Source organism: Saimiri boliviensis, chromosome 3 (genome assembly GCF_048565385.1).
Source record: "Saimiri boliviensis isolate mSaiBol1 chromosome 3, mSaiBol1.pri, whole genome shotgun sequence".
Taxonomy (NCBI): domain Eukaryota; kingdom Metazoa; phylum Chordata; class Mammalia; order Primates; family Cebidae; genus Saimiri; species Saimiri boliviensis.
The window spans coordinates 70,511,914-70,654,995 of NC_133451.1; the positions used below are offsets into that span (position 1 = coordinate 70,511,914).

The 143,082-nt window shown below is 46.5% G+C and overlaps 2 protein-coding genes, 3 non-coding genes and 3 pseudogenes across 5 annotated transcripts; 3 read left to right on the forward strand and 5 right to left on the reverse strand.

Moving 5' to 3' along the window:
* Window positions 1–28,957: 28,957 nt before the first annotated feature.
* Window positions 28,958–29,760, reverse strand: LOC101053172 (large ribosomal subunit protein eL8 pseudogene; annotated as a pseudogene).
* A 1,188-nt stretch (window positions 29,761–30,948) lies between these two features.
* On the forward strand, window positions 30,949–39,311 carry LOC101033447 (surfeit locus protein 1). The gene is given in 10 exon segments (XM_039468029.2): window positions 30,949–30,991; window positions 31,396–31,605; window positions 35,162–35,384; window positions 35,466–35,555; window positions 36,885–36,920; window positions 36,922–37,074; window positions 38,300–38,382; window positions 38,462–38,621; window positions 38,899–38,985; window positions 39,045–39,311. Coding segments are annotated over 10 exon segments (1,155 nt in total). The 3' UTR covers window positions 39,115–39,311.
* Window positions 39,312–39,629: 318 nt separating this feature from the next.
* Window positions 39,630–42,615, reverse strand: LOC101052852 (large ribosomal subunit protein eL8). Its single transcript, XM_074395665.1, has 8 exons — window positions 42,360–42,615; window positions 42,019–42,204; window positions 41,360–41,509; window positions 40,939–41,079; window positions 40,711–40,790; window positions 40,302–40,432; window positions 39,968–40,037; window positions 39,630–39,778 (listed from the first exon to the last, which is right to left on the reverse strand). Exons 1-8 carry the CDS (start codon window positions 42,613–42,615, stop codon window positions 39,674–39,676), a joined length of 1,119 nt encoding a protein of 372 aa, XP_074251766.1. The 3' UTR covers window positions 39,630–39,673.
* On the reverse strand, window positions 40,503–40,575 carry LOC120363786 (small nucleolar RNA SNORD36). Its single transcript, XR_005579225.1, has one exon. It is a non-coding gene; the product is annotated as a small nucleolar RNA SNORD36 (small nucleolar RNA).
* Window positions 40,825–40,896, reverse strand: LOC120363787 (small nucleolar RNA SNORD36). The gene has a single exon (XR_005579226.1). It is a non-coding gene; the product is annotated as a small nucleolar RNA SNORD36 (small nucleolar RNA).
* On the reverse strand, window positions 41,590–41,664 carry LOC120363799 (small nucleolar RNA SNORD24). The gene has a single exon (XR_005579237.1). It is a non-coding gene; the product is annotated as a small nucleolar RNA SNORD24 (small nucleolar RNA).
* A 299-nt stretch (window positions 42,616–42,914) lies between the features above and the next one.
* Window positions 42,915–60,134, forward strand: LOC101047576 (surfeit locus protein 4-like; annotated as a pseudogene).
* A 20,003-nt stretch (window positions 60,135–80,137) lies between these two features.
* Window positions 80,138–113,149, forward strand: LOC101034073 (large ribosomal subunit protein eL8-like; annotated as a pseudogene).
* The last annotated feature ends 29,933 nt before the right edge of the window (window positions 113,150–143,082 follow it).

Here is a 143,082-nt window from a genome sequence, read left to right on the forward strand (position 1 = left end):
GGTTGCGGTGAGCCGAGATCGCGCCATTGCACTCCAGCCTGGGTAACAAGAGCGAAACTCCATCTCAAAAAAAAAAAAAAAAAAAGAACTTGCTTTGTATATCTGGGTGCCCCTGTATTGGGTGTGTATATATTTAGGATCATTAGCTCTTGTTGCATTGATCCTTTTACCATTATGTAATGTCCTCCTTTGTCTCTTTTGATCTTTGTTTAAAGTCTATTTTATGAGAGATGAGAATTGCAACTCCTGCTTTCTTTTGCTCTCCATTTGCTTGGTAAATTGTCCTCCGTCCCTTTATTTTGAGCCTTTGTGAAATTGAGACCAAGTAGCTTATCTACTTGACTAAATGTCTCAACCGTGTCTGTGCCGCTGTGGTAAAGCATTCACTCTCCAAACAGGGAGCATCCTTACTTGCAGCTCAAGTTTCAAAAGTTAGCAAAAGTCATGGCTTCACAACTGTCAAGCTTTTATGGTTACTAAGTGCCCCCTGTTGGCAGATGTGTTTAAAACTGGTTGTGTCCTGTAATGCTTCAAAGCGGCAAGACTGTATCTAATCTCTGAACACAGTCCAAGGCTCCAAACATGAGGGTAGGCCCCGTTAGGTCCTCTCCTGGCAGCTTTTGCCTTCACCTTTGCTTCATTGTTTGGGCCTCTTGCCTCTTCTCCTAGGATGCTTCTAGGGTTGGCACTGATGATCAACACAATCCCTCCATCCCTTCCACCCAAGACTAATTGCTTTGTTGTCATTTGCTCAAGGTATTTTAGAAGAGGCATAGTTGGAAATATTGAGCTCGTTTTGAGATCTTTTTCCCTAATAACACTTTCTTGTGCTTGGATGGAAGGCTTAGGACCGGGCCCTGGTGCCTAGAAAGGACTGATCTTCTAGTCAGTAGCGCTCAACTACAGTTAAGGTTAAAATGGACCCTGGCTAGCTTTTGAGACTACTTAAAGACCAGTTTGGTGCTCTGATCTGCCATGGACCAAGACTTTATAAAATGCAATAAAAAGAAAATGCCAAATCTTGTTAAATCTGCATTCTAGCAAACGAAGGGGCAGAAACACATCGTTCATCGGAAGAACATACAGGTGACAGGTGGCTACGAATGTACAGTGAGTTAGCTAGAGGTAACTGAAGTACATCTTAACGTTCTTATACAGAATGACTATTGTACATACAGTAACTAAAGTACTGAAGTCTTGTGGCAAAGGAGCTTGTTCCACCTGAATCTAGGTTGGAGTGAAAGCAATGCTACTCATAGAGGAAAACAACCAAAAGTCTTTGTTTTAATAGCTTTCACAGTAGACGCCAATCTCATACCCTCAGAAGTGTGTTGACCAGAATGGAAGAATTGAAAGCCACTGTGGCAGACTCAGGGTATATTTAACTTAAAATGCTTCATTTGAAACTCATTTCTATCCTTCATCACCAACTACTTACAATGGCTTATCTTAGAAGGCTACAGTTAACTTCCTGAAAGATTCCAGATGGGACTTTTTCCTATACATTGATCTTTTGACGGAAAGCAAAATCCAGTGTTGTACTTCAAAAGAGTATGTCTTGTAAATGTGCAACATCAAAACTCATTGGTACTTAGTGAAGTTATGTAACTTTGTATTTTTGAAACACTAGTGTCTGCTTCTCTCCCTTCAATTTTACCCAACGGAAAGGAACTTGGATGGGTTAATGAGACTAGTCTCAACTCACAGGGCCTATGTAGTTAACCCTTCTAGAGACATCTGCCTCATGGTACTTTGAATTTTTTACTTCACCAATGCGTATGGAAGGGTTACCTCAATGGTGGAAGACTTGCCGAGCCTAGTGCAGGGGCCCACTTCCGACTTTGGTTCTCTGATCCAGCATAACAAAGCTGGTCCGATTGATTTCAGGTGTAGTTCCCAAGTACTTTCAGAACCCAGTGGGCAAAGTGAGTTGAGTGTGGTACTTCAAATATCTAAGCTCTGAATTTGGGGCTCCTTAGTAGGCAGTCTTGCTCTGGTACACTAGCTACATATTGTTGCTGGCCCTGTATCCAGGGCCCCCCACTGGCATGTAAGAGGTACAGGTCAGTCTGTGGGTCCTCAAAGACTTCCATGTTCCCTGACTGGCATTAGGAGCAAAAGGATCAGTCTCTCTGGTCACCCCTCCCCCACCCCTCACTACAGAGAGGGATACCATAACCTCTGGGTAAGTATCTCCTCCCACACATGTTAGTTTGGCACACAATGGTCCTGACTTCCCGAGATGGATAAGTGACCATAATTTTGGTCTAAGCAGAAGGTCTTGGGACATTAAGCACCTGTAGGTTTCATAGAATGTTGAGAAGGGCTGAGTGTATAAACATACTTGCCAAGAACAGTGGCAAGGAAAACCTAGCCACCCCTCCACCCCACCAAGTAGAAAACTACTTGGGGCATTCTAAAGTGGCAGGACAATATATAAATATTATACACCAGTTAAAACAAGCGCAGGACATCTGACCCTGCCCCCGTGGTCCCTCGTGGAGAATACTTTTTAGTTTGATCAGTAGTAAGTGGGCATCAGCTGCCTACTTGGTGTAGTTTTGTATTAGAAAATACCAAACACAACAGCCGGGCGCAGTGACTCAAGCCTGTAATCCCAGCACTTTGGGAGGCCGAGGCGGGTGGATCATGAGGTCAAGAGATCGAGACCATCCTGGTCAACATGGTGAAACCCCATCTCTACTAAAAATACAAAAAAATTAGCTGGGCATGGTGGTGCGTGCCTGTAATCCCAGCTACTCAGGAGGCTGAGGCAGGAGAATTGCCTGAACCCAGGAGGCGGAGGTTGCGGTGAGCCGAGATCGCGCCATTGCACTCCAGCCTGGGTAACAAGAACGAAACTCCGCCTCAAAAAAAAAAAAAGGAAAAAAAAAAGAACTGCAAGACTATACTGATCTTACCTGTAGCTTCATAGCCATCTCGGACTCGAGTACCATGTCATAGTAAGTAGTGAGATATAGCCCTAGAGTTTCCCTAGAACTTGGAGGTAACTGACGACAATAGGATGTGCAAGTAGCAGGCTTGGCCAGTACCTAATATGCCTTCAGTCATCCGTCCTGTACTTGCATTCTGACTTCTTTGCCTCTAGAACTCACATCCGCTTTTAACCAGCTACCCTCTTCAACTGCCAAGATTAGTCAAGTCATTAAAATGTAAGCAGATTGCTTGTGAAACTCTTGACAAGGCTGTTACTTGTTAGAGGTGGGAGAGGGACTTACTCTTAGGCTCACCAAAAACAGTTCTGAAGTTCATTCTACCTAGTTTTAAACACTACCAGCTTTCTTACTGAGGATTTTCCTATTAACGATTTCTACTGTTGGCCAGCATGGTAAAACAGCCTGGAGATGAGATCGATTGAGGCAACGAAAAGGATCCTCTGCCCTGAGATCCTCCCGTCCTTGACTATCCATTTGAATAAGCCATCAACTTGCCAATTTCCCCGATCTGAAATTGGAGGCTGGATATTGACGTACTGGGATGGATAATTCTTGGGAGGCGGGGTGGTCTGTCCTGTGCGCTGTGGAATGTTTAGCAGCATCCATGGTCTCTACCCACTGGTTACCAAGTAGCATTCCCTTTTCTCTGCTGACAGCCACAAATGGCTGCGGACATTACCAAATGTGCTGTAGGGTGGGGGTGGGGAAATGTAGTCACTGTCTGAAACACTGCCTTAGACGGTTAGTGCCAACTATCTGCACCGTATTTCACTTGGATTTAATCCTTGTCCTTCTAAATGTCCTCAAACACGTAGGCCTCTGACCTCTAGGCCTTGGCTATTTCTCTCCCTCCAATCCCTTCTGACTCCACTCACTTTCCCTTGAGTTTTCTTGACTTCCAGTTTTAACTTTTCTCCACATCTTGGCTGACTACACATTGTGATGTATCCTGATAAAGCAGACCGCTATTGCAAAGCTGGTCGTAACACTGAAGCCAATACAGGGAATCTGTACACTACCTATGCGGGCTGTGTCCTGCCCAGATACCCCTGCTAAACACTGAGCACCCAACCAGAAACTTGAGTCTGAGCAAAAAGACCCAGCAGACCATGTGCTGACTCTGTCAATGCTTTCAGCTAGCACTGTGGAAATGTGCTTTCGATTGTGAAGATCTCAGTGAGTCCCTGAGACAGGCTCTTCCTGGAGAGGGGAAAAAGGCTGCTTTCATAGTCTGGGGGAACCTTTTGCTAAATTACCATTCCCAAGGCAATGCCATCCTGCTTTAGAGCCCAGGTAGTTGTTGCCTAGGTTGGAAGTGTCTGCTGAGGTCTGGTATGATTGCTTAGTCTCTACAGCAGTGCTTGCTCGCAGAGTATCCCCCAGATTGTATGGGGCACCTCATGTGCTGCTAGTTTTTGTGCAGTAAACCTGTTTCTAGAGCCAGCTGGGTTCTTAAGCCTTAACTTCTAGATCACAAAACCTGCAATGCCTACTGTGAACTTACCTCTCACTTGAGACTCTTGTAGGCTAGTGACTCTGGGGACAGCTGTACTGCAGGAAAAAGATAGGCATTACAACTCACTTTCTATCGTGTTGTAGTTGGGTTCTACTAGCTTCGGCTGGCATAAGCATATTGGGGCACAGTATGTGGAACTGCTGTGACCTTGAGGCACCAGGTTGTCCCATTAACGGGAATGCCAGACCAGAGTAGATTAAGATGACAGCCAAGAGCGAGATTGCACTTCCCAAATGCCTTTGTGGCCAGAGTCAAAAAGGGAGTGCCCTTAAGGCCCTCCATCTGTAAGAGGCAAGCTCCTTGTACCCTCAAAGCAAGGGTTCTTTCCCAGTTAGGGTAGATGCTGTTCCTCGTGGGTGATGCTGCTTCCTGACTGTGGGTTTCAAGACTGCAAGTCAGGTAGGATCCAGCAAGGCAGAGGCGGAAATGCAGCCCATCCCAGTATTAATATGCATGACTGATGGATTCCTTCTAATATCCAAAGGAGTAAACAGTTGAAACTGGTTGATAAGGTCCTCTGAAGAGCCCTGAAAATTAAGGTGGACTCGGCATGACCAGTTACCTCCATGAAGCCACACATGAATACCAGTTTTGCTGACATTCTTGAATTTTGCTTGTATTTCTGTGCCAAGCCAGGACACTCCTCGGCTAAACATAGCCCTTGAAAAATCTGAAGATGTGCAGCTTGCTTGCTCTGCTTTATGCATTTTGTGCCCTTCTCTGCTTCAGGGCACTTTGTCTCGGCCACTCCTCATTCTTTAACTAGATCTGAACACACCTGGATATTCTGAAACCAGAAGCTAGTCTTTGCTGCTGCGGACAAGGTCCTTGTGGAAAAAATGGCTGATTTATCATACTTGTATAACTTCTGCCAATCATATTTATAGAGAAAAAGAACCCCTAAATCTTGCTGCCAAGTACCCAATGTGTAAGGCTCCTCCTCAGACACCCAGATTTACTGAAGTATAATAGGCAAATAAAAGTGGCATTTAAGATGCCCGGAATTGCTTTGGGAGGCCAAGGCAGGTGGATCGTTCGAGGTCAGGAGTTTGAGAGCAGCCTGACCAACATGGTGAAACTGTCTACTTAAAAATTAGCTGGGTGTGGTGGCACACACCTGTAATCCCAGCTACCCAGGAGGCTGAAGTAGGAGAATCCACTTGAGGCAGAGGTTTCAGTGAGCCGAGATGACTTCAGCTTGGGCAACGAGAGAAACTCAGTCTCAAAGTACAAAGTGTTTCAATATATGCTGAGGTGTTTACTGTGACTGAACTAACGTGCTCATCACCTCGCATACTTTGTTTTGTGGGACACTTGATCTATTCCCAGACATCAAGTATAAGGTACACAGCCAACTACAATCACCATGTCAAGTCTCCTGACTGAACTAACATACCCATCACCTTGCATACTTTGTTTCATGGGACACTTGATCTATTCCCAGACATCAAGTATAAGATACACAGCTAACAACAATCACCATGTCAAGTCTCCAAAAACTTATTTGTGCCTGCTCTTACCAGGGAAGGTGACTCTGACCTGGAGCCTATAAAATCTTAGGAGTTGAATCCTCAATTGTGCAAGCAAACCAAGCTGGACCTGCTGGGAGGCTCTTTCTCGAGTCTCAAAGCTTTTTGTGTTAGCTGACAAACTGAAATAGCTCATCCAACTGCGTGTTGCCTTTAAAAGCAGAAGAGGCTGGCTTTACATTGTTCCCTTAGCAGTAAGCCACATTTGGTGGCTGAGTAATGAGAAATGCTTCGCCCTAATCAAAGCTGTCCCTTGAGTGTTTGTTACCGAGAGATGTGCCGCCTCTGGCTCTATCTGGGCCTGCACTTAAGGAGTCAAGTTCATCCCACTTGTCTTCCTTCAGTTTGTGTAGGACCAAGACTGATACTGGGTCCTCTTTAATATTTTATCCCTCCATTCTTGATGCAAGCTTGACTGCCTGTGAGACAGATGGGAACTTGACATGCTCTCAGAGCTAGGTCAAGTGGTTTGAGCCTTAGAGTCTGATGTCTGTTACTTCATGCATACCCTAAAAGCAATGAAATGGTTTCATGACACTCCTTAGATAAGGAAGCTAGTGTGAAATGGCCTGTAGTGGCTCCTCACAAGCCTCTTAATGCTCTTGTGTTCTAGGAGGTTCACAAGGGTGTTCAGCCAAGTCTGAGGTCATCTGTGCTTCACATCATGCCTGTGGCCAGGACGTTAGGTGCCACAAAACTATTAGTCTAGGTAGTAACATAACTCATGTACAATGCTGAGAGCTGTAGTTTATCAAACTCAATGTTTAGTGTTCATATCTTAAAGCTTTAAAGCTCTTCCATGTTTCTTCTACACTTAATTTTTCAGGAGGGATTCGATAGAGAATATCACTTTACATGAACTACCAAGGTGAATGATTTGTCAAATGCAACAGTAATGGACAGGACTGAAGGAAATCCAGGTCTGATTGCTTAAAACCTGTGCTTTCTCCTTTCAGTTTGCATGGTTCTTTGTCCACCTTCAGTTTGCATGGTTCTTTGTCCACCTTCAGTTTGCATGGTTCTGCCTCCAAGTCATTCCCCTAGTGGTCCCATTGTTAAGGCAGCTTTTGAGAGAGTGTCTTGGTGCTCATTGGGTTGGCAAATGGTAGCAGCCATGGCCTAGTCAAGGTGAAGTAGCCACGGGCTCGGACCTCTCGGGGATGAAGGGTTTAATTGGCCCAAGGATAAGCAAAATCTGAGTGAGAACAGAAATGTCAACAGCATCTTAAGAATTATGAGACTTTGCCGGGCGCGGTGGCTCAAGCCTGTAATCCCAGCACTTTGGGAGGCCGAGGCGGGTGGATCACGAGGTCAAGAGATCGAGACCATCCCGGTCAACATAGTGAAACCCCGTCTCTACTAAAAATACAAAAAATTAGCTGGGCATGGTGGCACGTGCCTGTAATCGCAGCTACTCAGGAGGCTGAGGCAGGAGAATTGCCTGAACCCAGGAGGCGGAGGTTGCGATGAGCCGAGATCGCGCCATTGCACTCCAGCCTGGGTAACAAGAGCAAAACTCTGTCTCGAAAAAAAAAAAAAAAAGAATTATGAGACTTCTGTGTTGCAATTTTTAATTGTAGCTTTGGTTTCTCCACAAGCAGATCTGGAAATAAGGGCTAGAGTAATTTGGGATGATCACGGTGAACATGAGTTGAAGGAGTTAAAAGTGAGACAGTGGACGAAACGAAGCTAATAAGGGTACTTTAATGAACTGCGATAAGCACCTAGGGCACAATCCCATTGGGGACTAAAACAGTGAATGTTGTACTCTTGGACTTGTTCCACTGTGGATCGGAAGAAAGAGCACTAATCACTGAGTTGCTGCTTCCTGTTCACTGGTTGTCTCTGCAAGCAGGCTGTCTAGCAAGCAGGCTGAGGAAGCTCTTCATGGTGGTGGACAAAGCCCGTAGGTAGACAATCGAACATAAGTGCCTGAAGTGGAGCTTGCTTGTGCATGCTGGAACTGTACTGCAGCTGTAGGTGAACTTTGTCGAGGAGACTTGAGATGAAAACATGCAAATGGGTCGATCATCCATGTCCTGCCTTGACTTTGAGTAAAAGTGGTTCCCAGCCAGAATCCCTAAAGTGACAATGATATGGTTGGTTCTAAGTTATACTCTGCTGTTGGGCCAATAGATGTAATTGACATGTCTGTTATCATACTGGTAGATCTTGCTTATCCGTGGCTGGCACTTTTGATCTAGATGATTTGCCCAGTGGAATAAATTAAATCTTCATCCCTGAGAGGTCTTAGCCCTTGGCTACTTCACAACGAATAGGCATGGCTGCTGCAGTTTGCCAATTCACTGAGCACCGAGACACTCTCCTTCAAATCCTGAGTTGTAGACACGTTAATTCCTGCTGCCACTCAGTAGCAGCAACTCAAACTCCTGATGGGGCTAATTACTGTTGGTAGGTTTCTTATGGTAAACTTGTATCATGTGGGTTTGTACAGATCTTGGCACTCAGGTACTAAGCCTAGTAGCCATTAGTTTTCCCGCTCCTCTCCTCCACTTCTGTAGGCCCCAGTGTCTGTTCCCCTGTGCCATGAGTTCTCATTACTTAGCTCCCACCTAAGTGCAAGCCTGTATTCATGTATTTGGTATTCTGTTCCTGCTTTAGTTTTCTATGAATAATGGCCTCCAGGAGCTCCATCCATGTTCCTGGAAAGGACATGATCTCATTCTTTGTGGCTGCACAGTATTCTATGACCTGTGTACCACATTCTTTATCCAGTCTACCACTGAGCATGTAGGTTGGTTTCATCTTTATAAATCATGTTTTTGTCAATACCGTTCTCACAAATGGCACACTTTAAGTGAACAGCCTGCTAATGTATGTCCAGTTACTGTTGAATAGTTGGACAACTTCAATTAATGACAATAGCTTTTCAGAAACTCAAACTCCAAGTAGATTCTCATATGTTAACACACTTCAGGTGACTTCTGTCTCTCAAACTACAACTCACCAGATGTGATGGCATTTTTGGTATGTTGAAGGAGACGGATTAGTTTCAGCATAACTGGGCACTACCCTGTGTTGCTTTGAAAGAGTTTTACAATGTAGCTGTATCTTGCAGATGTAGCTAAAGCCCCAGTAATCTAGCTTTTTCCAAGAGTATCCTGGACAGCCTGAACCTAATGTGATCATCTGAGTCACTGTCTATCAAGCAGGTGTGATTGACTCAGATGTTCAAAGCTGCCTTTATGTTCCCCCTGTGGACAGTAGCATCATGTGCGTCTGGATTCTACTCTGCTTAGAAATAGCTTTTATGAGTTGACGAGTTCGTTTGCTCATGATGGATCAGCATGTGGAAGTGTCTGTGGGTGAGCTCTGGATGCACTCAGAAAATATGTGAGAGAAACTGCTCAGCCTACCTTGTACACACCTGGACCCACGTGTATCCGATGTTGAGTTCACTGTCTCCTCTTGACATGTCAACATCTGAAGCACCACCTTTCCAAACACTACAATAACGGTATGAGGAGGTACTCTCCCCACAGCTGCAACTAATCCTGTGACTAACGGATATTCCTCTGCTAACAGTGCGTTCTATACTCCTCTCCACCCTCAGCCAGCATTTCTGCTGGTTGAGATTCCTTACTCAGTAGGGTCACTCAGCCTTATGCGAGAGGTCTGGGCACCCACACATCTCTGATCATACCATATCTTATGTTGCTGCAGTAACTTTTTGTCACCACTAATGCTGGCACTAAGGGGCATCCAGGTGTATTTCCCTCACTTTGTAGCAGAGACCTGTCTCATCATAACCAGGATTGTTGACCCGTACCAGTAGAGTAACTTCTGACTGTCTTCTGGTCTCTGTGTGAGCAAATTACAGCTTTTTGTTCTGTGGAACCTACTCTATCTCCAGAGGACACGTTTCTCTTCAGGGGCTCAGAAGCTCTAATTCTGAAGATGCCAAAGCTGTGGGACACCCACTTCAAATAGGTCACAGGTACTGACAAGGGGCCATGTTGCATCTACCACTTGGTTACTGGATACTGTATCTTAACTTTTGGGACAGCAGTATATGGAAACTTCTTCAACTTGAAGTATGATTGGATGACATTTAAGTTAAGGACTTACCTGACAGCACCTAAAACAAACCCTTAATCGTTTTGAGGCATAAAAGCAGCAGGACTCTGGGTCAAAGCTAAAGATGGAAAAACTGGTGTTGAAGGTGGCTGAGCTCAGGTGGCTTTCACTTGTGCCTGAGGTAGAGTTTTTCCGAAAGGTACTTTCTAGTCTGGGGCCACTTGTCTGCGTTGTAAGGTGATCACTTTCCTAAGGCCTCTCAACTCCAGGAAGTGGCACTTGAGATCACAGGGATGGATATCTGCATAGTTTGCTGAGCCCAGAACATGTGGCCTCAGTAGCATCTGGTTCAGATCTTCTTAGCACTGAGGGTATGACCCACATTTATTCTTGGAAGAGAGTACAGCTAGATAGTAACTCTGGGATGCCTTTGGACGTTTACAACTTTTTCTGCCAGGTCTAGAAAAGTTCATGCTTTGTAGGGCCACATCCTTGCGGTCAAACAAGAAGCAAGCAGGTGATGAGATACAGGTATTCAGATGAAAGTTGACCAGACCAGATATGACATAATCCTCTACCTGGATGGAATGAGTCTGCTGTATATAGAAACTTGGTCAGAAGCAGGGTGGTGGTCATGGAAAATGTGGCTTGGTCAGGAACTTGGAGTAGTTCATACTTTGTTTTCTAGAAGCAGACCTTAAGATGAGAATTTGAGTTGCTACCACATACCCAAGTAAAACACCCTGGAGTGACAGAAGTGGGGTGGATGAGGTGCTGACTCGAAGGTGTGATAGCACAGCCTGTTAGAGGGGAGTACAGCTTAACTTGGCAGAGACCCTCTGGAGACAGTATAGCTCATACTTCAGCTTTTAATCTGCTATGGAGCAAGAGATACTTAAACCTTCTTACCCCATCTGACACGGGCTAAAGCCAGCCATGGCAGGGCTATAAATTTCGATGTCCAATCATAGGGCAGCCTCAAAAGACCACAGGTACTGGCAGTTGCATTCGTGTCCCTTTACCGAGGAGGGATTAAGTTCAAGTTGGGAGAGAGGCCTAAGGAGATGCTGGCAGAGCACTGAAGGCCTCTGATGGAGAGTCCCCAGGAAGCGTGGAGCTCACAGGGAAAAACTCAGTCAGTTCCTTTCACTGAAACCAATGAGCACATCCACAAAATGAAGTGCCTTGAGTCATGAAGTGCAAGTTAGACCGAGTACTGTATTAGGGCTCTTAAGAAATACTCATGTGGAAGTAATGAAGGAAATACTTCCAAGAGACCAATAAAGGAGTCAGGAGGCACAACTGGGGCTGGTAAGAAGCCAAGCAAGGCTGTGATGGCAGGAAAAATCCTAGGCTTTGCAGGCCCCTTGCATTCCAAAGGGAAACTGTGGGCTGAGTTGCACCTTGGTAGTGTGCATCCTTGCAGCTGACAGTCACTTGTTAATAGTGGCACTGGTTCTGAGGAGGGTGTGTGTAAACTTGCAGGTAGTTCTGGCTCCGTGAGTGTGGGAAAGATGGGTCCAACACTCAAAGGGCAGTCCTCCAAGAGCAAAAGTGAAGGTTTCGGCACTTGTAGACATGTGAAGACCAGGAGGTGAGGGGGTAGAGTGGTAGAAAGGAATTGCGGGATATGGTGGTAACCTCAGTATGGTTCCCTAATGACTTCTGTGGTTGGGAAGAGTAGGTCAAGCAGGGCGCTTGTGCTATTTTTTTAAGTAATGCCTTTGCTACAGGCACGTCCTTGCAACGTGACCCCTCTCAGTTTGCAGGCTTGCCTCTTGGCTTTATCCCAGCAAAAGTTTTTTCGAAGAAACCTTGCTTGCTTTCCTCCCAAGACTCAATCCAGCATCTTCTGGAAAGTTCTCCCAAGTTTTGCCCAGATAACTGCAGGTTGAGAATTTCCAAGAACCCATAGCTGGATCAGCGACTATTGGAGGAAAAAACTTCAAGGCCTTGGCTGGGTCATGACGGTTAGGTAGATGGGCTGGCATGGGAAACACTTCGTCTTGTTTCTTGACATATATTGCTGATTCCTAGTACTGTCTGCTGGCAGGGATGCTGCTGAGTCTCACCTCTGATCTTGGTTCTGAAACCTGTTCTCCAGTGAATTCCACAAGGGCTCATTAGAGCAATATTGAGTCTCACATGGTCTTACTCTGAGGGACGGTTTGGCTGAACATAAAATATGTGGGTCACATTTTCACTGTTTTGTGGCTTAGGGCTGCTATTGAAATCGGAAACAAATGATTTGGTCTTTCTTTGCATTAAATGCTCAGAGGATTTTTTATTTTGAAGTTTGGTATATACATACATTAGCCATTATGAGTAAACCTATTCCGGCTTAGGGTTTTCCTTGAGTTGAAAAAGAAAATGATGCCACCTTGATTCTGTCCAGGTATGTGAACCATATCAGGCAGAGGATCCATAATAGATGTATACAACAGAAAAAATACCAATGTGTGACGCTCCTGTATTTGAATACTACTTACTCCAAGTACATCTTAGATCAGATTACTCAGGAAATGTAACCTTGCTAAGAAACGAACATAAGCAATTGCTACACCTCTTAAAATTCTTCTGTCAGTATCTGGATGGAATTGTGCAGACCATTGTCTGCTATGATGTGATAGTACCCGCTGCCGCCTCCTCTGCTGTGCATTTATATGGGCACTGGATAGGGGTGTGGCAGGCCAGGGTGGTGTTGGAAAAGGCAACAATGGGCGTGAAAACAGGAATGTCTGTTCCCATTTAGCGCTGTGGGTTTTCAGATTTGAGGGTGGAGCCTTTGCCAGGGAACCACCCTCTTCTACCCTATATCTTTGCTTCCTGTCTGTATCAACATCACTTAAGATGAGAATCTCTCCCATCATGATGGGTGGTGTAGGATGTGGATCCACCTGGTGATCAGTGAGAAGTTTGCCTTTGTGTTCTGTGTGGATAACAATCTGACTGGGTATAACTCTATGCTCTGCCATCGGCAGGTCTAGGAGACCCTCCTGGTATCAAAGGGAGGAAGAGGCTTTGACTAAGGGATTCTTTCTAGTTCCCTTTATTCTGAGTGGATACTGCTGCCAACTCTCATTTAGTCCTTTTCTGTATGCTGATCACCAGGAACTCCTTGTGGACATGGATCTACAGACTTCTGAGCAAGACAGGAAACAAAGTTATTGGTGTTTTTGTGACTTTGATCTCATGTCTGAAACTGATCGAAGCCTCATTCCAATAATTGTGGAGAATCCTGTGCACCCAAGAGTGGGCTCTTGGGCTAGGTCAGCTTGGGTTGTATCTGGTGTAAGGCAGGGACTTAGTGAAAACTGAAAGCTGCAAAAAAGCTCTCAGAGGGAGGCACCTAACCGTGGAGGCTTGAGGGAGGTTTAAGGGCCTTGCTAGGTTCTAGGGCCTTGAGCCAGGGTTGGAGAAAACTAAGTTCTTTGGCCCTGTGAGATGCAGGTGACTACACTGGATTGAACATGTGGGAACTCTCCCTTTATCTTACGGAAATGGCCTTGTCTCAGTATTCCTGTCATGGCACCTCAGTTAGGCATGGTAGTCAATTACAGTTCCCACTGCAGGTATCTAAATGGAGCTTCTATTCCATGGCCAGCAGAGTGGTACCTGAGCAGCTTAGAATTTGGGTGCAGGTCTTAAACTCTAGATGTCTGTAAACTCACTTATGTCTGAGCCAGGGTATGGATCCTCAGTAACTATAGATATCACCTGCTTAAATGGTTTTTGATCCCAGGTGCAAAAGCATTGGGACACTTTATTACCTGTATGTCTGAGTTCCATGAGTTATAGTTCATCCAGCAGGTCTTTCGTGAAGCTGGTCAAGTAGCCTGACTGGGTTGGAAAACTTACTGTGGAAATGCCAAAACTACCTTTTGCTTGGATGTGTTGCAGAATCTGTTACCAGGGTAGCTCCTGTGGTACAGATAATGAAAGAGGGTATCCTCAGGTAATTCTTGACTATATCTATAACCTTCTAAATAGCTCTAATGAGCTGTTAAGATCACTGATGTCTGAAATGGATCAGAGGGCAGAACTTCACATTAAGTCACTCAACACTAAATTAAGTAACTTTTGTAGCTACCAGGTTTCTATCAGGTAGGCCAACATCGCAGATCTTGGAGGGTAACAGCTGCAGTTGGAGCTGGACCTGGGATACTTTGAGTAGATTCTTAAACTTAAAAGGCCTATTGATGACACTGGATTTTTCTTACAGAAGACACTTGATGCTTCCTTGACATCTGTTCCCACACTGTCAGCACGCATGTTCCAAGGCTGCTTCAGCTTACTGCAGATTGGGTGGCTGACAGATTGAGGTGGAGCTGGCATGAAGACGACTTAGATAACCTGTTCAAGGGATGGGAAAGAACTACATCAGGAGATAACTGGTGCGGGTGAAAAATGCTTTGGCCAGTCCTAAGAGCATTGGTATGCGTGTGGCCCATCAGTTACTCCACAGTGGCTTGAACGGGAGACCTTGATACAGCCATTGTGATCAGTAACTGGATGAGGTCTGCTGGGAGAAGGGGACACCCTTGGAGCTGACGAACTCAGAGGTGACTGCTGACAGTGCTCCCAGCAGCCAGGGCAACAAGCCCTAACTGAAGAGGGATCTGGAAGTAATCCCATGACTTCCTAACCCAGTGATCTGGTGAACTTCACTATGCTTTCTAGTCCCTGGCCTGTTCACACACATGATTGGTCTCGGCACAGCTTTCCTAGCAGGGTCACAGCCCTTCCTAAGCATGTCCCCGGCCACCCACTACCCAAAATCGAACTCAGCTTACCTGGCAACAGAAAGAAGCCATGATGACTAGTTTTCTGACAAATTTAAGTTGGTTGAAGTTTCTTTTAAGAGTTTAATTGAACAACGAATGACTCACAAATCGAGCAGCCTCCTGAGCCAAAGTATGCTGAGACTCCAGTGCAGCCACATGGTAGACTTACAAAAAATGATGTAAAGAAAACAAGTGAGGTACAGAAACTGCCAATCAGTTGCAGCTTGGCATTTGCTTATTTGAGTAGTTTGAAGTTCAAGCAGGCTACATTTGATTGGCCAACTCTGACTGGCCCAAGTGTAAGCTGTGGTCTGGTTATACCTTCACTTACTGTAATTAACAATATACAGAGAAAACCTTTATGCTGAACTCAAGGAGGCAGCTTTAGGCTAAACAACTCCAAGTTGGATACAGTGTGCAGAGGACACTATACTACCAACATCTGTTAAATATAATGTAAGAATCAAACTTTTCGGAACCATCATAGAACACTTACCAGTAAGCGCAAATCAGTGGGGCTGGGCGCGGTGGCTCATGCCTGTAATTGCAGCACTTTGGGAGGCTGAGGCGGGCAGATCACTTGAGGCCAGGAGTTTCAGACCAGCCCAGCCAACATGGCAAAACTGTCTGTACTGAAGACACAAAAATTAGCCGGATATAGTGGTGTGCTTCCAGCTACTTGGGAGGCTGAGGCCTGAGAATTGCTTGATCCTGAGAGCTGGAGGTTAGTGAGCTGAGATCGCCCCACTGCACTCCAGCCTAGGCAACAAAGCAAGACCATCTCAATATTAACTATAGCTCTCATGTTACGTATTACATCTCAGACTTAACCTACATGACTGCAACTTTGTACCCTTTGACCTACATCATCTCACCTCCCCCTGTTCTCTGTAAGCACTGTTTCAATGTTTCTATGTCGGGAACCGACCGGGACGGGTAGGCACGTCTGCCGGGGGTCTCTCGACCTGCAAGAGAGTCCCAATACCTGGAAGAGGGAGTGCGCCTGGAAAAATAACAAAGACAGAGAGAGAGAGAAAGCGAGGCATCCGGAGGGCTGATAGGCTGTGCCTAAACAGCAAATTTTATTTTTCAAAGGCCAGGAATAAATACACTTTCTTCTGCTCTGGTTTACGTCATAGCAAGAGGAAATGCAAATGTATACCTTACATGGCCTATACAAGAGAGAAATCAGATACACAATGGTTGCAAGAGGAAATGCAAATTTATACCTTACATGGCTTATACAATTGAAAAGTCAGATACACAATCAGTGGTTGTAAAAAGTAACAGAATTTCCTGTGATCACAAAGCTTGTTTACATCCAGACATTATTCCTCCTGGCTGCAGGTATCTCTGGTTTGATCTTGTTTTAGAACTGAGATGTGAAAAGGTTTTTTGGTTTTGCTCATCAGAATATCTTTTAACTGGATTCTCCTTTGTCTACTCCTGACTCAACTTATCTCAACTTCCCCATTCAGGAGTCTCTGAGTCAGAAATCAAAGCCATCCCTTATGGTGGCATTTGCTTTGCAAATATCGACAGTTAAACCATTATCTAGGGTACCAGGCAGTCAGGTAAGTAAAGAAAAGGTTTAAAGCTTATTCTTAAAGAGTCATAAAAAGTTAAAAGCAGGAACTGGTTGCTGGTAGGGGGTCACTCGGTCTAGCAGCACCGCATAGATTTAGGCCCAAACGATATTGTGGTTGATATTAGAAACTGATCATTCATCTTTCAGATCCTTTTTCCGGATAGCTTGACTGCCTCCAGTAGGAAACTGTGTTTGGGATCAAACTCACCGTATAGTGAGACTCACGTCTTTTGGGGGTCTCACATGGGAATGTTCCCCACATTTCTACGTATTCAATTTTTGGTTTCCTTAGATTTCACAATAAGTGAGATCATGAGTTGTCTTTCTGTGCCAGGTTTATTTCACTTAATGTCTTCGAGGTTCATCCGTGTCACAAATTAAAGGATTGCCTTCTAAGGCTGAATGATGCTGTAATGAACATTAGAGTATAGGCACCATTACAAGGTGGTGACTTCACTTCCTTTGGGTACAGGTAGCTCTTCTTTTGAGGAGCCTCCATATTGTTCACCGTAACACTTGAACCAACCTAATTCCCACCAACAGTAAACAAGAGTTTCTTCTCTTCTCTACATACTTGACAACATCTTGTTTCCTGTCCTTAAAGTCATCCTGATGTGTGATGCTTCATTATGGTTTTGACTTAACATTTTTGACCAAAGATGTGGAGCACGTCATATATATCTGGCCACTTGTCATCTCTGGAGAAACATCTATTGAGCTCCTACCAACTTTTAAAACTGGGTTATTTTATTGATATGTGAATTGACTAAACCTTAACACCTTGGTGTTATGGTTTGCACCATATGTTTTGCAAACCATACATATGGTGAACTTGACTATGAGAATAGGTTTGCAAATACTCTGGCAAATCCATAGTCTGACTTTGCATTTTGTTTCCTTTGCTGTGTAGAAGCTCTTCAGTTTGCAGTCTTGCTTAAATTTGCTTTTGTGGCCTATACTTTTTGGTGTCCTATGGAAGAAATAATTGCCAAGACCAATGTCAAACTCTTTTTTTTTTTTTTTTTTGAGACGGAGTTTCGCTCTTGTTACCCAGGCTGGAGTGCAATGGCGCGATCTCGGCTCACCGCAACCTCCGCCTCCTGGGTTCAGGCAATTCTCCTGCCTCAGCCTCCTGAGTAGCTGGGATTACAGGCACGTGCCACCATGCCCAGCTAATGTTTTGTATTTTTAGTAGAGACGGGGTTTCACCATGTTGACCAGGATGGTCTCGATCTCTCGACCTCGTGATCCACCCGCCTCGGCCTCCCAAAGTGCTGGGATTACAAGCTTGAGCCACCGCGCCCGGCCTAATGTCAAACTCTTATATGTTTTCTCGCAGAGGTATTAGTTGCAAGACTTGAATTTAGGGCTGCAATGCATTAGTCACTTGTGTATGATATAAAGGTCCAACTTTTTGGCATGTAGAAATCATTTTCCTAGAGCCACTTATTTGAAACATCTAATCTTTCCCTTTGATGTCATCTTGTTACCACTGAAATAGTTGACTACATATGCTTGAGCTTATTTTTGGACTTTCTGTCCTGTTGGCCTATTGGTATGTTTTTATGAGTATCTCACTGTTAAGATAACTAACTTGGCAGTAGACTAAGACCAGGTAGTGTAATGCCTCCAGGTTTGGTCTAGCAGAAGTTCCCTTTGGCTATACTGTGAATTTTAAGACTCTTTTTCCCTATTTCTTTAAAAATATTTTGCATGTATGGGTTGCTTTGGGTAGTATGGATATTTTAATATGTTTTATGAGCGTGGGATATCCCATTTGTCTCAAGTGTCAAAATATCTTCGTATGGAAAGTAAATATTATCTCTCCAGTTAACTTACTCCTAAGTTTTTTGATTAAGTGAGATTGTTCTTTTTGGGGCATAGAAGTGTTACATTCGTGTATGTTTGTGTCCTGCAACGTGAATGAACTCCTTAGTTCTAACTGTGGAACTTCAGGGTTTTCTACATGATGTCTGCAAGCAATGGCAGCATTAGTTTGCCTGATTTGGATGCCTTTGGTTCTTCTTGCCTACTTGGTCTAGCTAGGACTTCCACTACTGCACTGAACAGAAGTAGTGAAGCAACTCTCTTATTGCTGATCCAAGAGGAAGGGTTCAGCTTTCTGCTGTTGAGTATGATGTTCATTGCGGGCTTGCCATATATGGCCTTTTTTTTTGTATTCAGGAATACTCCTATACCTAATTCCCTTTTTTCCATGAAAAGATGTTGAAATGTAAAATGCCTTTTTTGCATCTGATGATTGAGGCTTGTAGGTCAATATAAGTCTAAATGGTTTGGACCACATGAAAGACTTTTCTCTGCCTTGGTCAAAGGTAGCCTGAGGCTTCAAGACCTCTAGTCCTAAGGCCATTCCATCTTTACTGTCTGCAATCTGCCACTCTAAAAGCCTATCCAAGGAAGAACAACCAAGCCAGAACTTGTCTATCACCCAGAGCAAGGCTTTTCTAGGTTCCTGTGGCAGGTTCCTGGGGTGATGTGCCTTCTCAGTCAGGAGTGGTCCTGTCCCAGTCTTCTGACACATAAGGAGATCAAAAGTGGCACTACCCATGGGGGTGGGTGGGAGTTTTAAGTTGTTTTTGCTTGCCTGATGTGTCATCACTTTTGACCAGGAGCTTTTAGAGCTGACAAGAGCTGCCTGGAATAGGTGCTAGTATAAACACGGAGGTCATGGAGGAGCAATGTGAGCTGTGTGTAGGTATACCAAAGTGATGCATTAGAGCATGGATCTTGTAGGTACAGCCTTTAGTAGTAGTAGCAGTCTGAAACAGCTGAATTGGTTAGTTTATGATGGACCCTGGAGTTCTAGGAACTGCCTGTTACTGCAATGTGGAAAAACCAACTCCTGGCCTAAATCCCAAGTGGCGTCCTGCCCCTCTGTCTCGAGCAGGACCTCCATTATGCCTTGACTTCAGAAGAAAACTTTTATGCCCTTCAATAGCAGATGTGAAAACTAAGAGGCATCCAAAAGCAACTGAGCCATGAGGCAAAGTACAAGATTACTGAGTGATAGGACACAGATGGCAGAGCCCATGTGGTGGGGTGGGCAACCTGTGAGAGCCCCAGTGATCCTCGCCTGTGGTAAGCACCCTACTTTGAGAGTAGATGTAGTGACATGCCCTTGTGATGAATAGTTAATGGAAGAAATGCTGGTACGTTACTTCCAGGATTAGGCTATAGACTGGCTTCTATTTTTCTTTGATCCATTGTTTGAGGAGATGCAAGCTGCTGTGTTGTGAGCCACCCCGTGGAGGAAATAAGTGTCACATTAAGTAGCAGAGCCTTCAGTCTAACAGGCTGCAGGCTGAAGCTCATCACCTGTGAGTGAGTTTGGAAGTGGATATTCTGAGATGGGATAGCTGCCATGAGTACACAGGAGGCAGACCCCCCTGGCACTGAGCCTTCAAATGGAAACCTGTCTAATAGCTGGATTGCAACTTCATCAGAAAACACAAACCAGAGGGGAAAACACGAGCACCTAGAACGACTTCCGGCGGGAGCTGTGCAGCTCCTTATCATGGGGACAATTCATCTCTTTCGAAAACCACAAAGATCGTTTTTTGGCAAGTTGTTACGAGAATTTAGACTTGTAGCAGCTGACCGAAGGTCCTGGAAGATACTGCTCTTTGGTGTAATAAACTTGGTATGTACTGGCTTCCTGCTTATGTGGTGCAGTTCTACTAATAGTATAGCTTTAACTGCCTATACTTATCTGACGATTTTTGATCTTTTTGGTTTAATGACGTGTTTAATAAGTTACTGGGTAACAATGAGGAAACCTAGCCCTGTCTATTCATTTGGGGCTGCTTTTCTCTGCATGTCGTGTTCAGTCTCTCAGATCACTTTTCTCCACCAACCTGGAATGATAACTCCTAGCAAGACCTTAATTCACACCTTCTCACTTTCATCCTAGAGAGGAAATAATAAATTACAACTGTTAAAATAATACTTAGAGTAGGCAATAGAGAGCTAGCTAGAGTATTTCTGGAAAATAAATACTGCCTAGTTTAGAAAATTGTGAGAAAGAACTGTTGCTTGGTCCAGCTTGGAATAGACATCAGTCTTTATAGATCAGTTGCTGTGAACAGGAGGTAAGGTTACATGACAGCTCCCATTTTGGCTCACTCGCTTAGAGTGAACAGGAAAGGAAGGAATAGTTAAGAAATAAATGCTCGGGAGGGGAGGAGGAGGAGAGATAACATGGGGAGAAATGGCAGATATAGTATGCACCTAAAGTAAAATAAATTAAAAAAAAAAAAAAGGCTGGGCGTGGTGGCTCACGCCTGTGATCCCAGCACTTTGGGAGGCTGAGGCAGGTGGATCACCTGAGGTCGGGAGTTCGAGAGCAGCCTGACCAACATAGTGAAACCCTGTCTCTATTAAAAAAAAAAAAAAGAAAGAAAAAGAACACTCAAACATAATTGCAATCAGTCACATAGCTGAAGTATTAGATATATCTAGAGATTTCAAGATCCAGTTCTCAGACCTGAGAACTACGTAGAATTTCAGACTGCCTTCTTGACAGCTTCACATGGATGTCTAATTGGTGTCTTAAACTTCGGAAGAAATTCTTGGTTTCTTCCCCCAAAAACCTGTTCCTTTGTAGTTTTCCCCATCTCAGTAAATACCATCAGCACTCTGTTGCTCAAACAAAACATTCTGGTAATTTCTCTTGATTACTGTCTCTCATTACCCACATCTAATGTATCAGCAGATTAATTATGTCAAGGTAACCTACAAACACATCCAGAATTAACCCCCAATCCCGTTTCTACCTCCACTACTGCCACCCCACACCAAGCTACTTTCATTTGCAGCCAGTATTTTTCTTTTTTTATCTATATTGTATTATCACTCTCCCCTCAAAACCATCCAGTTGTTTCCCATAATACTTAGAATAAAATCCTAACTCCTTTTTCTAATTAAAAAAAAAAAAAAGAAAACACAAACCAGAGGAAGTTTAGGCTGTGCTTGTATTCCTAACCCTTGGAAACTGTCTTAAGCTGCTAATCTGGGATCATTTGTTTGGCAGCAACAGACAAGCAATAGCTTATGTGAGTTAGGCAAATTCTGATTGACCGAACTATTTTCTCTGGTAGAATAATAACTCTGGCTAATAAGAAACTTGAGGAACTAGAAACCTAGATTTTTAAATGATACGGCAGAAGCTACATGATAGTTGACTCTAGTCTTGTTTGATCAACTGACATTTTTACCAAAGTAATGCCACCTTCTGTGTCTCCCTTGTGGGAGGCCAAGTGGTAAAACGAAGGCTCTAAGTCTCAACTGAAGCTGCTGAGATGCTACGGAAGTCTGTCTCCTACCATCCTCTTACAATTACGCAACCCGTCTTCTGCCTGATGAATAGGGTAAGGCTATGGATCAAGATATGAGAGCCTGAATGAGCTGAGGAGTTTGGTGCATTCTTTAAAAATGGTAATAGAGTAGATATAATTGGAGAGCCTTCCAGGGTCAGACCAGAATGGCAATTAGCAGAGACGGGCATACTGAGGGCTTAGAGCATCTGCACCCTGAGATGGCTGCCCTTGCGTGCCACACTAGACATCACCCTCCTGACAGAACTCTTCTCACTGAGCACAGGGACCTACGTATTGATAGCCTGGGGGCCAGCACTGTCCAACAGAAATAGTGTGAGCCACCTGTGTAACTCGAACTTTTAGTAGCTACATTAAGAAACAAAGCAAGTGAATCTGAATATGAAATCTAGTTGTACTTGTAGTCCATCACAACTAAGTTGTAGCTGGATCCTAACAGAATTTTCCTGCCTACATACAATTCCTTGCCTGTTTACAAGGGGGAATGTATTAAATGACAAACATTCATGTTTCCCTAAAATGTTCTGTCTCTCTGAGAATGTATTTTAAAAGGAGCCACGAACTTTAAGCATACCAGTAGTGATCTAAAGGCTTTTTGGTGCCTAAAAAGTTCTAAAATGCAGTCTGTTTTCACTTTTCTCTGGTACCTCCTTGAGTAGCTTAATAATCCTTCTGAATTCTCTTTTCTGGTAAGTCAAACATTGCTTGGTTTGGATCCATTGCTAGAGAGCTAGTGTGATATTTTGAGAGTGTTATAGAACCTTTAATCATATTACCAGAAGTGCTTTTCTGGTTCATTCTCATTTGGATAGACTGTTGCAGTGGAAAAACTTGGAACTGAAGGGTTGATGTTCAGATTCTTTTGTCCTACAGGGTGACCCTGTGATGTAGCGCACTCCCCCTTCTGGGGATGGGGCCTCCTGAGAGCTAGACTGAAGTGATTGTTAACTATCCTTCTGGGTGTAGCAACCAGGCAGGATCTGTGGACTCTGGGCTGGTGCAGGGGAATGTTTACAGAGTCTTGTGATAGTTGTTTTCAGATATCCCAGCTGTGGATACCAGCACCTGCTCCAGTGGAGGTGGCAGGGGAGTGAAGTATGAACTCATGAAATCCTTGGTTACAGTTTTGTTTAGTAGGATGGTTTTCTTTTTTTTTTTTTTTTTTTTTTTTTGAGACGGAGTTTTGCTCTTGTTACCCAGGCTGGAGTGCAATGGCGCGATCTCAGCTCACCGCAACCTCCGCCTCCTGGGTTCAAGCAATTCTCCTGCCCCAGCCTCCTGAGTAGCTGGGATTACAGGCACGCACCACCATGCCCAGCTAATTTTTTGTACTTTTAGTAGAGACGGGGTTTCACCATGTTGACCAGGATGGTCTTGATCTCTCGACCTTGTGATCCACCCGCCTCGGCCTCCCAAAGTGCTGGGATTACAGGCTTGAGCCACCGCGCCCGGCCGTAGGATGGTTTTCTTAATGCTGGTTCTGCAAGCAGTGAAGTTGTCACATGGACAGACTTGGGACCTCTGGTTAGCCAGGGCGTTGAAGCCGTGGAATTACTGTTTTCTCTTCCTTTTGGAGCAGGGTGGATCAGTATGAGTTTCTGTAATGGGTTGTTGGGTAGCCTCTAGCCAGGAGGTAGCACTTTGAAGAGGGCCAGCTGCAGTGGTATAAGGGGGATATAATGTTGCCCTGCACTGGCCAGGATGAGACTTGGGTTTCTCAGGTGTTGGGTGGGGCCGTAGAGCTCCCAGGAGTTTGTCTTTGGCTATCGAGGCATGTAGAAAAAAGACATCAGGTGGGGTCACAGCTAGGTGAGTCTGCGCTTGGACTTGGAGTGGGGCTTCCTGCAGCCACTGTGGGAGGGGATGCGGGGTGATTATCGGGCCAATGGATTTACTTCCAGGGGGATTATGGCCATTTGTGCTGTGTCATACAGGCTTCCAGGGAAGTGGGAGGAAAGCTGGCAGCAACAGGCCTCACCCAGCCCCCATGTAGGCAGCACAGCCAGTCTTGCTTCTCTTGCTGTGCCCCATCAACAGCAACGAGTTTATATCCAGGAAGCGGGTGTACAGGGCTGAGAACTTGCCCCAGGCTACAAGCCTTCCCACTGACAAAGCAAGATAAGCCTCTTGGGCACTTCATGAACCATTGACAGTGGCTTCTACTTGTATCTGCACTGCCTGTTCACTTCTCTGGATTCTGCTCAGGAAAATTTGTGCTCAATTACTACAAACTTCAGCTAGAACTTCCTTCACCCTGTGGCCTCTCTCCAATTTCACTGTCTGCCCTTCCCAAAAACTGAGAGGACGAATAATGGCTTCCCTGGGTTTGAGCTGGGGACTGGTAGTGCCTACAGGACTATTTCAGCTGCCTCTTCCATTTTCATATTTCACTCCACTCCCTAGACCAGTTTTGGCTCTAGGAAAGTTTAAATCCTTCTACTGTGATCTGGATTTTGGGATTCCCTAGTGGGGATGTGTGTTTTCCTCACACTTTGGAAACTGTTTTTTTGGCTGCCCTGTAGAGTGTGCATTAGCAAGCCGCTTCTTTCAAAGGGTCTGAATTGTTTTCCTTGTGTGTTCCTGCAGTGGCTCTTGGGGTAAAAACTTGATGTGGCCGGGCGCGGTGGCTCAAGCCTGTAATCCCAGCACTTTGGGAGGCCGAGGCGGGTGGATCACGAGGTCGAGAGATCAAGACCATCCTGGTCAACATGGTGAAACCCCGTCTCTACTAAAAATACAAAAAATTAGCTGGGCATGGTGGTACATGCCTGTAATCCCAGCTACTCAGGAGGCTGAGGCAGGAGAATTGCCTGAACCCAGGAGGCAGAGGTTGCGGTGAGCCGAGATCGCGCCATTGCACTCCAGCCTGGGTAACAAGAGCGGAACTCCGTCTCAAAAAAAAAAAAAAAAAAAAACGATGTGAGTCTCCACACTGTTCTGCCTCTCTGAGTGGGCATTGGACATTAGTTCTGTCTCCTATCTGCCATTTTCCTCTAAAATCCTACAGTATGGTTCTTAGATTGGCTGAAAGTGAACCACTGATTCTCAGACTATCTGGAGGAAACTAGTCTCATGCATGATCCAGAGGGGATGGCAGAGTACAATCAGCTGTGGGAGTAGACAGCCTCAGAATAGGGATCCTAGCCAGAACTGGGGCAGCTGCCATGGATGTGCAACCTTTCAGTCCCCAGAGTAGGAAGGACCTGGGATGGCAGGCTTCACTGTCCACCTCCCTCTGAGGAAGACTCAAGCTGGGCAACTGTAGCAGATGAAGGTTGAGATGGTTCCTATGAAGTACCCGTCAACCATGGGCAGTGTCTGCTGAAGATATTCAGGATGGCATCTGAATCTTTGATCTTGGATGTGGAATGCCTTGAACTGCTTGTTGTAAAATGCAGGTATATTTGATTAATTGCCAGATGACTTGAAACCTTATTTTCTACTTCATATTGGGGACTTTGAAGATATGACTCAGAGTTGAAAGCTCAGTTGAAAAACATGGTAGACTGCCCCCACACCCTAGGTATCTCCCTCTTCATGTCAGGTGTTCAATGAGGCTTGTATACTTGTATGCTTCTGTGACAGAAGTTGTGATTTACTCCTGACTCTCATTGCTAAAGACCTGGATGGAGAAAAGCTAATATGCTTGCAGGACATTCTTGTTCCCTTTCCTTTGAAAAGGCAGCTAGACCTTGAAGCAACAGGCCAGGATGGCATGGTCCCAGTGGAGTGTAAGCAGAAGCATAGGAGCACTTAAAGTACATTCCTCATAAGTATTCACTGTGCACAGCTCAAAGAATCTCAGGACCTTCTGAGCCCCGTGTCCTGCCTGGGCCCATCTGTCAGCTGGAGATCGGTCTTCACTGGATGAAGGGCACAGTTAGATTTAGAGTCTTGGCTTTTCTTCAGAGTACATGCTCCAGGTTTCCTGATGTACCTTGGAGCTAAGAGGTTGATAGCTGGGAATTCCAGTCCAATCCATACCATAGACTAAGGGTCTCTGAGGCAATTCTGTGTATTGCATACAGACTGAAGAGCTGTGTCCCATTTACCTCTTCACCTGCCCCCACCCATTAACAGATGACCTTCTCCTGACACTTTGGTTGACCACTACCACCCATGCCTCTGGGCTTGGTCAGTCGTCCTCAAATCTGCTACAATGGGCCACCAGAGCTGCTGGCCAATTTGGGGATTTGTAGGTATGGTTCATGTTTTACACCCCACCTTGCTTTAGGGTTGAGGCTTCTTGTTCTCCTTTAAGTTTAAGCTCAGCTGTTAATGTCTCACCTTCAGTCTTTACTTCATCTTCCTTCATGGTTGGTCACCCCATCCGCTATCCCTACTTCATGACAATTTGTGACCATACGTTCATATGTTACCTTCATCCCACTAGACTTGACATCATGAAGATAATGTCTCCAAGATGCTCAGAATCTTCATGTGTAGCTCCAAGTTTGAGCTAGTAACTTGTACTTGCTGAGCCTAGCAGAGGGGAAGGGGAAGCTGGACACTAGGTGACGTTCTCGCTGCCAAGGATTTTAGACATGACCTGACCTGTAATAGGGAAGCTCTTAAGGAGTTACAGGTGATTTGCAGGTGTTTGTGATCAGACTTAACTTTATAAACTTGCCATTCTATAAAAAAGAAAGATAATAGGAATCGTTGGCAGGGGAAGGCATTTTGAGTGTCAAAGTCTTAGTGAGAAATGGAATAGGGTGGGAGGATTGGAAACACAAAAAACAAAAGTTGGAAGGACAAGAGGTATAATCAACAGGATTTGGTGGCTCCTGAAATTCTTACCAGGAATGCAGGTAAACATAAAGACAGCATAATGGAGGAGATCTGGTCTTCAGGTCCAAAGATGGCCATACTCGGAAGTACCCAATGATGGAGACCTGTTTAGGGGACATGAGTAGCTGTGGTAGGACTCGGCCAAATGAGTCATAAAGGTAACTCGGCTCTCACTGGCTAATGCTTCAAGGTTCCATTGGCTTCAGTTTTAACATTAGACTCTTTTGTGCTGGACTAATTCTCTGGCATTGAGGGGTTTTATTTCACCATTGCAGAAGTATGACTGGGATATAACTACGCAAACGTGAGTTGCAGAGGAAAACTGTTACCCAAAACCATAAAATACATATTTTTGCAAATGCAAGGCTTTCTAAAATGGTGGTTTAACATAATGTAATACAACATAGGCATGTAGCTTGAAGTGTAGCTTATAAAACCATATCCATATATTGGACTAAAACAGGATGGAATTCTGAAAGGAAATCATAAAGGTGAGAACTAAAATGTGATACTGCTAATACTTAAGTCTTGTAACCTTGTAAAGATTGTAACCCTGGCCCTAGCTACCATGATAGGATATGTGTGTTGGCAGGTTAGCTTCTACCAACCTCAAGTGTCCTACCAGTTGAGCTCTTGTCTACTTGTGTTCTGGCTAATTGTGGGGCAAGAGTTCAGTACTTGCAAGAGGGATCTTGGCCATCACCAGTAGTCTGTACCACCTTGTATTTAACAGGAGTGCTTCCGATGTGATGTCAAATTCAACTACACCTGTAATATGCTAGTTCACCTGATCAGATTTCCTCTGCCTCACCCACTGTGGGGTGAGCCCACCATGCCTAACCCTTCTAATGTTGACCAGCTGGCTTAGACCTCAGTCTGGCTTTGGTGTAGTGGTCAGATGTCAGCTACTGGCAGGTTCAGGTGGAGTTCTGCTGAGGAACCTCATGTGAGCACATCACCAAGAACATGTAGACCTATGGAGCACTTACCACATTGTGAAGGTTCTAGCTCCTGAGGCTGGTATATTCAGTAGCTTACCAGAATTAGGTAAAGTAGCAGCTTGTTATCCAACTGCTTGGCCTGGGCAAGATTAACAAAGCCGTTTGTATTGTCTTGGATCTTTGGGCTAGAGATGTAAATACAGGGCTTGGTCATGAGGTTACTTGAGCAGGGCTGGTGAAGGGTCAAAAAGTAGCAGGAAGTAACTAGCTCTTGTTTCAATGACCTGGGTAGGCCTGGGGTCCCTGGGGTGGATTGAGTTGCACACCTGATCCTCAGGCAATATTACATGCACATGAAGCTTGCCACTTGAGGTCCCAGTTGCATGATGTGTCTGAGATCAGTCAAGACAAAGCAGGGGTACAACAGCACTAAAAGATGAGGTTCTTACCTGGTGTCTTCTGGGTAAGCATTTCAAAACTGATGAGTGGGGAACTGTCACTTGTCGGTAGGTAGGTGTGCCAGTTGTGGTTTCTTTGCCTTAAAAAGTTACAAAGCCATGACAATAAGACTGGGCCCTAGGAGAAGTGAAGCTCTACTCCCTTAAGCCCTGGCTTTTTATATTAGATTCAGAAACTATGGGTATACATTGGTTACCTAACCCAGTACCCACATGTAACCCTGTTGCCATTACCAAAGTAGCTGTGGAACAAATACATTGCTAAATCTAGCCTCTGGAGATGGTGAATGTAAGAGATAAGATACAAGGCTGGGCGTGGTGGCTGACACCTGTAATCCCAGCGCTTTGGGAGGCTGAGGCTTGGAGGATCACCTGATATCAGGAATTCCAGACCAGCTTGGTCAATATGGTGAAACCCCATCTCTACTAAAAAATACAAAAACATTAGCTGGGCGTGGTGGTGGGTGCCTATAATCCAAGCTACTCAGGAGGTCGAGGCAGGAGAATTGCTTGAACCCAGGAGGAGGTTGCAGTGAGCCGAGAACATGCCACTGCACTGCAGCCTGGGAGACAGCAAAACTTCTCTAAAAAAAACCCCACAAATGTAAGTCTGCTAGTGAGCTTCTGGAAAAGCGATTTCTCTGACTAAAAACAGCATAGCAGATCCTGCTCTACACTGTATTTGTACCTGAAGTACCCATGATATCTGGAGTTTGGCCATCTTGTGCCTTAGGTACAAGCATGCTGACAAACATCCTAAAAATCATAGGGTATAAAGAGGACCTGGTGACATCACTGTATAGTACAAATACCAGTAACTGCCTATGATCAGAGCTGATACATATGGAAAACAATTCTTGATGTTCAAGCCAAAAGTTACTGTGTGAGATGAAATACATAGCTGAACCACTGGATAACTCTAAATTTCATATCTTGATTCATTCTTTTTTTTTTTTTTTGAAGGAAAATTTGTATTATTTTTTTACAAAATAGTGTACAATTTAACCCAGTTTTGTGACAAGTTCTTTAGCCTTTGCCTTTTCAAGCTTGGCGATGCGAGCCACAGGCTTGGGACCCAGGACATTGCCTCCCCAGTGACGGCGGATCTCATCATATCTGTCATTGTAGTTGGTGCAGATGGCTTCCACCAGCTTAGCCAAAGCACCTTTGTCTTCCGAGTTCACGTGAGTGAAGGCGACAGTGGTGCAGGTCTTCCTGAGGACTAGACGTCCCAGTCTTGCCTTCCCCTTGATAATGCAGTAAGGGACTCCCATTTTACGACACAGGGCAGGCAAGAAGACAACGAGCTCAATAGGGTCCACGTCGTGTGCTATCACCACCAGCTGAGCTTTCTTGCTCTCCACCAAGATGGTGATGGTGTTATCTCCTGCTCGAAGGACAGGTGGTCTCTTAGTGGGGACGTCCCCTTTGCCAGCCGCTTTCTTCTCGGCCCGGGCCAACAGCCTCTGCTTCGTTTCTTTCTTTGTCTTTGGTCTATACTTGTGGTCCAGCTTAAGCAGCTGAGTAGCTGTTTGGCGGTCCAGGGCCTGGGTGAACTGGTTAATTGCAGGGGGCACTTTCAGCCGCTTATAGAGGATGGCTCTTTGCCGCTGCAACCTGATATAGCGGGGCCATTTCACAAAGCGGGTGAGTTCTCTTTTGGGCTGGACGTCTTGTCCAATTCCAAAATTTTTAGGCCTCTTCTCAAATAGTGGATTCACCACTTTCTTGGCCTCCTGCTTCTTCACGACAGCAGGGGCCGGAGCCACCTTCTTCCCCTTGGCTTTCTTTCCTTTCGGCATCTTGGGCATCGGGAAGAGAGCGATTCATTCTTTTTCAAAGTTTTTGTAGTCCAGAAACGGAAGGAGGCCAAGCATCCTTCTTGTGCCATAAGTTTTTCAGACTGGTCATTGAGATACGAGGCAAAAGCAATAGTCCTAAATATCCTTAGTCTAAAATGGACAAAGATGTACTCCCTATATTTCTTTACCTCAAGTGACTTCACTTAACCAAAAAAAAAATTCAGGTTTGTTGAATTTAAGAATTTTCAGGTAAAACCAGTTGACTCACTCATCCCATGTGCTTAGTTTTTGTTCTTCTGGAAGCAGACCCCGAGACAAGGACTTGGGTGTAACTAATCGTGGGGGTGATGCCAGAGCACACTGAGGGAGTTACAGAAGTAAGACAAAGCAAGTAAAACCTTGGTGAGGCGAGTCCAGTGGGCTACCGGGCCCAATCCTGCCAAGGACCCTCTGGGACAATCCTGAGAAACAGTCGAGGTGGACTGGTAGCAGGGGAGGCTACCCATCCTGCCTCTGACTGGCTGATGGTCCCTTTCCAAGGACTGACTGCAAGTTCTCTTGGCCTGTCCTGCGTGCAGGCATGCCTGGTCCTATGGCAGGAGAGCTCAGGCAGACAGATGGCTGTCGGCATGTGTCTATAGGTGAACTCTGGGTGGCTTGAGCAAATACACAAGAGGAACTGAGTGTTTGGTGTAACTTGCATCTAGATGCACTTGTGCCTCACGCTGAGTTCACTTATTCTCAGCTTGAATGGTCACCATCTTGAACCACCCTTTAGAGAGAAACTGCAGTAAAAGTGGCAAGCTATACTCATCCTCAGATGGTGACAATGTCTATCTCTTCTGACCACACATCCTAGATTCTTTCCCTTGCTCTGCCAATATTTATGCTAACCTAGATTGCTTACTCAGTAAAGTGACCTTGACAGTGACTCATGAAGGGTCTGAGCACCTGGCACTTCTCAGGTCATCATAACTGCATTCTCTGGTTCCTCCCCTCACGGTGGCAACAAAGTACTGTGGTGAACCCCGGATACCTAGACATAATCCTCCCTTACGCAGCACCTGCTTGAGCACGTACAACCTACCTGAGCATGATAGGGGTCAACAACACCTGCCAATATAGTAACTCCTCTCTGCTTGCTGGTCTACTGTGATGAAATGCCTAACCCATTCTACAGCTTCTAAAGGATGTATTTGCCTCTAGGGAATCAGCAGTTCTGTTCCTATGGGGGTAAGTTTGTGAGATAGGAAGCATTCCATCTCCATGTGGGTCTGTAGTATGTGACAGAGGTCATATGCCTGTCTATTCCTTGGCTATTAGATACTGTACTATAGTTTTGGGGGCCAAAATACTATGTTACGGCTGTTGATTCAACTTATAGTACAACTTCATATGATACTGGGATATCTGGGGGGTTGATGGAAAAAGAGCGGGAACATATCCCTAACTGAGGTGCAAAAGGCACTAGGTCTCTGGGTAAAGAGCCAAAATGGGAAAACTAGTATGGAAGGAGGCGGAGATCAGATAGCTCCATCTGTGCTCGAGCTTCTCATGTTTCTTGGCTCATCTGGGACTTACTGTCTGAACCGTCTACTGGGTGACCTCTCATTTTCTTGGTGCTTTTTATGTCTCAGGGAGTGATTATCCAGGTTCTTACAGGGATGAAGGTTTGCTTGCTTGTGAAGCCCAGTACATGTGGACTCGACAGAGTGGTTTGATTTCTATTGTTGGCCTACCGGGGGTGAACCCCTCTCATCCTGGGAAGAGGGTGCTGCTGATTCAGGACGTCTTTGGTGCTTTAACTTGTCTTTGCCAGATTGTGGCTCATGCTTTTTGGGAACAGTGTAAGTGCACCTAACAGCAGTAACTGAACCATATCCTAAGAGTGACAGAGTGTGGCAGATGCACCTGAATGTGTTCAGAGCTAGGGAATCCAGGAGTGGCAAACTTGGGGATTTGTTCTTGTCTGTGAGGAACATCAGAGCCCCTGGCCTTTGGAGCATGGGCTATATGGGTGTATTGAGGCCCTAAGTTTTTGGGTTAAATGAAAGTTGCCAGGTGGAAGCCCTTAAGGGGAGGATGCTACATGAAAGTGCTACATAAACTGCATGTTGTTGGCAAGTGGTTGTGGCTTTCTTGCCCAGCTCGCCACCACTGGGCTTTGTTAACTTGTCCAGCCTCCTGCCCCTGGACTACAGGAAGGTGAATCTCTTTTCCAGCTCACCGTCATTGGACTGTCTGTAAGGCAGTTCTGTCTAGCCTGCTGCTGCTTGTTCTCCCTGTAAGCCCCCAGTGTAACTGTGTCTTGTTGGCTGGTTCTGGGTTTCTTCTTACGCCGCTTGAACATGGTATTTTTCCTGTCAAACATGTCAGTAGGGGTTCAGTACAATACAAAGGCCAGATCTTGGTGGCCAAAATGGAAGCCCAGAAACCTCATAGGAAAAAATGCTACTCAGACACAAATGGGCCAAGGGGCTGACAGCATCTATGGCCTGTGTGGACTGATGCTGGGTGTATGGAAACTTGTGATCAGATATGTGTTATGAAAGATTGTCAATTTCGGGTGGGTTTTAAGTCTGGACTCTCAAAGTAGACCCTAGGATGAGAACGTGAGGGATAAAGACATACAGCCAAGTAAAAGTCCATGTAAAAATCCTTAAGTTGGTAGAGAAGGGTGAGGGTGAAGAGGTGAGCAAAAGTGATACTAAGGATAGTCCCATGTGTGGTAACTCCAGTTCATCATGGCTGAAGAACTGTGGAGCCAGAACAGCTCATACCTCACATGTAAGTGGCAAGAGAGCGTACTTACACCCCTCTCCCTGTCAGTGGATAAAGCTGCTCACCAGGGGGTTGTACCTGAGGCTCATTGAATTCTTTTTGGGCTAGCTTCCTAAGAGATGAGACTGTGCTAGCTGCTGGCAGTAAAATCACCGGGAGCTATTGTCCCCGAGATGGGAGGGACCTCCAGAGATGCTGGGAGAACATTGGCAGCCTCTCTTGGGGGTCTTGAAGCCTTGAGTTTGAAGGGAGAGAAACCCTAGTCTGTTCCTTCCAAATGCTAAGAAATCAAACCAGTTCTGGGCCGGGCGCGGTGGCTCAAGCCTGTAATCCCAGCACTTTGGGAGGCCGAGGCGGGTGGATCACAAGGTCGAGAGATCGAGACCATCCTGGTCAACATGGTGAAACCTCGTCTCTACTAAAAATACAAAAAAATTAGCTGGGCATGGTGGCACGTGCCTGTAATCCCAGCTACTCAGGAGGCTGAGGCAGGAGAATTGCCTGAGCCCAGGAGGCGGAGGTTGCGGTGAGCCGAGATCGCGCCATTGCACTCCAGCCTGGGTAAAAAGAGCGAAACTCCGTCTCAAAAAAAAAAAAAAAAAAAAAAAAAAAAAAAAAAAAAAGAAATCAAACCAGTTCTGAAAATGAGGTGCCATGGTTGTCCTAAGTTTTTTAGGTTCTGGGATACATCTGCAGGACATGCAGGTTTGTCACATAGGTACCCATGTGCCATGGTGGTTTGCTGCACACATCAACCCATCATCCACAGTAGGTATTTCTCCTAAGGCTATCCCTCCCTTAGTCCCCCACCCTCGACAGACCCCAGTGTGTGTGATGTTCCTAAGACAATCCTGAGCAAAAAGAACAAAGTTGGAGGTGTCACGCTACCTGACTTCAAACTTCTGCAAGGCTACAAATTTTGGTATTGTTATCAAAACACATATAGACCAATGAAACAGAACAGAGGCCTCAGGAATAACACAACACATCTACAACCATCTGATGTTGGACAAACCTGACAAAAGCAATGGGGAAAGGAATCCCTATTGAATGGTATTGCGAAAACTGGCTAGCCATATGCAGAGAACAAACTGGATGCCTTCCTTAAACATCATACAAAAGTTAGCTCAAGATTAAAGGCTGTCACGAATTTAAAGTGAGACCAAGCAATGTGGTTTCAGTGTGAACTTCCCAGAACCTGAGTCGTGTAAAACAAATGAAGAAAACATTCTCAGGAAAAATTAGTGTAAAAGGGGAGGCAGGACAGGGGTTGGTAAGAAGCCAAGGCTGTGATGTCTAGCAAAACTCACACAATCTACAGGCTCTGCAGACTCCTTGGATCCCTCAAGGCCGCACACGACTGCAGGATACACCTCAGCTGTGTGTCTCTTCATACTGACAGCCATTTGTTAGTAACCGACCTGCTTTGGAAGGTCTGCCGCAGGCAATTCTGGCTGCAAACGGGCCTAAGAATCGAAGGGCGGTGCTGCAAAACAGCTGCAGGTGCTGCTGTTTCAAGTCACACGGAAGCCAGGGCTGAGAAGGGAAATGGTAAAAAGGATTCGGAAAATGTGGGCATGGCTTAAACATGGTTCAGCAGTAACACCATACTTAGGAAGAAAAGAACAGTAGTAGGAGGCAGGTAGAGCACTCTTCCCTTTTTAACAGTTCCACGGTTTCTAGAACAGGTGGTTTCCAGTCCCGTGGATGAGTTCTTGAGTGGTAATTCTGAGATTTTGGTGCACCTGTCATCTAAGCAGTATAAACCATACCCAGTGTGTAGCCTTTGATCCCTCACACCCTTCCCTCGGGTCCCCAAAGTCCGTTATTCTTACCCTCTGCAACATGCCTGCCTGTCCTCAGAACATCCCACAGCTTAGAGGCTTATCTTTGGGCTTTATTCCAAGAACAAGACAACTTTGAAAATGGCCTTGTGGGAATGTTTGCTTTTGTTCCAAGGCCCAATAGGGAAGATAGTGATGTGGAAATTCCTAGGAGTTAAATCTTAGCGAGCGCCTGGCTAAGAGACTTAGTAACTAGCTGCTTATTAAATGCCCTTTGAGTGGATGAATAGTGCATCGTAGTCCAGTGGAACACATCTTAGCATATTCTTGAGTAAAAAGGCATGAGTTGGCCGGGCGCGGTGGCTCAAGCCTGTAACCCCAGCACTTTGGGAGGCCGAGGCGGGTGGATCACGAGGTCGAGAGATCGAGACCATCCTGGTCAACGTGGTGAAACCCCGTCTCTACTAAAAATACAAAAAATTAGCTGGGCATGGTGGCGCATGCCTGTAATCCCAGCTACTCAGGAGGCTGAGGCAGGAGAATTGCTTGAACCCAGGAGGCGGAGGTTGCGGTGAGCCGAGATCGCGCCATTGCACTCCAGCCTGGGTAACAAGAGCAACACTCTGTCTCAAAAAAAAAAAAAAAAAAAGGCATGAGTTACTCAGGGTCATAGTTGGTGGTCAAGTCGACACTGAGCCCTAGATATCACTTATTCAGTCGGCAAGCATACTCGGTGTGTGCCATGTCCCAGGCACTAGGTTGTGCTGGGCTGGACACAGGGGCTGCTAGTAAGCTCCAGGTGGCAGGTTTTGTTCCCTCCTCTGCCACATTCTCTCAGGCAGTACTGGAGTGTTTTTTGGAACTGGCTGCTCCAGGTCTCTGTTCAAGGGCTTCTGCCTCCACATCAGTGTTGTGAAACTTTCTCCAGAGGTGGCCTGGAGGCCAAGCAGGTGTGGCAGTTCTGCAGCAGACGCATCTGCTACAAAAGTGGAAGATGACTCCTTTCTCCAGTGGGTCCCACTCCTCATCCCTGTGACTGCCTTTGGCTTGGGGACACGGCAGGTAAAGACCAGCACCTGGTGGGGTAACTCTGGGCCCTTGACCCTGCTGCCGTCTTCTTGGGCTTATGCCCTGTCACTGTGGGTCCAGCGTTGGAAGTGGAAGCTGAACCTGATTGCAGAGTTGGAGTCCAGAGTTCCGGCCGAGCCTGTTCCTCTGCCTGCAGAGGAAGTGTGTGATTGTGCCCCTAGGGCTGATCTCACTTGAGTTCAACAGTGGAGCCCTGGCTTCTGCTGGGCAGCCTGCCCCTCTTGGCAGGACTTTTAGTCACTTCCTTGACCTCAGATTAGAGCTCTCGGTATCAGTCATCCTGTTGGGCTTGTTGTTGACATGTGACTGCCCTTGTGAAGCTACCTGAGGCCACCTCCTGACATACGGAGGAAAGCCTTACTTGGGGTCCTGCGTGTAACTCTTTTTTCAGCAGGTGTCGTGAACTTATCCTCCACAGGGCCCAAGGCCCTGTAGTTCTCACTGCGAGGGTGGTCTTTTGAAAAAGTGCCCTTAATGACTTGACTGCCCTCTCCCTAGAGTATTTCCTCAGACAGGTAAATCCAACCAGATGTTCCACTGAGCATAGCAAACAGTATGCCAGATTGGGCTTGTGGATGAGGTTTTGGCTCACATGTTTTAAAACATTTCACATAAAATATTCATGGAGTCGTCCAGATTTTTAGCTTCTCTTGTAAAGTTGGAATCTGGGAGTGCAGATCCACATTCCCACATGGCACCAAAGGGCCAGTCCCCCTTTAGAGAGGATGCCCTCTACCTTTTTCCTTTTCTTTCTTTTTCTTTTTTTTTTTTTTTGAGACGGAGTTTTCGCTTTTTTTTTTTTTTTTTTTTTGAGATGGAGTTTCGCTCTTGTTACCCAGGCTGGAGGTGCGATCTCGGCTCACCGCAACCTCCGCCTCCTGGGTTCAAGCAATTCTCCTGCCTCAGCCTCCTGAGTAGCTGGGATTACAGGCACGCGCCACCATGCCCAGCTAATTTTTTGTATTTTTAGTAGAGACGGGGTTTCACCATGTTGACCAGGATGGTCTTGATCTCTCGACCTTGTGATCCACCCGCCTCGGCCTCCCAAAGTGCTGGGATTACAGGCTTGAGCCACCGCGCCCGGCCCCGAGTTTTCGCTCTTGTTACCCAGGCTGGAGTGCAATGGCGCGATCTCGGCTCACCGCAACCTCCGCCTCCTGGGTTCAGGCAATTCTCCTGCCTCAGCCTCCTGAGTAGCTGGGATTACAGGCACGCGCCACCATGCCCAGCTAATTTTTGTATTTTTAGTAGAGACAGGGTTTCACCATGTTGACCAGGATGGTCTTGATCTCTTGACCTTGTGATCCACCCGCCTCAGCCTCCCCAAAGTGCTGGGATTACAGGCTTGAGCCACTGCGCACGGCCTTTCTCCTTTTCTTGTCTGGCCCTGGTGGGCTGTGTAGTCTGCCACCCTCATTAGGGGATTCGTTTTCTGGCCAAACCTTGCTTGGGCACTTCTTGTCTCCATGCAGCCCAACGGAACTGAGAAATCTGGAGTATAGGCCAGTGAGTCAGGGGGTGCTTCGACCACTCCAAGGAGCTGTATATGATGCCCCGGAATATGGTGGACTCTGCCTGAGAGGCCTGAAAGTCCGGCCACATCTCCTCCTCAGCTGAGACTGGGGCCTATGTGGTCACTCCCTTCCATTGCACTGACCTGGGGTGAGTAGGGCATGTGGGAGCTGGCTGTCCTGGCAGAGGCAGTCAGGGTAAACTAATGTACATCACCATTTCCTTCACAGTCCCTAACCTGAGTAAGACCCTAGGAAACCCAAGATACCCAGAAGATTCGATTCCTTGCAGTTTTTAAAATCCCTAATTGTGACATTGACTTCTCAGCCAGCTCATTTATGACTTAACCATTTCTGTATGTTGACCTCTCAAGGGGAAGGAGGGATTCATGAAATGGGGGCCCCTTCTCTGGAGAAACTCTCTAGTGGCCCACACATTAGATGATGGCAGGGTATGAGGAGGGGCTAAGGAGAGGAACTTGAGAAAGTATCCCAGCCCTACCTTCAGGGAGTGGGGACAGGGATGGCCCCCTAGCGGGCTATTTGGGAGTTAAGGAAGAACATTCCAGGCAAAGCAAGTGACAGGTACAGGAGCACCTGTGTGATTCATTGAGGAACTGGAGGATTAATGTACAAATGAAAATACCTGGGCTGGGCGCGGTGGCTCAAGCCTGTAATCCCAGCACTTTGGGAGGCCGAGGCGGGTGGATCACAAGGTCAAGAGATCGAGACCATCCTGGTCAACATGGTGAAACCCCGTCTCTACTAAAAATACAAAAAATTAGCTGGGCATGGTGGCGCGTGCCTGTAATCCCAGCTGCTCAGGAAGCTGAGGCAGGAGAATTGCCTGAACCCAGGAGGCGGAGGTTGCGGTGAGCCGAGATCACGCCATTGCACTCCAGCCTGGGTAACAAGTGCAAAACTCCATCTCAAAAAAAAAAAAAAAAAAAAAAAGAAAATACCTGGGGCTCGTTAGCCCATGGGTTCCTGTTTTATGCCCGGGATGGGTCGGTCCCAAATGCTCTGCCTCCAGCAGGCTGGGGTGCCAGGGCTTCTCCTCATGGCTGCCCCCTTTATGAGGTATGGAGGCAGCCATTGCTCGTTCAGGGGAGGTGTGGGGTGTCAGCTCTGGCATGGAAATGTTGGTCACCAGTTGCACGTTGCAGTGGGAAAGCAGAGATAGAGGGGAAACCACACTGGTACAAAGGTGGTGAGGTGGCAGGGAAGCTTTTACCAACCAAGTGGCCTCAAGACGGGAAGACTTTGTGTGGGACTGCCAGCACTCCACTGAGTCAGTCCTGTTTTAAAAGCCTTCCTTGGTGCTGTAGTTGTTCCTATGGGTGTCTGAGTAACCACGAGTGACCGTTTTTATTCAGAAACCCTCCCCACCTGGTAAATAGAGGGTTTGTTCCCAGGAAGAAAGTGAATTCTGAAATTGGGCAGAAGGGCCAGGTAAGGGACATGGACTCTTTCTACTTTAGGGAAGGCGCTGGGAGTCAGCCAGGCTCCATGGTCTCTCACCTTCCTTGATAAATTGAGAGAAGTGGACCTCATTGGGACGGCAAGGCCGACAGAAACCAGCAAGTCTTTTGTCCCTGAGAACAATCCAGAAGGGAACCACTGGCATTATGGGGACCTGGAGGCTATGGCCAGAATCACAGGCGCAGAGCCCATCTTCATGGATGCTGACTTCAGTAGGTTATGACCAGCTCACCCTAGAACAAGCAGCTTTTGTGTGAATGCTGTCCTTCCTCCTCCCAGCCCTCATTACTCAGTCCCTGCTGTGGCATACATTCTCCCCTGTGTATATGGCGGAGGTGGCAATTCAGCAAAGGGAACCTAGCTAGGCAAATACTGAGGGGTCAAGGCCAAGGTAAAGGCCACACAGGATTTCCAATTAAAATGACAGCCATTAGGAAGTAGTGCAGAGGCTGGCAGGCAGCAGAGTGGACCAGTCCACCATCTCTGCAGAAAGAGTCCCTGGAGGACCCATCAGAAGGCAAACCAGAGTCACTCTGAGGAAGCAGCATTTGCAGTACATCATAACCTGGAGTCCCAGACGGCCCTCTGGCTCCCTCCCCTTCAGCCCAGCAGCCCACCAACACTTTCTTTCAACCCCAGGTATGGACTCTCTGCAGCTACATCATACCTGTGGTTTAAGAAATTCGTACGTGGAACACCCAGTGTGTGAGACCAGCTGCTAAAGCCATACCCCTGAATAATGACGTATTTGAAAAGACTACCTTTATGCTTGATCATGTGTTAATTGGGATAAAAGTTCTGGGCCTTCTACTTTGCATGAGCTCATGACTGGTTGATCGTAAAATCCTGGCTTCCTTTCAGTCAGTCCAAAGAAATTTCCTAAAACTTAACATGAAAATTACATCTAAGGAGCAAAATGCCTGGTTTAAGAATGTTTAAGAGTGAGAAGGGCTGGGTGCAGCGGGTCACTTGAGGTCAAGAGCTGAGACCAGCCTAACATTGTGAAATGCAAAAATTGGCCGGGTGTGGGCCTGTAATTCCAGCCACCCGGGAGGCTAAGGCAGCAGAGTAGCTTGAACCTGGGAGGCAAAGGTCATGCCTCTGCACTCCAGCCTGGAAGACAGTGAGGCTCTTTATGGAAAAAACAAAAAACAAACAAACAAAAAAAAGCTATACTTGCTAACCCCAAGTAAGATTCAATCCAAGATCCCAACAGACACTGGCTGAAGGAAAATTTTTATTATTTTTTTACAAGAAAATTTTACAATTTAACCCAGTTTTGTGGCCAGTTCTTTGGCCTTTGCCTTTTCGAGCTTGGCGATGCGAGCCACAGACTTGGGACCCAGGACATTGCCTCCCCAGTGACGTCGGATCTGAAAAGACAAAAAAGAGGGAGTCAGCTTAGCCTCTTGTTTTCTGAGATTTTCAAGGTTAGTTGCGTTGTTCTGTTTGGCTGTTCCAAGCTGATTGCCAAACAGAACTGCTTACGAGTTAGGCCGGCCAGTTGTTTGGGAAAAAGATTAGCACATGACAGTATTTTGTGTAAGTAAAGCTGCTCTTACCTCATCATATCTATCGTTATAATTTGTGCGGACGGCTTCCACCAACTTGGCCAAAGCACCTTTGTCTTCCCTAGTAAGGCAGGAGAGAACACAAAAGTGGGTTTTCTGTTTCCCTTTTAGAACATGTAAGTGTCTTCATTTTTAGCTCAAGACCATCTTTTGCCTGAGATGCAGTGTGATCACACGGTTTACTCAGGTGAAGAAATTCTTAACCATCACTGGCAAAAGTTCAATAAATGTTATTTCTTAAAACTAAAAGACTTCCTTAAGGAAAACAACTGTGAGGCATGGATTAAATGCACCGGGGAAGTCTGGGGCCAGGCTGTGTACTTACGAGTTCACATGTGTGAAGGCGACAGTGGTGCAGGTCTTCCTGTGGACCAGACGTCCCAGTCTTGCCTTCCCCTTAATAATACAGTAAGGGACTCCCATCTTACGGCACAGTGCAGGCAAGAAGACAACGAGCTAGAAGAAAGCATTAGTTGAAGAGTGTATTTTGACCAAAAGCAGTCGTTTCAAAGCTAGCTCGGTAGCAAGTGCTCAGGGTTAAAAAGCTCATGGATTTGCACGTCAAGGTTAAATTCAGTGAGAGATTCACATCATCGCAAGAGCCACGCATGAACTAGATCCCTTGTCGGTACTGTTCTCGCCCACTTCGGTCTCATCACTCGCTCGCCATTAGGCCTATTCTCTTCCTGGTACTGACAGAAGCCCTTGGATTAGCAGTCAACAGGCAAACACACCTCAATAGGGTCCACGTCGTGGGCTATCACCACCAGCTGGGCTTTCTTCTTTTCTACCAAACTGGTGACGGTGTTAACTCCTAGAACACACAATCACTGTGAGCATTCATGGGGCCTGCTCTGGTCACAAAAAGCTGGGATTTACTCTTCAGTCATTTCAGGTGAAGAAATTCTACATCACTGCAATGGCCTGCCCCCAGTGTTCACCCTAAGGTGGGGTCTACTCACCTGCTCGGAGGACAGGTGGTCTCTTAGTGGGGACGTCCCCTTTGCCAGCCGCTTTCTTCTCGGCCCGGGCCAACAGCCTCTGCTTCTTTTCTTTCTTTGTTTCTGTTCTATACTTGTGGGCCAGCTTAAGCAGCTGAGTAGCTGGTAAAACACTCTTCGGTTTAGGCTTATAGTCAAGGTTCTAATCCTCATCACTTAATATGAATGCTAGATCGCTGTCCTGGTATATAAGAACTATAATGACAACTGCAGTTCAAGAAACCAAACCATTGACCCTCACGTTCTGGATGAAATAAGGAAATCACTGATTTTAATAAACTCATCAACTTCAAAAGCTCCCCTCACCCAAAAGCCTCAGATCTAGAACTGTCAGTGCAGAGTCCCTGCCTGAGAAACTCCTTTCCACGTGACAGAACCTCACCTGTTTGGCGATCCAGGGCCTGGGTGAACTGGTTAATTGCAGGGGGCACTTTCAGCCGCTTATAAAGGATGGCTCTTTGCCGCTGCAACCTGATATAGCGGGGCCATTTCACAAAGCGGGTGAGGTCTCTTTTGGGCTGGACGTCTTGTCCTGAGAAGTAAAGGGTGACATTGACCAAGGCTGAAATTCCGTGTCAAGTTCCTGTCTGGGGCCACTCATAAGGGTGTTGCTGCATCAGCGATCTTGATGGTTTAAAACGTCATCAACATCTTTCAAATAGCAAATAATCTTTTACATCATCTGTACACAAACACCTGAGAACGCGAGCTCTCGAGAGCACCACGCCTTTCCTAGCAAGAAGCCAAGGTGCTACCAAGTACAGCAGAATTGCAGTCCCAGGGCCTCGCTGGGACAACACTACTGTACTTGGATTCAGCTTGGCCATCCGAAAATAAGGCCACCACCCTATTGAGCCGAATGCTCTCTCAGCAACTCCCAAGGAAAACAAGAGACACACCATCTCTGCCCCTGTCTCTAAGGGACACAGGTTAAGGACTGAGACCACGTCACACCCACTAAAACCTACAAGATCCAAGTCAGTCCCATTACATTTCCCTGGGAAAAACATAGACGTTTCCATTCTACCGTTTGTTACTCACCAATCCCAAAATTTTTTGGCCGTTTCTCAAACAGTGGATTCACCACTTTCTTGGCCTCCTGCTTCTTCACGACAGCAGGGGCCGGAGCCACCTTCTTCCCCTTGGCTTTCTTTCCTTTCGGCTGGGTAGAAAGAAAATCCCGGTTAAACCGCCGCCTCCTTCGTCGGAAGGTCTCAGGCTGGCTCCCTCAAAACAAGGGGCACCGACGGCCCCTGCCGAAACCAGGCCGGCGAGCTGCGTCCTGAAGCCCCCCGGCGCCACCCCAGCCTGTGCAGCTGCGACCTTGCTTGCTGGGAACGTCCTAGCTCTTACTCAACGGTAGCATCTCTCATCAGCCGCACGAGCACGCAGCCCCCGAACCCCGAGTGGCCGGAGCCCGGCCAAGGCCGCGACCACGTTCTCGTCCCGTCGCCCGCCCAGGAGACGCCCGGGACAGGACTCATGGCGCCTGAACCGCGGCCCCGCAGGCTCCAAAAGCAGCGGGAGCGGGCTCGGAACTCGTTGGTCAAAGCCTCTGGGGCGGCCCTCAGAAAAACCAGAAGTAGCTAGTGCTCCGAGCACCGCGGCGCTCCCGGCTCTCCACCAGCCCAGCGGCATCGGGCCCAACGCCTCCCTCTCCCGGCCGCCCAGGGCTTTAGTCCCTCTCAATGTCTCCGTGCCACACGGGGTACAGCTTTCCTAGAGCTAGAGAAAGCAGCAGGCCCTGTGGGGCCACGCCTAGACGAGGATGGCAGCGGATAAATCCGGGACCCGACTACCCCATCGCGGAACTACATCTCACTCACCATCTTGGCCGTCGGGAAGAGAGAGAATGGAAAGGGAACTGTGGGTAATAAGTATGCGGCCTCGAAGATCGCGAGAGTTGATGCCGGCGCGGGATTTCATACTTAAAGCAACAGGACTACTATAAACCTAAAAATCGACGCAGGGCGGAGAGGCCGCGGCGGCAGACTAGGTTTTCGGACTCCGACGCGACCGGGAAGACTCTGTCCGGGCCGAGAGACTGCGGCGGGCGGGCCGGCCTGGGGAGAGGCGCGGAAAAATGCGGGTCCCGGAGGCACTTGTCCACCCTGCTCCAGGTTGACCCTGGGGACGCGGCGTCTGGTGCGTGGGCTCTGGGTTGGGGGTGAGGGTGTGGTGGGGGGGTGGGGAAGGGGGTGTGTCGGGGGTGGGTGTGTGGGTAGGTGGGCTCTGGGGACTGGGGTTGGGGTCCGCTTTACTACTTGTGACTTATTTCCCCCATCCCGCCGAATATGGGCTCAAACAACGCGAGTGCGTCCAGGAGTCCGCTAGGCCTTGCGCCAGGCCCCGAACCGAGGGGGCCCCAAGCCCTCCCCGAGCACTGTGCCCAAAGACCTGGTCCGAGAGCCAGGCAGGTCCAGCGCCGAGGCCGTCCAGTGCGGCTGCAGGGTAGAGGCCGAGAGGCCTTGTCCCGGCGCACCGAGGAGCCATGAAGGCTGCTAGGCGAGGGAGTGGAATGACCGCTTTTTTCTTCTTTTTGAGACAAGAGTCTCGCTCTGTCACGCAGGCGGGAGTGCAGTGGCGCGATCTCAACTCACTGCAGCCTCCGCCTCCCGGGTTCAAGCGATTCTCTTGTCTCAGCCTCCCGAGTAGCTGGGATTACAGGTGCGCCCGCCACCACACCCAGCTAATTTTCGTATTTTTAGTGCAGACGGTGTTTCACCATGTTGGCCAGGCTGGTCTCGAACTCCTGACCTCTCAGGTGATCCTCCCGCCTCGGCCTCCCAAAGTGCTAGGATTACAGGCGTGAGCCACCACGCCTGGCAGGAATGACAGCTTCTTAGGACTTCTTACCTGCCGCATGGAAACTGGAGGGAGCGGGGCCGCAGTACAGGGATGAGGTCAGGAGTCGGAGTAGGAGTGGAAGGAAAGCGTGGATGCAGGCCGTGCTGAGGGGTCGGATCGGAAGGACTCCTCAGATGGGAGGGCGTGGCGAGGGTGGCAGCAGGCTAAGAAGTTATGCCAGGGCTAGGGACAGGGAGCTGGTGTTGAGCTTGCAGGCCTTTCTGGGACACGCTGTGGGCCTGGACATGAAGTATGGACTGGATCCCTGGACAAGGCTCGGGGGGCTGGCCAGGAGTTCTAGGATGAGCTTGTTCTGGCGGAGGCGGGGCCAGAGGAGAGTTTCCGCACGCCCTGCGATGACTGCTGATGGAATGAGTTCATCTGTGTTTCAGTGATTGACTATTTGGCAGAAAGTAAATCCCCAGAAATCTGGGTGTTCTGCTAAGGTGGGGGCATAAAGGGTGGCTGAGGGCTCTGCCTGCACTCAGGAGTCTGTCCTGCACTCTAGGTCCTGGTCTCCGCCCCTGCGCCACCTGAGGCTGTGCCATGGCCCAGCAGAGAGCCCTGCCCCAGAGCAAGGAGACACTGCTGCAGTCTTACAACAAGTGGCGGAAGGATGACATCAAGTCCATCAGGGACAACTTCACTGAGATCATCAAGACCGCCAAGGTGGGGCAGGGGGCACAAAGAGGAGCAGGGTCTGGGGAGGGTTGGAGACAGGAGAGGCCAGGGACTGAGCAGCGTGAGTGAAGAGTGTTCCAGGCAGGAAGCACCCAGTGCACGGGGAGCCGGTCAGCAGATAAATCAACCAAATAATGGCACGTCCTGGCACAGCAGTGCAGGGGACTCTTGCTGGACTGCTGGGGCCCCACGTCGCTGTGGGTTTGGATGGAGATTTCACTTTTTAGTGCCTCAGTTTCTCCTGCATGGTGGGGTCCTGCATTGGTGAGTTTACCTGTGTTAAACAGTTACCTCGGGCTTTGGCACAGAGCCAGTGAGCAGGAGACAAGCAGGCTGAGGGGAGAAAGCGGGGCCCCTCCAGGCAGGTGGAGCAGTCAGCACTGGGGCCTGCTGATCGTTGCAGCTGCACCAGAATGGGCTGTATCCCTTCCGGCTGCTGCAGACCTGGCAGGCTCGGTAAGCAGCGATGGTAAGCCTGGAAGCTAGCATTACTTTGTGCTCGCCATGTGTCAAGCCACTTTGTGTGGCTATCTGTGCCCGTTCTGCTGAATCTTCATGGGGACTCTGAGGTGGGCACCATTGTCCTCTCCATTTCAGGAGGAAACCCAGGCCCAGGAGATTTGAACTCACGAAGTCTGGCTCTTAACTACTGAGGGTACCTGACACCCACCCTGAGCTGAGCCTTCAAAAGGCCCACTGGGAAGCCCTGTCCAGCTTAGCCGAATGCACTGGCTGGACTCCTGGCCCCTGTTTACCGTTTGAGACTCCTTGACTGTACCGGTTGTCCCAGCCTTGCTTGCCCACCTATAAACCACGGGTCGCAGACAAGGCTTCTGTGAGAATGTCATAGGCTAATGGTAGTCAAGTGTGCGACACAGTGACTGGCACCTGGGAAGTGATCAGGAAATGGTTGCTGAAAAGAAAGATACATCATCCCTTCACTCATCCATCTAATGGTTTACCAAATACCAAGCAACTGACGACAGTTCCTCCCAAATAGGGCTCCCACAGCCCAAAAAGACCGGGCCAAGCTAAGACCCCATCCCTGCACCGAGCACAGTAAGTGGCATGGGTTGGCCTCCATTTGTCTTGAGCAAGGTGCCTGTTGTCTCCCATGGCCAGAACAAGAGAGAGTGGAATTGAACCTTGCCAGGGGTTTGGCTGACAGCGCTCAGGTCTGTAGAAGGCACCACAGACAGGGTGTGGCTAGTGTGGGCATCCCAGGCAGATGACAGTTACCATCAGCTGGGCTGGGCTGAGCCAGGGGTGGGATGCCTTGGCTGGGTTGATTGTACATTTTCTTGTTTGCCCCCAGATTGAGGATGAGACACAGGTGTCACGGGCCACTCAAGGTGAACAGGACAATTACGAGATGCACGTGCAGCCGCCAATATCGTGAGTGGTCAGGGTGGAGGGCACAGCCCAGGCTCCAGGAGCATCAGTCCCTGCTGGGGTTTCCTGGGTGGAGGGTAGGAGGGTCTGGGGCTGGTCTGCTCTTCCCCTGAGAAGGAGCAGAAGGAGTCGAATGTAGAGATGCTTTAAAGAATGAGGTGGGGGCAAATCATTTCTCAGGAGACTGTGAGGTACCTGGAGGAAGGCTGGGCAGAGAGCCAGCCATGCTGTCTTGTAGCTATGCAGGTGCCAGGAAGAGGGCAGGCCTTCCTGCTAACTCACAAGTTCCTAAGGTCAGTTGTGAGTGAAAAGGCAAACAGCTGAACGGAACTTTAGGGCGCCATTTGATTCCTTCAGATCACAGGAGAAACAGCAAGCAGATATTCCTGCAGGTTCACGTCCAAGGCAGAGAATGCACTGGAAAAGGTCCTACGGGAGCCCTGCCCAGCTGGCAGCTGTGCTACCCCTAGCAGGGGGCAGGAGGCAAGAGGGATTGCGGTTTTATCTGTGGGGTTTGTGTTTATAATGAGCAGAATGTGCATCTGCATAATTGGACTGGAGGCCAGTCCTGCAAGAGTGGAAGCCAGAGGCTGAGGGGAGGGGAGGGCCTGCCCTCTGAAACTGACATGCTAGTTTTCTCACTTAATTCTGACAAATGAACCTGTGGAGGTCAGGGATCGAGTCCCACTTTGCAGATGAAGCAGAGGCTCCCAGAGAGGCCATCACTTGCCCAGCATCAGCCACCTGAGGGCAGGGCCGCTGTCCCCCCTCACCTTGTGCCCACCCTGGTTCCGATGGCCATAGGTCTGAGCTGGTGAGTCCCTGATGAAGCTAGTGTCCGACCTCAAGCAGTTCCTGATCCTCAGACTTCCCCTCTGTGAACGAGGCCATCGACCAGCGCTACCAGCAGCTGTGCGAGCTGTAGGAGGAGTGCGACCAGAAGCTCATCATGCTGCGGGACGAGATCTCCATTGACCTCTACGAGCTGGAGGAGGAGTATTACTCATCTAGTTACAAATAGAGCTGGACTCCCTGTGCAGAGTGGGAGCCTGCCTACCTGGGCCTGGCCAGCAGGCAAGGCTGGCCTGACTCTGAAGGGCCTTCTGCTTTTTCAAATCCTTGCTGGCAGTGGAGCTGTTCCTGGGTTTCAGAGCAGAGCTCCTGGCCAGAGCATTTGATTGACAGATAGTTCAAAAGCATCTGCCAGGGTCCTGGGCCTTTCCTACAGTGCAGTGTGATGAAAGCCACAGGACTCACACCAGTTGCATAGGCCATGTCTGGAGAAGGGAGGGCCTGGCCAGCATCCCCTGCAGGGCCTCTTCCTGAGAGCCTCCCTCCTCGGGCAGTGCCTCTGGGCCAGTGCTGTGCCTGTTAGCTTCTGAATCTATATTCAGAGATTTTGGTCAAGGCTGGGCCAACCCCTCCTGGGCCCTCAGGTCCGTACCTACATCCAGGACATCAGGGATGCAATTCCATGTGGATATCACCAAATCCCAGTGTGGAGGCAGGGACAGTCATGGGACTGTGGGGGACGAAGCCCAGGCAGGGAATGGCCTTGAAAGCTGTTGGAGTTCCGATTTCCGGCCCACTGAGCTGTATCCACGGAGCTGGAGGCAGCCGAAGTGCCAGGCCCATGCCGGGCCCCAGGGATGCAGAAGGGTCAAAACCCATCATCCTGACCCTCTTGGGGCCAGGTAAGAAGCCAGAAACCTGAAACCTTGTGAGCTGGCAGGGCCTGAGAAATCAGAGTCCATGTGTTTTTTACCTAGGGGTAATTTTAGGCTGGAGACGGGGAGGCCTTCCTGTCTGACCCCATTAGCTTACAAAATCAAGATTCAGTCCAGCAGACGCAAAGTCCGTGTCCATCTTGTGCTTTCTCCTGGGCAAACCTTTCCTTCCTGGTGGTGGATTGAAAATGCCCCTTTCTGCCCAATGGCCACGCTGGGAGCCACAGATGTCTAGAGCCAGCGTGGCCTGGGGCTTCGTTTCCCTGCCCTGGGTTCAGTGGCACTGCCAGCTGCAGCAGTTCTAGAGTTTTCCAGGGTGTTGTGGGGGGAGTCTTTGGTCCCCAATACTCATTAACTCAGTAGACAGGAGACAGCATTTCCTATATCAGCCAGGTGGCCTCCGGCAGGTGTCCCCCCCAACACGGGGAATCCTCTCAGCAGCCAGAATGCAGGTGAAGGGCACAGCTACCCCTTCCCATGCCCACAGCTGTGACGGTCCATGCCCGCCTCCTTCTAACCTGCAGGCAGGGGCCCTGGCTTTCCTGTGTCCTGCCTCCCTTGCTTCTGCCCTTGTTCAGTCTCAGAACCATCCTGGGCACAGAGTGGCATCCTGAGGAGAGTGGAGGAGGAGAGGCAGAGACAGAAAGAGCGAATAACCAGTGGCAGGCACAGAGGTGCAGCTCATGTGGGGCGGGGCGAGGAGTGGAGCACCCTTTGGGGCACCAGCAGGCAGGGGCAGAGGAAACTCTTCCCAGCCCTGGCTGCTTAAAGGCTATGTACAGAGGAGGGGGCAACTGCCTCTGCCACAGGAGCTGTGTGAAGCCACCGGGGGCGCTGGTGTGGACAGGATGCCTGCGGGAGGGGACACAGGCTGGCCTGGAAGCCCCTCTGGATGAAGCGGAGGGACTGTTGGGGAAGGCGTGGGAAGCCTGGCACATCTGTCCTGGGTTTGCACCCTACTCTGCTGCAGGGCAGTGGGCAGGTTCCCTCCCTCCTTACCCCAAGGCAAGGCAGGCTGAATTATGGCCTCACAGCTGCTCTGTCCAGGGGTCCTCAGGGATAGTGGCTGCCCCAAGAGCATCAGCACCAGTTTTGCCTCAGCTGTGAAGTCAGCAGCCCCAGGTCATATAGGGAGTCTATGCCCCAAATACTCACTGCTAAATGCAGGTGCTGACAACTTAGAACATCTGTTCCCAGAGAACATAAAGTTTACATATTGGGCCAGGCGTGGTGGCTCATGTTTGTAATCCCAGTACTTTGGGAGGCTGAAGTAGGTGTACTCCACCCTGGGCGACAGAGCAGGACTCTGTCTTAAAAATAAATAAAATAAAATATGAATAAATAAATATTAGCCGTGTCCCTAGGTTAATCTGCCAATAACTTTTTTTTTTTTTTTTTGGAGATGGAGTGTGTCTCTGTCACCAGGCTGGAGTGCAATGGCATGATCTTGGCTCACTGCAGCCTCTGCCTCCTGCCTCAGCTCCCCAAGTAGCTGGGATTACAGGTAAGCACCACCATGCCCAGCTAATTTTTGTATTTTTGGTTGAGATGTGGTTTTGCCATGTTGGCCAGGCTGGTCTTGGAACTCCTGACCTCAGGTGATCTGCCTGCCTCAGCTTCCCAAGGTGCTAGGATTACAGGTGTGAGCCATTGCACCTGGACTTTTCTTCATGTTTTGTTATTGTTTTGGAGATGGAGTCTCTGTTGCCCAGGCCGGAGTGCAGTGGCACAGTCTTCAGCTAACTGTGAGCTCCACCTCCCAGGTTCAAGCTATTCTCCGGTCTCAGCCTCTTGAGTAGCTGGGATTACAGAAACCTGCCACCATGCCCAGTGAATTTTTGTATTTTTAGTAGAGACAGTGTTTCGCCATGTCGGCCATGCTGGTCTTGGACACCTGACCTCAGGTGATCCACCCACCTTGGCCTCCAAAGTGCTGAGAATACGGGTGTGAGCCATGGCACCTAGCCACCGTCATGTGTTTTGTTATGTTTTAAATGAAAGAAGCAGTAGCTTGGAACTGGAAAGGGGCTCTTGAGGGGGCGCAGGGTTGACCTCTCCCAGGTTACCGAGGAGAGGCCAAACCTGCTCAGGCTCCCGGACTTGCCTGTGGGCCACTGAAGAAACCCCAGGTCTTGGTCCTCAGCACTCCCAGAGCCTGGTATTCGTCTTCTGTCCCAAGTCAAGGGAAGAGCACTAGTAGGTGAAGGGGTGAGCAGCCTGTTGACATACAAATTCCAAGTGATTAGGACCATATCTGTCAGGCAGCGCAGGCTGCCGATGTCAGATGACCTCATTAGAGTCTGCCTGGGTGGTGGCAGAGCGTGGCGGCAGGAGTTTCCATGCCCCTTTGTGGGCAGCTTGGGAGGGCAGTGACTTGTATTCGCCCAAACTCCAATCAGACAGACTCAGGCCGGTCAACAGGTCACGACGTCACAGTGTGGCTTCTCGTGGACAGAATTTGATGAAGCCCAGGTGGAGCTTTGTTTCTGTTTATCCACATAGTACTTAAAGCTGCCAGATCAGGCTTTACGTGCAAATGACCTAATTTGAACCCAATGGGGAATTACCATGGAAGTCACTAATCAGATAAAGTAAGAATCCAGTTTTTCTCATCTTCAGAAAACAAAAGCGAAACCGAAGTGACAAGATTTTTTTTTTGAGACGGAGTTTCGCTCTTGTTACCCAGGCTGGAGTGCAATGGCGCGATCTCGGCTCACCGCAACCTCCGCCTCCTGGGTTCAGGCAATTCTCCTGCCTCAACCTCCTGAGTAGCTGGGATTACAGGCACGCGCCACCATGCTCAGCTAATGTTTGGTATTTTTAGTAGAGACAGGGTTTCACCATGTTAACCAGGATGGTCTCGATCTCTTGACCTCGTGATCCACCCGCCTTGGCCTCCCAAAGTGCTGGGATTACAGGCTTGAGCCACCGCGCCCGGCCAAGTGACAAGATTTGACTAGGAAATGTGGGCTGCTGAGAGCAAGACCTAAATAAGCTTAGTTTCCCAGGCCCAGTGTCCTCTGGTATTATGACAATGACATTAAGTTTTTCAGTGGGCCAGGTCCGTGATACACATTCCTTGTGTGGCCTTCCCGACTGCAAGAGGTTGGCCAGAGCGTCTCCATCTTCAGATGGGCAGAGAGAGGTTGGCTGGCCACACTGGCTTGTGGTGGGCTGGAGACTGAGATCGCGTCTTGTTACCCCAAAGACTGGTTGCTTGGTGGACTGCAACCTTCTGGTCTGCAGAGGCTGGTCCACGGGGATGAGCAGTCTAGCTAGTTTCTGCTGGCAGGGGCTGGCAGGCTCCCCCCAGCTGCATCTCTTAATCTCTCTATCTCTAGCATCAAGCTCCTTGTTCTGGCAGCCAGGGACAGTGTCCTCCTGCTCCCGGGAGCCATGCTCTGTAGAAACTGCTGAGATGTGCTCTATGTAGGAGCTAGGCATTTGGAAGCCATGGGAAGGGGCCAGAAACTCTAATGAACTCAGCAATCCAAACTAATGTTCGTGCCTGCAGCTGCTCCTCACTGCCTGTTAGACACTCTGCAAAATGTAGCTTCAAAGCAATTTATACCCATAAACAGCAATATTAGCACTTAATGGGTTCTGCCTGGCAGCTCCTCACAAAGGTGACAGAAAAGCTTTATGGGGCCTTCCTCTCCAGTGTGGTCTTTGGTATTTTTACTGTCCTCAAGAGTGGCAGAGCTAGTCCTGGGCCCTAGGAGCTGGCCTTGGCCCTAGTTGAAGTGCTGAGGAAGTGAGGATGGTCCTGAGGACATCTGAACCTGCTGGTGGCACAGGCACTGTGAGGCTCCTGATGAACATCGTGAGGATGGCTGTCTGGTGTGGTGGGGTCCTGGTGACAGTGGCAGGCTCTGTCATACCCTACTGTGTACTATGAAGGAGCAAGGAGAGAAGGGAAAGAGGAGCTGACTCCCTTTTCTTTGTGTGCTGATCTTAACGGGAGGTTAAAACACATTCACCCCACTCTTTAGGGGAGTGTAGGGGAGAAGCAGGGGAGGTTGTGGTTGGTGGGGCTCCTCCCAGAAGATGGGGCCCAGTTGTGCTCAGCTACTTCTTTCCTACAACTGTGATTTTGATCACAGATTTTTAGTAAAGCCAGGCCATCATCTTCCACGTTGGGATGTGTGACACCTTCTCTGGCCCTGCAGGGTGCAGTGTAAACCTCTAGAGCAGCATGGGAGGGAGGCTCAGGGAAGTTCTGGAGCTGCAGTGAGCCACTGAGGTCGAGCCAGCCCTGGCAACCTGATGTGAGAAGCTGCTGGGCCGCTTCTTCTTCTGTCCCCATGGTTGCTTTTCCCCGGGTTTAGATGAGGCGAAGGCCCGTGTCCTCATTTCTAGGATGTGTGGGACCTGAGTTGGGCCTTGAACAAGGCAGCCCCAATCCTCGGTGATCAAGGAAATGTGACCTGCCTTTTTCCTCGATGTTCTCATTCACCATGAATTTGCAGGCTGCTTTTCTTAATTGTTTTTTGTCCTGAGTGTGAAGAGAAAGTGGAATTTTCTGTGTGGCGTGGGAGCTGCAGGTGGCTGTGATGGTGATCACTGTATGCGCACGAAGTCATCTCTCAGGGTGGATATAATTCTGTTTCTCAAATCCCCTTCAGTCGTCTGAAATAACCACCCCTCTGAGAGGAATCTCAGTCTTCCTATTAAGCTCCTGAGATGCTGTTACTGCTTATGAGCCATATTCTGCTTGATGGTGTGGTTTCTCCGAGAGACTTAATGAGAAGCTTGGCCACATAGGTGAGCTAGCTGTGTCATCTCTTTCCTGCAGCCTGCCAGGTCAGCAGCCACCTCTGGCTCTGCTGTCACAGTTCTCTGATGTGGGGGAGGGGGACTATCACGGGTTTTATGTGCTCGCCATGTTTACACAGGTCACCTGTGTGCTGGCTACCGGCAGTGGGCTGAGTGCCTGCAGCGTGGCTGCTCTTGTCTTACCCTGGGTGCTGCGTGTCATGCCTGAGTTGGGGGCTCTTTTCTGCTGGGCTGAGGGAACACTGGCTTTGGGACTTGTTCTAGAGTGGCATGACATGGGTCCAGTGGCCAAGTTGAAGTTGTGACCAACAGGTGTGTGGGGAAAGAGGTTCATGTTGGGCCTGGTCTTTAAACATGTTTTTTTCACGTTTAAGTCCAAACAGTTCCCCATGTTAGGGGATGCTCATTAGATGGTGACTGGTTTAAAGGAGACTGCCTCAGCCTTACAGCTAGTCAGCCTTCAGTCTGGACCAGGCTTGCTTTTGAAAACCAGAGCAGCTAAGCAGTAGATATGCTCAGTTACACAGTGCAGTACCCAAATTTTCCCATATTTTCCCCCAAAGCCAAGAGCTGTGTCTGTCTCGCCACGTTTGCGCAGGGAAGGAGGTGTGAATTGGCTGTCCCACCTTCTCTTTTTTGTTCTTTAATCCTCTTGACCCAGACACTCAAATTAAGAGCCAGAGACTCATCAAAGAGACCGTTAAACACTGTCTCAGTCTCATGGGCTGTGCACATAGCCGATGAGCATGTTAAATGCGGGTCCTGCAGCTGGGGGAGGCTTAGACTGCAGCCCACGGCTGGGGCTGGTTTGCTCATCTGAGGTCAATGAATAGCTCACAGCTCTCATTTTAGAAGCAAGTCAGAACACCTCTGATGTCTGTCTTGGGTGTGGATTACAGTCTGCCTCTCTGCTGCTGGTGGGGTGTACACCCTAGGAGTCCTGCCACAGCTCCATGTCTTCTCAGAGGTCTGCACAGCCTCTTGTTGAGCTCTTCCTTCCCCATGGTTGCTTTTCCCCAGGTTTAGATGAGGTGAAGTTCCGTGTCCTTGCCAGGGTGTCCCAGATAGGCCTCGACACAAAGGCCATGACTTGAGAAGAGTGGCACATCACATGGCAGGGTAGTGTACTTTATCTCTTCCATGGAATATGGGTGATTACACTTTCGCTGGGCGTTTAGAAAGCAATGGGGCCACGAGGCAGAACCTGGGGAGGGTGTGTGGCATCACCTTTTCCCACCTCCCAGTGTGATACGGGCATCTTGTGCTGGTCCTCTGCATTGGCTCCGAAATTCACAGGGGAGTATTTGGGGTCTTTTAAAAAATAAAACAATGTCTTTCTCCTCCTGAGGTTGGAAAGAATCTTAGCAACCATTAGTTCATCTGGCCTCACTCTACTGTAGGGTAGTAGAGATGCTATCTCAAATGGCTTGGTGATTCCTTGGGTCAATCACCAAGCCCTTTGAACCGCGTCTCCCACATGGCTTGGTGATTCCCTGGGTATCTGTCGGTCACTGTGATGTCTGCCATCACTTCAGTGGAGCCAAAGGTTGAGTAAATTTGTGTAGAACTGACACTGCAGGGTGCAGGCTCACTGGGTTTGGGGAGAATGGCCACCTGGTTTGTAATCTCCATCTCCACCCCCTGCCACATGGGAGCCAATCTGCAGTTCTGACCTAGCCAGGGCCCCACTTGACAGGCTGGAGGGTGATCTGAACAGCTAGGGCGTGTTAACTGAGGTGGGGAGCCTCAGCAGTGTCTAGGAGTTTGAAGCAACTTGAAAGATGGTGAAAAGAAAGAAGCACATAGGCACATCTTCTTTTGTTCCAACAGTAGGTTTAGTCTGCCTTAGGAGGGACTGTGCAGTTGACGTCTTGCCCGCGGGGGTCAGGCTGTCGGGTGCTCTTTAGACTCTGGCTTCCCAACTGGCATTCGTGGGTGGGTCCCCTGATCTTTCTCCAAAGGACTTGCTGTGTTATAGGATTTCTTTCCCTTTATATCTCAGTTTTGCGTGAGTGATAAAAGTGCATGGGGTAAACCTGTGTGACATTTGTACCAGGCATCCAGTAGTGCATGTTGGCCACCTAACCCAGCAGTCATAAATGACCCGACTCACAGGACAGCAGGAAGTCATAAATGTTTTCTTTGCCTTTGACATTTAACAGCAATTTCATACACTTGCATTTCATTGCTGTTGAAACAGCTGTCCATCCCATTTGTTAGTGTGTTTTAATTTACTCAAGATTATGCAGGCTTTGACGAAATCCCAGTGCTTTCTAGCCATCAGTGGTACCAGCTTCATGCTGCACTGACAGTTGTTGTGTACACTTGGGGACTGTCAGGACCCGACATGCACTGTCCAGAGCCTGGGGCCTCCTCTCCTGCCCTGGAGATTTTTGGCTAACCATAAACACCTGATCTTACCATTCAGTCAACCACGTGGTCCTCTAGGCCTGGGACCCTGGCTGTCACCTAAGCCAACCCTTGTTCTGTCAGGGGGGTTCTGGGCATCACCGGGCAGGCTGAGAGGTCCAGGCCTTGGCACCTCAGCCATGTATGACCTGCAGGCTGAGGTCAGGTTTTGGCATTGCACCATCAGGTCCTTGAGGCCTGGGGAAACCCCTTCCCGCTGGGCTTAGTATGCCCATTTGTAAGGTGAGGGGTTGGACCAGAGCAGTGGGGATGCCTAGTAAAGTGCAGTGGTGCCTCAGGAGGGAGGTTGCTTCTGGCATGTCATGGGCAGAGGCCAGACTTGCTGTGTCATATACTGTAGCACCCAGGATGACCCATGGCAAAGAGTGGCCCACTCTCTGATGCCAGTAGTGCCGAGGTGTGGAAACCCTGGATAGACAACCTCTAAGTGCCTTTTCAGATGTCATTGTTGATTCCAATTTGTAAATGCCCTTGACTGAAAAGAGAAGCTCTGTATCTTGTGATAGTGCCACCTTCGATGACTGTAGTTGCCTGCCAAGGCACCAGAGGAAATCACAGTGGCAGAGTGTTAGGGCTACTGCCCTATGGGGTCTGTACCAGAGTGCCCAACGCTATGTCATGCATCTCTGGGACTGATACTTGGATTGTCGCATGTGTCCAGACTCATAGGGTAGCACTCGGGAGCAAGCACTGAGAGCCCCCTAGTCTGTCCTCAGAAGGCACCGGGACTGACCAGAGCTCTTACATTCCACAGCATCTGTTCCTCATGCACACCCCACCCAAGGACGTGCCCAGCTGCGGTCTGGGGCTCCCCGTCACAGTCACCTCACCTTTGGGTTTGCAGTTCCTCCGTGTCGCAAAGCAGTACCTGCCCCACATGGCGCGCCTCTGTCTGATCAGCACTTTCCTGGAGGACGGCATCCACATGTGGTCCCAGTGGAGCGGGCAGCACGACTATATCCAACACCTGGAACTTTGGCTACCTGCTGGCCTCGTCCTTTGTCTTCCTCAACTTGCTGGGACAGCTGAGTGAGTGGCTCTGAGAGTGGGCAGGATTCACTGGGCTTCTTATTCCATGATCATTAGCAGTTGGGAGGCTATGTGTGAACTCTCCACAGTAGAGCAGTTAATTTCCCACCTCAGGTGGGCGGCTGACTTGGGAGCTGACTGCGGGTAACAACCCGTTCCTTATTATAGCAAAGGCTCCACTTTCTGTGTTTGTGTTAAGTCCAGGCAACTTACCATGTGTGGTCCTTGCCTATCATTGATTCTCCCAGAAGTTGCTTTTTGCTTGGGTAGGTGGTTTTCCTCACCTGCCTCTGGACGGGAGGGCCAGGTGAGGTGGCAGTGTATCGAAACGGTGCTCCTCCCCCGGCACCCATCCTCAGACCCCCTAACCCTTTTCCTTCTCTCCAGCTGGCTGCATCCTGGTATTGAACAGGAACTTTGTGCAGTATGCCTGCTTCGGGCTCTTTGGAATCATAGCTCTGCAGGTACACAGGCGTGTGGTTGGGGCTCCCTTCTCTTTGCTCTGGTGGAGCAGAGCTTCCCAAAAGACATCCTCGAGGGTTCAGTGTCACTCCCTCTTCAGCCCTCACCACGTCTCTGACTACCTGGAGCTCCTTTCTCTTCTGGGGAAGTTGTGAGCCCAAGCGGGGCTGTAGAGGTGGGTCATTAGGTACGGGGCCATCTTTTGCCCCATTCCTGTGATTATTGTGACAAGGGCAAGTCCTGAGCTTGCCTGCAGTCAGGATGCTGTCTTGTTACCATGTTGCTTCATAAAGAAGAATACCTGGTTATTCAGATGAAATGCTGGGAACAGAATATCTGAATCCACATCAGTGGTCTCAATCACTTTGTTCTCCGGAATATCACAGCACATTTCTTGAGAAATGCAGAACCACAGTTTTGAGCCTAGATCTGTGCTAGGTCTTCTGTGTTGGTTTTGTGTGTTTTAGACTCCGGCTGCAGACATTGCTTAAGGCTCTTATGAATTCTGTGGAAATGCCTTTGGAAAGACTGAGACTCAGGTATCTCTCTCTTTTTTCCCCCCAGACGATTGCCTACAGCATTTTATGGGACTTGAATTTTTTGATGAGGTATGTGCATTCTGGTTAGTGAGTTTTAGTATACGCTCCTTGTGTAGGCTGAGCATTGCAAATCCAAAGTCTGAAATGCTCCAGAATGGGAAAAATCTTGGGCACCAACATGATGCTCAAAGGAAGTTCTCGTTGGAGCATTTCAGGTTTTGGATTTTCAGATTTGGGATGCTCAACTGATAAGTCTATAAATACACCAAAATCTGAAACACTTTGGGTCCCAAGTGTTTCAGGTAAGGGATACTCAATCTGTATTTCTAAACTCAGTTAACATCTTTGGGTCAAAATCAAGCTTGTCCAGCCTGTGGTCCCTGGGCTGAATGTGGCCCAACACAAACTCATAAACTTTCTTATAACTTTATGAGAGTTTTTGCAATTTTTAAATTTTATTTTTTTAGCTCATCAGCTATCATTAGTATTAGGGTATTTTATATGTGGCCAAGTAATTCTTCCAGTGTGGCCCAGGGAAGCCAAAAGATTGGCCCTCTGGTCTGAACTGTGCCTCTTAGAAGCAGGTTCTGAAGAGGATGCTGCAGAGCCCCTAGAATAGTAGTGACTGAAGCCATCTCTTCCGCCCCTTATTTCACGGGCGTGGGGATTCAGGGTCTGATTGGAGGACATGGCTGCCCACGGGGACCCAGCTGGTCAACACCGAAATTGTGACTGGGTTCTGCGTGTGTTCAGGTAGCCCATCGCTGTCAAGTTGTAAAGACACCTCTGTCTCTCGAGCTATGTAAGGTTTTACATGGGTGTAACTCCAGAGTCTGAGGTCCTGTGCGCATGCCTGCCTGGTCCTGCTTAGCAGATTCCTGCGTTTGGAGAAAGGGAAGTAAGGGCCTTCCTATATGTGCACCAAGGTCTTTCTTCTGACAGGCAGGCCAGATTCTGGTGAGGCTTCGCTTCAGCGTGCGTGTCTGTTCCTCAGGAACCTGGCCCTGGGAGGAGGCCTGTTGCTGCTCCTAGCAGAATCTCATTCTGAAGGGAAGAGCATGTTCGCGGGCGTCCCCACCATGTGTGAGAGCTCCCCCAAACAGCACATGAAGCTTGGAGGCAGAGTCTTGCTGCTTCTGATGTTCATGACCCTCCTTCACTTTGATGCCAGCTTCTTTTCTGTAAGTATTCCTGCTTGCCTGAATGGGTCTGGTTTCCTATCCTACTAGAAGGAATGCTGTGCCTCCCCCATCCCCTCCCTGTTCACCCCTCCCTGGTTGGGTACTAACCACAGCCTGGGGGAGGTGCTCAAATGGAGCAAACCTTTTGATCCCATTAAAAGAGACCAAAAAATCATCAATCCCTTGTGTGTCAAGCCTTCTTTCCAGCAAGTGAAGGCCAGAACCTCTAACCTTGGTGGAGTGTGCTTGGCCCTTGGTTGGCCAAGGCTCTCCACCCAAGCTCCTCTTACATCTTGGAAGATGGTGATAGGGGAATTCCTTAGAGTTAGAAAGAACATTTGCAAATAGCCTATTCCTGGTTTTCTTCTTCAAGTAATAAAAATCCTTAGCATCAGTCATGTAATGACTGGCAACCTTTGGCTACCTGGCCTATCTCTGCAGGGGTCCTGTGCTGCATTCGTAGTCACTTAAACTCCCAGGCACAAGTTCAGGACTGTTCTTTGCAAATCACTCAGCAAATCTTCTGTAGAAATGGAATAGAATTCTGGAGATCCTACTGAAGACACGCCCATGCTTGACCTCCATTTCATGTTAGAACACAGCTTGACTAGCATGTTAAGTGAATCACATGTTTCCGTAACTGTCAGAGGACGCATGGGTATTCCAGGAAGCAGATCCTCAGATGGAGGTGAGCCTCAGGACGCTAAGCAGGGTTCCATACTTGTGAGAAAGGGAATGTAAGTAAACATAAAGGAAGAAGTTGAGCTGTGATGCCGTCTCGAAAGACGCTTCAGCCAACTCTGGGGGCAGTTCATAAGCTGAGGTCCTTTTAGAGCTATCCTGCATTGTAATGAGGGGTCTGGGGTTTTAATCTCTGATTGAGCATTGCATGCCAGCCACCGAGGAAAAGGTGTAACTTCTGGTGAGCCAAGCCCAGGAGGGGCTGACTGCTGACATCTGCCTGCCTGGGGACATCCAGTAGCTGGGAGAACAAACCTTTCATCCATGAAAGGTTTATGTAAACAAAGGCATGTGGCAAAAAACACACTGAACATATAGACCTAATATGAGCCTCAAAAGCAGTAATAAGGAAGTACATTTTCTTGCTTTCTGTGGTCAGCAGGAAGTCACAGGCTGTCCTTATCAGAAACTGGTTTTGAAGTCAAGTCAGCCTCATCTTAGTTCTGGAATGCTTGTACCTTCTGGGGCTACAGGGCTTCAGTGTTTTGACTTGGAGTGGAATGAGAATTGTCAGGAGGAAACCCCATGACTGGATCACCACTATCTGAGGGAGGTGGCTTGAGGGCTCAGCTGGGTCACGCAGGCAAGGGTGATGGATTGGTGTAGACGCTCCTTCCCGTTGCTGAACACTGCTTTCCTTCCACTACCTCCTGGTAGGAACTGGTCTTGATTGTTACCTTGGCAGTCGACGTGAATGTGCGCTCTCACGGCGGCTACATGCCGCTGCACCTGGCTGTGCTGCATGGCCATGAGGATGCTGCTGTGCTGCTGGTGGTGTGTCTGGGTGCCCAGGTGCATGTGCGTGACCACAGCGAATGATGCGCCTACCAGTACCTGAGGCCTGGCTCTTCGTACATGCTGCGCTGCCTACTTGGTGATCCAGGCCTGCCACTGGAGCTAGATGCGTACGGTGGTGGAAGTAGCAGTCTTGCAGCCAGGCATCTGGTGCAAGTGGCTGCCACCATCCTCAGTTCCGCCACCATCCTCAGTTCCACCACCAGTGCATTTCTAGGCATCCTGGCCGACGACCTCATGCTCCAGGACCTGGCCCGAGGCTTGAAGAAGTCAAGCTCCTTCCACAAGTTCTTGAACGCCTCGCCCATGGCTCCACATAAAAAGACAAAGATCTGCGGTGGTCTGCCAGCCTTCTCAGAAATCTCTCGTCGACCTACTCCAGTGCCTTTAGCTGGTCTAGTGCCCAGTTTGTCCCCAACCACCTGAAGGTGCCTGGGGCTACCACCGGGTTGATCTATCATGGCCTGCTCCTGGCAGTCTAAGTGCCCAACACTGCAGCCCAGTCAATGCCTGCAGCCTCATTCTGTTTCCAGCTTTGCCCACTGCAGCCTGTTTTACCCAGAGGGGCCTGCACTTCTAGCTTCTCTCTGAAGCATGACCCATCTCCAGAGATGGTATTTGAGAACTCATTGAGAGCCTCCTATAAAGAACTCCAGGAGACGGGCCTGAACGCTGGAGGAAACTTGAAGTCCAGGGTCAAAGGTTAAGGGGCAGCAGCTGGTCTGGCCCCAAAATGGTTAACTGATGCCTCTGCATCTACACAATTCCAAGCCAGAACTAGAGCAAGGGTCTCTTTAAATGTTCAAAGATGTTAGCTTGTAGCTTTAAGATATGTGGTGGTTTTGTAATTTGGTGCTTTTATTCTGTTTTTAAATTGAAATGAGGTAAAGCAACTTTCATAATAACCTTTTGAAATTATATTTTTCTACTTTTAGGCAAAGTGCTCAGACATTTTCAATTTTTTGCTAAATATTTTGGAATTCTGTTTAAAAAATAGATGATCAAGATCTATAGGAAATTAATCTCAACAAACAAACTTAAAAGTATACCTCATTTTAGGCAATTAAGATTCTGGAGAGTCATGAACACAATAATGATTGTGACCATTATGAATGTAACTAATTCAGTTGTACTGGGAATGCTAAATATTTGCCAACAGGTACATTTTGAAAGTAAAGGTGACATAAAGACAGAAAAGCGACATTTTGGCGGATACTTTTAATTTGTGGTTGTCTTGATAATGAAATATAAACATGTGCTGGGCACTGGTGGGTGGCTATTTTGATTTGGCATGAATACTTAATTCTTTTAAAAAATTGTGGTTTGTGAATTGCACCTTTGTGCCATGTTTCTGAATCTGTAGATTTCAAATCCAGCAGAGCCTTTCGGTGCAATAGATGAATATTCCAAGAAAAAAAATGATAGCATTATGACAGAAAAATAAGTGGATAAATAGTAATGGAGACAGTTAAAGGGCAACTATTTTACATGAATGTTCTGTACAAACAAAAAGTATGTGATATCCATTTAAAAACATTTGAAAGGAGACAACTTATTCCAAAATAGCAAATGCAGACTCTCTTTGCTCATTGAACTTGGATGAGTGGCTTAACGTCTCCGGGCCTTTGTTCCTACCTGTAAATGAGAAGGTTTGTAGATGTTGCCCAGATTTCCTATGCTCAACACAGTGTAACTTTTTTCTCTTTTTAAAGATATGAGATCTATTTACTCAACCAGTTTTTGAAATATCGTATTGTGGTAATGCACTGCTTTTGCAAATTGTGTTTGCATGTCATTAGTTATATCAAATCGTTTTGTGGCACGGGGTAGTAGAGCTTCCCTCCCACCCCCATATGTATAAGTAAAGCATTTGAAATTACATAAGGCAGTCTTTCATGGAATGTTTTGATTGAGTAATGAAACAAACGGTCCTCCATTTTGGGAAAAAAACAAACAAACAAACAAACAAACAAAAAAAACCCTTCTTCCACACCCACTATCTAAATTTGATTGAGTAATGAAATAAATAGTCCTCCATTTTGGAAAAAAAAATTATAACCTTCTTCCACACCCACTATCTAAATTTTCTTAGCCCTCAGCTATGACCTTGGCTGAGGGCTAGTTATTAGCTGGTAGTAGGACAAAAATCTTCATACTAAGGGGCTTGAACCACTAGTAAACCCTGTCTTTTTCAAGGTAGGTTGTTAATTGAGTTAGTGGGTCAAGGGAGTACTGGGAGACGCCCAAGTAGATCACCTGGGTTTCATTCATACTCTGACGTGTCAGTGTGCAAACCACCTCCTGTTAATCCTCAAGAATAACTCAGTGACCCAGTGACTGATAGGGAATGATAGAAAGTGTGACTACACTTCGTTTCTGCACCCATGTAGTCTTCCAACGGGGGACACAGTACCACAGATGCTTCTAACACACTGCCTCATAGAGGATGGCATTCCAGAATGTCAGCATGTTTACTTGGGAGTCCATGCTTCTGTTTGCTGAAGGATGTGCCACCATTCTGAGACTCCCTACTTCTAAATGGTTTTGTGATACGACCAGCAGACCTTGTGATCTGGGACCCACCTATCTTTCTGTGACCTCCATCCAGTGGTAACATACTTTGCTGTGTGGGGCTCCATATCTGTGGATGATGCATAGGAGTCTCCAGAATGGGAGGGAGGTAGCTGAGATGTCAGAAGCAGGAGACAAACCCATGTCAAGATGAGATCTATTCCTGTGAACATAAAATGCTGGCTTTCTAGAATGGAAGGGGCTTACTGTAGTCGGCTTGCTACCATGTAGTGAGTTGGTCTCCTTAGACTGATGCCTTAGATTCCATGTCTGTCTGACAAGTGGGGTATTTAGAGGAAATGGTAACCAGAATTTCTCTAGGAAACAGGAGTCTGGGTCGGGTACACAGGTTATTTTCAATATCTGCTACCATGGCTACTATATGCATTTGCCCATTAGATGTGGAAAAAGCCTGGCTGATAATCAGTGGCAGAGCTATTTTGCCTGTTGACCAAAGAGGCAAAATGTCTGGCTTGTGGGTCTTAACATGTAATATACAAATTCATAAGCCGTGAGCATCCATATGTCCTGTGTCAGACTTCTGATTTTTCCAGTCTTTTTATCCAGAGCTCTGACCAGAGAGCCCAAGCAGTGGTCACTGCCCAGGCATCAATAGGTGTTATAATCTTGAGTTGCTGCTTTTGCCACCAAATTTGATTCTTGGTGGAACATTTGGATTTGTCAGTTACTTTCGCCTACATAGCCTGAGGGATATCTTTATATCCCTCAGCCACAGAGTACAGCCAAGATGCTTTAAACATTGTCTTCATCTAGCACTTGAGAGAAAAAGGGATCTTTTTCCTGATCCCAACAGTTTCAGTGATGCCAGAGGCTTTTAAATGCCTAGAGAGCCCAGGCTTGTGGTTCAGGAAGATACCTGCTGTTGGTGTCTGAGCCCTTTGGATAAATATTAGGAGATACTTTGATAATGAAGATACTGTTGAAGTAAAATTGTGGGTCTTAGTGGCAAAGTTAAAGGAAACAAGCTGCCCCTTGGGTATTGCAGGATGGGGTCAGAAATGCCAAGGCCTGTTGGCAGACCTCATGCTGAGGATCAGGTAATGATGCAGAGTGACAGCTGTCATTTTTCGGTGCATGGGGTGGTGGCAGGAACCTGTAGAGTGGTACACCCTTAACTGAAGACCTGTTGGGTAAAGTGTGGTGACAGGAACCTCATTCTTTGCCTTCAGGATGGGATAGAGATCTATAGCAACAAGTTACATCAAAGGTCTGATAGCCTTTTACAGGACTCGGTATTAAGTTCCTAATAGGTTAACATTCCAGGGTGAAGTGCTCATGAGAGGTGTGCATGCAGAGGACACAGCATGCCTGCCTCCCTATCCCCTGGATCAGCTGCTGATATGTGTCCAGCGTGGGGAACTGCTATGTCATTGGAGGAAAGAACCTAAATTGTAGGCAGATGGCACCAGACAACCTCCATCATGCAGAATCACATCAGCTACAGTGGGCTGTAGGGTGCCCACAGGGGAGCGTCCAGTGAGCTGCCTCTGGTGTTAGGTTCAAGACCAATGCACTCTACTATGAAAAACCTGCATTTTAAATGAACCATCTCTGAGAGTGAGAACGTAGATCATGACACTTCAGCCTCCTCTGAGGGAGATGACTTTGGATTGTAGTATGAGGTTTGAGTTCAGAGGACATCGCTGTTAACTGATTCTGCAATGCCTCCTCTGCTTTAGATGTGAGTGGTCCTGCACTTCCTTCCTGTCAGTCGGTAAGAGGTGGGCTGGGCTGTGGGTTGGAGAATGGGATGAGTCCCACAGGAGAGCTGTAAGGGCTGACACACTGAGACTGAGTTCAGTGCTTTGGCCAGGAGAGGGCAGCACTCAATCACAGAACTGTGTTCCCTGAGAAACCTCCATCCATTGGAGCCTGGGCTGGGCAACTGAGGAGTCTTTTGGGGAACAAGAACCAGTGGTGACTATGATGGTCTTAAGGGGGACACCTGAGGTGTACGGCCCTGGATAATTCCTACTTTGGTGAAGAATGGGTTAACACAAAAGGAAAACGGGTCTCCAAGCAGATGACACAAAGCAGAATGAGTAGGAAGTCCATGGTGAACAGAAAAAGGGGGTAAAGCAGGACAAAGTGCCAGAGAAAAGCCGGTGAACTTTTTGATATGTGAATGGTGTACACCTTGGAGTGGATTGCCACAGTAGTGGATTGCATGTCTTTCAAGGTGCCAATTCCAAACAAAGATAAGTTTCCTATGTGTAAACTCAATTGAAGGAGTGGGTGTAAAGCTTTGGTGTCCACACTTTCACCATCAGTGTGGCTTGCAGTGTGGAGCTTTCCTTGCAGCAGTTTTCTTGGGCCTGTCAAACCTCACCCTGACCTCTTAACATGAGGATGAGGGACAAGGCACAGCAAATTAAACAGTGAACACGAGACTTGTGCCTGGTAGAACAGATGACTGCCGCTCGTTCAGATCTGACGTGCTTGCATACAGCTGAACTTGCTGGCCAGCACCCACAGGGTTCTGTAAGTGCATTTTCTACTTTCATAGTGACCCTTGGATAAAAAATTTGATTCATCTGTTAGATGTGCAGCTGGTGATTTGAGATAGGAAGGATTATCACCATGGAAGCTTCTAGTTTATGATAGAGAGGGACCTCAGGAGGTATTTGGTAGAATGGACAGCCACGGGAAGGTGCTGGGAGCCTGCAGGGAAAACTGTTTCTTCCAAACACTGAAATCAAGGACACAGTCAACCCTGGAAGTGCCTTGAGTTGTCACAAATGTTGAAACCAAGTATGTGGTAATTGTACTGAACTCCTCAGGAGGACCAGAGATCTTAGAAATACCAGCGTATATCTGAGAAACGAGTGACGGAGTAGGGGAGGCAGGACAGGGGTGAGAGGGTAGTAAGAAGTCAAGCAGGGCTGTGATCAGACAACATCCTTCTGCCTCCCACAGGAGCAGAGAAGGTTACACCTTTTTGAGCTGGGCTTTCTTAGGTGAGGATGTGTGACAGCCATTTGTTTCTGGTGGTCCTGGTCTAGTGTAGGGTAAGAGGTGGTAAAAATCTTGGGCACTTCCGGCTGTTGGTGTACAAGCAAAATCGGTCCAGTAATTCCAGCGCTTGAACAACTGCAGGTGCTGCCCCTTAAAGACACAGGTGTCCAAGGCTGAGGATTACAGAGAAATGGTGAAAAGGAATTTGAAAAGATAGGGGCGTGGCCTCCATAAGGTTCGTTATCTTTGTGACAGGAAGAAAAGAATAGGTGAATAGGTAGCAGGGCTCTCCTTGCCTCCAAGTAACACCTTTGCTGCTTCTGTGTCTTAACGTGACTGCTTAAGGTTTTCAGGCTTGCCTTGGGGCTTTATCCCCAAAACAAGTATTCCAGGATAGCCTTGTGGTATTGCTGCCTGTTCGCTTCTTCCCAGGCCCTATAGGGAAGATAGTGATGTGGAAATTCCTAGGAGTTAAATCTTCAGAAATACCCTGAATTTTTAGTGTCTTGAAAACCACCTCTCTCCTCCTGTGAGGTTGCCGGGAGTATTTGGTGTGTGACTCCACATGACTGCAGAACGCTCCACAGCTGCAGTTCCCCCAGAGGCATATCAAGGCTTTCTTTGGTATACCACCAGGTAATGGTTTCTGTTTCTGGTAATTTTTCATAGTTGAACTTGACAGCATGGTAGAATATGGCAGACATGGATGTGACAAAAGCAGTCACCATAATGCATCTGGGTGACATGTGGCCTTGGCATAAGGAAACCCTTTGGTTCCAGTTGCCTCTTGAAGTGACTTCCAGGCATTTGAACATTGAAGAGTTTGGCCAAATAAGCCGGATATAAGAATCGGGGCAGACTCAAAATACCTCAAGTTAGTAGCTGTTACAAGTCTATCTACAACTCTTGGCCATAAGATGTTCTTGAACCATCAGGGTCTGTCCAGGCCCACAACTGAAGCTGTGAGGATACCAACAAGGGCTTTGTGGCATCGACTATAGCCAACTCTCTGACACATAGCCTGAGACATCAAGTTGCAGGCAATTTGCGTGAATCTCTAATCCCAGCAGCAGCTTTAGAGGCACCAAATCTATTTTGTGCTACTCTTACATGGGAGTAGTCCCGTGAATCCCAGTACGATCTGATCAGGATGCAAAAATCAGCACTGCAAAGCCCACGCATGTGTGCCGTGTCATCAGGTGGAACGGCCATGCAGCACTTGTGTGTTCCAATAGCCAGTGGGTAAGAGGTGTCCTGTCTGGCTTACTGAGGTGGTCTGGTACAGGGAAATGCTTCCAGAGCAATGATACAGTGCTACACACTGTCATCATACATAGTCAATATTGAATGCAGCTGATGCATAAAGTGACTGTACAGGATGAGAAATGCCCTTAAACACCCTCAGCCCTCAGTGTCTAATGGCTCAGTGCATCTCTATGCTTTGCCCTTTCAGGGTATGATGGATTTTCTTTGGAACCAGTGTAGATAGAAGAATGAACGAAAAGACCTAGCCAAGGGCTCTCCGTCTGTGGTTTCCTGTATTTCTGCCGGAGCTATTCCTGTCAGCCCTTGTGGATGGTCCTGTCCCATATTTTGACTATCAGGGACCCTTTGCTGTAGACTTGAAACTACAGATGTTGGCAAGGTATAAAATGCAATCGTTGGCTGAGTGCAGTGGCTCATACCTGTAATCCCAGCACTTTGGAAGCCTGAGGTGGTTGGATGATGAGGTCAAGAGATTGAGAACATCCTGGTCAACGTGGTGAAACCCCATCTCTATTAAAAGCACAAAATTAACTGGGCTTGGTGGCACCTGACTGTAGACCCAGCTGCTGAGGAAGCTGAGGCAGGAGAATTGCTTGAACCTGGGAGGTGGAGGTTGCAGTGATCTAAGATCGTGCCGTTGCACTCCAGGCTGGCCACAGAGCAAGACTCCATCAAAAACACCAGCTATTGGTGCCTTTACCACTTACGTCATCTGCCTCTTGTTGTTGCCCTCCCATAATCTGGACATTTCTTCCAGATAAAGTATGGGCTCCTAGGCTAAGTCAACTTTGATTTGTGTTTGGGTGTAAAGCAGAGATTGGCATACTAGTCCATTTTCACACTGTTGATGGTCATACCTGAGATGGGGTAATTTAGAAAAGGTCTAATTGACTCATGGCTCCACATGGCTGGGGAGGCCTTCAACCAATCATGGTGGAAGACAAAGGAAGAGTGAAGGGACATCTTACAGGCAGCTGGCAAAGAAGATGACAGCCAAGCCAAAAGGGTTTCCCCTGATGAAATCATCAGATCTCATGAGACTTCCACGAAAGCAATATGGGGGAAAGCATCCTATAATTTATCTCCCACTACGTCCTTCCCACAACGTGTGAGAATTACAGGAGCTACAGTTAAAGATAAATTTGCCGGAGGACAGTGCCAAACCATATTGATTAGGAACTAGGGACTGCAGAGCTGTATCAGAGGCAATATCGAACCATGGTTGACCGCAAGTTTAAGGGCCTTGCTGAGTTCTAGGACCTTGAGCCAGGGTTGCGGGGGAAAACTGGTGAATTCTTGGGTTGAGCTGGGTCCTAGGTGAAGCACATGCCTACACAGGATTGGATATGGAGGAACTGATCAGAATAGACACCCGAGACAAGCGGCAGGAGAGCATTTCATCTCTCAAAGTACAGAATGAGGAAGGTAGGTAGCCTCACTTGTGGTAAAGTGTGAAACCAGAGCTTTGGGTTGGCCAATGGTAAGTTTTGAAGTCAACATTGCTTGTATTAGGGTTCTCCAGAGGGACAGAACTAATAGATACGTATATATGAAAGGGAGTTTATTAAGGAAAATTGTGTCTCAGGATTTCAAGGTAATGTCCCATGATAGGCTGTCCTCAAGTTGAACAAGGAAGTCAGTGGTGGATCGTTTTGAGTCCCAAAACCTCAAAAGTAGTGAAGCTGACAGTGCAGCCTTCAGAGGGCTTAAGCTAGGCTTGCTGCAGGGTGGATGCTGATGAGGGAGAACTCGGGAGAAGGTCTACGTGGGTAGCCTTTTCCCCACAGTACTTGCAGCTGCTTCTCATGTTAAACTGGGGATATGTAAATATAGCCGAGGCAGGGAATTGGAAAGTTCTAGCTCTGTATATAGTCTAAATTAGGCTTGTACATTTTGGAGTTCAATATCATATTAATGTTGTAGAAGATCGAATAAATACTACTATATGCCTGTCTACGCAGTACCACCAACTCCATGCAAATAATGAGTTAGACAGTAACAAATCCCACATTCCAAAGGGCAGAGCACCAACACAGAGGGTTCTTCCTGCTGTGCTGGCACGGACAGTGGCCACCTTTCACCACCTGTTCCCCTGGATGCTTTTCTTCTGTGCTGGCAGACCTAGGATTCAGGCAGGCTTCACAATGCAGCCAGCGTGGCTGATAGTTTTGGCAAATAACCTACTGGAATGATTCCAGCTCAGAATATGAGTTCAGGCAACTGGAACTAGAATTGTTCTTTGCACAAACCTCATTACCCCTTCCTTTGTCCACCTCCACAGACTCAGGTTGTGGCTGGGGGGAATCAAGAGACAGAAGAGAAAAGGGTTGGGTGGATCCAGATTCGGAAGCAGTTTGTCTTGGCTCAGAAGTGATGTAATTGAAATAAAGCTGTTGAAAAGAAAAATTGGAGTGTTTTCACCACATCTCTTCTCTTTGTGCCTCCACTCCTAAGGATATCTCGTGTGGCAGGAGGAGCATTTTATATTTCTTCTCTGGTGGGTTTCAGGGATCTGTCACTGGAAAGAAAGGATAATAGGGTCACAGTGAGTGGCCCTCATTTTTCATCCTCCTGTGGCTCAGATTCCTCATGTGGAACGTGAAGGCCAATAACAGGACTGTTGTGAGAATCCTAACAGCCCAATACATCCCTCTGAACTCACTTTTCAGACCATCCTGGCTGTAGCACTTATTGCTGAAGAGCAGAGCCTTGGAATTCAAACAACCTGGGATTAAATCTTGGCTCTGACTATTCCTCTTGCCAGTTGCGTATCATGGGGAAAGTTGCTTCATCCCTCTGTAGGTAGTTCTCATTCATAATATGGGATTATTAATAGGTATCCCATAGAAGTAAATGGGGGGATTAAGTAAGCCAAAGTATGTAGAGTACCTGGCTCAGAGTAGGCAAAAAGCGGTAACTTATTTTTTTTTTTTCCTTTTTTGAGACAGAGTTTTGCTGTGTTGCCCAGGCTGGAGTGCAGTGGCACAGTCCTGACTCACTGTAACTTCTGGCTCCCAGGTTCAAGCAATTCTCCTGCCTCATCTTCCCGAGTAGCTGGCATTACAGGCACATGCCATCATGCCTGACTAATTTTTGGTATTTTTAATAGAGACGGGATTTTACCATGTTGGTCAAGCTGGTCTCAAACTCCTGACCTCAAGTGATCTGCCTACCTGGACCTCTCAAAGTGCTGGGATTATAGGCATGGGCCACTGTTTCTGGCCAAAGGGTGGTAACTTTTAATGTTTGGGCCATAAATTAGAGATGGGATGGCCAAATTAGGAGTCTAAGCCGGCCCTCCACTTTTGTGTTTGCCAGCTACTTAGGTTGGGGAGCAGTGGGAGCCTGAACATCACAGCCTCAGGCACGGTCCAGGGCCCCATCCACTGGCCTTGAAGAATGATGACTAATTGTGGAATGTTGCCTGGCTTCTCTACAATGAGGATTGTTATGTGTCTAGTTTTGAACTGGACTATTAGGTATTAGAGCTTTCTGTGCTGGTAGTCAACTGAGAAAACACTGGGATAAGCATGTGGGGAGTGGGTTTCTCTTATTAAGCTTTATTTTTAGTGTTATTGTATGACTTGTAGATGAAGATTCTCACTGACTTTTGGGCCTGCAGAAGCAGGGGCTACCATTGTTGGCCCTTGGAGATGAACATGGTATTGTTCCAAATTCATTTCTGCATCATTCATGCATTTGCAACTTCAGAGTGGGGCTAACCATTATCTTTTTATAAAGGTACCTCTTTTCCTGGGCTTTCCAGAATGCCATGTCTCCTTTCTCCTTCCTTCCTGATGATAGAAGAGGCAATGCTGCCTGGTGTGCTGACTAAAGCAAGGATTCTGGAGCTAGACTGCTTAGGTTTGGATCCAGCTCCATACTTTGGCTGTGCTACCTTGGGCCAATTTTTTGTCCTCTTGTGGTTCAAATTCCTCATGTGGAACATGAAGGCCAGTATTAGGATTGTTGTGAGAATTCAATGAGTCAATATGAATTGCATGTGGAACAGATCTGGGTAATAGTAAGTGCTATGTGCGTTTGTGCCATGAACTAGTTCTAGATGCTTTACAAACATATTAACCAACCCTCACAACAACCTTATAAGAAAGCACTGAGAAAACAGAAGCTTAGAGGTGTCCCGATCTGTATCCCCATTTCACAGCCTGAGAAAACAGAAGCTTACGGAGGTTAGCTAGTGTGAGATCACAGAGCTAGTAGGTAGTAGAGTTGGGAATTAAGCCCAGGTTTTTCTGTCTACCTGTAAAGTCTATATTCTTGATCACTACTTACCCACTGTTCTGTCATAGGCGTTTTACATTTTTGCCTTTTTTTTTTTTTAAAACGGAGTCTTGCTCTGTTGCCTAGGGTGGAGTGCAGTGGTGCAATATGGTCTCACTGCAATCTCCACCTCCTGGGTTCAAGCGATTCTCCTACCTCAGCCTCCCGAGTAGTTGGGACTACAGGCGTGTGCCACCACGCCAGGCTAATGTTTTTGTATTTTTAGTAGACACGGGGGTTTTACCATGTTGCCTATGGCTGGTCTTCAAGTCCTGGCCTTAAGTGATCCACCTGCCTCAGCCTCCCAAAGTGCTGGGATTACAGGTGTGAGCCATCACACCCAGCTAAAAGATTTTTTGAAAACACATTCTTCTCCAGCATGTTTGGGAAATTTGTTGACTCTACCTGGCTACCTTAGAGAAAGAGTATCTATCTCTTTTCTCCTGACTACAGATATGTGAGAACTCAAGATGAAAGTGGGGAACTAGCATCAGTGAATTCTCAGAAAGCACTGGTGACCCGGGAATAGATGAGGTCAATTTGTGCCTTATCTACTGACCTATTGCTTTAGACTTGGTTAGAGCTCAGCTCGATTCCAGCTGGCCCAACCAACAAAGTGTACTAGTGGAATGAATTCCAGAAACATATGAGTCCTGAGGAGACTCATTCTTCCTAGCCTGCTCTTTGCAGAGCACAAAACCCGAAGCTTCACTAGGTTACTTCCTTGATTCCACTGAGTCATCTGCTTCCAGAATACTCCTGAACGAACGAATAGACGGGTAACACACAGGTGAGCCATGAGAATTATCAGCGTTGTCCGACGGTAAGCGTGTTTGTCTTTAACACCAGTGTCTGACTAAACAGCTACTCCTATTTCTTAAATTCTTTAGGGCACACTAAACATCTTCCATGTGGTCTAAGTGCTAGAAGGGAAATGGATTCAGCCACTTTTTGAAGGTGACTCGAAACTCTTCTCTCAAAATACTCAACAACCTTTATTTTACAACGTAGTTTTAAGAAATGCGGGTGGAGGGGAGAAATGCTTGTCTAAAGTGGGAAGCCACAAGAGAAAGCCCTGAGGCATCCAGAGGCTTGGTTTCACCTGCCAGCCATCAGGGACCAATTGTGGAGCTGAAGCAGCTCCAAGTTCTCATTGGTCCGCAGCCAGGGGGAGGCGTGGCTTCAGGTATAAAAAAGAGGAAACCTGGCAGGGCTGTGGGCTGCTGGCTGCTTTGCTGGTGGGTGGTGTTGGGGCTCGGTTGGGTAGTGTTTTTTCCAAAGCTTTCTTCGCGTGTGAGGTTCTAAGAAGTTCTCTGCTGGCTGGAGGGGTGGGTGGAAAGGACCACAACTCTCAAGGGAAACTTTGGTTAGCCTCCTTTAGAAGTGAAAGCCGAACAAAGAAAAAAGCGGAGGGTATTTAAGCAAGCGGACTTAAGGAACTCGAAAGAACTAGGCTTTGTGTGTGAGAAGAAAATATCTCCTAGGTCACGGCAACTCCCTGAAGTCATTTTGGCAGGCTGGTCTCCTCTTGAAGATACAAATAGGAGAAACTTCTCCAGTTACTGTGGTTTCTTGGGGTTGGTTCTTTTAGAAGCTTAAAATAGGATATTGAATTGAGGTTTCCTCTCTTATGCTGAAGTCTTACTTTCTCGGAAGGCTCCTGTCTTGATCTGTCTAATCTCTATCTATACTTTCCAAACTGCTCTTCTAGCGAACTTACTGAAGTCAAACTCTAAGATAAGTACACGGGTTTAGAGGTTCTATCTTTAAAGCAAGCGCAGCAATCTTTAGGGATAGTTAAGTGACTTCCTTTTAGCTTTCAGCTGGAATCCCAAAGTCTTTCTTAAACGCCTGTCTAAAGTAATGGCGGAAAGTGAAAAGCTAGCCTCTCACATCTTCGGAGACTAAAAACTAGGTCTACTTGGATGAAAGCCTTAAAATGTAGATAAACCTTGAATTAAGTTTGAGGGTAGGAATTGTCCTTTTGTGACTTACTGGTAAAGAATAAAACTAAAATGAACTAAAAGCATATGGCTTTTAAGATCCCTTATGAGGATGTTAGGATCTTAATTATTCAGTAGGAAGCAGCTGTCTGCCTTGAAGACTCAACCTGTGGGCAATTTTAAACTGACCTTCCACCTGGATGTGGAAGTGAGACTTGTTGACTGACAAGCCTCGGGTAATGTCAGACTGACTCACCTGAAAGCACTTCTGATAGGTGTTCAAAACTTTGCAATAGTGAGGAAATTTCATCTAGCTTAAACAGATGGTGGCTAGCATGAGAATGGGCATTTCTTTTTCCTTACTAGGAAAGGCAAACCATCTGTCATGGAACAGATGAGGTGGGATCTTAGTGACAGACTTAAGAGCACCTAGCGTGATGGATACGTTCATTATTTTGACAGTTTCACAGGTGTTATGTAGCAAGTTACATAGGGCAAATATTCTTGCATGCCAGTTATAGAAGGTGCTCTTCAAAACCATGTCCAGCCACGTAGGTTCTTGTGCCTTAAAACCTGAATAAGGGTAAATATACGGGTAGGGTCATGAAGCATTGTCTCCCCTCATCCCCATCAGCATGGAGTTAGTTTCTCCACATGCTCCTTGCAAAGCAGGACTCGAGAAGAGCAGAGTTCTTTGCTTCATGTAGATAATCTGTTCAAGGGTTGTCTCCTAGGCTGACCATCCACTTGACAAATCTGGGATCTTGAAGCCCAAGACTTTGCAATACTGTGTTAAATGCTGTAACTAGAACATGGGTGGGGTGCTGGGGCCGGGAAGGATCCTGCAGGATGGTCAGGGTTGTCAGCAGATGGCCTTGTTTTTCCAGTTACTTGACACTGAAAACCAGTCTTCTGATTATTCTGTGGCATTCTCACCAGTACTCATGTCCTTTTACTGATAGCAAAACTTTTTCTCTGCTTATAGGAATTTCAGAAGTTGATAGAGCAGTGACTTAATCCTGCCAAATAGGAGTTTGGTCAAACTTAAGTGCATGGTATGGATGCCTTATCTCACTAATTCTCTTCCTGCTTATTTGTAAACTTAACTGCAAGAGCTAAGAGAAATAGAAACGCTAACTTCAAAACTAATACTCAGGGTGGTGGCTCACGCCTTTGATCCTAGTACTTCGGGAGGCTGAGATGGGGGTGGATCACCTGAGGTGAGGAATTTGAGACCAGCCTGGCCAACATGGTGGAAACTCTATTGCTAAAACAAATTAGCTGGGCATGGCGGCAGGTGCCTGTAATTCCAGCTTCACAGGAGGCTGAGGCAGGGGAATCATCTCTTCAACCTGGGAGACAGGTTGCAGCGAGCTAACACCATCGCCCTCTAGCCTGGGCAACAAGAGCTAAACTCCCTCTCTAAAATCAAAAAAACGAAGAAATACTGCTAGGTAGCTGAGGAAAGAACAGGACTTCACACCTAGACTAACAGTGAAGACACTGGAAAGTTCATCTTTTCCACCATCTCTTCCATGTAAGGCAGCAAAATAACTTATCTTCCTATTCGATTACCTGTAGTATCAACTGCAGGTGGGTCCTATAGAACTGTTGCCTAGGTAGGTGTTACTGCATAGGCTTCTGGGGCATGCCACGTGGTTCTAGAAAAACTCACATGGCTCAGGAGACAAGTTTAAAGTTGTGGTTGGAGAAGCAGTGTAGAAGGGGCTGAAACATCCAAATGTCAACTTCCTCTTACAACAAGATGTGGAGTAGTGCAGAATCCAGTCAGCGGCAGTCCCGCCGTTCCTAAGGCTGCTTCACTTATGTACTTCTGAGCTTTGGCCTGATGTGCATTATCTGTCTTGCAACTGGGCTCACTCCAATCTGAACTTCTGATGTCTCTTAAAGCTTGCCGGAGACCCAGATCTTAGTAACTCAAATCCTTGCTGTCCCTCAGGGATAGCCTCACTTTGAAAATCCTCAGTTGTGCCAAGACCACCAAAGGTTCAACTTTTTGGGTTTCTGCCTAGTGTCTAGTGTCTACATAGAGCTGCTCAATGCCAGAGGCCAGTGGCTTCTTTACCAGGAAACTGATGTTAGCTGTATCACTTCTTGGCCCCAAATGTGTCTAAAACGGTCCTTGGATGAAGACAACTCTGTACTCCTAACCGTAAGCCATTCAGCTGAGACGTTAAGTGGTCAACAGTGAGAGAACTAAGTGATAGAAATTGGAACCGGGTGTACTGAATCTCTCTCCTCTAGGAGAAGCTGCTCATTTCTTGAGGGATTTGTTAAAGGTAACTTCGCAAGACCCACTTCCTCCCAATCTACACATTGGTAGCCAGTAGTACGTGTTTAATTTAGGCCAGTAACTTTTAAGTCCTTGGAATTGACACAATCTGGCAAACTAAGACTGTTCTAGGGGTGTCAAGAAGCATGTAAGCAGAACCGTCTTACTAACCTACCATCCTAAGGAACCCAGAGAATCCGAGGCATTGGAACGGTCTCTGAGGGGTCTCAACATACTTCTGATTGAGATGCTTGCCCACTAGAGTTCTCTGAATCAGTCCCTGATGAGGGAGGCACCTCAAGCTTGCAGCCGTGGTCACAGAAATGCCACATCTAGGTCTAATCCTGTTTCTGCAGCAGATTTCGGCTTACTGCTTACTCTGGGTCTCATGGCTCCTGTGATAGTTTCAGAACTGTAGGTCTGATCTTCAATGGGAGTGGCCTTAAGGTGTTCTCACTAGGGAGCCTGGGCTCACTGTGAATTCTTTGATCCATAAAGCAACTGTAACGTCTACAAATGGCTTTCTAAGATCTGACTTAAATGGCTGGGATCTTTTTCCTCGGGGAATAGATTGAATAGCCCAAGAGTGAGAGCAGGTGGCCGGAAGGTTCTCCAGCTGCCATCCAAACAAATGCTTTATCTAGCAATGTTCATGAGGCAGGTGATGGAGCCAGTAACTGCTGGTAGCAAAGGAGCCTTCTGAAGCATTTGTGTCGGGTTGGCCTGACTGGTCTGGAGGGATTAGTTAACACCCTGGTGCACTGAGCAGACTCCTCAGGGGGGAGTCCTTGCCCTCCAGGAACTTAAAACATAGCTTGAAGGAACACAAAGACCCAGCCGTGGCTCACGTTACTTAATGGCAATGGAAAATGGGTGAGGGAGTGCTGGCTGCTAATTCCAACTGACTTTCAAGTCGGGGCTTTTTCCTATAAAGTAATTCTCAGCAGAGTAGATCTCAGCTCTGGCCTAAACGCGTTATTACAGTACCCTTGTGTATCTAAATTCTCGTGTCTAATCTGACACAATCTTTCCCAACAGGGTGACAGGCTCGGGCCCTCTAGGAAGTACAAAATGAGGGGGATGGAACTTGTCTTCAGTAGGAAAGCCCTGTAGATGACAATGTGGTCTTGATGTGGTGGCCTGGTGAGGTGCATGGCTAAGTTGAGATGGGGAAAGAAGCCTGGGAATGCCCAGGGTGACTTCTGGTCTATGCTGCTGCTGTTGAAACAGTCTAGAGACTTTGTAGAGATGCTAAAATTAGTCCTGATCAACAGGACAAGTAATCAAAGGGACCTAATGGACCATGTGCCTTTGGGCCTGGGGTTGGGAACTCCCAGGTAGAAGGGGATATGGTGTTATAAACGGGAATCTTGTGATTTGTCTAGTTCTGAAAATGCTTCTCTCCAAGAATCTCTCAACTTACGTTTGAAAGTATTCTTGGAATGCTTCCAAAACGAGCTTTGTGCATGCTCTTTAGAGGGAATTGATAGGAGCCTCTAGAACAGTGCCAAGATACACGAGCCAAAAGTACAAGCCACATATAGTCAGCCCGGTTAAAGACAAAATGAGTACCTTTTAACCCAAGAGATACTTAGACATGTAACAGCTTACTGTTACTGAGCCTTTGAAGTCTGGTACACATTTTAAACTTAGTGCATCAGTTGATGAGTCCCATCAAGTGCTCCATGCCTAGGGCCTATCCCATTGGAGAGTACAGCTCTAGATTAAATGTGTTAAGTTTCATCTTAATTCACTTGTTACCAGCTTTAGGGAAATGCTGCTCTAAAATGACTGGAGGGAGGCATCAGTACTGCTGTGAATGCAAATCCTTGGAAATTTCCAGGAATTGGTACGCTGGAACCACTTGTACTGCTTGGACTTTGTCAGAATGGTTGTAACACAAAGGCATTCTAGGTCAGCAATATGACCATTTCCATGCCCCTAGCAATCGCTTTGGTTATTGCTCATAAGCTTTGTCCTGGCATATCTAAAGCACCTATTCCAAAGCTCGTTTTAGTCACTTGTTCTGAGCACAGGAAATGGGAAGAACACAAGTAGCTCTCATTCACTATCTTCCAGTTTTCAGTTTGGGTTACTGGTATCCAGATCCTGGACCAACACAGTGAAAGGTTACTGGTATCTAGAGATCAAGTACTTGAGAACATTTAACATCTATGCTGGAGTGCCTGATTGCCTATCTCAAAAGCTGACAGGGCCGTGACTCCCCTTCCTATTATGCTTAGGCTGGTGTGTGCTTTTCGGCAATGTGCTATATTAGCTTTCTAAGCCCACAGGACTATAGATGGGTGTCTGTTTCTCTGACCTGTCAGAGCTGTGGGGAGGCTGAAGGGCAGGCAGCCCCAGGCTGACGCTGGGCTGGGCTGCTGCAGAGCCAGCCTCTGCAATAGAAAGGCAGCAGTCACCATGTCTGTTCAACAACCTTCACCTGGCCCTGAGAATGTGGACATTCTGAGACATACCTAGGAGGTAGGAAGCTGTCAAATCAGTAGCATTGACATTGCTGAAGTAGTTCCCTTGGGAGCAGTTGACAAAAATACCAGAACATGAACTTGTTCATGAACCCACTTGAGGCCCAGAGTTAACTAAGGGCATTACCTTGGAAGCTCCCGTGCTCTTCCTCTCACTGCTTTCTCTATGCTAGATTATTTGTTACTGATACGGAGGGTAATGAAGAATCTGTTACTGTCTGGCTTTGGGCATGACTTAAGTGAGCCAAATACTTGAGCTCCTCTGGCAAGTGCTTTGCTGTAACCAATTAAGTTGTATAATAGAGTTGGCTATCTTGTCACTTGAATTTAAATATGGAAGAGTTGTTGCCCTCACCTTGTGAGTCTCCACCAACAGCCTCTTGGGGAAGCAACTAACACTTCATGATAACTGGAACAGTGCTTTCTACGACTGTCATCTTGATCTTAATGTTACAGTTAAGCAGAACTTGCTCCATGTTTCACTTACCAAGGAGCATTTGGAAAATTTGTCTTGGGATAGAAACCAATGGCTCCATCAACCCAGCAGCAAAGATGACCAATGTTTTACCCAAACTAAACTTTGGCCAACTCCAGCATAAATAGCACTTATGCAAGAAGAGTCTCCATACCAGTCCTGGTCTTGAGTTAATGTGACATCAACACGACCAAAGATGAGATTGAGACTGGCCAGATGTGTGACCTAATGGAAGACAATTAGTATGCTGGGGTGCCTGACTCTCTATCCCAAAAGCTGAAATGGCTATGGCTCCCCTTTCTATTATACTTAAAGCAGGCTGGAGTGTGCTTTAAGTACATTGAAACAGTCTTGATGGAAACAAAGCCTAGCAACAAAGGGCACAATGTATGGGGAAAACTCACTGGGTTCCATTTGGATTGACTCGGGCTGGAAGAAACAACATGCTGAACTCTCAGCTGTCAGCTTGTCACCTGCCATGTCATAGTTGGGTGACTATCTTGCTTTGTCCAAGAATCCATAGTGTTTGCACAGGTGAAGACCCTCCCTAGTAATGGAAGCTTCTTCCAGTAGACAATTGCAACCATGATTCAGAGGGCTTTTGCTTGAGGTCCTAAATGTCAACATGTGGAATTACATTTAAGTGTTTTGCTTATGATCAGGTACTAAGTGGTCTGACTGCATTTTTCAGCTTGACTGGTAGTAGGCATGCCCTTAGTTCTGTGGGGACACGTACATCTTGAACTAATGGATCTGTTAAACCAGAGTTCTCACAAGTGCTGGCCACTGCTTGCTATTCTGTTCTCCACCCACGCCCACCATTGGTGGGAACTGGGTATTTTAGAATGTCTTTCAAAGATTTCCGTACATCTCAAGGTTGAGACAGACTTGTCAGATCAACAGATGACACACGGTCCCAGATGAACTTGGAAGTAGAACTTCAAACAATATCTTAGGTACCCCCAAATCTATGCCACGTAAACGTTTTGAACCAATACAGCCTCTTTAGATTGAGGAAGCCACACTGGTCGGTGTACTTCATAGTGAATTCCCGACGGCTGTGCAGTTTGTTCAAATTTTTACTGTGTGGTTTCACACCTCTTGGTTACCATGATTCTGGTCAACTCGAGGGGGATTAAGAACAGCTTGGTCCATATATATGGCTACCTCTTTGGGTTCTCAGTATTATGGTTCCATTCTCATGTTCATACTAGTTACTCCTACCTAATCATACACCACTTCCCACCCACCTCTTGTCTTTCTATTAGGGTTATATTCCCTACCCTTAATTCCTACCACTTTAAGTTCTGTTGGATAGTGATCTGATGCCCTGTTAATGTTGCGGGCATTTAAGTCCATATACATTTCCATGAATATGTAGGACTGGTGAGCAGGAACAGACCAGTCATAACTCAACTTGGAAAATATCTGCAAATGTGGACAAGGAATAGTACGTACAAGTCACCCAGACTTCATGCCATTGTTCCTTATAGGAGTAACTGCCTCATAGGGTTTCACTATATAGAGGAAAGAGAAATCTGAGGCCAGAGTGTCACCCTCACAATTTCTCAATCTAGGAAATTATCCATTTTAGGTTGTTTTGAAGTCTTTGCATATACATTTTCCCTTAGAGTGACTTGCTATAGCTTGCCTTGATAACAAATGTCTCAATGGTTTGTGGTTAATGGTTAAGTATAACTCGGATCAATAAGCTAAGGCTCTAAAATTAAAAGCAAGCAGTCGGATGGGTGTCATTCTTTCCTTGCTCAACAGAAAGCTAGATGTCTTCAGACCACTCATGCTACAGGAAATGATTGTTCCCCTGTGCTTACCTGGCTCTTGAGTACACTGACTCAGATGTCACGTATGTAACATGGAGCTTCTATGAAAAGCTTTTGGTGTGGCAAAGTGTAATGGCTTAAATGTCATGAGCTTAGTCATATAAGTGATTGACCAAACCAAATAGACATAAAAGGGTGGAGTCAACCTGTCAAAATTTGGAGCATATCTTGGACAAAGCAGCCAGTTGGTATTCAAGAAGGGTTGTCTTTTTCTCCTTTTTTCCTTGGCCTGTGCCATAACCGCACCTAACAGATTTCTCTGGAGTGCCTTAAAATCAGTTGACTCCATGTTGTATACATGCAATGCATCCATATACCATCTTGTTAACAGTGAAAATCTAGACTAGCACGATACTTGTCTGATTAGTGAGGCAATCAGTACGTACCAGACGAACCGGAAGTGATGGAAATCTTGGAGTTGTTAACATAATCAGTTTCCATTTAAACCGATGTATCTGAGAAAGTATTTATGGGCCTGACCTGCCGGGAACAGGACCTCTCAACTACGCTGTCCTTGTGGTTATCACCTGTATAACGCTCTGAAGCTAATCTGCACAAGGTCTTCCTTATACGAAGTGTATTGGGACCTGAACTTCAGGTTTGGATCCACAACCAGATACTAGTTCTGCAAGAAAAGGTGATGGTATGGTTGTGAAAACCTTCCGCATTCCCTGACTCACCTTGCTGTCACGGGCTTCCTACTCTAATTCCTCATGAAACGTGGTTGACACCTTGTACTCTGACCTCCTAAACAACCCAGTTGTCTCACTGCCCCTGTCTTCCTCTCTAGATTGTTCCAGTCATTCCACTTCTAGCCCTACTAAAACTAGCCTTGATAGAAATCTCCAACCCACAGACTTCTCTACTTTCTCATTCCAGCCGTTGCCTTTATTTCCTTGTTAGTATCTTTAAAGACCTCATTTTCTTCCTGAAGCCCAAGATGCTGAAAGGGAAGAAGGTGGCTCCGGCCCCTCCTGTCGTGAAGCAGGAGGCCAAGAAAGTGGTGAATCCACTATGAGAAAAGGCCTAAAAATTTTGGAATTGGACAAGACGTCCAGCCCAAAAGAGACCTCACCCGCTTTGTAAAATGGCCCCGCTATATCAGGTTGCAGCGGCAAAGAGCCATCCTCTATAAGCGGCTGAAAGTGCCCCCTGCAATTAACCAGTTCACCTAGGCCCTGGACCGCCAAACAGCTACTCAGCTGCTTAAGCTGGCCCACAAGTATAGAACAGAGACGAAGAAAGGAAAGCAGTCTGTTGGCCCGGGCCAAGAAGAAAGCGGCTGGCAAAGGGGACATCCCCACTAAGGGACCACCTGTCCTTCGAGCAGGAGTTAAAACCACCACCTTGGTGGAGAACAAGAAAGCCCATTGGGCGGCCGAGGCAGGTGGATCATGAGGTCAAGAGATCGAGACCATCCTGGTCAACATGGTGAAACCCCGTCTCTACTAAAAACACAAAAAATTAGCTGGGCGTGGTGGCGCGTGCCTGTAATCCCAGCTACTCAGGAGGCTGAGGCAGGAGAATTGCCTGAACCCATGAGGCGGAGGTTGCGGTGAGCCTAGATCGCGCCATTGCACTCCAGTCTGGGTAACAAGAGCGAAACCCCGTCTCAAAAAAAAAAAAGCCCAGCTGGTGGCGATAGCACACGATGTGGACCCTATTGAGCTCGTTGTCTTCTTGCCTGCCCTGTGTCGTAAAATGGGAGTCCCTTACTGCATTATCACGGGGAAGGCAAGACTGGGACGTCTAGTCCTCAGGAAGACCTGCACCACTGTCGCCTTCACACACGTGAACTCGGAAGACAAAGGCGCTTTGGCTAAGCTGGTGGAAGCCATCTGCACCAACTACAATGACAGATACGATGAGATCCGCCGTCACTGGGGAGGCAATGTCCTGGGTCCCAAGCCTGTGGCTCGCATTGCCAAGCTTGAAAAGGCAAAGGCTAAAGAACTTGCCATGAAACTGGGTTAAATGTACACTGTTTTCTGTAAAACAATGCAAATTTTCCTTCAAAAGAAAAACCTGTGTGTATGTGTGTGTGTGTTTTCCCTCTGGTAAATCTCAACCCTTCATGAATGTGAAGTGTCTACTTTGTTCTAATTATAGAAAGGTAAGGCTTGGCTGAGTTAGACTGTAGTATGAACCATGTCTCTAACATTGACTTCTGATATTTTTCTGACTCCCAAAATATCAGAGGGGAGAGAAACCAGAAAGTGTTGGGCATTCTTAGTGAATTTGGACTCTTCTAAACATGTAGTTTTGCTTCATTCTTACAAGTTTCTCCTTTCAGATCACAAACTAGAGTAAAACATGTCTTTTTTTTTTTTTTGAGACGGAGTTTCACTCTTGTTACCCAGGTTGGAGTGCAATGGCACGATCTCGGCTCACCGCAACCTCCGCTTCCTGGGTTCAGGCAACTCTCCTGCCTCAGCCTCCTGAGTAGCTGGGATTACAGGCACGCACCACCATGCCCAGCTAATGTTTTGTATTTTTAGTAGAGACGGGGTTTCACCATGTTGACCAGGATGGTCTTGATCTCTTGACCTCGTGATCCACCCGCCTCGGCCTCCCAAAGTGCTGGGATTACAGGCTTGAACCACCACGCCCGGCCTAAAACATGTCTTATGCCCACTGTTAAGAAATACTGAGCATATGATAGAATATTTGCTGGGAAGAACAATGGCAAGGAAAACCTAGCTGCCCCCAACTCCCTGCCCCCAGTAGAAAACTATTTGGGGTATTCTAAAGTGGCAGGACAATATAAATATACAGTGTGTATACAGTGACTCTGTCCCCATGGCTCCCTTGTAGAGAATACTTGTTAGTTTGATCAGTGGTAAGTGGGCACCAGTTGCTTACCTGGTGTTCTTGTGTTCTGAGAAAATGCCAAATATTGACCTGTTGAGAGAATACGTGGGTCAGTCCGTTCCAGGCCTTCAGCCTGCAATGCTGTCAGCCCTTGAAGTGCTCAGCTCCAAAGGCTGTTGGGCCCTCCCCCACAGACTCACCTTGCTATTCTATCTGGGTGTCTGCTTTTCAATTCCTTCAATGCCGCCTGGGTCTGTAGAACAATCTCTATGGCCAAGTGGGTTCTCAGTTACTTACAACTCAGCGTAGCAGGAGAGTTGATGAATTTGCTTTGGTCTCTGATGCTTACCAACTCCTCCCTATTAAACCCACGAACTTCAGCAGCTGCCCTGCTCTAAGATGGCTCCACCCACTGACTCCTTTCTGAAACAGTCCTCGTGCCTCTGATTGCTAGTGGCTAAGTCCTGTGACTGTCCCTAGCAGCAGCAGTGACTCTGGGAGAGGGCCCTGGTAAATGGGTCTCGATGGGAGAAACTCCTCAAACTGGGGACGTGAGGCCTTAGAATGTGACAAAGTTCCACAACTAAGCTGAACTGGTTCTAAGGAAAGCTTACACGTCTACATATCTAATTGGTACAGCAGATAGCCGTGGTTCACCTGTACTCTTGAAGACAGTATGAAATTGAGCCTCTCCTTCAGTTCTACTCTGATCTTAGTTATTTCTTGTCTTCTGCTAGGTTTTGAGGTTTTTTTTTTGATCTTGCTCCTCTAGGTCTTCAAATTTTGATGATAGGGTATCGATTTTAGATCTTTCCTCGCTTCTCATGTGGGCATTTATTGCTATATATTTTCCTCTAGACACTGCTTTAAGTGTGTCCCAGAGATTCTGGAATGTAGTCTTCATTCTCTTTGGTTTTGAAGAACATCTTTATTTCTGCCTTCATTTCATTGTTTATCCAGTCAACATTCAAGAGCCAGTTCAGTTTCCATGAAGCTGTGTGGTTGAGTTTCTGAATTCTGAGCTCTAACTTGATTGCACTGTGGTCTGAGAGACTGTTATGATTTCCGTTCTTTTGCATTTGCTGAGGAGTGATTTACTTCCAATTATGTGGTCAATTTTAGAGTAGGTGTGATGCGGTGCTGAGAAGAATGCATATTCTGTGGATTTGGGGTGGAGAGTTCTGTAAATGTCTATTAGGTTTGCTTGGTCCACTTCTGAGTTCAAGTCCTGGATATCCTTGTTAATTTTCTATCTCACTGATATTGACAGTGGGGTGTTAAAGTCTCCCAGTGTTGGGTGGGAGTCTAAGTCTCTTTGTAGGTCATTAAGAACTGCTTTTTATATCTGGGTGCTCCTGTATTGGGTGCATATGTATTTAGGATCGTTAGTTCTTGTTGCATTGATCCTTTTACCATTATGTAATGCTTCAGAGCAGCAGGACTGTGTATCTAATCTCTGAACACAGTCCAAGGCTCCAAACATGAGGGTAGGCCCCGTTAGGTCCTCTCCTGGCAGCTTTTGCCTTCACCTTTGCTTCATTGTTTGGGCCTCTTGCCTCTTCTCCTAGGATGCTTCTAGGGTTGGCACTGATGATCAACACAATCCCTCCATCCCTTCCACCCAAGACTAATTGCTTTGTTGTCATTTGCTCAAGGTATTTTAGAAGAGGCATAGTTGGAAATATTGAGCTCGTTTTGAGATCTTTTTCCCTAATAACACTTTCTTGTGCTTGGATGGAAGGTTTAGGACCGGGCCCTGGTGCCTAGAAAGGACTGATCTTCTAGTCAATAGCGCTCAACTGCAGTTAAGGTTAAAATGGACCCTGGCTAGCTTTTGAGACTACTTAAAGACCAATTTGGTGCTCTGATCTGCCATGGACCAAGACTTTATAAAATGCAATAAAAAGAAAATGCCAAATCTTGTCAAATCTGCATTCTAGCCAACAAAGGGGAAGAAATACATGGTTAATCGGAAGAACATACAGGTGACAGATGACTACGAATGTACAGTAAGTTATCTGGAGGTAAAAAGTACATCTTAACGTTCTTATACAGAATGACTATTGTACATACAGTAACTAAAGTACTGAGGTCTTGTGGCAAATGAGCTTGTTCCACCTGAATATAGGTTGGAGTGATAACAATGCTACTCAAAGAGGAAAACAAACCAAAAGGCTTTGTTTTAATAGCTTTCACAGTAGAAGCCAATCTCATACCTTCAGAAGTGTGTTGACCAGAATGGAAGAATTGAAAGCCATTGTGGCAGACTCAGGGTATATTTAACTTAAAATGAAGTAATGCTTCATTTTAAACTTATTTGTAAGCATCACCAGCTACTTACAATGGCTTATCTTAGAAGGCTACAGTTAACTTCCTGAAAGATTCCAGATAGGAATTTTTCCTATACATTGATCTTTTGATGGAAAGCAAAATCCAGGGTTGTAATTCAAAAGGGTATGTCTTGTAAATGTGCAATATCAAAACTCATTGGTACTTCGTGAAGTTATGCAACTTTCTATTTTTGAAACACTAGTGTCTGCTTCTCTTCAATTTTACCCAAGGGAAAGGAACTTGGATGGGTTAATGAGACTAGTCTCAACTCACAGGACCTATGTAGTTAACCCTTCTAGAGACATCTGCCTTACAGTACTTTGAATTTTTTACTTCACAAATGTGTATGGAAGGGTTACTTCGATGGTGGAAGACTTGCCGAGCCTAGTACAGGGGCCCACTTCCGACTTTGGTTCTCTGATCCAGCATAACAAAGCTGGTCCGATTGATTTCAGGTGTAGTTCCCAAGTACTTTCAGAACCCAGTGGGCAAAGTGAGTTGAGTGTGGTACTTCAAATATCTAAGCTCTGAATTTGGGGCTCCTTAGTAGGCAGTCTTGCTCTGGTACACTAGCTACATATTGTTGCTGGCCCTGTATCCAGGGCCCCCCACTGGCATGTAAGAGGTACAGGTCGGTCTATGGGTCCTCAAAGACTTCTATGTTCCCTGACTGGCATTAGGAGCAAAAGGATCAGTCTCTCTGGTCACCCCTCCCCCACCCCTCACTACAGAGAGGGATACCAGTATCTGGTGTGAGAAGTGGAAGTCCTCAGCCAGGTCCTACTGTGTATGGAGGTGAGTATCTTGAACAATGGGGTCTCAGAAGCCATTTGAGAGAATCTTTGGGTAAGCATCTCCTCCCACACATGTTAGTTTGGCACACAATGGTCCTGACTTCCTGAAAAAGATAAGTGACCATAATTTTGGTCTAAGCAGAAGGTCCTGGGACATTAAGCACCTTCAGGTTTCATAGAATGTTGAGAAAGGCTGAGTGTATAAAACATACTTGCCAAGAACTGGCAAGGAAAACCTAGCCACCCCTCCACCCCACCAAATAGAAAACTACTTGGGGCATTCTAAAGTGGCAGGACAATATATAAATATTATACACCAGTTTAAACAAGCGCAGGACATCTGACCCTGCCCCCGTGGTCCCTCATGGAGAATACTTTTTAGTTTGATCAGTAGTAAGTGGGCATCAGCTGCCTACTTGGTGTAGTTTTGTATTAGAAAATACCAAACACTTGTTAACAATCTGTTCAGAGAATACGTGGGTCAGTCTATTCAAAGCCCTTGAGCCCGGAATGCTGTCCGTCCCCTGAGGCTCTCAGCTCGGAAGGCTGTTGGCTCCCCGATAGTCCCACTTTGCTGTTGTATCTGGGGTGTCTGCTTCTCAATTCCTTCAGCGCTGCCTTGGTGGGGGTTTCTATGGCCAAGCTGGTTCTTGGTAATAGAACTGCAGATGGCGTTCACAGCCTTTCCGAACAATACTTAGGGCATCTGTCCAGAAGTACCTGCAGAGTCCAAACTCGGGATTGTTTGAGGGAAGGACCTTCTCTAAGGTATTAGTGTGGTGGGAATGTCAGATTGGGTGGGTTACACTGCGGGAAGAAAGGAACTGCTTCTAGCAATACCTCTGTTGCCAAGTCTGCGGAGGAATTCGAGTGGGACGATAACAGCTGGAAGTCTCTTGCTGCTTTCCTGGAAGTAGCAAATGTTGAGGGTTTAGAGGAAGCTCCCAGCACAGGGTTAGGAGTTCTTAAACATGGGTGAATTTCAGGAAGCTTTATGAGAATCTGACTGGATTGTGGCTGGATTCTTGGCCCCAACATTAAACAAGAGGTAACCCTTTACCAGTAGCCCTAGGGAATATGGGCCAACTTCGTTTGTCATTCTGACCTGGAGCATAATTGTGTGGGGGTTTTCCAAGGTATAGGGATGAATCTGCCTTGGATTAGATTCTGCATCTCAGTCTGTGGTTAGGGGAGTACTGAATGTAGGCCCAGGGAATGCGTTTAAAGGCAGTCGGTACTAGCAGGGGTGTAGGAAGAACAACTTCTGTGGTGTTGGTTTGGATCTTCTGTAGCAATAGTGTTAAGACTTAATGGGGGTAATACACTTGGGGAGGGTGTGGGAGGGAGATAGGACAGGAGCAGCAAGGGAGAATTCCCTGTGCAAGGAACCAGGGAAGGGGAAGAACAGGTAGAGCCCCAGCCTGCAATATGGGTCTGCAATACAATCTGAGTCAGGACAAGAAAGTGCCTATTCCATGATGGACCCTTCCTGGTGGGTGTTAATGTGAGACACAGCTCCACACCTCATAACATCCTTACTATGTCCATCCACATTCCTCTACCCGAATCTTGCCTGATTGGTCAGTCCTTTGTTCCAGGCTGCTGACTGGAAAGCTATGCCACTGACCCACCTGTGTATGTGCATTCTCACCCTGGGCCATTTATCTGACGCAAAGTAGATGACCAGGTATACTGCTTGTAAAACCCTACCCACCGGGAACCAGGCCAGATACTTGGTTGAACTTGCAGTACTTTAACCCTCCTGTCTAATTTCATCATGGGCTAGAATGCAGAATAAAACAGATAAGGACCACCAACCCTATTTGCTTGATACTTGAGCATGGCACTAATCTTCATCCCCTACAGAGGTACAATACTTGTGATTTAGTATTTTGGCTGGGGTAGGGACAGTTTAAGAAGCCTCCAGCTGGCCTTACTTGCTGGGATGCTCTTACTTTACATGCCATGGACCCAACTCGGAGATTATTCCAAATGGGCACATCAATCTCAACTGTATACTCAGAGGAAACCCTTCTGGGCGGGTCTTCAAACCTAGTAGACCAACTGTCAGCCAAACATCAGCAGGAACTGTTTCCCCAGTGTATACCGGGGTATAGTTTTTTCCAAGTTTGAATCTACTTCACAAATGGAGGGATAGTTATAAACCCCTGTTATGTCTGTACTTTAACTTGTGGCCATAATGCTTTGGGTGTCTAGATAGCAATGTCAACTAGATCCTATGCCCAATGGTTAATTCCCTTATTCAGTGTATTTTAACATGAATGTCTAGAGATAGACTTGCTAAGAACCCTTGTCTGCTGAGCTAACTGGATCCTCCAGGTATATCAAGGTCTTGACACTAGAACCCTTGCTTCTGGGAGCGTTGAAAGGTAGAACTGTATCTGAGTAACTTCAGTGTGGCAGTAACGACCTGGTTAGCACTAAAGGTGTTACCAAAGTCAGTAATGGGAGTAGGGTCAGGGAAGGAAAGCATAAAGTAAATCTTCCTGCTGCTCCATGTGAAAGGGGAAAGTGTAGAAGTGTCTTCTGTACAGATGGAACAAAGCTTAAGAAAAGCCGCAGCTTGGTTTTGCCCAGTACCAGGCTGAGGGAGGGGAACAGGTTCTTACAGGAGTGTCAGTACATACCTAATGGGTTGAGAAGACATTGGGTAGTGTCATACAAGACAATAACATGGTCAGACTTGCATGTTAAACATAGCAACATCTCAAGCAGGAAAACTGACTTTGGGGTTGGAATAGGTGTTTCCTGCTTGAGATATGCATAGCAATAGACATCAGCTTCCAGGTTTCTGGTATGGGCACTGCCGTGTATGGTGGTGCCGCCACCTATTGAGGATACAATGGAAGAACAAATCTGGGAAGGGGAAAAGTGAGTGGATACTGTACTACCTAATGTGAGGATTTGGATCTGGTAAAACGTAGCTTACGATGGAGAGCTCCAGTTGGGATATTACTTGATGTGAAACGTTCAGGACTGTCTCCCTTGCGGTCTGATAGTTTTAAGTCATGATCTATTTCTCAAATGGAGGCTAGTTCTGTCACAGCTGCCTTGCTGTAGAAACTGTTTCCCAGAGATGTTGTGGCATCTTCATGCATCACAAGGACTTCCAGCACCATGTGTTAGATCACCTAGCCCAAGCAGTAGGGCACCTCTACTGCAGATAAGCTTTTCTCCTGGATTTAAGGATCAGTAGGCTCACTAGATGCTTGGGGAACCATGGCACTTCTCAAGGCATGGACAACATTCTCAGGATGAACCCTTTGTATGATGCCCTGATCCTCATGAAGAAAATTCTTAAGAACCCATGATTTTTTTCCCCAGAATGTTACATTAGCACTAGATACTTACAGGCATGTGCATCTCTTCCAAACATAAGGGATCTGAATAATTCATGCTTTAATACACTGAGGGCCATGGAGCCCCTGCTTTGGGTTGGCACTTGCCCTGGTGCGCCCTTTCGCGTGAGTGATCCATGTTGAACTAATAACATGAAACCCTTCAGAGGCTGTCAGGGTATGGTGCTTCCTGCTAGAATGGAAGGAAGAACCTAGAGGATGCACACAGGATTGGGAGATCTCAGGTTGAAACCATGCAGGCATATAGAAGGATAATGGCTTCAATGTGTCTGAGCAAGTGGTTGGAGTGCGCAGGAGAGGTGAGGTTGAACATCTGAGCCAGGGGCACACAAGCTGTAGAACTGCAAGACCATACTGATCTTACCTGTAGCTTCATAGCCATCTCGGACTCAAGTGCCGTATCAGAGTAAGTAGTCCAACAAACCCCTAGAGGGTAGTAGAGGGGCTTACTCTTAGGCTCATCAAAAATGGTTCTGAAGTTCATTCAACCTAGTTTTAAACACTACCAGCTTTCTTACTGAGGATTTTCCTATTAACGATTTCTACTGTTGGCCAGCATGGTAAAACAGCCTGGAGATGAGATAGATTGAGGCAATGAAAAGGATCCTCTGCTCTGAGATCCGTCCTTGACTATCCATTTGAATAAGCCATCAACTTGCCAATTTCCCCAATCTGAAATTGGAGGCTGGATATTGATGTACTGGGATGGATAATTCTTGGGAGGCGGGGTGGTCTGTCCTGTGCATTGTGGAATTTTTAGCAGCATCCATGGTCTCTACCCACTGGTTACCAAGTAGCATTCCCTTTTCTCTGCCGACAACCACAAATGGCTGCGGACGTTACCAAATGTGCTGTAGGGTGGGGGTGGGGAAAGGTCATCCCTGTCTGAAACACTGCCTTAGATGGTTAGTGCCAACTATCTGCACCGTATTTCACTTGGATTTAATCCTTGTCCTTCTAAATGTCCTCAAACACGTAGGCCTCTGACCTCTAGGCCTTGGCTATTTCTCTCCCTCCAATCCCTTCTGACTCCACTCACTTTCCCTTGAGTTTTCTTGACTTCCAGTTTTAACTTTTCTCCACATCTTGGCTGACTACACATTGTGATGTATCCAGATAAAGCAGACAGCTATTGCAAAGCTGGTCGTAACACTGAAGCCAATACAGGGAATCTGTACACTACCTATGCGGGCTGTGTCCTGCCCAGATACCCCTGCTAAACACTGAGCACCCAACCAGAAACTTGAGTCTGAGCAAAAAGACCCAGCAGACCATGTGCTGACTGTCAATGCTTTCAGCTAGCACTGTGGAAATGTGCTTTCGATTGTGAAGATCTCAGTGAGTCCCTGAGACAGGCTCTTCCTGGAGAGGGAAAAAGGCTGCTTTCATAGTCTGGGGGAACCTTTTGCTAAATTACCATTCCCAAGGCAATGCCATCCTGCTTTAGAGCCCAGGTAGTTGTTGCCTAGGTTGGAAGTGTCTGCTGAGGTCTGGTATGATTGCTTAGTCTCTACAGCAGTGCTTGCTCGCAGAGTATCCCCCAGATTGTATGAGGCACCTCATATGCTGCTAGTTTTTGTGCAGTAAACCTGTTTCTAGAGCCAGCTGGGTTCTTAAGCCTTAACTTCTAGATCACAAAACCTACAATGCCAACTGTGAACTTACCTCTCACTTGAGACTCCTGTATGCTAGTGACTCTGGGGACAGCTGTACTGTAGGAAAAAGATAGGCATTACTAATCACTTTCTATCCTGTCATAGTTGGGTTCTACTAGCTTCAGCTGGTGTAAGCGTATTGGGGCATAGTACGTGGAACTGCTGAAGGAATGGCCACCTCCATGACCTTGAGGCACCAGGTTGTCCCATTAACGGGAATGCCAGACCAGAGTAGATTAAGATGACAGCCAAGAGCGAGATTGCACTTCCCAAATGCCTTTGTGGCCAGAGTCAAAAAAGGAGTGCCCTTAAGGCCTTCCATCTGTAAGAGGCAAGCTCCTTGTACCCTCAAAGCAAGTGTTCTTTCCCAGTTAGGGTAGATGCTGTTCCTTGTGGGTGATGCTGCTTCCTGACTGTGGGTTTCAAGACTGCATGTCGGGTAGGATACAGCAAGGCAGAGGCGGAAATGCAGCCCATCCCAGTATTAATATGCATGACTGATCGATTCCTTCTAATATCCAAAGGAGTAAACAGATGAAACTGGTTGATAAGGTCCTCTGAAGAGCCCTGAAAATTAAGGTGGACTCGGCATGACCAGTTACCTCCATGAAGCCACACATGAATACCAGTTTTGCTGACATTCTTGAATTTTGCTTGTATTTCTGTGCCAAGCCAGGACACTCCTCGGCTAAACATAACCCTCAAAATCTGAAGATGTGCAGCTTGCTTGCTCTGCTTTATGCATTTTGTGCCCATCTCTGCTTCAGGGCACTTTGTCTCGGCCACTCCTCATTCTTTAACTAGATCTGAACACACTTGGATATTCTGAAACCAGAAGCTAGTCTTTGCTGCTGCGGACAAGGTCCTTGTGGAAAAAATGGCTGATTTATCATACTTGTATAACTTCTGCCAATCATATTTATAGAGAAAAAGAACCCCTAAATCTTGCTGCCAAGTACCCAATGTGTAAGGCTCCTCCTCAGACACCCAGATTTACTGAAGTATAATAGGCAAATAAAAGTGGCATTTAAGATGCCCGGAATTGCTTTGGGAGGCCAAGGCAGGTGGATCGTTCGAGGTCAGGAGTTTGAGAGCAGCCTGACCAACATGGTGAAACTGTCTACTTAAAAATTAGCTGGGTGGGGTGGCACACACCTGTAATCCCAGCTACCCAGGAGGCTGAAGTAGGAGAATCCACTTGAGGCAGAGGTTTCAGTGAGCCGAGATGACTTCAGCTTGGGCAATGAGAGAAACTCAGTCTCAAAGTACAAAGTGTTTCAATATATGCTGAGGTGTTTACTGTGACTGAACTAATGTGCTCATCACCTCCAATACTTTGTTTTGTGTGGGACACTTGATCTATTCCCAAACATCAAGTATAATATACACAGCTAACTACAATCACCATGTCAAGTCTCCAAAAACTTATTTGAGCCTCCCCTTACCAGGGAAGGTGAGTGACCTGGAGCCTATAAAATCTTAGGAGTCGAATCCTCTGTTGTGCAAGCAACCAAGCTGGACCTGCTGGGAGGCTTTCTTGCGTCTCAAAGCTTTTTGTGTTAGCTGACAAACTGAAGTAGCACATCCAACTGCGTGTTGCCTTTAAAAGCAGAAGAGGCTGGCTTAACATTGTTCCCTTAGCAGTAAGCCACATTTGGTGGCTGAGTAATGAGAAATGCTTCGCCCTAATCAAAGCTCTCCCTTGAGTGTTTGTTACCGAGAGATGTGCCGCCTCTGGCTCTATCTGGGCCTGCACTTAAGGAGTCAAGTTCATCCCACTTGTCTTCCTTCAGTTTGTGTAGGACCAAGACTGATACTGGGTCCTCTTTAATATTTTATCCCTCCATTCTTGATGCAAGCTTGACTGCCTGTGAGACAGATAGGAACCTGACATGCCCTCAGAGCTAGGTCAAGTGGTTTGAGCCTTAGAGTCTGATGTCTGTTACTTCATGCATACCCTAAAAGCAATGAAATGGTTTCATGACACTCCTTAGATAAGGAAGCTAGTGTGAAATGGCCTGTAGTGGCTCCTCACAAGCCTCTTAATGCTCTTGTGTTCTAGGTTCACAAGGGTGTTCAGCCAAGTCTGAGGTCATCTGTGCTTCACATCATGCCTGTGGCCAGGGCATTTGGTGCCATAAAACTAGTCTATGTAGTAACATAACTCATGTACAATGCTCAGAGCTGTAGTTTATCAAACTCAATGTTTAGTGTTCATATCTTAAAGCTTTAAGGCTCTTCCATGTTTCTTCTACACTTAATTTTTCAGGAGGGATTCGATAGAGAATATCACTTTACATGAACTACCAAGGTGAATGATTTGTCAAATGCAATAGTAATGGACAGGACTGAAGGAAGTCCAGGTCTGATTCCATAAAACACCTGCTTTCTCCCACTTTGTCCACCTTCAGTTTGCATGGTTCTGCCTCTAAGTCATTCCCCTAGTGGTCCCATTGTTAAGGCAGCTTTTGAGAGAGTGTCTTGGTGCTCATTGGGTTGGCAAATGGTAGCAGCCATGGCCTAGTCAAGGTGAAGTATCCATGGGCTCGGACCTCTCGGGGATGAAGGGTTTAATTGGCCCAAGGATAAGCAAAATCTGAGTGAGAACAGAAATGTCAACAGCATCTTAAGAATTATGAAACTTCTGTGTTGCAATTTTGAATTGTAGCTTTGGTTTCTCCACAAGCAGATCTGGAAATAAGGACTAGAGTAATTTGGGATGATCACGGTGAACATGAGTTGAAGGAGTTGAAAGTGAGACAGTGGACTGAACGGAGCTAATAAGGGTACTTTAATGAACTGCTATAAGCACCTAGGGCACAATCCCATTGGGGACTAAAACAGTGAATGTTGTACTCTTGGACTTGTTCCACTGTGGATCGGAAGAAAGAGCACTAATCACTGAGTTGCTGCTTCCTGTTCACTGGTTGTCTCTGCAAGCAGGCTGTCTAGCAAGCAGGCTGAGGAAGCTCTTCATGGTGGTGGACAAAGCCCGTAGGTAGACAATCGAACATAAGTGCCTGAAGTGGAGCTTGCTTGTGCATGCTGGAACTGTACTGCAGCTGTAGGTGAACTTTGTCGAGGAGACTTGAGATGAAAACATGCAAATGGGTCGATCATCCATGTCCTGCCTTGACTTTGAGTAAACTTATGTGCTGTCAAAGTGGTTCCCAGCCAGAATCCCTAAAGTGACAATGATATGGTTGGTTCTAAGTTATACTCTGCTGTTGGGCCAATAGATGTAACTAAGTTATACTCTGCTGTTGGGCCAATAGATGTAATTGACATGTCTGTTATCATACTGGTAGATCTTGCTTATCCGTGGCTGGCACTTTTGATCTAGATGATTTGCCCAGTGGAATAAATTAAATCTTCATCCCTGAGAGGTCTGAGCCCTTGGCTACTTCACAACGAATAGGCATGGCTGCTGCAGTTTGCCAATTCACTGAGCACCGAGACACTCTCCTTCAAATCCTGAGTTGTAGACACGTTAATTCCTGCTGCCACTCAGTAGCAGCAACTCAAACTCCTGATGGGGCTAATTACTGTTGGTAGGTTTCTTATGGTAAACTTGTATCATGTGGGTTTGTACAGATCTTGGCACTCAGGTACTAAGCCTAGTAGCCATTAGTTTTCCCGCTCCTCTCCTCCACTTCTGTAGGCCCCAGTGTCTGTTCCCCTGTGCCATGAGTTCTCATTACTTAGCTCCCACCTAAGTGCAAGCCTGTATTCATGTATTTGGTATTCTGTTCCTGCTTTAGTTTTCTATGAATAATGGCCTCCAGGAGCTCCATCCATGTTCCTGGAAAGGACATGATCTCATTCTTTGTGGCTGCACAGTATTCTATGACCTGTGTACCACATTCTTTATCCAGTCTACCACTGAGCATGTAGGTTGGTTTCATCTTTATAAATCATGTTTTTGTCAATACCGTTCTCACAAATGGCACACTTTAAGTGAACAGCCTGCTAATGTATGTCCAGTTACTGTTGAGTAGTTGGACAACTTCAATTAATGACAATAGCTTTTCAGAAACTCTGAAGCTCTAAGTTGATTCTCAAATATGTTAACACACTTCAGATGACTTCTGTCTCTCAAACTACAACTCACCAGATGTGATGGCATTTTTGCTATGTTAAAGTAGATGGATTAGTGTCTTCCTAACTGACTGGGCACTAGCCTGTGTTGCTTTGAAAGGGTTTTATGATGTAGCTGTATCTTGCAGATGTAGCTAAAGCCCCCCTAATCTAGCTTTTACTAAGAGTATCCTGGACAGCCTGAACCTAATGCAATCATCTGAGTCACTGTCTATCAAGCAGGTGTGATTGACTCAGATGTTCAAAGCTGCCTTTATGTTCCCCCGTGGACAGTGGCATCATGTGCCTCTGGATTCTATTCTGCTTAGAAATAGCTTTTTTGAGTTGATGAGTTCGTTTGCTCATGATGGACCAGCATGTGGAAGTGTCTGTGGGTGAGCTCTGGATGCACTCAGAAAATATGTGAGAGAAACTGCTCAGCCTACCTTGTACACACCTTGACCCACGTGTATCCGATGTTGAGTTCACTGTCTCCTCTTGACATGTCAACATCTGAAGCACCACCTTTCCAAACACTACAATAACGGTATGAGGAGGTACTCTCCCCACAGCTGCAACTAATCCTGTGACTAACGGATATTCATCTGCTAACAGTGGGTTCTATACTCCCTTCCACCCTCAGCCAGCATTTCTGCTGGTTGAGATTCCTTACTCAGTAGGGTCACTCAGCCTTATGCGAGAGGTCTGGGCACCCGCTCATGTCTGATCATACCATATCTTATGTTGCTGCAATAACTTTTTGTCACCACTAATGCTGGCACTAAGGGGCATCCAGGTGTATTTCCCTCACTTTGTAGCAGAGACCTGTTTCATCATAACCAGGATTGTTGACCCGTACCAGTAAGGTAACTTCTGTCTGCCTTCTGGTCTCTGTGTGAGCAAATTACAGGTTTTTGTTCTGTGGAACCTACTCTATCTCCAGAGGACACGTTTCTCTTCAGGGGCTCAGAAGCTCTAATTCTGAAGATGCCAAAGCTGTGGGACACCCACTTCAAATAGGTCACAGGTACTGACAAGGGGCCATGTTGCATCTACCACTTGGTTACTGCATACTGTATCTTAACTTTTGGGACAGCAGTATATGGAAACTTCTTCAACTTGAAGTATGATTGGATGACATTTAAGTTAAGGACTTACCTGAAAGCACCTAAAACAAACCCTTAATCGTTTTGAGGCATAAAAGCAGCAGGACTCTGGGTCAAAGCTAAAGATGGAAAAACTGGTGTTGAAGGCGGCTGAGCTCAAGTGGCTTTCACTTGTGCCTGAGGTAGAGTTTTTCCGAAAGGTACTTTCTAGTCTGGGGCCACTTGTCTGCGTTGTAAGGTGATCACTTTCCTAAGGCCTCTCAACTCCAGGAAGTGGCACTTGAGATCACATGGATGGATATCTCAGATTGCTGAGCCCAGAACATGTGGCCTCAGTAGCATCTGGTTCAGATCTTCTTAGCACTGAGGGTATGACCCACATTTATTCTTGGAAGAGAGTACAGCTAGATAGTAACTCTGGGATGCCTTTGGATGTTTACAACATTTTCTGCCAGATCTAGAAAAGTTCATGCTTTGTAGGGCCACATCCTTGTGGCCAAACAAGAAGCAAGCAGGTGATGAGATACAGGTATTCAGATGAAAGTTGACCAGACCAGACATAATCCTCTACCTGGATGGAATGAGTCTGCTGTATATAGAAACTTGGTCAGAAGCAGGGTGGTGGTCATGGAAAATGTGGCTTGGTCAGGAACTTGGAGTAGTTCATACTTTGTTTTCTAGAAGCAGACCTTAAGATGAGAATTTGAGTTGCTACCACATACCCAAGTAAAACACCCTGGAGTGACAGAAGTGGGGTGGATGAGGTGCTGACTCGAAGGTGTGATAGCACAGCCTGTTAGAGGGGAGTACAGCTTAACTTGGCAGAGACCCTCTGGAGACAGTATAGCTCATACTTCAGCTTTTAATCTGCTATGGAGCAAGAGATACTTAAACCTTCTTACCCCATCTGACACGGGCTAAAGCCAGCCATGGCAGGGCTATAAATTTCGATGTCCAATCGTAGGGCAGCCTCAAAAGACCACAGGTACTGGCAGTTGCATTCCTGTCCCTTTACCGAGAAGGGAGTACAAATTGGGTGAGAGGCCTAAGGAGATGCTGGCAGAGCACTGAAGGCCTCTGATGGAGGGTCCCCCAGAAGCCAGGAGCTCACAGGGAAAAACTCAATCAGTTCCTTTCACTGAAACCAATGAGCACATCCACAAAATGAAGTGCCTTGAGTCATGAAGTGCAAGTAAGACCAAGTACTGTATTAGGGCTCTTCAGAAACACTCATGTGGAAGTAATGAAGGAAATACTTCCAAGAGACCAGTAAAGGAGTCAGGAGGCACAACTGGGGCTGGTAAGAAGCCAAGCAAAGCTGTGATGGCAGGAAAAATCCTAGGCTTTGCAGGCCCCTTGCATTCCAAAGGGAAACTGTGGGCTGAGTTGCACCTTGGTTGTGTGCATCCTTGCAGCTGACAGTCACTTGTTAATAGTGGCACTGGTTCTGAGGAGGGTGTGTGTAAACTTGCAGGTGGTTCTGGTGGCCTGTGAGTGTGGGAAAGATGGGTCCAACACTCAAAGGGCAGTCCTCCAAGAGCAAAAGTGAAGGTTTCGGCACTTGTAGACATGTGAAGACCAGGAGGTGAGGGGGTAGAGTGGTAGAAAGGAATTTGTGGGATATGGTGGTAACCTCAGTATGGTTCCCTAATGACTTCTGTGGTCGGGGGAAGAAGAGTAGGTCAAGCAGGGCGCTTCTCCTATTTTTTTTTTTTTAAGTAATGCCTTTGCTACAGGCACGTCCTTGCAACGTGACCCCTCTCAGCTTGCAGGCTTGCCTCTTGGCTTTATCCCAGTAAAAGTTCTTTCGAAGAAACCTTGCTTGCTTTCCTCCCAATACTCAATCCAGCATCTTCTGGAAACTTCTCCCAAGTTTTGCCCAGATAACTGCAGGTTGAGAATTTCCAAGAACCCATAGCTGGATTAGCATCCCTCGGAGGAAAAAACTTCAAGGCCTTGGCTGGGTCATGACGGTTAGGTAGATGGGCTGGCATGGGAAACACTTCGTCTTGTTTCTTGACATATATTGCTGATTCCTAGCACTGTCTGCTGGCAGGGATGCTGCTGAGTCTCACCTCTGATCTTGGTTATGAAACCTGTTCTCCAGTGAATTCCACAAGGGCTCATTAGAGCAATATTGAGTCTCACATGGTCTTACTCTGAGGAACGGTTTGGCTGAACATAAAATATGTGGGTCACATTTTCACTGTTTTGTGGCTTAGGGCTGCTATTGAAATCGGAAACAAATGATTTGGTCATTACATTAGATGCTCAGAGGATTTTTTATTTTGAAGTTTGGTATATACATACATTAGCCATTATGAGTAAACCTATTCCGGCTTAGGGTTTTCCTTGAGTTGAAAAAGAAAATGATGCCACCTTGATTCTGTCCAGGTATGTGAACCATATCAGGCAGAGGATCCATAATAGATGTATACAACAGAAAAAATACCAATGTGTGACGCTCCTGTATTTGAATACTACTTACTCCAAGTACATCTTAGATCAGATTACTCAGGAAATGTAATCTTGCTAAGAAACGAACATAAGCAATTGCTACACCTCTTAAAATTCTTGTGTCAGTATCTAGATGGAATTGTGCAGACCATTGTCGGCTATGACATGATAGGACCCTCTGCCTCCCGCTCTGCTGTGCATTTATATGGGCACTGGATAGGGGTGTGGCAGGCCGGGATGGTGTTAGAAAAGGCAACAATTGGGCATGAAAACAGGAATGCCTGTTCGCATTTAGTACCGTTGGTTTTCAGGCTTGAGGGTGGAGCCTTTGCCAGGGAACCACCCTCTTCTACCCTATATCTTTGCTTCCTGTCTGTATCAACATCACTTAAGATGAGAATCTCTCCCATCATGGGTGGTGTAGGATGTGGATCCACCTGGTGATCAGTGAGAAGTTTGCCTTTGTGTTCTGTGTGGATAACAATCTGACTGGGTATAACTCTATGCTCTGCCATCGGCAGGTCTAGGAGACCCTCCTGGTATCAAAGGGAGGAAGAGGCTTTGACTAAGGGATTCTTTCTAGTTCCCTTCATTCTGAGTGGATACTGCTGCCAACTCTCATTTAGTCCTTTTCTGTATGCTGATCACCAGGAACTCCTTGTGGACATGGATCTACAGACTTCTGAGCAAGACAGGAAGCAAAGTTGTTGGTGTCTTTGACTTTGATCTGATCAGTCTGAAACTGATCCGAAGCCTCATTCCAATAATGTGGACAATCTTGTGCACCCAAGAGTGGGCTCCTGGGCTAGGTCAGCTTGGGTTGTATCTGGTGTAAGGCAGGGACTTGGTGAAAACTGAAAGCTGCAAAAAAGCTCTCAGAGGGAGGCACCTAACCGTGGAGGCTTGGGGGAGGTTTAAGGGCCTTGCTAGGTTCTAGGGCCTTGAGCCAGGGTTGGAGAAAACTAAGCTCTTAGGTTGTGTCCTGTGAAATGCAAGTGACTACACTGGATTGGACATGTGGGGACTCTCCCCTTATCTTACGGAAATGGCCTTGTCTCAGTATTCCTGTCATGGCACCTCAGTTAGGCATGGTAGTCAATTACAGTTCCCACTGCAGGTATCTAAATGGGGCTTCTATTCCATGGGCAGTAGAGTGGTACCTGAGCAGCTTAGAATTTGGGTGCAGGTCTTAAACTCTAGATGTCTGTGTCTGAGCCAGGGTATGGATCCTCAGTAACTATAGATATCACCTGCTTAAATGGTTTTTGATCCCAGGTGCAAAAGCATTGGGACACTTTATTACCTGTATGTCTGAGTTCCATGAGTTATAGTTCATCCAGCAGGTCTTTCGTGAAGCTGGTCAAGTAGCCTGACTGGGTTGGAAAACTTACTGTGGAAATGCCAAAATTACCTTTTGCTTGGATATGTTTAGAATCTGTTACCAGGGTAGCTCCTGTGGTACAAATAATGAAAGAGGGTATCCTCAGGTAATTCTTGACTATATCCATAACCTTCTAAATAGCTCTAATGAGCTGTTAAGATCACTGATGTCTGAAATGGATCAGAGGGCAGAACTTCACATTAAGTCACTCAACACTAAATTAAGTAACTTTTGTAGCTACCAGATTTCTATCAGGTAGACCAACATTGCAGATCTTGGAGGGTAACAGCTGACGTCAGAGCTGGACCTGGGACACTTTGAGTAGATTCTTAAAAGGCCTATTGATGTCTTCTGTAAGAAAAATCCAGTGTCACTCGATGCTGCTTTGACATCTATTCCCACAGTCAGCCAAATATGCTCCTGACATTCTGAAAGTACTCCCCTTAGATCTGACACTCGAGCTGATTAGAGCATGCCAGCTGCCTACCCACCTCCCCATAACTAGTGGCTAGTGCAGGGATGGTCGGTGTGCTACCTCTCTACAGGGGCACGTCCCTGAAACCTAAGGAATTGGTGGTTTCAAGAAGTGCTTTTAGAAGAAAAGATACATGATAAACGGGAGTCTAGCATCCTTGCTGTGTCATAAAAGGAAGATCTGGAATCTGTCACCCTGAGGGTGGTGGCCCTGTGTGGACCCTGATTACAAATCTGACATCAGGAAGAGGAAACAGAGGAAAAAGACCTGGTTTTTGGTGAAACAACCTCTCAAAGCAGCTTCACTTAGACTCAGTGCTATATTCAGACTCATTGATTCCTGAACCAATGAATTCCCTTTGAAGTCAGTGCAGCTTGGTTGTCACTTGTGACTAAAATAACTGGCCCTTGTCTTGTGCAGATCCAGTTTTCTACACAGGTCCACAGAACAGTAACTTCATGTTGCCCACATGCAAACCTATGTGGGTTATAGATCCCTGATAGACATGTTGAGTTGTCGGTTTTTCTTCAGGGGAAGCATGGGGAAACGAATCCATCTAATCATTTAGATCAAAGTGCCACCCTCCATAGGGAGTCTCCCTTAAGATCTGGCTCTTGAAGCATTGTCGCTCAAACTCCACCTTTTCCAGTAGAACCACAGACTGGAATCCTATGTGAAAGCATAGACCTAAAGGATAGAAGGCATTACTATAGACACTTCACTCATGGGTCTTTGGACCAGGTCAGAAAAGCAGGTGAGAGCATTTGATCCTCACGTGAGAATTGTTCTTAGAATGTAGGACAAGGTGTTAATCCAGAGGCCATTGCTACCTGACGGTCTGAGTCTCATGTCTCGTAAGATGTGGGTGGCTGAGTACTTCTCCCATTCTGACTGGTGCAGGTGGTAGGATGGGACAAGTCACAGGGCTGATGGCTGGGGCAGATGTGCTGGAACTGAGTTCTGTGTGAACAGATGGCAGCCCCCACACAGCAGAGCTGTTATTGAAACGCCTCTTCTGGGTTTTGGCCTAAGTTGGGCAGCCTCTGAGAGGGGCTTCCTGCAGGGAAGAACCTAGCAGTGACTAATTAGGATAGTCCTGAAGGAATACCTTGGGTATACAGCCCTGAACAGAAGCAGACTTAAAGAATAGGTTAAAAGGAAAATACCAAAATAGATGAATCAAAAGCTTTCTGAGCAGAAGTAGAACCTTGCTGGGAAACAGCAGCTAAAGAACAGTGCAGTGCCAGGAAAGCCAGTGAGCTCCCATGTCGATGGATCACACCTTGGTGAATGGATGAAGGCCACAGTAATGGAGAATGATGTGCTCTTCAAAAGTACCTGTGTGAGCAGCTTGGAACCTTTTCTAGGTTGGTGCAAAAGTAATTGCGGTTCTTGCCATTACTTTTAAGGAGGCTCATCTGACTTTACCTCTAATGTAAGGGAAGATGGGTGACTAAAGCACAGCAAATGAAACAATGTGAGCATGAGTTAGCATTGTAGGCACAGACAGCAGCTCATGCACATCCTCTTGAAATCCCTGGAATCCAAATTTGCCATTGTACCCACCATTTGCTCTTTGAACTTCATAGTAACTTCTGGATAGTTCTGCCAATCAGTAACTACCAAACTTAGAGGTGGTGACTTCTTACAGCAATGGTTATCACTATTGAATGAATTCCTTCATAACGAAACTGGCCAACTCTAGTCTTTGGTAGAGGCTCAAACTTGAACACTAGTTACAATGCTTTAACTGGTTCAGGTGGTTTGTCTAGTACACTTTAGTTCCTCAAGGGTTAAGTCTGCATGTTACTGCTTCAACTTAAATGCAAACAACTTCCCCAAGGCAATTAAGCTGAGACATTAGACCAGGTTTTGTTATCTTTGGGTACATAGTAGGTTTATTTATGGGGGTACATGAAATACTTGAGATACTTTGATACAGGAATGCAGTGATATGCATAATGACATAATGATAAATGGGGTATCCGTCCTCTCATTAATCCTTTGTGTTTATAAAAAATCCAGTTACACTCCTAGTATAACATGTACAATTACTGACCATAGTCACCCTGTTCTATCAAATGACGTCTTACTGTTTACTACTTACAGCAGTACATTAACCATCGCCACTACTGTGTGGCCCATCAGTTACTCCACAGTGGCTTGAACCAGAGATCTTCATACAGCCATTGTGATCAGTAACTGGATGAGGTCTGCTGGGAGAAGGGGACACCCTTGGAGCTGACAAACTCAGAGGTGCCTGCTGACAGTGCTCCTGCAGTGCTCCCAGCAGCCAGGGCAACAAGCCCTAACTGAAGAGGGATCTGGAAGTAATCCCATGACTTCCAAACCCAGTGATCTGGTGAACTTCACTATGCTTCCTAGTCCCTAGCCTGTTCACACACATGATTGGTCTCGGCACAGCTTTCCTAGTAGGCCCACTGCCTTTTTTGAGCATGTCACCCGCCACCTGCCACCCCCTACCCAAAATGGAAGTGAGCTTACCTGGCAACAGAAAGAAGCAGTGAGGACTAGTTTTCTGACAAATTTAAGTTGGTTGAAATTTCTTTTAAGAGTTTAATTGAACAACAAATGAGTCACAAATCGAGCAGCCTCCTGATCCAAAGTATGCTCAGACTCCAGTGCAGCCACGTGGTAGACTTAGACAGAAAAAAATGACGAAAGAAAACAGATACAGAAACAGCCAATCAGTTGCAGCTTGGCATTTGCTTATTTGAGTAGTCTGAAGAGTTGGAGCAGGCTACATTTGATTGGCCAACTCTGACTGGCCCAAGTGTAGGCTGTGGTCTGGTTATACCTCCACTTACTATAATTAACAATATACAGAGAAAACCTTTATGCTGAACTTAAGGAGGCAGCTTTAGGCTAAACTTCACAACTCTAAGTTGGATACAGTGTGCAGAGGCCATTATACTACGAACGGCTGTTAAACACAATGTCAGAATCACTTTTTTCAGAACGGTCATAGAACACCTACCAGTAAGCTCAAATCAGTGCGGCTGGGTGCGGTGGGTCATGCCTGTAATCACAGCCCTTTGGGAGGCTGAGGTGGGCAGATCACTTAAGGCCAGTGGTTTTGGTCCAGCCCGGCCAACATGGTAAAACTGTCTCTACTGAACATACAAACATTAGCTGGATATAGTGGTGTGCTTCCAGCTACTTGGAAGGCTGAGGCCTGAGAATTGCTTGATCCTGGGAGCTGGAGGTTAGTGAGCTGAGATTGCCCCACTGTACTCTAGCCTAGGCAACAAAGTGAGACCATCTCAACATTAACTATAGCTCTCATGTTACATATTACATCTCAGACTTAACCTACATGACAAACTTTGTACCCTTTGACCTACATCATCTCACCTCCCCCTGCTCTAACCACTGTGTTGATATTTCTATGTATCCAATTTTTGGTTTCCTTAGATTTCACAATAAGTGAGATTGTGAGTTGTCTTTCTGTGCCAGGTTTATTTCACTTAATGTCTTCGAGGTTCATCCGTGTCATAAATTAAAGGATTGCCTTCTAAGGCTGAATGATGCTGTAATGAACATTAGAGTATAGGCACCATTACAAGGTGGTAACTTAACTTCCTTCGGGTGCAGGTAGCTCTTCTCATGAGTTGCCTCCATATTGTTCACCATAACACTTGAATTTCCACCCACAGTAGACAAGAGTTTTCTTCCCTTCTCTACGTGCTTGCCAACACCTTGTTTCCTGTCCTTAAAGCCATCCTGATGTGAGATGCTTCCTCATGGTTTTGATTCACCTTTAGACCGAAGATGTGGAGCACCTCATATATATTTGGCCACTTGTCATCTCTGGAGAAATGGCTATTGAGCTCCTAACTTTTAAAACGGGGTTATTTTATTGATATGTGAACTGACTAAACCTTAACACCTTGGTGTTTTGCAAACCATACATATGGTGAACTTGATTATGAGTATATGGTTTGCAAATACTGTGGCAAATCCATAGTCTGACTTTTTGTTTCCTTTGCTGCTTAGAAGCTCTTCAGTTTGCAGTCTGGCTTAAATTTGCTTTTGTTGCCTATACTTTTTGGTATCCTATTGAAGAAATAATTGCCAAGACCAATGTCAAACTCTTAAGTGTTTTCTTGCAGAGGTATTGGTGGCAAGGCTTGAATTTAGGGTTACAATCCATTAGTCACTTGCATATGATATAAAGGTTCAATTTTTTTTGCATGTAGAAATCATTTTCCTAAAGCCACTTACTTGAAACATCTAACCTTTCCCTTTGTCATCTTGGTACCAGTGAACTAGTTTTCTACATATGCTTGAGTTTATTTTTGGACTTTCTGTCCGTTGGCCTATTGGTATGTTTTTATACGAGTATCGCACTGTTAAGATAACTAACTTGGCAGTAGACTGAGACCAGGTAGTGTAATGGCTCCAGGTTTGGTCTAGCAGAAGTTCCCTTCGGCTATCTTGTGAATTTTAAGACTCTTCTTCCCTATTCCTATGAAAAAATTTTGCATGTATGGGTTGCTTTAGGTAGTATGGACATTTTAATGTGTCTTATGAGCTGGGATACCATCCTATTTGTCTCAAGTGTCGGAAGATCTTTGTACAGAAAGTAAATACTATCTCTCCAGTTCACTTCTAAGCCTTTTGATTAAGTGGGATTGTTCTTTTTGGGACAGTGTAGTGTATAGAAATGTTACATTCCTGTATGTTTTTGTCCTGCAACATGACTAAACTCCTTAGTTCTAACTGTGGAACTTGAGGGTTTTCTATGTGATGTCCGCAAGCAATGGCAGCGTTACTTTGCCTGGTTTGGATGCCTTTGGTCCTCTTTGCCTACTTGCTCTAGCTAGGACTTCCACTACTGCACTGAACAGAAGTAGTGAAGCAACTCTCTTGTTGCTGATCCTAAAGGAAGTGTTCAGCTTTCTACTGTTGAGTATGATGTTCATGTGGGCTTGCAATATATGGCCTCTCTTTGTGTGTTCGGGAACACTTCTATACCTAATTCCATTTTTTCCATGAAAACATGTTGAACTGTAAAATGCCTCAATTATCAGATGCAGGAAAGGCTTGTAGGTCAATATAAGTCTAAATGGTTTGGACCACAAGAAAGACTTTTCTCTGCCTTGGTCAAAGGTAGCCTGAGGCTTCAAGACCTCTAGTCCTAAGGCCATTCCATCTTTACCCTCTGCACTCTGCCACTCTGAAAAGCCTATCCAAGGAAGAACAACCAAGCCAGAACTTGTCTATCACCCAGAGCAAGGCTTTTCTAGGTTCCTGTGGCAGGTTCATGGGGTGATGTGCCTTCTCAGTCAGGAGTGGTCCTGTCCCAGTCTTCTGACACATAAGGAGATGAAAAGTGGCTTACCCATGGGGGTGGGTGGGAGTTTTAACTTGTTTTTGCTTGCCTGATGTGTCATCATCTTTGACCATGAACTTTTAGAGTTGACAAGAACTGCCTGGAACAGGTGCTAGTATAAACACGGAGGCCATGGAGGAGCAGTGTGAGCTGTGTAGAGGTATACCAGAGTGATACATTAGAGCATGGATCTCGTAGGTACAGCCTTTATTAGTAGTAGCAGTCTGAAACAGTTGAATTGGTTAGTATGTGATGGACTCTGGAGTTCTAGGAACTGCCTGTTACTGCAGTGTGGAAAAACCAACTCCTGGCCTAAATTCCAAGTGGTGTCCTGCCCCTCTGTCTCTAGCTAGGAGGTAGCACTTTGAAGAGGGCCAGCTGCAGTGGTATAAGGGGGATATAATGTTGCCCTGCACTGGCCAGGATGAGACTTGGGTTTCTCAGGTGTTGGGTGGGGCCGTAGAGCTCCCAAGAGTTTGTCTTTGGCTATCAGGGCAGGTAGAAAAGACATCAGGTAGGGTCACAGCTAGGTGAGTTTTAGCTTGGACTTGAAGTGAGGCTTCCTGCAGCCACTGTGGGAGGGGATGGGGGCTGATTAGCGGGCCAATGGATTTACTTCCAGGGGGGATTATGGCCATTTGTGATGTGTCATACAGGCTTCCAGGGAAGTGGGAAGAAAGCTGGCAGCAACAGGCCTCGCCTAGCCCCCGTGTAGGCAGCACAGCCAGTCTTGCTCCTCTTGCTGTGCCCCACCAACAGCATTGAGTTGATGTCCAGAGAGTGGGCATGCAGGGCTGAGAACTTGCCCCAGGCTACAAGCCTCCACCCTGACAAAACAAGATAAGCCTCTTGGGCACTTCATGAACCATTGACTGTGGCTTCTACTTGTATCTGCACTGCCTGTTCACCTCTCTGGATTCTGCTCAGGAAAATTTGTGCTCAAGTTTTCTACAAACTTCAGCTAGAACTTCCTTGACCTTGTGGCCCTTCTCCAATTTCACGGGCTGCCCTTCTCAAGGACTGAGAGGACCAGGAATGTCTTCCCTGGGTTTGAGCTGGGGACTGGTAGTGCCTACAGGACTATTCCAGCTGCCTCTTCTATTTTCATATTTCACTCCACTCCCTAGACCAGTTTTGGCTCTAGGGAAGGTTAAATCCTTCTACTGTAATCTGGATTTTTGGATTCTGCAGCGGGGATGTGTGTTCTCCTCACATTTGGGAAACTTAAGTTTTTTTGGCTGCCTTGTAGAGTGTGCAGCAGCAAGCTGCTTCTTTGAAAGGGTCTGAATTGTTTTCCTGGTGTGTCCCTGCAGTGGCTCTTGGGGTAAAAGCTAGATGTGAATCTCCACACTGTTCTCCCTGTCTGAGTGGGCGTTGGACATTAGTGCTGTCTCCTATCTGCCATTTTCCTCTAAAATCCTACAGTATGGTTCTTAGATTGGCTGAAAGTGAACCATTGATTCTTATACTATCTGGAGGAAACTAGTCTCATGCATGATCCAGAGGGAATGGCAGAGTACAATCAGCTGTGGGAGTAGATATCCTCAGAATAGGGATCCTAGCCAGAACTAGGGCAGCTGCCATGGATGTAGAACCTTTTAGTCCCCATAGTAGGAAGGACCCTGGGATGACAGGCTTCACTGTCCACCTCCCTCTGAGGAAGACTCAAGCTGGGCAACCTTAGGGGATGAAGGTTGAGATGGCCCCTATGAAGTACCTGTCAACCATGGGCACTGTCTGCTGAAGGTATTCAGGATGGCATCTGAATCTCTGATCCTGAATATAGAATGCCTGAACTTCTTGTTGTGAAATGGAGGTACATTTGACTAATTCCAAGATGACTTGAAACCTTATTTTCTACTTCATATTGGAGACTTTGAAGATATGACTTAGAGTTGAAAGCTCAGTTGAAAAACATGGTAGACTGCCCCCACACCCTAGGTATCTCCCTCTTCATGTCAGGTGTTCAATGAGGCTTATATACTTGTATGCTTCTGTGACAGAAGTTGTGATTTACTCCTGACTCTCATTACTAAAGACCTGGATGGAGAAAAGCTAATATGCTTGTAGGACATTCTTGTTCCCTTTCCTTTGAAAAGACAGCTAGACCTTGAAGCAACAGGCCAGGATGGCATGGTCCTAGTGGAGTGTAAGCAGAAGCATAGAAGCACTTAAAGTACATTCCTCATAAGTATTCACTGTGCACAGCTCAAAGAATCTCGGGCTCAGGCAGGACACGGGGCTCTGAAGGTCCTATCTGTCAGCTCTAGATCGGTCTTCACTGGATGAAGGGCACAGCTAGATTTAGTCTAGGCTTTTTTTCAGAGTACATGCTCCAGGTTTCCTGATGTACCTTGGAGCTAAGAGGTTGATAGCTAGGAATTCCAGTCCAATCCATACCATAGACTAAGGGTCTCTGAGGCAATTCTGTGTATTGCATACAGACTGAAGAGCTGTGTCCCATTTACCTCTTCACCTGCCCCCACCCATTAGCAGATGACCCTCTCCTGACACTTCTGTAGAACACTGCCACCCATGCCTCTGGGCTTGGTCAGTCATCCTCAAATCTGCTACAATGGGCCACCAGAGCTGCTGGCTAATTTGGGAATTTGTAGGTATGGTTCATGTTTTACACCCAACCTTGCTTTAGGGTTGAGGCTTCTTGCTATCTTTTAAGTTTAAGCTCAGCTGTTAATGTCTCACCTTCAGTCTTTACTTCATCTTCCTTCATGGCTGGTCACCCCATGGGTTATCCCTGCTTCATGACAATTTGTGACCATACGTTCATGTTACCTTCATCCCACTAGGCTTAGCATCATGAAGATAGATTATGTCTCCAAGATGCTCAGAATCTTCATGTGTAGCTCCAAGTTTGAGCTGGTAACGTGTACTTGCTGAGCCTAGCAGAGGGGAAGGGGAAGCTGGACACTAGGTGACGTTCTCGCTGGTCCTGCCAATGGATTTTGGACATGACCTGACCTGTAATAGGGAAGCTCCTAAGGAGTTACAGGTGACTTGCAGGTGTTTGTGGTCAGACTTTATAAACTTGCCATTCTATAGAAAAAGATGTTAGGAATCGTTGGCAGGGGGAAGGCATTTTGAGTGTCAAAGTCTTAGTGAGAAATGGAATAGGGTGGCAGGATTGGAAATGCAAAAACAAGTTGGAAGGGCACAAGAGGTATAACCAGCAGGATTTGGTGGCTCCTGAAATTCTTGCCAGGAATGCAGGTAAACATAACAACAGCATAATGGAGGGCATCTGGTCTTCAGGTCCAAAGATAGCCATACTCAGAAGTACCCAATGATGGAGACCTGTTTAGGGGACATGAGTAGCTGTGGTAGGCCAAAAGAGTCATAAAGGTAACTCAGCTCTCACTGGCTAATGCTTCAAGGTTCCATTGGCTTCAATTTTAACATTAGACTCTTTTGTGCTGGACTAATTCTCTGGCATTGAGGGGTTTTATTTCACCATTGCAGAAGTATGACTGGGATATAACTATGCAAACTTGAGTTGCAGAGTAAAACTGTTAACCGAAACCATAAAATACATAGTTTTGCAAATGCAAGGCTTTCTAAAATGGTGTTTTAGCATAATGTAATACAACACAAGCAGGTAGCTTGAAGTATAGCTTATAAAACTATATCCATATATCGGACTGAAACAGGATGGAATTTGGAAAGGAAATCATAAGTGAGAACTAAAATGTGATACTGCTAATACTTAAGTCTTGTAACCTTGTACGGATTGTAGCCCTACCTACCATAATAGGATGTGTGTGTTGGCAGATTAGCTTCTATCAACCTCAAGTGTGCTACCAGTTGAGCTCTTGTCTACTTGTGTTCTGTAGGGCAAGAGTTCAGTACTTGCAAGAGGGATCTTGGCCATCACCAGTAGTCTGTACCACCTCGTATTTAGTGGGAGCCCTTCTGCTGTGATGCCAAATTCAACTACACCCGTAATATGCTAGTTTACCCGATCAGATTTCCTCTGCCTCACCCACTGTGGGGTGATCCCACCATGCCTAACCCTTCTAAAGTTGACCAGCTGGCTTAGACCTCAGTCTGGCTTTGGTGTAGTGGTCAGATGTCAGCTACTGGCAGGTTCAGGTGGAATTCTGCTGAGGAACCTCATGTGAGCACATCACCAAGAACATGTAGGCCTATGGAGCACTTACCACATTGTGAAGGTTCTAGCTCCCGAGGCTGGTATATTCAGTATCTTACCAGAATCCAGGTAAAGTAGCAGCTTGTTATCCAACTGCTTGACCTGGGCAAAATTAATAAAGTCGTTTGTATTGTCTTGGATCTTTTGGGCTAGAGATGTAAATACAGGGCTTGGGCAGGCGGTTACTTGAGCAGCCATGGTGAAGGGTGGAAAAGTAGCAGGAAGCAAGTAGCTCTTGTTTCTTGGTGTGGGTCCTCTGGGGAGGCCTGGAGTCCCTGGGGTGGACTGAGTTGCACAGCTGATCCTCAGGCAATATTACATGGACACGAAGCTTGCCACTTGAGGTATCAGTTGCATGATGTGTCTGACATCAGTCAAGACAAAGCAGGGGTACAACAGCACTAAAAGATGAGGTTCTTACCTGGTATCTTCTGGGCAAGCATTTCAAAACTGATGAGTGGGGAACTGTCACCTGTTGGTAGGTAGGTGGGCCAGCTGTGGTTTCTGTGCCTTAAAAAGTTACAAAGCCATGGCAGTAAGACTGGGCCCTAGGAGAAGTGAAGCTCTACTCCCTTAAGCCCTGGCTTTTTATATTAGATCCAGAAAGTATGGGTGTATATTAGCTACCTAACCCAGTACCCACATGTAACCCCGTTGCCATCACCAAAGTAGCTGTGGAACAAATACATTGCTAAATCTAGCCTCTGGAGATGGTGAATGTAAGAGATAAGATACAAGGCTGGGCATGGTGGCTGATACCTATAATCCCAGCACTTTGGGAGGCTGAGGCTTGGAGGATCACCTGAGGTCAGGAACTCCAGACCAGCTTGGCCAATATGGTGAAACCCCCTCTCTACTAAAAAGATACGAAAACATTAGCTGGGCGTGGTGGTGGGTGCCTATAATCCAAGCTACTCAGGAGGTCGAGGCAGGAGAATTGCTTGAACCCAGGAGGAGGTTGCAGTGAGCCGAGAACATGCCACTGCACTGCAGCCTGGGAGACAGCAAAACTGTCTCTAAAAAAAACCCCACAAACGTAAGTCTGCTAGTGAGCTTCTGGAAAAGCTATTTCTGACTAAAAACAGCATAGCAGATACTGCTCTACACTGTATTTGTACCTGAAGTACCCATGATATCTGGAGCTTAACCATCTTGTGCCTTAGGATATTTGTCAGCATGTTTGTACCTAAAGATCATAGGGAATAAAAAGGACCTGGTGACATCACTGTACAGTACAAGTACCAGTAACTGTCTATGTTCAGAGCTGATACAGATGGAAAACAATTTTTTTAAATAAAAATAAATTTTAAGTATACAGATTTTAAAGAATAATTTGATATTTTAAAAACAGGACACATACATGTATGAGTAAACAGCATGGCTGTGACAGACCAAGTCCACACTGGTAAGGTTTTGAGAACTATTTACACTATGTTGACAGTAGTACTGGTTCAGGCAGACAGAAGAATAAATAATAGTGCTTGAGGAATAGCAGTGATTGAAAAGGTCGGTAAAGAGGGCACCTCGTCGCAGATGCTAGAGTAGAAACAACTCACTTATAGTGACACGTGCAAACTTCCAGATCTCCATGACAAAGGTAACCCAACCCATCGGAACAAACAGCCTCCCGATGTGGCTGACAACTGCAAGGGTAGAAGAACTCGGGCATAGCAGGCCCAGAAATGGGGAGACTGGAGCCAGGGACAAATGCTGAGGAAGAGTTGCAATGAGCACGTGTGTTCATACATACATACCGCCAACAAAGGGCATTGCACTGGGCAGCAGAACTGAACACAATCTAACAAAGCAGCTCCCACCTTCCTGTCGCCTCTTTGGCAGTAGTATGGCAGGCCATCTCAACTTCGGACACACACAGCCATTCTCATCAGGAGGAAGGCTGTCCTTTGGAGGGGGTGGGGGGCAAGCCTTCAGGTGAGAGCAAAGCTGATAGCTACAGCATTAATTGAACATCCCTAAACAAAAGATGTTAATTACTAATTACAAGTACACAAGCCAAAATTACCCTAGGGATGGGCACAGTTAATAATTTTCCTACACAGTGGTGAAATAAAACAAGCTTTTGATCACACTTTGATCTGTAACACTCAGTACATCTCTAAATAGGCCCATAGTCATGGAGCCTGTCCAAGGCTAGGGTTTTGAGCACACCTAAACTCAAGAAAAACTAAAGGCTCCCCGATAAAATTAGGTCCAGTCTAGGCACAGGAAGCCACAGCTGGTTGACTGCTCAGGGCTTCTCAGGACTGGATGTTGGTTGAATTGAGGATTCCAGAAGTAGCATCAGATTTGGAAGCCTTTGAAAGTTCTCGCACTCAGGATGCTGCCGTTGAGGTCCAGCTTCTCCTTGTTGGCTCCATGCCTGGCCAGCATGGGGCGTTTTCTTCCCTGAACAGGTAGAAGTAGTGACTGGCTTGCTGCCAGAAGGAGGAAGTTGAGACACGGGAGAGTGGTGGATGGTCCCTCCAAAGATAGGCCGAATGCTACTACTGGCCGTAGCATTGGACATGGTGGTGGTGTTCAGCTTATGTGCTTTTCCGGGTGTGTTGGGAGTCAGTCCCGGCCGCTTGCTGGGTGTCCTGGGAGCACTGCCATAGAGCATCGTGGTCTGTCTTTTTGTCCCTGAGTTGTCTTTCCTGTCTGGCTCTTGCTCCGATCGATGCATCTCCCATTGTTGTGCCACATACTCCATAAAATTCTGCCCATTTACCGGAAATGCCTTTGAATGTTCCTGTTCCCACAGTTCAATTTGTGCCGTCAGCTCCTCTTCCAGTTTAGGCAGCATTTTCTGGAGCTTGGCTCGTTGTTCCTTTAGAAGATTTCCTCCCCTATTTGTAAATAGATTCGGATCTGAAGCTTTTCTCTGGTCCAGCATCAGCTACACCGTGTCGCCGAGGGGCCGTGGCAGGATGGAGTCCGTGGTACTGGTGGTGCTGGAGGATGACAGAAAGGCTCAGACTAGGGACTGCTCTCAACTTCACGCCCCGCCCGCTGCCTGTGCTCGCTGCCAGTGACTGCTTCCCCGCCTCTGCCTTCCAGCAACTCCGGAAAACAATTCTTGATGTTCAAGCCAACAGTTACTGTGCGAGACAAAATACGCAGCTGAACCACTGGATAACTCTGAATTTCCAATCTTGATTCATTCTTTTTCAAAGTTTTTGTGGTCCAGAAAAGGAAGGAGGCCAATCTTCCTGCTTGTGCTGTAACAGTTTTCCAGGCTGGCCATTGAGATACGAAGCAAAAGCAATAGTCCTAAATATCCTTAGTCTAAAATGGACAAAGATGTACTCCCTTTATTTCTTTACCTCAAGTGACTTCACCTAACCAAAATTCAGGTTTGTTGAATTGAATTTTCAGGTAAAACCAGATGACTCACTCGTCTCATGTGCTTGGTTTTTGTTCTTTTGAAAGCAGACCCTGAGACAAGGACTTGGGTGTAACCAATGGGGGTTGGGGGGTCGGGGGGGGGGTGATGCCAGAGCACACTGAGGGAGTTACAGAAGTAAGACAAGGCAAGTAAAACCTTGGTGAGGCGAGTCCAGTGGGCTACCAGGCCCAATCCTGCCAAGGACCCTCTGGGACAATCCTGAGAAACAGTCGAGGTGGACTGGTAGCAGGGGAACTCTGGGTGGCTTGAGCAAATATACAAGAGGAACTGAGTGTTTGGTGTAACTTGCATCTAGATGCACTTGTGCCTCACGCTGAGTTCACTTATTCTCAGCTTGAATGGGCACCATCTTGAACCACCCTTTAGAGAGAAACTGCAGTAAAAGTGGCAAGCTATACTCATCTTGAGATGGTGACAATGTCTGTCTCTTCTGACCCCACATCCTAGATTCTTTCTTTTGCTCTGCTAATATTTATGCTAACCTAGATTGCTTACTCAGAAAAGTGACCTTGATGGTGACTCATGAAGGGTCTGAGCACCTGGCACTTCTCAGGTCATCACAACTGCATACTCTGGTTCCTCCCCTCATGGTGGCAACAAAGTACTGTGGTGAACCCCAGATATCTAGATATAATCCTCCCTTACACAGCAGCTGCTTGTGCACATACAACCTACCTGAGCATGATTGGGGTCAACAACCTCTGCCAATAGGGAAACTCTGCTTGCTGGTCTACTGGGATGAAATGCCTAACCCATTCTACTGCTCCTAAAGGATGTATCTGCCTCTAGGGAATCAGCAGTTCTGATCCTATGGGGGTAAGTTTGTAAGATAGGAAGCATTCCGTCTCCACATGGGTCTGTAGTATGCAACGGAGTCATATGTCTGTATTTCTTGGCTATTGGATACTGTACCATAGTTTTGGGGGCCAAAATACTGTGTTATGGCTGTTGATTGAACTTACAGTACAACTTAATATGATACTGGGATATTTGGGGGTTGATAGGGAAAGAGTGGAAACATCTCCCTAATGGAGGTGCAAAAGGCACTAGGTCTCTGGGTAAAGAGCCAAAATGGGAAAACTAGCAAGGAAGGCAGCTGAGATCAGATAGCTCCATCTGTGCTCAAGCTTCTCATGTTTCTTGGCTCATCTGGGACTTAGTGTCTAAACAGGCTCTGGGTGACCTCTCATTTTCTTGGTGCTTTTTATGTCTCAAAGTGATTATCCAGGTTCTCACAGGGACAAAGGTTTGTTTGCTTGTGAAGCCCAGTACATGTGGACTCGACAGAGTGGTTCGATTTCTATTGTTGGCCTACTGGGGGTGAACCCCTCTCATCCTGGGAAGAGGGTGCTGCTGATTCAGGATGTCTTTGGTGCTTTCACAACTTGTCTATGCCAGATCGTGGCTCATGCTTTTTGGGAATAGGGTAAGTGCACTAACAGCAGTAACTTGAGCATATCCTAAGAGTGACAGTATGGCAGATGCACCTGAATGTGTTCAGAGCTAGGGAATCCAGGACTGGCAAACTTGGATTTGTTCTTGTCTGTGAGAAACACCAGAGCCCCTGGCCTTTGGAGCATGGGCTATATGGTGGTATTGAGGCCCTGAGTTTTGGGTTAAACGAAAGTTGCCAGGTGGAAGCCCTTAAGGGGAGGATGCTACATGAAAGTGCTACATAAACTGCATGTTGTTGGCAAGTGGTTGTGGCTTTCTTGCCCAGCTCGCCACCACTGGGCTTTGTTAACTTGTCCAGCCTCCTGCCACTGGACTACAGGAAGGTGGATCTCTTTTCCAGCTCACCATCACCGGACTGTCTGTAAGGCAGTTCTGTCCAGCCTGCTGCTGCTTGTTCTCCCTGTAAGCCCCCAGTGTAACCATGTCTTGTTGGCTGGTTCTGGGTTTCTTCTTACCCTGCTTGAACATGGTACTTTCCCTTCAAACATGTCAGGAGGGGTTCAGTACAATACAAAGGCCACATCCTGGTGGCCAAAATGGAAGCCCAGAAACCTCATAGGAAAAGGTGCTACTCAGACACAAATGGGCCAAGGGGCTGACCTTTGGCCTGTGTGGAATGATGCTGGGTGCATGGAAAGTTGTGATCAGATACATGTTATAAAACACTGTCCACAATTTGGTTCTGGGCTCTCAAAGTAGACCCTAGGATGAGAATGTAAGTAATAAAGACATAGTCTAAGTCCACATAAAAATCCTTAAGTTTATAGAGAAGGGTGAGGGTCAAGAGGTGAGCAAAAGTGATACTAAGCATAGTCCCATGGGTGGTAACTCTAGTTCATCATGACTGAAGAACTCTGGAGCCAGAACAGCTCATACCTCACATGTAAGTGGCAAGGGAGCAGACGTACTTACACCCCCTCTCCCTGTCAGTGGAGAAAGCTGCTCACCAGGGGGATGTACCCCAGGTTTATTGAATTCTTCTTGGGCTGGCTTCCCAAGATTTGAAACTATGCTAGCCCTTGGCAGTAAAATCACCAGGAGCTATTGTCCCTGAGATGGGAGGGACCTCCAGAGGTGTTAGGAGAACACTGGCAGCCTCTATGGGGGTCTTGAAGCCTGGAGTTTGAAGGGAGAGAAAGCCTAGTCTGTTCCTTCAAAATGCTAAGAAATCAAACCAGCTCTCAAAATGAGGTGCCATGGTTGTCATAAGTTTTTAGGTTCTGGGATACATCTGCAGAACATGCAGGTTTATTACATAGGTACACATGTGCTATGGTGGTTTGCTACACACATCAACCCATCATCCACAGTAGGTATTTCTCCTAATGCTATCCCTCCCCTAGCCAACCCCCCACACCTCCCCCCTTCACAGACCCCAGTGTGTGTGATGTTCCTAAGACAATCCTGAGCAAAAAGAACAAAGTTGGAGGCATCATACTATCTGACTTCAAACTACTGCAAGACTACAGTAACCAAAACGGCATGGTACTGTTATAAAAACACATATAAACCAATGAAACAAAACAGGCCTCAGAGATAACAGCACACATCTACAACCATCTGATCTTGGACAAACCTGACAAAAGCATGGGGAAAGGAATCCCTACTGAATGGCGTTGTGAAAACTGGCTAGCCATATGCAGAGAACAAACTGGATGCCTTCCTTAAACATCATACAAAAGTTAGCTCAAGATTAAAGGCTGTCACGAATTTAAAGTGACCAAGCCATGTGGTTTCAGTGTGAACTTCCCAGAACCTGAGTCGTGTAAAACAAATGAAGAAAACATTCTCAGGAAAAATTAGTGGAAAAGGGGAGGCAGGACAGGGGTTGGTAAGAAGCCAAGGCTGTGATGTCTAGCAAAACTCACACAATCTACAGGCTCTGCAGACTCCTTGGATCCCTCAAGGCCGCACACGACTGCAGGATACACCTTGGCTGTATCTCTTCATACTGACAGCCATTTGTTAGTAACCGACCTGTTACAAACAGGTTTGTTTGGAAGGTCTGCCGTGGGCGATTCTGGCTCCATGTGTGTGTGTAGGCAAACGGGCCTAAGAATCGAAGGGCGGTGCTGCAAAACAGCTGCAGGTGGTGCTGTTTCAAGTCGCACGGAAGCCAGGGCTGAGAAGGGAAATGGTAAAAAGGATTCAGAAGATGTGGGCATGGCTTAAACATGGTTCAGCAGTAACACCGTACTTAGGAAGAAAAGAACAGTAGTAGGAGGCAGGTAGAGCACTCTTCCCTTTTTAACAGTTCCACGGTTTCTAGAACAGGTGGTTTCCAGTCACGTGGAAGAGTCCTTCACTGGTAATTCTGAGATTTTGGTGCACCTGTCATCTAAGCAGTATAAACCATACCCAGTGTGTAGCCTTTGATCCCTCACACCCTTCCCTCGGGTCCCCAAAGTCCGTTATTCTTACCCTCTGCAACATGCCTGCCTGTCCTCAGAACATCCCACAGCTTAGAGGCTTAGCTTTGGGCTTTATTCCAAGAACAAGACAACTTTGAAAATGGCCTTGTGGGAATCTTTGTTCTTGTTCCAAGGCCCAACTGGCATCTCGGAAGATGGTGATAAGGGAATTAGTTAGGCTATTTGCAAACATTCTATCCCTGGTTTTCCTCGTCAAGTGATAAAAATCCTTAGCATCAGTCATGTAATGACTGGCAACCTTTGGCTACCTGGCCTATCTGTGCAGGGGTCCTGTGCTGCATTCGTAGTCACTTAAACTCCCAGGCACAAGTTCAGGACTGTTCTTTGCAAATCAATCTGAGTTTTCTGTGGAAATGCAATAGAATTCTGGAGATCCTACTGAAGACACTCCCGTGCTTGACCTCCATTTCGTGTTAGAACACAGCTTGACTGGCATTTTAATAAGTGAATCACATGTTTCCGTAACTGTCAGAGGATGGATGGATATTCCAGGAAGTGGATCCTCAGTTGGAGATGAGCCTCGGGACGCTAACCAGGGTTCCATACTTGTGAGAAAGGGAATGTGAGTGAACGTAAAGGAAGTTGAGCTGTGATGCCGTCTCGAAAGGAGCTTCAGCCAACTCTGGGGGCAGTTCATAAGCTGAGGTCCTTTTAGAGCTATCCTGCATTGTAATGAGGGGTCTGGGGTTTTAATCTCTGATTGAGCATTGCATGCCAGCCACCGAGGAAAAGGTGTAACTTCTGGTGAGCCAAGCCCAGGAGGGGCTGACTGCTGACATCTGCCTGCCTCGGGACATCCAGTAGCTGGGAGAACAAACCTTTCATTCTTGAAAGGTTTATGTAAACAAAGGCACTTGGCAAAAAACACACTGAACATATAGACCTAATACAGTATAAGCCTCAAAAGCAGTAATAAGGAAGTACATATTCCTGCTTTCTGTGGTCAGCAGGAAGTCACAGCCTGTCCTAATGAGAAAGTGGTTTGAAGTCAAGTCAACCTCGTTTTAGTTCTGGAATGCTTGTACCTTCTGGGGCTACAGGGCTTCTGTGTTTTCACTTGGAGTGGAATGAGAATTGTCAGGAAACTCCATGACTGGATCCACCACTATGTGAGGGAGGTGGCTTGAGGGCTCAGCTGGGTCATGCAGGCAAGGGTGATGGATTGGTGTAGATGCTCCTTCCTGTTGCTGAACACTGCTTTCCTTCCACTACCTCCTGGTAGGAACACTGGTCTTGATCGTTACCTTGGCAGTCCTCTCATAAGCATACGCTGTATCTATAAAGACCAGGTATTATCAAATATGTCTCAAATAGAATTCAGAAGGTCAGGAAGCTATTACCACCTGTGTAGCAATGACTAGTGTTAAAGCAAATAACTAAGTCTTAAATATAAGCAACACATACCAAACTGGAGATAAACTGTCACGGTTAACACCAGCCCTCATATTGGCATCACCAGTTAGAATTACCTGGTTCCAGGGAAGCCTAGTTCCTGTGGGCCTCCAATTCAAAGGAGCAGATCTGAGTTCTAACCTCACTGCTCAGTCTGGGTTCCTCCAACCACTTACACTTTGGGTGCTTGCAGAACCATCTCTTAAGGATGACTTTGGGTGGACCATGAATGGATAACTATGCCCAGGAAAAACATGAGATCATCTGGGTCAACAGAACAAAATTTCATATGGAACATGAGAAGACCAGAACAGAAGAAAACTCAGCCCGAGCAATTATGAGATGGTAACTTGGTACATAGTAAAATGATTGGGAGGGGTTGGGGTAACTTCTTGAAGGGAGGATCCATATACCTCAGACAACACATCAGCATGGAATGTAAACAGCTAACACCCAACAGCCTCGCTGTGGCAAGTCAGGATTGGTGTTAGACTCCTGGCACGGGTGGTCGTCTCTATTCTGAATGGAGTACCCTTGGGCATATCCATAGGGATATACGAGCTGACTTTCACATTTGAACTTAGTCCAGTGCTTAAGTTTTAACCCCAAACTTAGACTGCTGGCTTGTGTTGCAATATAGATGCAAAGGTGGGGTTAGATGCTCAAGAACTTGGGGGTGGGAAAGTTCCCTGAGGGGAATTGGAGCTGGAAGAGTCTGGAAAGATTAGACTGTGATGCAGGTCTGACTCTGAAGGAAACATGTTTGGTAGGAATTGGCTGAGACTGAGGCTTGTGACACTATTTTGGTCAGGACAAATACCAGAGCCCAAATTGCCCATCAGAAGTCCCAAGTGCCCTAAACCGGGCTGCTTGAGCATCCTAGCTGCACTTGAGTATGGGATAAAGCAGCACATGAAAGAATGACATTCTAATAAACAAAGTTGGCTCCTGTGCTATACAGCTCTACTTCTCTACACAGGTCCACAGAAGGGTGACCCTGTGTCCCTTAGGACTCTTCGAGAAAACTCGAGGATGCAAATGGGATGAAATGCAGCTCCTGTGTCTAGATTGACCTAGGTTGCAGTGAATAATAACCTTCTTCCACACCCACTATCTAAATTTACTTAGCCCTCAGCTTTGACCTTGGCTGAGGGCTAGTTATTAGCTTATAGTAGGATAAAAATCTTCATACTAAGGGGCCTGAACCACTAGTAAACCCTGTTTTCAAGGTAGGTTGCTAAACCAGTTAATGGGTCAAGGGAGTCCTAGGAGATGACCAAGTAGATCCACCTGGGTTTCATTCATAACAGGACGTCAGTGTGCAAAACACGTCCTGTTAACCCACAGGAATAACTCAGTGACCCAGTGACTGATAGGGAATGATAGAAAGTGTGACTACATTTCTGCACCCATGTAGTCTTCCAACGGGGGACACAGTACCACAGATGCCTCTAACACACTGCCTCATAAAGAATGGCATTCCAAAATGTCACCACGTTTACTTGGGAGTCCATGCTTCTGTTCCCTGAAGGATGTGCCACCATTCTGAGACTCCCTAACTCTAAATGGTTTTGTGATACGACCAGCAGACCTTGTGATCTGGGGCCCACCTATCTTTTGTGACCTCCATCCAGTGGTAACATACTTTGCTGTATGGGGCTCCATATCTGTGGATGATGCATAGGAGTCTCCAGAATGGGAGGGAGGTAGCTGAGACATCAGAAGCAGGAGACAAACCCATGTCAAGATGAGATCTATTCCTGTGAACATAAAACGCTGGCTTTCTAGAATGGAAGGGGCTTACTGTAGTCGGCTTGCTACCATGTAGTGAGTTGGTCTCCTTAGATTCCATGTCTGTCTGACAAGTGGGGCATTCAGAGGAAATGGTAACCAGAATTTCTCTAGGAAATAGCAGTCTGGGTCGGGTACACAGGTTATTTTCCGTATCTGCTACCATGGCTACTATATGCATTTGCCCATTAGATGTGGAAAAAGCCTGGCTGATAACCAGTGGCAGAGCTATTTTGCCTGTTGACCAAAGAGACAAAATGTCTGGCTTGTGGGTCTTAACATGTAATATACAAATTCATAAGCCGTGAGCATCCATATGTCCTGTGTCAGACTTCTGATTTTTCCAGTCTTTTTATCCAGAGCTCTGACCAGAGAGCCCAAGCAGTGGTCACTGCCCAGGCATCAATAAGTGTTATAATCTCAAGTTGCTGCTTTTGCCACCAAATTTGATTCTTGGTGGAACATTTGGATTTGTCAGTTACATTCCCCTACATGGCCTGAGGGATATCTTTATGGCTGCCACAGCCACAGAGTGCAGCCAAGATGCCTTAAACATTGTCTTCATCTAGCACTTAAGAGAAAAAGGGATCTTTTTCCTGATCCCAACAGTTTCAGTGATGCCAGAGGCTTTTAAATGCCTAGAGAGCCCAGGCTTGGTGGCCCAGGAAGATACCTGCTGTTGGTGTCTGAGCCCTTTGGATAAATATTAGGAGATACTTTGATAATGAAGATACTGTTGAAGTAAAATTGTGGGTCTTAGTGGCAAAGTTAAACAAGCTGCCCCTTGGGTATTGCAGGATGGGGTCAGAAATGCCAAGGCCTGCTGGCAGACCTCATGCTGAGGATCGGGTAATGAGGCAGAGTGACAGCTGTCATCTTTCGGTGCATGGGGTGGTGGCAGGAACCTGTAGAGTGGTACACCCTTAACTGAAGACCTGTTGGGTAAAGTGTGGTGACAGGAACCTCATTCTTTGCCTTCAGGATGGGATAGAGATCTATAGCAAGAAGTTACATCAAAGGTCTGATGTCCTTTTACAGGACTCGGTATTAAGTTCCTAATAGCTTAACATTCCAGGGTGAAGTGCTCATGAGAGGTGTGCACGCAGAGGACACAGCATGCCTGCCTCCCTATCCCCTGGATCAGCTGCTGATATGTGTCCAGAGTGGGGAACTGCTATGTCATCGGAGGAAAGAACCTAAATTGTAGGCAGATGGCACCAGACAACCTCCATCATGCAGAATCACATCAGCTACAGTGGGCTGTAGGGTGCCCACAGGGGAGCGTCCAGTGAGCTGCCTCTGGTGTTAGGTTCAAGACCAATGCACTCTACTATGAAAAACCTGCATTTTAAATGAACCATCTCTGAGAGTGAGAAAGTGGATCACAACACTTCAGCCTCCTCTGAGGAAGATGACTTTGGATTGTATTATGAGGTTTGAGTTCAGAGGACATCGCTGTTAACTGATTCTGCAATGCCTCCTCTGCCTTGGATGTGAGTGGTCCTGCACTTCCTTCCTGTCAGTCAGTAAGAGGTGGGCTGGGCTGTGCGTTGGGGGAGAATGGGATGAGTCCCACAGGAGAGCTGTAAGGGCTGACACGCTGAGACTGAGTTCAGTGCTTTGGCCAGGAGAGGGCAGCACTCAATCACAGAACTGTGTTCCCTGAGAAACCTCCATCCATTGGAGCCTGGGCTGGGCAACTGAGGAGTCTTTTGGGGAACAAGAACCAGTGGTGACTATGATGGTCTTAAGGGGGACACCTGAGGTGTACGGCCCTGGATAATTCCAACTTTGGTGAAGAATGGGTTAACACAAAAGGAAAACAGGTCTCCAAGCAGATGACACAAAGCAGAATGAGTAGGAAGTCCATGGTGAACAGAAAAAGGGGGTAAAGCAGGACAAAGTGCCAGAGAAAAGCCGGTGAACTTTTTGATATGTGAATGGTGTACACCTTGGAGTGGATTGCCACAGTAGTGGATTGCATGTCTTTCAAGGTGCCAATTCCAAACAAAGATAAGTTTCTTATGTGTAAACTCAACTGAAGGAGTGGGTGTAAAGCTTTGGTGTCCACACTTTCACCATCAGTGTGGCTTGCAGTGTGGAGCTTTCCTTGCAGCAGTTTTCTTGGGCCTGTCAAACCTCACCCTGACCTCTTAACATGAGGATGAGTGACAAGGCACAGCAAATTAAACAGTGAACACGAGACTTGTGCCTGGTAGAACAGATGACTGCCGCTCGTTCAGATCTGACGTGCTTGCATACAGCTGAACTTGCTGGCCAGCACCCACAGGGTTCTGTAAGTGCATTTTCTACTTTCATAGTGACCCTTGGATAAAAAATTTGATTCATCTGTTAGATGTGCAGCTGGTGATTTGAGATAGGAAGGATTATCACCATGGAAGCTTCTAGTTTATGATAGAGAGGGACCTCAGGAGGTATTTGGTAGAATGGACAGCCACGGGAAGGTGCTGGGAGCCTGCAGGGAAAACTGTTTCTTCCAAACACTGAAATCAAGGACACAGTCAACCCTGGAAGTGCCTTGAGTTGTCACAAATGTTGAAACCAAGTATGTGGTAATTGTACTGAACTCCTCAGGAGGACCAGAGATCTTAGAAATACCAGCGTATATCTGAGAAACGAGTGAAGGAGTAGGGGAGGCAGGACAGGGGTGAGAAGGTAGTAAGAAGTCAAGCAGGGCTGTGATCAGACAACATCCTTCTGCCTCCCACAGGAGCAGAGAAGGTCACACCTTTTTGAGCTGGGCTTTCTTAGGTGAGGATGTGTGACAGCCATTTGTTTCTGGTGGTCCTGGTCTAGTATAGGGTAAGAGGTGGTAAAAATCTTGGGCACTTCCAGCTGTTGGTGTACAAGCAAAATCGGTCCAGTAATTCCAGCGCTTGAACAACTGCAGGTACTGCCCCTTAAAGACACAGGTGTCCAAGGCTGAGGATTAGAGAAATGGTAAAAAGGAATTTGAAAAGATAGGGGCGTGGCCTCCATAGGGTTCGTTATCAGGAAGAAAAGGAAGAAAAGAATAGGTGAATAGGTAGCAGGGCTCTCCTTGCCTCCAAGTAACACTTCTGCTGCTTCTGTGTCTTAACGTGACTGCTTAGGGTTTTCAGGCTTGCCTTGGGGCTTTATCCCCAAAACAAGTATTTCAGGTTATCCTTCTGGTATTGCTGCCTGTTCGCTTCTTCCCAGGCCCTATAGGGAAGTTAGTGATGTGGAAATTCCTAGGAGTTAAATCTTCAGAAATACCCTGAATTTTTAGTGTCTTGAAAACCACCTCTCTCCTCCTGTGAAGTTGCCGGGAACATTCGGTGTGTGACTCCACATGACTGCAGAATGCTCCACGGCTTATTCATGAAGGTAGATAGGCCACTTAATTTCCCCCTGTAAGCATCTCTAAGCTTTCTCTGGTATCCCACCAGGTATTGGTTTGTGTTTCTGGTAATTGTACATAGTTGAACTTGACAGCGTGGTAGAATATGGCATACATGGGTGTGACAAAAGCAGTCACCATAATGCATCTGGTTGACATGTGGCTTTGGCATAAGGAAACCTTTTCGTTCCAGTTGCCTCTTGAAGTGACTTTCAAGCATTTGAACTTTGAAGAGTTTGGCCAAATAAGCCTGGAAATAAGAATTGGGGCAGACTCAAAATACCTCAAGTTAGTAGCTGTTACAAGTCTATCTACAACTCTTGGCTATAACATGTTCTTGAACCATCAGGGTCTGTCCAGGCCCACAACTGAAGCTGTGAGGATACCAACAAGGGCTTTGTGGCATTGACTATAGCCAACTATCTGACACATAGCCTGAGACATCAAGTTGCAGGCAATTTGCATGAATCTCTAATCCCAGCAGCAGCTTTAAAGGCACCAAATCTATTTTGTGCTACTCTTATGTGGGAGTAGTCCCGTGAATCCCAGTACGATCTGATCAGGATGCAAAAATCAGCACTGCAAAGCCCACGCATGTGTGCCGTGTCGTCAGGTGGAACGGCCATGCAGCACTTGTGTGTTCCAATAGCCAGTGGGTAAGAGGTGTCCTGTCTGGCTTACTGAGGTGGTCTGGTACAGGGAAATGCTTCCAGAGCAATGATACAGTGCTACACACTGTCATCATACATAGTCAATATTGAATGCAGCTGATGCATAAAGTGACTGTACAGGATGAGAAATGCCCTTAAACACCCTCAGCCCTCAGTGTCTAATGGCTCAGTGCATCTCTATGCTTTGCCCTTTCAGGGTATGATGGATTTTCTTTGGAATGACTGTAGACAGAACAATGAAGGAAAAGACCTAGCCAAGGGCTCTCCTTCTGTGGTTTCCTGTATTTCTGCCTGAGCTATTGCTGTCTGCCCTTGTGGATAGTCCTGTCCCATATTTTGACTATCGGGGACCCTTTACTGTAGACTTGAAACTACAAATGTTGGCAAGGTATAAAATGCAATCGTTGGCCGGGTGCAGTGGCTCACACCTGTAATCCTAGCACTTTGGAAGCCTGAGGTGGTTGCATTATGAGGTCAAGAGATTGAGAACATCCTGGCCAACATGGTAAAACCCCATCTCTACTAAAAATACAAAAAATTAGCTGGGCAGGGTGGCACCTGACTGTAGTCCCAGCTGCTGAGGAAGCTGAGGCAGGAGAATTGCTTGAACCTGGGAGGTGGAGGTTGCAGTGATCTAAGATCGTGCCGTTGCACTCCAGGCTGGCCACAGAGCAAGACTCCACCAAAACAAACAACTATTGGTGCCTTTACCACTTAGATCGTCTGTCTCTTGTTGCCCTTTCATAATCTGGACATTTCTTCCAGATAAAGTATGGGCTCCTTGGCTAAGTCAACTTTGATTTGTGTTTGAGTGAAGAGCAGAGATTGGCATAGTAGTCCATTTTCACACTGCTGATGGTCATACCTGAGATGGGGTAATTTAGAAAAGGTCTAATTGACTCATGGCTCCACATGGCTGGGGAGGCCTTCAACCAATCATGGTGGAAGACAAAGGAAGAGTGAAGGGACATCTTACAGGCAGCTGGCAAATAAAACGACAGCCAAGCAAAAGGTTTCCCCTGATGAAATCATCAGATCTCATGAGACTTCCACAAAAGCAGTATAGGGGAAAGCATCCCATGATTTATCTCCCACTAAGTCCTTCCAACAACATGTGAGAATTATGGGAACTACAATTAAAGATGAAATTTGCGGGAGGACATTGCCAAACCATATTAGGAACTAGGGACTGCAGAGCTGCTGTATCAGGCAAATATCGAACCATGAAGGTTGACTGGAAGTGTAAGGGTCTTGCTGGGTTCTAGGACCTTGAGCCAGGCTTACAGGGAAAACTAGTGAATTCTTGGGTTGAGCTGGGTCCTAGGAGAAGCAATCACCTACACAGGATTAGATATGGAGGAACTGATCAGAACAGACTCCTGAGACAAGTGGCAGGAGAGCATTTCAACTCACAAAGTACAGAATAAAGTAGGTAGGTAGCCTCACTTGTGTAAAGTGTAAAATGGGAGCTTTGGTTTGGCCAGTGGTAAGTTTTAAAGTCAACATTACTTGTATTAGGGTTCTCCAGAGGGATAGAACTAATAGTTATATATGAAAGGGAGTTTATTAAGGAGAATTGACTCACACGATCACAAGGTAAAGTCCCATGATAGGCTGTCTGCAAGTTGAACAAGGAAGTCGGTGGGTCAGTTTGAGTCCCAAAACCTCAAAAGTAGGGAAGCTGACAGTGCAGCCTTCAGTTTGTGGCCAAAGGCCTCGTGCCCCTTGCAAACCACTGGTGGAATTCCAAGAGTACAAAAGCTGAAGAATTTGGATTCTGACATTTGAGGGCAGGAAGCATCCAGCACAGGAGAAAGATCAAGGCCAGAGCAGACTCAGCAAGTCTGCTCTTGTATTTTCTCCTGCCTGCTTTACTCTAGCCATGCTGCCAGCTGATTCGATGGTACCCATCCAGATTGAGTGTGGGTCTGTCTTTCCCGTCCACTGACTCAAATGTTAATCTCCTTTGGCAACACCCTCACAGACACACCCAGGAACAACACTTTGCATTCTTCAATTAAGTTGACACTAAGTATTAACCATAGCATTGCTCAAGAGTAAAGTCCCCTGTTTTTCTGCAATGAGCTTGCCTTAGGCCCGGCTGCTGTGCCATGACAGGGATGCTGCTGGTCAATTACTCTTCACCTCCAGCATCCGAGTGGAGCTTAGTTCCTGTGGCCACCACAGCTCTACCTAAGAAACCTAGGATTTAGCTGTGAATTCGAAGGCACTCAAGAGGGTTTAGAACCCACTTAAGTCTGAAGCAGAGAATGGATCCTCATGTTGCTAGTCTGGATCCCATGGGGTGAAGGAAATTGGCTCCCTACTCCTCCCAGCTGCACTGAGCAGTGGGAAACTTGAAATACTTAAATGCCTGAATTGCTTGAGTTGTAGGTTTCAACTCGGCAAGTCTTTGGTAAGGCTGATCAAATGGTCTTCTGTCTGGCTGAAAAACTTGTTGGAAATTCAGCGGAGTCACTTATTCCTGGACATATTGCAGAATCAGTTAATAGGGTTGCTCCTTTGGTAGGAGCATGGAAAAAGATACACTCGGGTACTTGAGTTTACCTGCCTTTTCCTTGGGTGCCTGAGAGGCTGTTGGTTATGTGATACACTCCTCTCGTAAGTTGTTCAGATTAGAAAGTGGAGCCTTGTTTGACTAGACATGCCAAGGCTGTGTAGCTACATTTTATAGTCCCCACAATTTTTAATCAGGATGTCCATGTTGTGAGATCTCAAGGGACAATACCAAGCCAACACAGGACCTAAATGTTGAGAAGGGAACTCCTTAGGTTGACGAAAACTCAGATGGCCTAGTGATCCTACACTGTCGGCATCTTATATAAGACACTTGTCAGGTACTTCAATATTGATTCCCGCACTGACAGCCAAATAGGCCTGACATCCTTACAGAGAAATAGATCATTCTCCATAGATCTGACCCCAGCTTAAGGTATGCCATGTCCCAACTCTTATCCCCTGACTACAGTGACTAGTTCAGGGACGGGGACATGCCACTGAAACACTGGAAGATATTGTTAGAACTGACATTTCCAGAAGAGCATTTGGAGGGGAAAACTGGAATAAGTATAAAGCATTTTTCATAAAGGGAGTGCCTGGAACTTCCCATCTAGAGGGTTGTGGGGCTAAGAGTTACCCTGATACCATGGAGGGTAGAAGAGACAAAGGGAAATCTGGTTCTTGATGCATCTGAGCCTGTTGAATTGGCCTCACTTGGAGCCAACACTGTTAAGACTAAGTTAGTGAGCTAATAAATTTCCCTTTTACTAGGCCACCAGTTGGTGGGATTCTTGGTCATTTGTGAATGAAAGAATCCTAACACTTGCAGCCCAGTGGAATATAACCAAGGATGTGGATATTAGAATAAACCAGGCTTTCTCTATCATTTGCAAGGTTAAAGCCAACCTGCTAGTGAATAAGCCTGGTGGTGAGGGGCGGGGTGCAGAACAGCATAGATTGCTGCCTGTTCCTTTCTCTGGTAGCTTAGTCCCAGAAGAGTACCTGTCATACCAGCCAGAGCCCTCCTGTATGAGGTGTCTGGGCCCCTATTGGGAGGTATCCCCTAGTCAGGATACATGGGGGTCAGGGAGCCATTGAGGCAGTCTCTTATTAGAGCTCAAAAGCTGTGCTGAGACATCTACTTCACTTTTCAGAGCTGCCAGGCAGGGACATTTAAGTCTGCTGAAGCTATATCAACTGTCTCTTTTCCCAGGTGCTCTGTCCCAGAATGGTGGGGGCTTGTTAAGTCCCTGATGGGCTGCTGCCTTTTTTTTGAGATGCCCTGCCCAACAAGGAAGGAGTCCAGTGACAGGCTGCCTGCAGAGGTTTTGCTGAGCTGCCGTGGGCTCTGTCCTACTCAAACTTCCTGACAACTTTGTTTGCATTGTGTTAAAACTGCCTACTCGAGCCTCAACAATGGCAGATACCCCTCCCCACACCAAGCTCGAAAGTCCCAGGTCAAGCTCAGACTGCTGTACTGGCTGTGAGAATTTCAAGCTAGTGGATCTTAGCTTTGCTGGTCTTCAGAGGTGGGACCCACCAAGCCAGATCACTTGGCTCCCTGGCTTTAGCCCCCTTTCCAGAGTAGCGAACAGTTCTGTCTTACTGGCATTCCAGAGGCCACTGGGGTATGAAAAAATGACTAAGGCTAGCTTGGTGTCCTCCCCAATGGCTGCCCATTTTTGTGATGGAACCCCTGGGCCCTGGTATTATAGGCACAGGAGGAAGTCTCCTGGTCTGCCAGTTGTGAAGACCATGGGACAAGCACAGTATCTGGGCTGGAGTACAGGGGATAGTCCTTAACGGCTTCCCTTGGCTACAAGAGGGAGTTCCCCAGTCCTTTGTACTTCCCGGGTGAAGCAGTGCCTCACCCTGCTTTGTCTTGCCCTCCTTGGGCTGCACCCACTGTCCAACCAGCCCCAATGAGATGAACCAGATACCTCAGTTGGGAATGCAAAGATCACCTGCCTTCTGCATTGATCTCACTGGGAGTTGTGCTCCAGAGCTGCTCCCATCTGGCTATCTGCCGGCAATCCCACTCCCACTTTTACATACTGAGACAGGTGTCTTGAGAGGTGAGCTCTAAGTGTATTAGGTGAATGGATCTCTTTCAGGTCACATTGCTGAAGACCCTGGAAATTGTTATTGGCATGAGGGGAAATCTAAGCTATAGAAACCACAACTACAGCATGGCACAGGTGATATCACAGGTACTACAAGGTGATAGATGGCACAGGTAGGGTACAAAGAATGACCCAAGTGAAGGTAACATTCTAGACACAATTTCGGGCACAAACTTAACCCTTGGCTGAACCTTGTCTTTGGTTATTCAGAGTCCTATGGGAGAGTTCTATTGTGTAGGATCTGGGTTTTATGCAGATGCTGTACTCACAGGCCAGGGCACACCCTCAGGCTGTGGTCCTGTGTAACTTATGAGTCAACAGTGAGGTGTAGAGACATGAACTCAAAGGTTGAAGTTGGGCTTCTATTTCCAGGAACATGACTTGAGATGTTTTCCTCAATATCTTGAGAACTGAAGCATTGACAGGGTGACCTGTCTCCTAGGAGCCGTTTTTCAGTTGAAACAGATAAAACACTACAATGGAGGAATTCTCTGCATTTGTGTCTGACAGATTGGAAACTAATGTGCTCCTAAGTGATTAAATAAAATTGAGGTTAGATAGTAACACTTGAGTGCCTATCAAACAGCTTATTATAGTTTTCACTTCCGTCAGCTTAAAAGCAGTCAGAAGTCTATTGTGACATAACTCGTGTTCCTTTAATGAAGGGGGTGAAAACTGCCACAGGTCAGTGTGAGATGCTTCCTGAACCCTGTTTGTCCACAAATTAGAAGTTGGTCATGCTGTTGTAGATCAATTTCCCTGTGCAGGATTTGGAGGGAGACAAAGGAGCTAAGCAGGCATGTGGTGTGTTGGAACTGAACTTCCATTTGGCCCCATGGGAGCTCAGGGCGCAAAAGCACCGAGTTGACACCATGTTAAGATCTGCATCGATCTCACTGGGAGCTGTGCACCAGAGCTGTTCTAATTGGCCATCTTGCCAGCAATCGTACTCCCACTTCTATGTACTGAGATAGGTGACTGGCTTACTCACAATGTAAAAACTGTCTGAGACCTCTCACCCTGGGGGCTAAAAATGTTAGCCCTCTTCATCGGCAACAACACAGCCATCCAGGAGCTCTTCAAGAGCATCTGCAAACAGTTTAAGCTATTTTCAGGTGCAAGACCTTTCTGCACTAGAACAGCGGTGAGGTCATGGACGAGATGGAGTTCACAGAGGCAGAGAGCAATGTGAATGAGCTGGGGTCTGAATACTAGCAGTACCAGGATGCCAAAGCCTAGGAGGAGTTGTTTGAGGAGTGTGCTGAGGAGGAGAGCTTCCCTTTCTAGGCAAAGTGGGGGAAAAGGCAGTGCACATTCTTCAGTGTATTTTGATAGCCGTGTGTCGCTGTGCACCTTTTTGTGTCCTTACGTCTCCTCATGTTGCATTCTAAAGCATTTAATAGTATGCGTTTTTTGCCTAATAGGCTTTTATTTTTGGCTATGAAAATACTTTATTCCCAGGGTCCGTAGTGGCTGCAGGTGGCTTGGGGGAGGAGGTTAATACTAGGCTGAGGGCCATTGTCCAGAGTAAACAGCTGTAAACCACTAGCAGCCAACAGCCTTTAGCTACTAGGGGTTAAATGCCCTGACTTGGAGAGAGCTCTCCATGAAGCATGAGCAATGTCCACTATCCATGCTGGAACATCTTGTGCCACTGAAACAAGAAGGGGATGTGATTAACCTTGTACTAGTGTACTGCTTCCAGATCTCCAACTTTGTCAGAACCTGGCCAAGCTTATGTTGCCATACATGGCAGGTCTTAACACTTCAAGGGCTGTGCATACTAGCCTGAGCCAGTTTTTAGTGCCAAACATGGATAGAGTAATACCAAGAAAATCCAGAAAGTAGAGGAAGTAACTGTGGCTGGCAGGATGGCAGTGACATGGGAATCTACCATTCAGCACAGCAGGGACACAGAGATCTCACCAAGTAGAATTCAAGAGCCTAAGTAATAGTAGGGCACTACTAATAGACCCTAAGCGTCTTACTATTACTTGGACTGTGACTCAGTAATCTGACAAGGGGGTGGTTTGAAAACTTAATTGCAGAGCTTACAACTTCTCTTCCTTTGCTCATTTCCATTGGGTAGCAATAAGTCCAGCTGCAACTACTTGTCCTGTGATACCCTGCATATCGCGGGGGTGGCCTCAAGACTAACTTCTACTTAGATCTTGCTGGTGAGAAGTTCAGTGGGCTTCCAGGGCATCTACTTGAGTCTCAGCCTATGCCTAAGCATTTCCCAAATCCTTAGCTGCCTGGAATTCAGTCAAGAGTATTAGGCTGGAGAATGTTACCATGGAAGACCTCAAGCAACATCCTCACAGCATTGCTTTATTCTATGGGTTGCATGGCATGTGCCAACTTTACCTGGGTTCCCCAGCTCAGCAAATCAGAAGAGATAGCAGAGAAATATGCTGGCTGTGGCAAGAAGTCATTTTTGACATCTTGTGATCTTAAGGGGAAAGTGTCCCTTGGGTAGAAATGACATCTTACCTGCCAGAGGCTGGATGACAGCAGGTAACCCTGGAAACGTTCATAGAATTGAGTGTGACTTGGTCCCATTTATGACCCAGGAATTCCAGATAAGGGGGATCACATTCATCCAGGTCTCTATTGCCTAGTATGACAGGTTGGCTTATTGGGAAACGGACTGAAACGGAGTTGAGCATGAATGCTTGTTGGAGGCGGAAAACCTGTTAGAGGGACATAGAGAAGTAGGATTGGGCAGCAGAGATAGTTAACTGGGATGTAGGCATCATAATGCCTTGGCTAGTATTACTGGTATGTGTGGCTAGCAGAGTTGTTTCGTGGTAGCCTAAAATGACCTACCTTGAAACAGCCACTGTGGTCACTGATTAGATGAAGGGCCCTGAGGGGAAAGGCATGCCCTTGCACCTGGAAGAAACCCTGAAGGAGGTGACATGCTACTGGCAATCATGCTTACAGCTGGGGCAACAAGTTCTTCCTCGAACGGGGATCTGGCGGCACACTTCCGTATCATTTGTGTGTAGTGAGCTGATAAACTTGACTGCCCTTTCTAGTCTGCTTGTCCACGTAGATGCACTCAGCAGTTCAGCATCACAGCTATGCAGCTTTGCCTAGAGTACTCCAAGATGGACTATGAGCTTCAGTTACTGGATGCTTGACAGCTGAGATGTGGTGGGACTAGAGTTTGGTTTCTTGTAAGTAAGATGTAAGGAGTATTCAAAGGGGCCACTATAATAACTTGGTTTCTTGTAACCAGAACTGAGTATAAATCTGTAGGCATCCTACAGTAAAATTGAGAACATAGCAGAGGTGGTGTGTCTCATGTCACATATGCCATAAGAAGAAATGAGCTGAGTTCAACAGGCTATTCACCATATCCCTGATGGTTTGGAGCACAGGGTAGGCTTTCTCTTCTGGTAAAGTCATAGGTTCAGGCTCAAGAATCGTTTGCCTTATGGCTATGTTCAATCTTCTGTATTTTTGCCACACTGAGAAGGGGGGAACTATGCAGGAAAGAAACAACCCATCCGAAGCCTGTTCAGAAGCCAGGCTATTCTAGGCCACTGTCCCAGGTTCCTCAGGTATAGGATATGTCTGTCGGGAGAAATCCTGTGCCAGTTCTATAGGCACAAGATAGAATCCAAAGTGATCCACTCAGGACACGGTAGTGCTATACTCCTTGCTTGCCTCTTGACAACAAGGATGTCCTCAGCTGTGATCCTGAGTCTTCAGCACATGAGAATAAGAGGAAGAAACGCCTGAAAGGGCTCCTGCTGCCTGGAATAGGTGCCCATATAAGCATAGAGGCCAGATGGGTAATGTGGGCTGTGTAGGTACTGGAGTAATCATGAAGGGAGAGATCTCCTTTGTGAAGCCTATGATTCCTGGAGTAGCAGCTTCATGGTGGAATCCATTCTATAGTATGTAATAGCACTGTAATGGGTGGGAGTTCTGGGAAGCTGCATGTTAACACAAGGTTGAAAGAACTGACCAATATCCCAAATCATATCGGATCCCTCTTTCTCAAGCAGGACCTCGATTGTACTGACCTTCATAGGGATGAGCATTTTCATGCCCTTCAATAGCAGTGTCCCTAATTCTGAGGTCTCCAAAGGTGTGTGACACTTAGAATAGCTAAGCCACAAGGCAACGTGCAAGACAGTAGGGAGAGAGAGGACCCAGTGAGTGGAAGATGGCGTAGTCCATGTAAGGCGGGCAGCCTATGAGCTCGCCCCTAGTGATCCTTGCCTCCTGGTATTCTAGTTGTTGTGCTAAGCCCCTTCTCTTGAGGGTAGGTATAGTGGCTGGCTTGCTTGATGAAGTGATGATGGAAGAAGTGGCAGGTCCCTCCAAATACGTGGTTAGATATTAGGTACTATCTTAGACTTCCTGTATTAGTGTATTTTTATGCTATGGGTAAAGACATACCCAAGACTGGGAAGAAAGAGGCTTTAATTGACTCAGTTCCATGTGGCTGGGGAGGCCTCACAATCATGGTGGAAGGCAAGGAGCGAGTCATACCTTACATGGATGGCAGCAGGCAAAGAACTTGTACAGGGAGACTCGTCTTTATAAAACCATCACTTCTCATGAGACTTACTGTCATGAGGTTGGCACTGAAAAGACTTGCCCTCATGATTCAATTACCTGCCATGGAATCCCTCTCACAACACATGGGAATGCAAGATGAGATTTGGGTGGGGGCACAGCCAAACCACATCACTTCCCTTACTCCTTGCCTTACAACATGTGTTGTAGGAGAACTAAGCTGCTGTGTTTGAGCCACCCCACTGAGTGACCCACATGTCATGGCAAGGAGCAGAAACCTAGAGCCGAACAGTCTGAAATGCTGGAGCTTACCACTGAGTGAGCTTGGAAGCATAGTAGTCCTCCTGATGTCAAGGATATGTTCCACGAATGGCACACCATTTTGTAGATCCCTAACCCTATATACACTGTCTTTTTCTCTGTACATACACACCTATGACAAAACTTAACAGAGGAATTGGGCACACTAAGATAACAAAAATTACAACATGTCAGGATTACTACTGGTATACCTTGGGACTTAAGTAAAATAAGGGTTGCTGGAACACAAATGCTGTAGCATTTGTAATGCCACAAAGGATGACTTAAGTCCATGGTTGGGTATGAAACTTCATTATGACACTGAGAATGGCATGCAATTTAAAACTCACGTATATTTATAAAAGGATGTCTTCCATCTGTGGGTGACTAGACAACAAACTGCAGAAAGCAAAGCCCATGCATAGAGGGGGGACTGCTGTGGATGTTCTGAGGTCAGCCAATTGTTACGAGTAACCTTGGAAGCAGATCCTGTGTGTCAGTTGAGCTCTTAAGTGAGAAGCACGTACTGGCTAACAGCTTGACAGTGTCTTCATGAGAACCTAAACCAGAGATATCTGGCTAAGCTATGACTGCATCCTTAACCCTTAAAACCTGGAAGATAAGTATGTGTTTTAAGCTGCTAAGGGTTAATTTGTGCACCAGCAGTAGATAATGTCTACAGCAATAGGCAGCTGCTACTTGCCTTCAGCCAGTGATGGCTGTGCAGGAATAATGGTGGTATTGGCTAAGAAATGGCCACATCTGAAAGCATAAATGTAGACTTCTGTATGAATCTTGTGGTACAGCAGAAGCTGCCTACGGGTAGGTCAGTCGGTCTATTTTCAGATGTGCTTTGACATCTGCAGCATGTTAACTAATTACATGTTCTGATTCTACCTACCATGGAAAGTCAGGTGATTAAGAACACTCTGAACTCAGAAATGTTGCTGTAGCTTCAGTACTCCTTCCACTAGTGTCCCTTTTACTTACACTCATTTCGTCTATCAACAGGATAGGCATATTTGGACTGCAACAGAATGGTGGTTTGGATCAGCTAAGGAACATTGGCATGGGTTTTTTGACAATGGAATATGGTTTCATGGATTTAGTGGTCTGGGAGAGTTGGAAAGATGACAAAAGAGACTTCCAGAGTCAGACTAAAATGGAGTAAGCAGGACCAGGCATGCCACTGTCTTAGAGCTTCTGTTGCTTCTGTTGGCCCTCATAACCACCTTGGAGATCATATTTCTGAGACTTCCCTCCCTCAGTATAGGGAGTTCCCTACTAACCTTAAGTGGGGTAACTGTCTAATAAAGCATGGGCTATCTACACTTTAACTAAGTCTCATTTCACCTGACTTATTTTTTAATCTTAAAATTCCTGGATCAGGTTAGATATAGATTCAAGTCCTGCCTACTCCTATGCAGCTGTGGCTCTGGTCTTAATTTAGGATCTTCTAGCCTGGGCAGTAATTCCTTGCCTACTCATGAAGGAACTGCCTCATAGGCTTGTTCAAAATCAGATGACAAATTACCAATTACCATGTTTTCTTAAAAATTGCTAGCTCTTGGGAACCTGGCATATGTTCTTAAAGGGAAAATGCCCTCTCAGTGGACTGCTCAGGTGGCTTACAAGCTGTCTAGCTTCTAGAAGTACCCATTGTTTGTAGGCTGGGTGACAGAAAACTGCAGATTAAGTACCATTGTCTGTAGGTTGGATGGCAGACAACTGCAGCTTCTTGTGCCACCAGGTGAAGCAGTCTAGACTGTCGAGCATATTCCAGAAGTGGGGTCAGGCTGGATAAGCTGAGGCCACAGCCAGCATTCAAATAGGGAGCTAAGCCAGAACTGGGGCAGCTGTCAGATGAGGTTCATTCAGTCCTCAGTAGGAAGGACCCAAGGAAGGACAGGTTCAGTGTCTACCCCCACTCTGAGGGGAAGACTAGAGCTGGGCAGCCTGTAAGGGTGAAGGTTGATACCCTTACTATCGAAGTGCCAGTCAACTTCAGGTAGGGTCTGCATAGAATGCATCCAGGCAGGTCTTGCTCTTTCAACCTGGATGTATAAATCTCGAATTGCTTCTCCTTGGTGTAGAATGGAGGTATATCTGACTTGTCGTGGACCGTCTGGACGGGTAGGCACGTCTGCCCGGGGGTCTCTCGACCTGCAAGAGGGTCCCAATACCTTGAAGAGGGAGTGCGCCTGGGAAAATAATAAAGACAGAGAGAAAAAGCGAGGCGTCTGGAGGGCTGATAGGCTGTGCCTAAACAGCAAATTTTATTTTTCAAAGGCCAGGAATAAATACACTTTCTTGGCTTTGGTTTACGTCATAGTAAGAGGAATGTAAATGTATGCCTCACATGGCCTATACAATAGAGAAGTCAGATATGTGATCAATGGTTGTAAAAAGTAACAAAATTTTCTACAATCACAAGGTTTGTTTATATCCAAACATCATTCACGAGACTTGTTTATATCCAAACATTGTTCAGGAATCTCTGAGTCAGGAATCCAAGCCATCCCTTATGCTGGGCAGCCTGTAAGGGTGAAGGTTGATACCCTTACTATCGAAGTGCCAGTCAACTTCAGGTAGGGTCTGCATAGAATGCATCCAGGCAGGTCTTGCTCTTTCAACCTGGATGTATAAATCTCGAATTGCTTCTCCTTGGTGTAGAATGGAGGTATATCTGACTGGCTAATGCCAGCTGACCCAAAATAAACCTTACTCTCTACCTCACATTGTAGATTTGGAAGAGAAGCAGATTGAGTTGAAAGCTCTTGGTGGACTGTCCTGGAGTAGACCAGCCCCCATACCCCATGTACCTTCCTCTCCATGTTGGGTGTTGAATGAGGCTTTGTACACTTGAGTGCCTATCATGTGACAGAAGTTGAGATTCTAGTTACTGCTAACTGGCATCTTATTCCCGAAGACCTTGGAGAAGACCTAACATACCTACCTGCGGGACATATTTGTCCCCTTTCTGTAGAAAAGGCAGCTAGAGTTGGTAGTAACGGGCCAGGATGGTGTGGCCTTGGTTGAGTGGGAGCAGAAGCACAGAAGTACTGATGTACTTCTCCTTGAGTTAGGACCTGAGTCCCGTGACCCACCTGTGAGATGGGGAGATGAGTCTCCTTTCCAGGTGAAGGGCACAGCTTCACTTGCAATCTTGGCTTTTCTCTCTTGACTGTATATCCTGCAGTTTCCTCTAAGATGTAGCTTAGAAGTACACACTGGGATATTTTGGAGTGGTATGGATTAGACTGGTACGACTTGAAAGTTCATTGAAAGAATGGCGTATACTGCATACATAAGAGACTAGAAAAGATGACTGGGCTGGTTAACTTTGCCTCCCCTATTCGTAAGTGCAAACTTTGCCCTGCTGTGGGCTTTTCTAGATGACAGCTACCCATGTCTCTTGGCTTCATCAGTGCTCCTTTAGTGCAATCAGGGGACCAGTTTCTGTGGCTGTTGGCCAGCATGGGTATTTGCAGACATAGTTTAGAACTTAAGCTACCTAACCCCATGGTTAAGATTTCTTACTGGATTCTAGATCTTAGCTTAAATGTGGCATTTGAAAGTGCCTCTATTCCATGTGAATGAATGGGCAATCCCCATTTAGTCGTTCATAACTTGTGTCCACATTTATTCTCCACTAGGATGAACATTAGGACAGAAACTACTGTAAGCCATCATTACAATTCTGACGTGTAGTTCCACATTCGAAACAGACTTCATTTGCTGACCTGATGGGAAGTTTAGACACTAGAATACATCTATGGTACTGTTGATTCTGGACAGGATCCTCCATGTAATGGGGAAGACAAGGAGCGTGAATTATGCTGGGTGATGTATACAACCTAATACCAGGGTTACATGAGAATGTCTTACAGTGCTATCCTTCTACGTACCACAGAAGGGTCTGGGGCCCTATCTTCATGTGGAAAAGGAGTAGGAGGTCCTGAAATGAGTCAAATGAGTTCATTATGCTGATGCTGCTCATGAGATGTTGACTGTTTGCACCACTATAGCATGGGCTCCAAAGACACTGTGCTCAGTGGAGTATGAAGATGGGGATGCATCTGAGAACCAGTGGGTCTGTGTGCCTCTTGGAAAGAGATCATGGTGTTCATTCTGATTCCTCACTTTGAACTGTGAGCTCCTCTGTGATCTGCATTAGCTGGCTAGCTCCTCCTAGTTTTGGTTGGTTATACTTTCAGATACTGTTAGACTTAATATTTCTACCACTTGTTCACATGTGGAACTATAGAACTTGATGCATGGTCAGATTCCTTCCCCATAACTTTGATCATTGTCCTAGCTTTGTGGTCTTCAGGATTCACATCCTTGTGAATTTTCTCCTTGATGCTTGCCTCTTTGAGAGCTTCAGTGCTCAACAGAGGAACAATTCCTCTGTTCAGTGAAGCTGTAATGCAAACATAACCAAACTGATCTGTCAGTCACGTTTGTGAGTGATTCAAGACCACAGTTCTGAGTGATCTGTTTGGGCCCCAGAACTCATTGGGCAGCACCACCAATATCTGAAGAACTGGCAGGAAGGGCTATGTTTAGTTTGTGTTTTGTGGCATGAAGGGGGCTGTGCTTAGTATTTTCATGGCATGAAGTAATTGTTGCAAGTAGATTGATGGTGTCCAACCTCTTTTGAGTCTGGCTACCTGACATAGATCTGTCTGGCTTTGAGTGTAGCAGTCCCACAGTGGCTACTGGCAGGTTCAGGCAGAGTTCTGGTGCTCTAGAACCTCAGGTGAGCCTCCCTGGAAGGGTTTCATCTGATTGCTATGGGAGATTCTGTTGAAGACAAATTTTTGTCTTTTCTTCCAGGGCAAGGAGTCTGGTCTGTAGTCACTGAACCATAGTACTGGAGGATCTTTGAGTATTATCCATTTGTTTGGGTGACCAATATAGGTGAGATGGGCAGTTGGTGTTACACATCCACTCTCTTTGGAATATGTTTCTTTGAATAGACAAATTCTGATAAATGAGGGTAAGACAACATGAAGATAGCAGGCAGTCCATGTGGTTCTTGGTCAGATAAGGATTTGTGATCTCTTTGGTCCAAAAATCCCTCAAGGCATTTGAGTTGTCAAACATGAGTCATCATGGCTGTCCTCTGCTCCTGGAACAAGTGGAGACTAAAAATGGACAGATTGAAACTTCCTTTTAAAGGCATGAACTAGATAGAACTTTTCCATCAGTTCTGTCCACATCCATTGCCCAGGATTTAGTCATGTGGTCACAATTAGCTGAGAAGCCAGTCACACAGTCTCAGCTAGTGGAGCTCTGTGGCTACCTAACTTGGAACTCGATTACCTACAGGACAAAAATGAGTATTGGATAACTAGTTCATTACACCACCTAGGATAAGAGAATCCTTCAGATTTAGTGCCAACTGTGACTATATGGGTAATATGCTAGCTCACCTGATCAGGTTTCCTCTGCCTCACCCACTGTGGTAGATTGATGGTGTCTAACCTCTGAGGCTGGCTACTTGGCTTAGATCTCAGTCTAGCTTTGAGTGTAGTGGTCACACATTGGCTACTGGCAGGTTCAGGTGGAGTTCTAGTGTTATTAAGAACCTCATGTGAGCCACCACTAAGAAGCCATGGGCCTGTGGAGCACCCATTACATTGGTGTTTGTGCACGTCCTAGCCTGAGGCTGGTGTCTTCAGTACCTCACCAGAATTGAGGTAAAGCAGCAGCACGTTGCCTAGCTGCAAGTCCTAGGTAATGTATAGTAGCAAAAATCTTCATTTTGTAGTGTATTCTCGGGCGATGGAGCTGTAAAAATAGCGGTTGAGTGTGAAGCTACTTAAGCACTCCTGGTGAGGAGGGATGGAAAAGTAACAAAAGAACTTCCTCGTATTTCCTGCTGTAGGCCTTTTAGTACACTTAGAATCCTTGCAGTGGGCTCAGTACTCACATGTGATCCTTAGGCGTTATTGTGTTATGTGGACATAGAGCTTGGTGTTCTGATGCTTGAGTCATGCTGAGTCATGTGCGGAGTTAGTGGAAACAAGACGCAGGTAATAGCATAACAGCTTGATTTCTTTTCTGGTTTGCTGCTTTATAGAAAGACACTTTAAAGCTGATTTGAGATGGTAGAAGGAAGTGTGGTGGGCCTGTTTCTCAGCACCTCTGAGTCCATTAACCTTGGTCAGTAGGTAGTTGTGCCAATTGTGGTCTCCTTTCTTTGAAGAAAGGGTAACTAAGCCCTGAGTGTAGGGCAGGATAGGCCCTAGGAAAAGGGGTAGGTTCTATTCCTTAGAGCTTGTGGCCTTTCATATTAGATTTCAAGCCTGTATGGTATTCACTGTTGAGTATGAATACTGAGGGTTAGCCAGCCACTCTTTATTGCCTGACTTCAAAGAGGCTGTCAAACTGAACACAGGTTTCATCTAACCTCAGTAAGAGGTGAGGGGCAAGAACTAACATGACAACCATCTGTACTGAAGGGCTTTTAGAAAGACTGATCTGCTGGAGGCATTGCACTGTTATGGTAGGTAAAACATCCATGTGGCATCTGCAGGTCAGAAGCTATTTTGGGCCTAAGGTACATGTGTCTTGGCAGTCAATCTTAAGATGAGAGAATGGGAACATGGAAAGAACCTGGCTCCCTGGTGTCACTGAGCTTCAGGACTCGTTAATTACTCGCCACCAGAACTGTCATGTGTAAAAAAACAACTTAATGCATTCGAGCCAAATGGGTACTCCATGTAGAAACAACTGAGTTGCTTACATGAGAACCTCTGGGTAAAATACTTTGAAATCTTCCTCTAACTTTACCAAAAATATTTCTATGAATCATATAAGGGGAAAAAGAGGAACAAGGTCAAGTTCCCTGCCTCAATGCCACAACTGCACTGTTGTGGCTAAGAAGTCTCAGACGCAAGAAATGAACAGCTCAGCATAACATGAACAAATCTTAAACTAAGGTGAACCAGTGTAAGTCCCTTTTGTCTTAAACTGGTCTCAACACCGGAGCCCAGCTCAGCTTAATTGAGTCCCTGTGTTAAGGACTTTTCAGGTAAATTCAGATTCCATTCCTGTTTAGTTTGGGTTCTCTAGAAAGACAAGAAATTGGGCACAAGTAACTTATTGGAGGTGATTCCTGGAAGCATGGTGAGAGAAGTGGCAGGGAAGGCAGGTAAACCATGAAAGTGTCCTTGAACCCGTTGGGCAACTGGGGCAAATTCTAGGGACCCTCTGGGATGATCCTGAGGAATGGTCTCTGTGGACTCCTGCGGTGAGCCACTCACTCCTGCCCCTCACTGGCTGAGGACTCTTTCTGAAGATGAACTTTCAGCACTCCTGGCCTGTTTTTCCTGTAGGTAAGCATGTTCCTGTGGCAGGAGAACATGGGTACAGACAGTCTTAGAATATACCATGTGGACGTGTCTGCAGGGGACCTCCAGGTGGCCTCTGCAAAATATGCAAGAGGAGCTGTGAAGTCTGACTCGCCTGGATCCACATGTGCCTAGATGACCTTTTAGAGCTGAGTTGGAATTGAGAGGTCTTGGGTTTGATTTCCAGATTAAGAAGCACTGGATGGCAGCTACCTGGGAAGGGATGTGGCCTTACGTGAGCTACTCTCTTCAGCTGAGCTAAGCTTGGGAGGGGCTGACAGCTAACAGACTCCTGGGACATCCAGTAGCTGAGAACAAATCCTTCATTCCTGAAAGGGGAAACAGTGGCTGCATTCTATCACGTATGTCAAAGAATTATAGCAATAAAAATGAACAAAATGAACGTGTAGATCTAATATAGATCAAACTGTCAGAATATTTTCTTATGGTATCATTGAAGGAGGGGTGAACAGGGAGTATCAGAGCCGACCTCCTTCTGAATTGTTAGATACATGTTGTTACTTTTAAGTCCAGCATTCAGCCCCATCTTGAGGGAGTTTCAGAACTTGTCTGTGCCGAGAGCTGCAATGTTTTGAACAGAAAGCAGGATGAGAATTGTGTGGAAGCATCCACAAAGCTAGGTCAGCCTCTGAGGGATGCCGCTTGGAGGCTCAGTTGCGTCACCTTTGGGGCAAGGGATGGATTGGCTTAGAAACACTCCTTCCTGTTGCTGTACTTGCCTGGCACTGTCTCCTGGCAGGGACACCGGTGTCTGATAACTGAGGAAAAGCCAAGATTGCACTATCTTAAACCTTGTCCTCTAGTAGATTTCAAATGAACTTACTGAAATTAATGAGTCCTACATGTTTATGATAGCCTATGGTCTTATTCTTGAGGTTCAATTCAGCTGTATCTTTGGCTCATATTCCTTTCTCGGACAATGTTTGTCTTCTAACCTAGTGTTGCTGTTGAAGTTGGTTGACTTGATCTTAACCTAAATGCTCATTGGACTTTATTGCTTTGAAGTCCAATGTAGTTACATATTGATCATTTGGAGTAGGTATATGGTATTCTTGGTGCTGATTGAACAGTTTTTCTGCTTCTGTACAAGCGGTGGAGCCATACCAGACAGCATCGATAGAAAACAAGGTGATAGGAGGCAGTAACTATGGTTTTCCTTCTGGCAGGTTGAATTCCACTTCTTGCCTTTTTCAACTGTTTGTCTGATATCAGGTGCCTCAGAAAAATGAACCTGAAGGAATGTGAAGAAACTGCAGGCAAGAGCTGGATCTCTCTAGAAAACCACGTTATGTGTCAATGCTCTGTCCAAACATACTTTTTGCTATGACATTTCTTGCCCCTGCTCTGGGAGGGAACTAAGACTAGCTTTTGTAGGAAACAGTAAGAGAGCTTTATACAAGTTTAGCACGCAATGCTGATGTACCTTCAGAATAGTGATACGTGAGATGAGGGAGCTCCTTTGACATAGGTTGGAGCATGTAAAGCAACGTTCCCATGATGGGTGGCTTGCTGGGGGAGGGGGGATCATGACTCTCTCTAGTGATCAGGGAGAAGCTCCCTTCCCCTTTTGCAGCTTGTCAACAGAATCTAATGGCTCAGTGCAACCCTATGTTCTGCCCTCAGATGGTAGAATGGCTCTTCCTTGGAACTAGTCTGGATAGGAGTATACAGGAGAAGACATAGCCAAGGCCTCTTCTGTAGCTTCCCTTGCTTCTGCCTGAGATATTGCTGCCAGTCCTTTTATGTAATCCCGTCCCATATTGAGTATCAAGGACCCTTTAGTGTAGACATAGAACTACGGAAAGTGGCAGGGGATAAAGTGCAATTGTTCGTGCTTTTGTCACTTTGATTGCATATGTCTCTGATTGTTGTTGGCCTCACTCCTATAATCTGGACATTTCTTCCAGATAAAGTGGGCTCATGGGCTAGGTCTGCTGGGATCGTTTGGTGTAAAGCAGAAATATGGTGGAAACAGCTGTATCAGAGGCAAGT

What these genes read in the sequence shown, in the direction of transcription:
- LOC101052852 (XM_074395665.1), bottom strand. Translation starts at nt 42,615, where the DNA reads ATGCCGCTGGGCTGGTGGAGAGCCGGGAGCGCCGCGGTGCTCGGAGCA. An exon ending in GGTTCGGGGGCTGCGTGCTC is followed by an intron (nt 42,205 to 42,359) that starts GTGCGGCTGATG and finishes CCTTGTTTTGAG; the next exon opens with GGAGCCAGCCTGAGACCTTC. An exon ending in GCCAAAAAATTTTGGGATTG is followed by an intron (nt 41,510 to 42,018) that starts GTGAGTAACAAA and finishes TTTACTTCTCAG; the next exon opens with GACAAGACGTCCAGCCCAAA.